The sequence below is a fragment of the Myotis nattereri genome, assembly GCF_964212035.1.
Source record: "Myotis nattereri genome assembly, chromosome: 12".
In the NCBI taxonomy this organism is placed as follows: Eukaryota; Metazoa; Chordata; class Mammalia; order Chiroptera; family Vespertilionidae; genus Myotis; species Myotis nattereri.
In genome coordinates, this window is record NC_138087.1 from 47,260,238 (window position 1) to 47,404,416 (window position 144,179).

The window sequence follows — 144,179 nt, forward strand, 5'->3', positions numbered from 1 at the left end:
GTAAATGAAACCCCAGTGGCACTAGCATCTGTGATTTTTTTTATAAAATGTGTCATCGATGTTATGAAATATGTTTTTTAACATACCACAACTAAGCATTTATTATTCTGTTTAAGAAGGAAAGCGATTGCTGTGGTATTTCAGAAGCTATATCTTTTCAAAGCTAATATTATATATGGTCATAGATGCTAAACAGTATTTTAAAATATATAACCTCACCAAAATAAAATATTCAACTAAAGATAAAGTAGATAAATCTTTATATTAGTAAAATTTTCTAGTTTTTTAAATTAAAGTCATCATTGGATTTTTCACAACACAGTGTATAGAAATTTACAAATTTACTGTACAGAGCAGTATAATCTTTACCTTTGAGCAAGGCATTCAATAATATATTGGTGCTCTTCCCCCTATATATTTAAAGTATTTACTTTTATGCCTATAAAATATTTGTTGACAAACAAAAATGTTCCCACTCAAAGAAATTAGGAAAACAGAGATTTCAAGTTCTTTCTGTTATCAAGAAAAAACTAACTGAACATGAGGTAGAGAGAAGCCTTTAGGCAAAATAAAGAAAAATAATCACACTCAACTACATTTTCACTGAAAGAAAGCCAGATGTCATTTTAAATATCTGAATAATTAGTCCGAAATCAGCTGGCACAGCTCTTACCAATTTAGAATCCAGGACAAATGCAAAAATTATAATTTGGCAATTGCTTGAGCATGTTGAGACAGGGAATTTGTGTTTAGAGAAAAGTTACCCACAGGACTTAGTATTTAGAATTTTAAGCTTTAGAGAGTTCATTAATCTCTCCAGTGCTCCATTTTTTCAATGAAATGGGATATTTGCCAGCTGCCTACCTGAGACTTGTAATAAGAACATAAGTAAATCTTTCAGAAATATAGAGAAAAAACATAATTGCAAAAAAAATGGTCATTTATTTTTAACTTATTGTTGGTGATTTAAAAAATAATAAAAGTGGTTCATACTTATTTAAGACAATGTAGAAAATAAATGTGATAGATAGATACCAGGGTTTATAAGAATATTTCAAGTCTAAATGGGCCTCAGAGTCTTTTACCCTTTTGATGAGAGGAAATCCAGGTTTTTTAGGACTCTTTTCTTAAATTATTCCCTCTAGGGATCTCTGATGTGACAGGGGTGGGAGATGGAAGAGTAGAAAGAATTGTTTTCTATCGCTCCCATTCCCTCTGCTCTGGGGGCTGGTGACCAACCCTTGTGCTCCCTTCCTGTTCATTGGCTGCCTTCACGCAGCTGCTTATAGGCCCTGTGTCCCTTTGTGGTCCTCTTCCTCCTTCATCCATCAGTACCTTCAGGAGGAGTTTTCTCAGGAGCTTTCAAATTAATGTTGCAGATTTTCCTTCCTAGAGGATGTCCGAGAGCAGTAGTTGGCAAACCGCAGCTTGCGAGCCACGTACGGCTCTTTGGCCCCTTAAGTGTGGCTCTTCCACAAAATACCACGTGCGGGCATACACGTACAGTGCGATTGAAACTTCGTGGCCCATGCGCAGAAGTCAGTTTTTGGCCTGGGCAAGTCTATTTTGAAGAAGTGGTGTTAGAAGTGGGGGGTGGACATATAGAGAGGATGAACGAAAGGAGATAGATGAAACAAGTATACAAGACGAGTGTGGATGGGAGAGTTGGAAGGGGTCGACCTCAGCAAACGTACCTCAATCAGATTGAGGACGTTTTTAGCAAAGGCCAGCTTAGGAGTACCCTCATTAAGTTAATAACAATGTACCTACCTATATAGTTTAAGTTTAAAAAATTTGGCTCTCAAAAGAAATTTCAATCGTTGTACTGTTGATATTTGGCTCTGTTGACTACTGTCCTAGAGCGTCCAGGTGTTACAGGATTGAGGCTTGGGGGATGGTAGCTCCAAGTCTAGCCCAGCCTCATCCTGTGACATCACTCATAGTGTTTTTCTCCCAGGAACTCCATTGTATTTCCTTTCAGTGCAGCTTCTTGGGTGGCAGTCTGGCCCAATCAACAGGAACCTGGTCATGTGGTGGCCCAGGGGGCTGCTCCCCTGCCATAGGACTGAAAAGGCTGTGCAGCCCATGGTTTGAAGTTTCTCCACAGCCTTCTGAGCCTGGAGCCAGCTTGGTGAGGGCCTCTTTCTCTTCCTTTTGTTATTCTCACACACACACACACACACACACACACACACACACACACACACCCCAAACCAAACAAAAACCATGAGACATGAGGTGGCCCTAGTGAATCCGGGGTAATAATAGGGCTGAACTGCTTTCTGTGGGTGAGGCTCAAGTCTTCTCTCACAGTGATCCTAGTCTCAACCATCCATTGTATGACAGGAAAGTTTGGAACAGCCTACGGGTTATGCAGATGCTCTCCCCTCTCCCAGGACATACCCAGCTTTGTCTCCAATACTAATCTCAAATGGTCTCACCCCTAACAAAACATGGACCTGGGATGTCCTTCTAACTCTTTTTGGTCTCTGCTTTCTCTTTTTAGTCTTTCTCCCTCTGTATCTGAACTCTACATGTTAAAGTTCCCCTCAGCTTTTTCTTGGTTTTTGTTTTATTCTCTCTCCTCACTCCCTCTGTAGGTGATCTCATCCTTTCCCAAGGCTTTCAGATACATGCACCTGATGGTGGGTGCATAATAGGTAACTCCAGTCAGCCCTTTCTTCTACCCTCACTGGCTTTGAGGAATGGGGTTGATGGAAGTGATCAGGTGTGTCTAGAAGATTCTTGTTCTATGTTGAAGATACAGATAATGGAATGTCTGTTGCTGTGAGAAAAAGGGAAGAATAAACCATAATGCTGAGATTTTTGACTTGGGCAAATGGTTGAATGGGATTCTCATTTGAAATGGGGAAAACTGTAGGAGGGGCAGGTTTAGCAAGGAGCATGAAGAATTTAGTTTTGAAATGTCCGTTAGTCATGTAAGAAATGTAGAGAAGGAAGATTTTTATTGTAATGAGGAGACAGGAGGGTGGTCTGGAAGCTGTCAGCACAGAATTTATGGAATAGGACAAAGTCAGAAAAATATAAAGAATATAAATGCATCAGGCATATTTGAGCATTTTAAATAGTTTGTATTATTTATAATATTTATGTAAATATGTACATAAATATAATGTAAATCCATGAAACATATATGTCTTATGATCACATTGTGCCATTTCCAAAGGTTGATTTGGAAAATAGATTATTCTTACTTTGTTAGCTATTTTCCCTGCCTATGCCTCAGCAACCCCATTCTTCCACTTTCACCAGGCCTGGGGGTAAGGTTTCCTACCAGCTTAGGAAATGAACCAAGGACTGCTAAGTGCTCATTCTCACCAGGAGAGTATTTTCAGGCAGGGGGAAGTGGTTGAAATTTATAGTATGTAATACTGTACCTTTAGAGAACATCTTTCTCTTAGGAGCTAATTGTATTTTAAAGGCATTCTGCTTGATTCTCCCGAGGACTCAGAAGAAAACCAGTAAGAGTAATGACATACATATACAACTACTATAAACCTTCATGATAGATGCCCATATTGTCCAAGGAAGGAAATGTCTTCCTTGAGTGTCACCTTTCTGCTTAATGCAGAATTCTGCTGAGAGACACTCAGTGGCCACTGCCTGACTGCCTCCCCCAACCCTTAAAAGTTGAGCAGTAATGTGGGGCTGAGTGGATTTCCCCTTCTAAAATATAGAGGAAAAATGGTGCTCATCATTATTCTAAAGTGGGGGAATATCACTCTAGAGATTGATGTTCAACAACTCAGTTCAACAATTTGTTGAATGGCTATTCTGTGCCGGGCCTTTTGTGATAGACATGGTCCTTGGCCAAATGTTTAGACTCTAAGACATGGTTCACAGCCACCTGCTAGCAAAGCAGTGCCAGGCAGGCTGCATGAGAATTGACTGGGAGATGTTTTAACAGAGATTATAGAGTCCCGCCTCTAGGCACCCTGACCCCGTAGGTCTCTGGTGGGTTTCAGGGTTCTGCTTTTTCAATAAAATCCAGTTTGACTAAAAAGAGTGATTTTCCTGAGCTATGAAAGCCGTGAGTCATTATTCTCATTGATTAGTTATACTATAATAGCATTATATTTTAAGTAATCTTGGGAAAGTAAGCTGTAGAAGTAGAATATTGTGGAACTGATGAAAGGCAGTATTGTACAGTGGTGAAGGTTGGAGTTTGGAGTCAGATGGTTTGATTCTCTCCTTTTCCTCTTACTGTGTGACATCAACAAGCTGCATGCAGCTTTAGCATGTGTCAAATAGAGATAATGGTTCCTATTTTCCAGGTTATTTTGCTGATTAAATAAGATATTGCATGCAAAATGTGAAAAATATGTAGTGGTAGTTGTCATTGTTGCTATCATCATTGGTAAAACTAAAAATAAAATCAAACAATCTATATTCATCCCCTTCATTAGAATACTGAGCCTCCCTTTCATAAGTTTTGTAGTGACACATATGAAACACACACACACACACACACTCAAACTCATAGTTGTATGCATAGTGACCATAAGTGAAAGGTGCGACCAATGTAATTAATTTCAAATAGCATTTCCCTTTAGCCTTTTTATAAATTGATTTTAGGAAAGGAGGGAGGGAGGGAGAGAGAGAAAGAGAGGGAGAGAGAGAGCGTGAAACATTAACTTGTTGTTCCACTTATTTATGCATTAATTGATTGATTCTTTAATGTGCCTTAACCAGGGATTGAACCTGCAACCTTGGCATTTCCGGAGGTTGCTCTAACCCAGTGGTCGGCAAACTCATTAGTCAACAGAGCCAAATATCGACAGTACAATGATTGAAATTTCTTTTGAGAGCCAAATTTTTTAAACTTAAACTATATAGGTAGGTACATTGTTATTAACTTAATTAGGGTACTCCTAAGGCTTAGGAAGAGCCACACTCAAGGGGCCAAAGAGCCGCATGTGGCTCGCGAGCCACAGTTTGCCGGACCATGGCTCTAACCAACTGAACTACCCAGCCAGGGATAGCATTTCCCTTTAGTATTAACCTAATTTTTTAAAAAGAACAAGTTAAAATAAAACAATGTTTTTCTTAAGTGGGTTCCTAGGTTATTTTCCTCTAAGCATATATTGGCATCATTAGTTTTGAGTTCTTCTGGTGAGAGCATAGGCTTTCTTGTGTCAGACTCCATCCATATGTTCAGTGTTGGCATGAAATGGTTGTTCAGACCATATATTCTGTGCTAGTACTCTGGATTTTTTCTCAAGGGAGACAGAAATAGTGCTGGGGCACTTCCTGAAAAAATCAATGGGCATCATGTAGAAGCTGCAGGAGAAAAATCCCTTAAGGCCTTTATGATATGTGGCTTGCTGCCTAGCAGTTTTAGCCAGCACCAATTAAGGCAAAACATGCCCTTTAGGAAAGAAAATGAATGCAAGTTCCAACACAAGATGCAGAACACAGCCACCACCATTAAGTCAGGAAGGAGAGTGTTAACAGAGCTGAGATTAGTTACCAGTTAACATTTGTGAGGATGCCTTATAGACCCAGAAAATAAAACAGGCCAGATTCCAGATGTCACAGCTGAGGTTACCAGCCTCTGGAGAGACCAAATAATCCCTCTTAATTCTACTTTCTTCAAAAGGCAGAAGGAAGAGAGAAAGAGTGGAGAAAGCAATCAGGGAGGTGGGGTGGGAGGGAAGATGTGCATGTAAATAATAAGAACAATGTACTTTTCATTTATCAACATGTTTGGAAAGCTAGTTCTACAGATGTTTGATTAAAGGTATGCAACAGGTATTTTCTGGTGTTCCTATTACCATGTCATTGAGACATAATGATTTTCTTTATTTTCTAATGTCTCTGGTATTGTACCCCAAATATTCAGTACTTCATTCATTCATTCATTTACCAAAATTCCTTGAGGCACTTTCTATAAGCCAAACAAAGAGTCATTAAGGCATATTGATGCCCCTTAGAGCTTATAGTCTAATTGGGAGGTGAGACATGGCCACATAATTATCCAATGATGAGATAAGGAGGAGAGTGAAGGTGGGTGCATGGTCTTTGGGAGCATGGAGGTGAAGGTGGGGCCAAAGACTCTAATGGAGGTCTGGGAAGAATTTAGAGGACATCCTATATAATAAAAGCCTAATATGCTAAGTGTCCAGCTGTCCAGTCGTCCGTTCAACCAATCAAACCATAATATGCTAATGATATGCTAAGGCAGTTCAACCACTCCCTATGATGTGCACTGACTACCAGGGTGCAGACAGTTGACCAGTCGACCAGTTGCTTTGACGTGCATTGACCACCAGGGGGCAGATGCTCCTCCCAGTAGTCCCTCAAGTAGACCCTCCCCAGCTGTCTAACCTCCTGTGTCCCTCCCTGGTCCTGATCATGCACCAGTGGAGTCCCTTGGCCTGGCCTGCACCCTCTCCCAATCCGGGACCCTTCAGGGGATGTTGGAAAGCCGATTTTGGCTCCATCCTGCAGGACAGGCCGAGGGACCCCACTGCTGCACTAATTTGTGCACTGGGCCTCTAGTGTATTGTATGTTGCTGTATCTTAAAGGAGGACTGTGATTTTTGCTACAGCAAAATGGTTTGGTACCCAAGCAAGGAGCAGGAGCTGCTGGGCCTAGAGACTGAAGTAACATGAAATTATTTGGGGAAAGTGAAGAATATTTCCAGGCAGATAGTCCACTGGGCACATCAGGTGGATGGGGAGGGGGTAGCCATGGGGATCATGCTAGGAAGAGTGGACTTTATCTCATGAAAATAGAGAAGAATTGAATGTTGTTAGGCAGAACCATGGTAAACTCATGCAGTGTTTTGTAGTTTAGCAGAGTAGAGACAGTTAAGAAGACGATAGAGGCGGTGGTTAAACAGAATTAATTAAAAGGAATGAACAATAACCAGAAACCTGTCATCCTCCAGGCATAAGGCTCGCTTGGGCACTTCCATAAAGTAGTTCCTTATAGAATGAACACATCCACACATGCAGATTATCTGGGTAGCAGCAATACTCACTTCTATATTCCAACTAAGCCAATTCAGGTGCATCAGGGTCATGTAACTTGCCGAAACTACCAAGTTCATAAGTGGCTGATGTAGAACTCAAACCCAAGGGTCTCTGGGGTGAAAGAAAGGCATTCTCTCTCCTCTCTACCACTGCCCAGGAGACCATCACTCTGGGTCAGAGTTTCACGGGGCTTGGGGGACTGATGAGATTGTGTCGGTAATTTAAAAGAAGGCTTGAAACAACCAGGTGAAATACAGTCTAACTGCACCAACGGAACACAGCCGTGCATCTTAATCTTCCTGTCACGGGAGACAAAGAAGGATGGCCGGGATTAACACAGTGGGCAAGCTCAGCAGCCCGCCGTCCGCAGTGCACTCCAAGCGCACACTGAACAGCACTTAGCCCTACCCGAGCCATTGTGACTGACAGGAGAAGCGCTCCGTCTCCTGAACATGCACAACACGGGCGTTTTTCCGAATGAATTATACATTCAAAGCTTCCAACGTTTTTTTTGAAAAACGCGTTGCTTTTCATTCGGGGAGGGGGCTGTGAGGAGGGGGATCAGAAGTGCTGAGGTGACAGGAAGGATGCTGACGTTATTTACCAGACTGAGGTGCTATAATAATAAGTTTTAAGGTAACCGTTGCTAAATAAAGACGAGCCTAGTGAAATATGCAAACTTTTTTTTTTAAAAGAATAGCAATTGATTGGTGAAAACAAGTCAGCAAGGACAAGTGCAAGTCGGTTTGGTACCTAAGGTGTGAGAAGAATGTAAAGAAGGGACGACTTTTCTGAAAATATAGTTTCCTAAAAAGTCAAGTAATTTTTAGGGATTCAGTTGGTGAATACTGAAATCACATGCTAATGTTATTAGGAAATTTACTAGCCACAGGAAGTCTCATGTAGATGGTGTTTTAAAATTGATTTTTTTTTCCCCCACAGAGGACAGAGGAAATTTGGGGATTGTCTTTCAAGGTTATCTTTAGGACTCATATATAACATAGAAAGAAAAAGTTGAATCACAAAAATTAAGGACATAAAAGACAAAGGTCTTAGTATTTCAAATTCTTGTAAATCAATGAGAAAACTATAAATGTGTCAATGAAAATGGGGTAAGCAATTGTCATACAGAGGAACTCAAATGGTTAATATAATGTCACATAAAAACATTCTCAAAAGATATTACAAAAATTCAAACAAAAAGAATAATTTCAGATACTTTTTTAAAATTTATTTTTATTTATTGATGTGAGAGAGAGAGAGAAAGAGAGAAGAGAGAGATTTGTTGTTCCACTTATTTGTGCATTCATTGGTTGCTTCTTGTATGTACCCTGACTGTAGATTAAACCTGCAACCTGGGGGTGTCAGGATGATGCTTTAAACAACTGACCTACCCAGTCAGGCCTCAGATACTCTATTTTTGTTTAGGTAACTTAATTGGCAGTATCAAAATGATAAGGAGTCTTGTCAAGTTTGTTAAGAAAATGGGTATCATCATATATTGTAGTTAGGAGTGAAATTGGTAACTATATTTCAGGAGGCTATTTTGGTATAGTTACATATAAAAATTGAGAAATTTGTACACAATTAATTCAACAATTCATGTCTAGGAATTTATTAAAAGAAGTAAGGGAAATAGTATGCAAATATTAGTATGCAAATATTTGTGATTGACAGAAGAGTTACCCAAAGAAGACCTTTACCTGCAAGACCCACTTCAGTACTTACTACTCTATTGTTTGTAGGAGAGGAGAAATTTTCTTTAAAAACTTCCACCCAACTGGTTTCTCAGATTAATGGACAATCTTCATTCCCTCTGCAAAACCCAGGGATGGATGTGCACTGCATGCTGCGTGCCTGCCACCAATAGGCGTCCCTCTGTTGAGTACAATCACTTCTGCTTCTCCAACTGAGTTATATTTACCAACATCAGCTACCTTTCTCCCCATGTATTTATCCCACGTATAATTACCCCTGTCATTATGAAATTTAATTATATATTATAAAAATCCCAGGCCCCTTGTGAATGTGAAGAGACAGGAGTTTTTGTTTCTCTGAAAGCTGAGTTAAAAACTCAGAACAGACTTCATACATTTGAGCTGCTTAAAACAAAACAAAACTGTTGTTATGGCATTAAGAGGGAGCAAAACCATTGTGAAGTATTGGGAAGAGTTTATAAATTCAATATTAATCATTTCATAACTAGTGGCTTTATGTTTAAGTTTCTATTCCATTTAAAATACTAATAAATGACTAATATTTAAGGAGCATTGTGGAAGGCAGAATAATGCCCCCAAGGATGAACATATCCTAATCCCCAGAATCTGTGAATATGTCAGGCAACATGACAAAAAGAAATTAAGGTTGCTAATCTTAAAACTAGAGGCCCAGTGCATGAAATTCATGCACAGGTAGGGTCCCTAGTGCCTGCTGGCTGCCAGCCAGGCCTCCCTTTTCCGGCTGCTGACTGCTGCTGGGGCCTTCCTTCATTCTGCGCCGCCCCCTGGTGGTCGGCACACTTCATAGCGAGTGATCAAACTCCCGGTTGGTCCAACTCCTGAGGGGACATTTTGCATATTAGGCTTTCATATATATAGAATAGGGAGATTACCTTGGATTATCTGGGTAGGTCCAATGTAACCATAAGGATCCTTAAAAGCAGGGGTCCTCAAACTTTTTAAACAGGGGGCCAGTTCACTGTCCCTCGGACCGTTGGAGGGCCGGACTATAGTTTAAAAAAAAACTATGAACAAATTCCTATGCACACTGCACATATCTTATTTTGAAGTAAAACAACAAAACGGGAACAAATACAATATTTGTATTTGCATGTGGCCCGCGGGCTGTAGTTTGAGGACCCCTGCTTAAAAGTATAAGAGGGAGGATGGAAGAGGAGAAAGTCAAAGAAACATTAAGTGCAGCCGTGGGCAAACTGCGGCCCGTGGGCTGGATCCGGCCCATTTGAAGTGAATAAAACTAAAAAAAAAAGACCGTACCCTTTTATGTAATGATGTTTACTTTGAATTTATGTTAGTTCACACAAACACTCCATCCATGCTTTTGTTCTGGCCCTCCGGTCCAGTTTAAGAACCCATTGTGGCCCTCGAGTCAAAAAGTGTGTCCACCCCTGATTAAGTGAAAGGTGCAAGTTCAGCGTGATACCATGTGAGAAGGTCTCAACCTGCTATTGCTCGCTGTAAAAGTGGAGAAAAGAGTCACAAAACAAGGAATGAGGACAATATCAGTGTGGGCAAACTTTTTGACTCGAGGGCCACAATGGGTTCTTAAACTGGACCGGAGGGCCGGAACAAAAGCATGGATGGAGTGTTTGTGTGAACTAATATAAATTCAAAGTAAACATCATTACATAAAAGGGTACGGTCTTTTTTTTTCAATAGTTTTATTCATTTCAAACGGGCCGGATCCGGCCTGCGGGCCATAGTTTGCACACAGATGCACTAGATGGAAAAAGGCAAGGAAATGAATCCTCTCCTGGAGCCTCCAGAAAGGAACACAGTCCTGCTGACACCTCCGTTTTAGCCCAGAGACTGGTGTTCAACTTTAGACCTAGAGTAAAGTAAGATAATAAATTTGAGTTGTTTTCTGCTACCACGTTGTGGTAGTCTGTTACATCAGTAACAATACACTGCTGTACATGTACATTTTAAATTGTATGACCTTTTCAAATTTGCCTCTTTTAATAATTGACTTCGTAATAAGATCTCAGAAGAGAGAAAAAAAGTAGAATTCAGCATACCCATAATAGTTTCTATTATTGCTTTAAAAAGTGAAGGGGTGGTTGTGCAACTCCTATAAGGGAATCAGTGCAGAGTATGGTGGTTATGGGGTAGAGATCTGGAATCAGACTCCCCACCACAGACGGTGCTGTGCAGCCCTATACATGAAAGCACTTAGAAAGTGCCAGGGGTACCTAATAAGTACTCAGTCAATGTTAGCAATTTATTGTGACATGGCAGTACATCAGAAGAGCAAGACACTCTAGAACATCTAAAGGAAAAGTGCTATTGTATAGATTTACATTAATTTTGAAGACCTGTCCATGCCATTCTCCTATTTGCATATGCCACCTGGTCTAGTATGGTAGGTTTTCATATACAACAGCCCCTAAGTCTTTTTGTTCTTCCTGGTATATATTTTTTAATTTCTATGACAGCTTTTTTCTCTTCTTGCCAAGTCATTCATCCCTTAAGTTTCACTTGAATTTCTTTCCTATGAAATTTTCCCAGAGAACTGTAGTCTATAGTAGTAATTTTGGTGCAAACTGAAACTGCTCTAAACTAAAATTTATTAAATATATATGTATATATTTTATTAGATAGATAGATATAACATATGGCTATAAATTTAACATATATTTAACAAGTTATTTACATATATATATAATATCACATATACATAGCAAGTTCTAGACTCTAAATGTCTTACTTATGGGTGATGCCCTGGGGTACTTGGCCTATTAATGCATAAGTAAAGAAGATGACAATTAGTCTTTTTTTTTCTGCCTTTCTGTATCAGTATCCCCATGCACTGGACAAAAGTTTTGGACCTTCAGTATCCAAGATTGGCTTTGTCCATCAGTGACTAAGAATTAACTAAGTAAATGAACTTTGGGTTTCATTTATCCCATTGCTTAAATCATTTTTGTTGTGTCCTTAGAATGCACTTCCAGATCTTTAATAGAACCTGTAAACCCACTATAATCTAGCACCTGTTTGCCTTTGAAGTGTCCCATCTTGCCCTTCTCACTGTCATTCTTTTTGCTCTCACCTTAAAGGAAATCATTCTGTTACTTGAGAATGCCGCTTTTATTTTATTGCTTTCCCCATTGGGGTCTTATTATTTCCTATTCTCTCTTCTAGACTATTCTTTCTCTCACCCATTTATTTCTCCTTGCTTTCTCAACTGTATCTTCCCTATGAATTTCCCAGGCTATAGAAAAGATTAAATCTCCCTCTCACTCTCCCTCTCACTCTCCCTCTCCCTCTCCCCTTCACTTCCATTCTGTCTCAAAATCAATGGAAAAAATATCCTTAGGTTAGGATTAAAAGAAGGTATTTTATATTTGTAGAATTCTAGTTCTGGAACCCAAATTACTTTGTAGGATCAGAAAAAGCATCTCCCAAAAAGTAATTGTACCGCTGGAACAGGAAAGGACCATTAGGATGAAATATGTAAATGAAATAAGAAACCCAAGCTGGGAAGCATGGGATGGGGATTAAAACCATAGGCTCTGGTCAGATGGACTTAGATCTAAATCGTAGTTCCTTATAACTACCAGTATATGACCTTGACAATTAAGCTCTTCAAACGCCACTTTTCTTACTGGAAAATTTGGGATTATGATAGTCTCCTACTGACAGGCTTTCTGTAAAGATGATGAGTGTAAACTTTAAGTCCCGATGCAAAGGAATCTATAATAATGCCGGCATTTTGGGATATGTTGAATTTCAGTGCCACTGGGATAGCCAGTGTGCTAGAAAGCAGTTTGCATATGTGCTTTTGAATTTCAGGAGCAAGATCTGGGCGAATGACTTTTATTTGGGAGTCCTCACCACACACGTAGAACTTGAGGTTCTAGATGGAATGGGATGGCCTAAGGAGAGTGTGAGGAGTAAATTAGTAGACTTGGACCTCAACATTTAAAGGATGGGAACAAACAGAACCCCCGAAAAGGGTCTGAGAAAATGTCAGGGAAGTTATGGTGTATTATACTTGGAAAAGATAGATGGTCATTTTGGTGGCATCAGGGACTTCGTGACTGGCCTCTGCATTCCGGACCCGCCATGCATGGGAATGAAATTGTGCTTTAGGAAAATGACAGCTGATTACATATCACAGACCTCCAAGGGTTTCTGACAGTCAAGTCCCTGAACAGTATATTTGCGAAAGTCAAGAGCCTCTGAACTCTTGGGGCCCCTGATATGATCAGCGTGTCTGTTGAAACACAAAACCGACTCATCTTGGTAGGACAGCCCTGTTCATGATGACATCATTGGCAATACAACTCTTCAGGCTTTAAAACCATGTTTAGAATATAGACTTTTCCTTAACTACTGGTTCCTGCAGCAGTAAAAATACATACATAGAGTTGTGGATGATTTAATTAAAAGCTAGCACTCCATGAATATTATAGAGATAAGAGACCTGCAGCCAAGGGTGAGGTATCTTATGTGAAAATGCAAACATGACAAGGGGTAAGGTTATCTTCTGGGATTGGCTTTGTAAATAGAGGAGCTGGAATGCCCCATAAAGCAACACTCAGTTTGTAAAGTCGGCTTGTGCCTCTCCTCTGATCCCTTTGCCGAATTTCAGGTCTGGCTGAGAAAAGAGGACAAGAGATTTGAAATGAGACCTTTGCATAACAAACACATAGGATTCATACCTGATGTGCGGAAAATGGCCATCTGCTAACAAGCCTCCATGAGTGGCCTGGCCATTTGTTGCAATCTCATGGGTGGACCTAGATTTAATCTTACATAGAAGAGCAAAGTGTTTCTGTTCTCATAAGGGAATCGCCTGTCGCCACGGGCTACTGGGGATGATGCTGGCGATAATGCAGGGACGGATAATTGCCATTTTGCAGAGCTTTGGGTGGGTGGGGTCGCTCACTTAGCATGGCCATGCTGCCTCAATTTCACCGGGCTGGGATCAAAAGGTGCTTGGCTTGAAGTGAAATGAATGAAATGAGAAACAGAAAGCCAGACTCTAGCCCCTCCTGGGCTCCTAACCCTGCTTTCCTAAGCTGGCAGTGTTTTGAAAGCTGCTCTGTCTGGCCTTTGAAATTGCATTCAAATCCTTCTCAGAAAGTCCTCTGACAGTAACCAATCTCATATGGTGAGGGCAGCTTGAGACTGAAACAGGAACATAGAACTGTGATGGGTCTATTGAATATACTAGAAGGCACCTTAAAGTGGAATAATACAATTGGTTTCAAAAGCTACACTCCCCCCCTCCCCCCCGCCCCAAAAGTCACCAGCAAGAGTAAATTGGATGGGAATGCGTAAAAATTGAGTTCCTTGGGCTCCTTTCCCCGTGACGTGGTACTAGTAAATTTTCCTCAATCTCCTTTTATTTTCTGGCTTGCTCTTCTCTCATTCATATACTAGAGTAGAATATAAACAGCTGGTTCATTTGCAATCCATTATGACATTTATAATACTGCCATCCTCATAAAGACAAGGTTTATTGCTAGGGATATGCTATTTCCAGCGTCTAACAACTTGCTATCTGACAGAGTGTATATCCGGAGTTTTCATTTATAATTCATCACAATTTGGTCCACTTGAAACTGACCCCCCCAAAAAAACACAAAACCCGCAAACATGGGGATTTTTTTCTGTGCTTTTAAGAATAACAATTGAAACATGACCAATTACTCAAAAGGAACCGGCTCCCTTTGTCTCTTTGGGGTAAAACTATTTTTAGCCAGTTCCTAGGTTTCCGTGAGCTGTACATTTTGAGGCTGACACGTCCCTCCTGGTATTTACACTTTTATTCATAAACTTGGAAATTGACAGGGTATTGTAAATAGTCTTTCAGGAAGCCCTATTTTAGGAACTGTGCACCAAAGGGGGAAAGATTAGTTGCCTCCACCTTAATAGGTTTAAACCTCAGTCAGGGAGAAAAAAAGAAAAGAAAAAAAAAAGAGGTGCGTATGTCTTTTTAACTAATACCATGTCATCTTCTTAATCATGCTGATTCTGAATAATTCAGCCGCTATGGAGGCTGCAGAGCCAGAATCTATAGCTCTGTCTCTCTGGGGAGTGGTGGGGGGAGGAGTTTATTATGACTGAGCCTGACAGGAGAGAGCTCTGGCAGGTTAATTGCTACAGCAGGACTAGCTGGGAGTTTGCGGGTGATATATAGCGACTAAAGGGAGTGCAGGGGATTGACTATGCCTGTTACAGCACAAATATCTTCATGCGCCTCAGGTTCCTCAGAAAGATATGAGAAATAAATGTTCGCTGTTCATTTTCTGTCTGCACAATACAAATAGCCTCCGGCTGAACATGGCGACTGCAGCACAGAGAATTAAAAAAAAGAAGCAGCAGCAGCAGCAGCAGAGGAAATTTGCAAATTGACATTATTAGAAACATTCCTGCCTGAAAGTGCTGAAAATCAATTTCAATATAGTTTGCATTTTAATGAATTGCCAAAGAGATAAATCAGCTGTGTTTGAGGAACGCTTGCCTGGCAATGATGTTTTCTTATCACATCTTGTCTGAACTGATAGCATGTAAAATGAAGCCAGTGTTAATTGAAGGCGTGGAAAATGTAACTGCTAGTTAATGAAGTAAATGCATGCTAGTTACGCAGAATTAGAAATTTGCTTTAATGTACTAACTCTAACATGGTCTTCCTGCTCTTACAGCTCCGAATTCCAAAGTGATACTGCTCATTATTATAAATGGCTGAAAGACAAAGCAACATTGTGGCCCGAGCCACAGCTAAAGGCCACTGTGTTTCAGTCCCCCAGTGGTAACAGGATGCAAATACTGTTGTTTTTATTTTATACCGTGAACAACACATTTCAATTCCTGAAACTTGGGAGAAGGCAGAATCTCACACTTGCTTCTATTAAGAAAATAAACAACATAACCCTTCAATCTATCAGCTGTTTGCATTGTTTCAAATTACTTAGTTTGAAAGAGGAAATGGGTTTGTTAGTGTTATCGAAGTTGTAGCTTCTCCATGTCATATCTGTCAGTGCTCACTCAGCACACAGTATGTGCTCACTCAAATAGTATTGAATGAAGGGACAGATGGATGATTGCCCTCCTTTGATTTTCTGTCTCTGAATACAAAAGAATCATTATATTTCCCACTATGCGTATATACATGTTTAACAAACATAAAAGGCATTATGTACCACACTCTGGATTAGCATTTGTAGAATGTACCTGGCCCTGGCTGGTTTTGCTCAGTGGTTAGAGTGTCAGCCTGCAGACCAAAGGGTCGCGGGTTTGATTCCCAGTCAAGGGCAAGTACCTGAGTTGCAGTTTTGATCTCTGGGAGGCAACAAATTGCTCTCTCATACTCTCTCTCTCTCTCTCTCTCTCTCTCTCTCTCTCTCTCTCTCTCTCTGTCTTTTTGTCTCTCCCCTTCTCTTCCACTCTCTCTTAAAAAATTAATAGAAAAAATATCTTCAGGTGAAGATTTAAAAAATGAATGTACCAGAATTTTTTCTCATGTCTTCTGCAAGGTTATGCTCCAGCTCCAACTTTGTATTATTCTTACTAATTGCATTTCACTCTCTTGTAGGTCAAGAGTTTTCTTTCTTTCTTTCTTTCTTTCTTTCTTTCTTTCTTTCTTTCTTTCTTTCTTTCTTTCTTTCCTTCCTTCCTTCCTTCCTTCCTTCCTTCCTTCCTTCCTTTTCTTTCCTTCCTTTTCTTTCTTTCTTTCTTTCTTTTTTTAATTGTATAAAACAAAATAAACAAGACAATCTTTTTCTTGGAAAATAATTTCTTGAAAAGTAATAAATGACATCTCATTTGGAAAACTAAAATTAGGCAGCAGCAAAGGAGGCAATTTGTTCTCTGATGTACCTCTGAGTGTTTCTCATCTGGAGGTCGCTTAGGTGTCCTCTACTTCCTGTCAATGAAATGGAAAGCCTTCCCTTATTAGAAACATTTGGCCGATGCAAGACTTGCTCTCCATAATGCAATCCACACGAGGCTTTCATTCTTCTTAAATGTTTAATCTCATCACTAGTGTGTCAAATAACTAAACATTAAAATTTTAATTGTAAGGATTCATAATTAATTAACTTTATGTAACAAGGAGAAATGTCCTAATGGGTAGAAAATAGCCCCATTAGATATTAATCATGGAAAAATTGGAAAGTCTAATACAGCTTGCCATCTGCCGAATTAATAGGGGGTTATAGGTAAGTTATCGGCTCTTAATCTTTATCATTGAGAATTAACTGAGAAACAATTTTGATGCCTAATCGTTACTGTCAATTTATAACTGCTTTTCTTTGTTGGACCCTTTAAAGTCAATTACCCTCCCCCCCCCCTCGCTCCCCCGCCACCCACACACACACACAGAAGCCAATTTCAAGCCAGAAAATACCTTGGTTTTTACAAGTCTCTCTGTTGTCCCCTCCCCTCACTCGTTCACCTCCCAAGCAAAGAGCTCTCCGTGGAGCAGGGAGAGAGGGAAGAGACCTCCCGCTGCATTGCCTCTGGCCCTTGGCTCACTGACAGGGAAAGCAGCTCATTGCTGAAGCCAAAGAACTGGAGCCATTGAGAAGGTGAAGGTCAAAAACAATGAGACTGTGTATTTTGGAGGATATACTTGTGTGTCCTGCTGGATTGTTCTTGCTTTGCCCACGGTTACACCTCTAACGTGGAAAAATGTGGCCACGGTTCTGTCGTGCTGGCCACCTGTGGTCCTGTTCAGTTCGGTAGCATCTTCTAGGACCGTCTCGGGGAACGCGACTTGAGAGCACAGTCTGTGAGAATATGGAAGTGATGTGGCTGCCGAAGCCCTGGGCCTCAGTCACAAGCTTCCACTCAAATCCCACCTCTTCTGTTCACTCTGTATGTTCCTCAGCAAAGTTTCAAACTGTCTAAGAATACTATGTGTATTGCTTTCATCAGACAGTTATGTTCTGAGCCTCAGTTTCCTTTTCCGTAAAATGAGTACAGGGCCACCTGCTTTATAACTCTTTTAGGGTTGCTGGAAAGTTACATGGTATAGAAATTGTACATTATTACTCTGATATAAGATAGACATCAAGAGCAGCACCAATAGAAATATGAATAGTCATGGTTTCACAAAGAGTAAGGCCGTTGATACATTAAACTGGAAAAATCAAGAAAGACTTTTTTTTTGTAAGGTGAGATATTAAGCTGTAATGTCCACTCTCTGGAGACGTATCTCATGTTGATGTAAAAACTCCCTGTAATTACAGATTCTAAAATTAAATGCCTTACTTTCATTAATTTTTTAAAATATTTGGACACAATTATATATAGCATAGAGCTAAGTCTCTCTTAAGCCATTAAGATCAGGGCTCTATTTATTAACTTGTTAACATCTTCTTGCACCTGATTATCTCATGGAACCATGGAGTGAGTCAAAGATAAACCCCTCACACAACCAGATTCTATAAACATCATATATAAAACATGGAGTTATTTAATAAACATGAGGCGTTAAAGTGATGAATTCTTACAGTAAACCCAAGGGTAAAGAGCCTTTAAAAATTAATCTAATTCTCCCTGAGATGCTTTTCTAGAGAAAGCATGACATGGTGTGCAGCCACGCTGGCTTTGAAAAACCATTGCTAGCAGCTATTTTTTCTGATCATTTAAAATGCCAGTTGCAGGTGTCAGAGGGGTAATTGGCCTGGGCTTGAACTGGAAACCTTATTACATAAAAGGCGTGGAACTTTTTTCCTTTTATTGATTTCATTCAATTTAATATAAGCAATATTTTAAAGTAGGTACCAAAAACTACATACTAACCAAACTTCAAATTTATCAGCATCTTACATCTGTCTAATTAAAGCAATACACGTAATATTTTTAGACAGTTTTATTGAGGTGTAATTGATACACAAAAATGGGCATATTTAATGAATACAACTTAGTAAGTTTAGAGATATGCCTCTGTCCATGAATCCATCACCAGCATCAAGGTAAGAAACAAATCCTTCATCTCCAAAAGTCTCCTTCTGCCGTGTTCTTTGTTTATTTGTTTTTTGTGATAAGAACACTGCACATGAGATCTATCCTCTTCATTTGTAAGTGTATAATACTGAACTGTGGGCGCTATGTTGTACAGAAGATCTCTAGAACTTATTCATTTTGCATAACTGAAACCTTGTGCTTGTTAAACATCTCCCCTCCCTCAACCCTGGTAACCACCATTCTACTCTCTAAGGGTTTCACCATTTTAGATACCTCATATATCATACAGTATTTGTCCTTCTGTGACTGGCTAATATCACTTAGCATAATGTTTTCCAGGGACATTCATGTTGTAGATGGCAGGATTTCCCTTTTTAAGGCTGAATAATATTCCATGTTATGTATATATCACATTTTCTTTATCCATTTATCTGTGATGGACATTTAGGTTGTTTCCATCTCTTGGCAATTGTGAATCATGCTGAGATGAACATGGAAATGCAGGTATCTCTTTGAGATCCTGATTCCAATTCTTTTGGTTCTATGTCCAGAGCGAGATGTTTGGATCATAAGGTAGTTCTATTTTAAATTTGTTGGGAACCTCCATACTATTTTCCATAGCTTCTGTGCCATTTTACATTCCCATCTACAGTGTATAAGGGTTCCAATTTTTCCACATTCTCACTACTACTTGTTATCTTTAGGTTTTTTATAATAGCCATCCTAAGTGCTATGAGGTAATATCTCAATGTGGTTTTGATTTGCATTTCCATGACGATTAGTGATATTGAATACCTATAATACCTAACAATGTGGGTGAATTCCTAGGGTTTTTAGGTTCCCCCAAATGTCTTGAGGTTCTTCTTTTACCATCTCCCCTGAAAGCAACCTTCATTCCTTACTTTCATTCCTTGCCATGAGCCACCTAAGCAAGGTACCAGGCTGTTCTTCCAAGGGGCTTAAAAAACAGATTTTAATGAGAGAGAGAGAGAGAGAGAGAGAGAGAGAGAGAGAGAGAGAGAGAAAGAGAAAGAGAGAGATTTGCTGCTCCACCCACCCATGCATTCATTGGTTGACTCCCACATGTGCCCTGACTGGGATAAAGCCTCTAACCTTCATGCATGGAGACCATGCTTGCTCCAACCAACTGAGCTACTTGGCCAGGGCCCCAAGGGGATTCTTTAGACTCTAAAGTCCATGTTAACTCCTTAGAGCAGGGGTGGGCAACCCCTGGCACGTGTGCCAAACATGGCACGCCAGTCACTTTTGCTGGCACGTGAAACCCTCTCTTATAATCTTCCATTTACAATTTTTTTCTTAATATCGACTTTTTTTATTTTTCAGATAAATTCAGTGTAGGTGCATCTTAGATAAATAAATAATTTTACATAACAAGTTATCTTAAAGACCATAGACATGGATTGACGAGAGAGGGGAAGATGCCTCTGCCTTAACTCTCCCTGCCTTCCTAGATATGACCAGTGTTTTGGTTTCATCCACATAAGCTTGTGAATCTTTGTTCTCAGTGATGAATTTTGTTAAGTCTCGTAATAGGAGTAGCCTGACGGATGAAAGTAGTAGCTTGTGCATATCTCTGAAGGTCACGAAATATAAACTTGATGTAAAATTTCTGTCATCAGTGATGCAGCAGCAAAAGCCCCACTGATAATATCAAGCGGAGTCATAAAGTTTTCTGTCGGACTATCAGTGTACATGTATACATTAAAAAATAAATGTATTTTTCATCATCATATACTGTGTTTTTGTCGCTTGAATGAATTTTATTATTTCTTCAAGGTTCTTCACATACATACACCTTAAGAGATATCAAGTAGGCGTAACATGTTCTCAAAAAATTAGGGTTGGCATACAGAAGAATTTTGAGTCAGAGATTTTGCTGGTTTTGGCACACACTCACAAAAAGGTTGCCCACCCCTGACTTAGGCTGTTTCCAAATCTTAGCTATGGTGAATTGTGCTGATATGAACATAGGGGTGCGTATATCCTTTCTGATAGGTGTTTCTGGCTTCTTGGGATATATTCCTAGAAGTTGGATCACAGGGTCAAATGGGAGTTCCATTTTTAGTTTTTTTAGTAAATTTCATACTGTTCTCCACAGTGGCTGCACCAGTCTGCATTCCCACCAGCAGTGCACAAGTGTTCCTTTTTCTCCACATCCTCTCCAGCACTTGTTGTTTGTTGAATTGTTGATGATAGCCATTCTGACAGGTGTGAGATGGTACCGCATTGTCGTTTTGATTTGCATCTCTCAGATAATTAGTGACTTTGACCATGTTTTCATATGTCTCTTGGCCTTCTTTCTGTCTTCTTTTGAAAAGTGTCTATTTAGGTTCATTGCCCATTTTTTAATTGGATTGTTTATCTTCCTTTTGTTAAGTTGTATGAGTTTGCTGTAAATGTTGGAGAGTAAACCCTTATTGGTAATAACATTGGCAAATATGTTCTCCCATGCAGTGGGCTTTCTTGTTGTTTTGTTGATGGTTTCCTTTGCTGTGCAGAAGCTTTTTATTTTGATGTAGTCCCATTTGTTTATTTTCTCTTTAGTTTCCATTGCCCTAGGAGCAGTATAAGTGAAACAATTGCTTTGGCATATGTCTGAGATTTCACTGCTCGTGGATTCCTCTAGTATTTTTATGGTTTTCCCATCTTATATTTAAGTCCTTTATCCATTTTGAGTTTATTTTTGTGTATGGTGTAAGTTGGTGGTCTAGTTTCATTTTTTTGCATGTATCTGTTCAATTTTCTTAACACCATTTATTGAAGAGACTCTCTTGACTCCATTGTATGTTCATGCCTCCTTTGTCAAATATCAATTGGGCATAGTGGTTTGGGTCAATTTCTGGGTTCTCTATTCTATTCCATTGGTCTATATGTCTGTTCTTATGCCAGTACCAGGCTGTTTTAAGAACAGTGGCTTTGTAATACAGTTTGATATCTGGTATTGAGATCCCACATACTTTGTTCTTTTTTCTCAGGATTGTTGCCGCTATCCGGGGTCTTTTTTCATTCCAGATGAATTTTTGGAGAGTTCGTTCTAGGTCTGTGAAATATGTCATTGGCATTTTAATGGGGAGTGCATTGAATCTATAGATTGCTTTTGGTAGTATGGACATCTTGATGATGTTGATTCTACCAATCCATGTCCTCTCTCACCACTCCTGTTCGACATAGTACTGGAAGTACTAGCCATTGCGATCAGACAAGAAGAAATAAAAGGCATCCAAATTGGAAAAGAAGAAGTAAAACTGTCCTTATTCACAGATGACATGATACTGTACATAGAAAATTTTTAAGTCTAAAAATTATTAGACTTAATAAATGAATTCGGCAATGTAGTAGGATACAAAATTAATGCCAAGAAATCTATGTCATTTCTTTACACCAATAGTGAACTTACAGAAAGAGGGACTAAAAAAGCAATCCTATTTACCATTGCACCAAAAAAATTAAGATACCTAGGAATAAACTTAACTAAGGAGGTAAAAGACTTATATGCGAAAAACTACAGGACACTGAAAAAAGAGATAGAGGAAGACATAAAGAGATGGAAGCACATACCGTGTTTATGGATTGGTAGAATCAACATCATCTAAATGTCCATACTACCCAAAGCACTCTATAGATTCATTTTCATTATTGATGTTCCTCTCTCCCTCTCTCTCTCTCTCCCTCTCCCTCTCCCTCTCCTTCTCACTTCCTCTCTGAAATCAATAAAAATATATTTTAAAAAATTTAAACACTGGGAAGTTTGTCAAACACACTTGACCAAAAAGATTATATATCATTATGAAACTATTTAATTATTCATTTACCCATTGTGGGAAACTGTTTATTGCCTTCACTATCTGATAAGCATAGACAGAGCACTTCCCGAAACCCCCTTCCCGAAACCCCCGAAGGCTGGGTGCCTTTGAAGCCCTAGCAAAGCCCGGAGCTAGGCGCCACCTCTGTTTGTCCAGACAGTGGTAGTTGAAACTACTCCCCCATTTATTATTATGTAAATCCTTGCTGATGGACTAGTCTGCCTGTTAATGGGGGGTCGCTTGCCTAAGGGCGACTCCAGATCAATAAAAGATTGGAGCAGCCTGAGCATGGGAGGAAGTCCCTCTCCTTGAGTTGGACTTGCCCGCCTGGACCTCCGATATTGCAAAATTATCTCGTGTCTTTTCTCTCATTTGTTGTGTGGCTCTTCTTTCAGGTACCGAACCCTACTCCACGCGGGTCGTGGAAGGAAACACACTCGACACCCATAGTTACAATAAAAAGGTCTTTTATTTTTAATTTTTGTATCAATTTTATTTGACTTTTTATTTTGTTTGTTTATTCTAGTATCACTCATAATAAATAAACAAATGTTTACGAACCCCCTACCCAACCAGAGAAAGACATTGCTAGCAAGTCTCCTAGCCCTCTGGGCCCCTCCCCACCCTGTGCCCTGCCTCCCTCCACAGGGGAAACCACTACTTAGAGTTTTTTTGTTTTGTTTTATTTTTTGTTTTTCTTTGAGTTTATTAGGGTGATATTGGTTAATAGGATCATATATAGGTTTCAGGTATGGATTTCTATGTTATAAGATTTGTATATTGCACCATGTGCCCACCCAAAGTCATATCATCTTCCTATTAGGCCCTCTTCATCCCCTAACTGCCCTTCCCCTTCTCTCAGGCAATTACCACACTGCTGTTTGTGTCCACCGGTTTCAGTTTATATCCCACATCTGAGTAAAATCATATGGTTCTTAGCTTTTTCGGCCTGACTTATTTCAAAAAAAGACTTTTAACAGCTTGAAAAAGAATCAAACTCTTACAACTTTCTTAGTCCCTCTTAGTTTGCCTCTTCTTACTCATTCAGAAATGACCAACCTTATTTTAAGATAAACCTTGTTCTTTTAATACCTTCAAAAATGTATTCCCATACCTTAGATCTTCTGTTACTAAAAAACATACAGTTCCTTTCTATCTTAATTAGAAATTTTAACTCTTAGGAGCCTCAATTTCTAATGACAACTAAAAAGTAAGCAGTTAGTGTTCTTTGGATTGATATACTTATGAACACATTTAATAGCTTTTAAAAATATATTTCTTCATTGTACATTTTGTTTAATGTGGCATAAGACTTGTTTACTAATGGAACCAATATCTTTAGTTTATTTATAATAAACAGGGCATACATAAACCTATTTTAGTAATTAATGTTTCCAAATAAGATAAAATAATGAAGCTCCAAGAGGACTTTGATTAACCAAGGCTCCCATAGGCATACATACTCCATATTTTCATCTACCTATCTGAGTTCTAATACTGGGTCTGATTTTTCTTTTAGATCCTCCAATCCAGAGTTGTGTTTCAGTTGTTTAAAATATAAAAGTTAGGAGTTCTTTAGTTAAAGAAAAATGAACTGTCCCAAACCAATAAATCTTATTAGGATTTTTTATGTACAGAAACTTTCTTACATAAATTAATATTAAATAAAAAATGCTAATATTCATGATAAAGTGAGAAACTGTAACATTTGGTTTATTTAGCAATTTTTAAAGGCATGCTATTTTTTAAATATATTTTATTGATTTTTTACAGAGAGGAAGGGAGAGGGATAGAGAGAAACATTGATGGGAGAGAAATATCAATCAGCTGCCTCCTGCACACCTCCTATTGAGGATGTGCCCTTAACCAAGGTATATGCCCTTGACCGGAATCGAATCTGGGACCTTCCAGCCTGCAGGCCGATGCTCTATCCACTGAGCCAAACCAGTTAGGGCAAGGCATGCTATTTTTTCTTATATTTTTATTTCTTGGCATTACTCACAGGTCAAAGTACTGAGATATTACAGGCTAATTCTCTTTTGCAGCAATATAGTACAGAGCATTTTACTGAGAGTGGGTAGGTCCGAGACTTGTGATTTGTTATGCATCCAATTACCTGTTCCACTTAGGAAAAAAAATCAAAAAACCTCTTAATAACTACTTCAGCCCCAGATCTCATAAGACTAAAAATTTCTACAGTTTTCTTATTCTAGATCTTTCACTTAGCTGTATCAATTCACAGTAATGTCGGCAAATGAAATTCTGACAATACTGTCATTAATACTGTAAGTGTGGGAGAAACTGAGGAGTTGTCTACAGAGCCTTTTGTGGCTGTTCAAGTATCTCTCCAATAAGATTGATTTAAGAAAGGACATATGTAAAAGATGAAAAGAGAGGCATGTGACCACAGGGAAATTATACTAATAAAGCTAAAACTCAGCATCAGATGGGACTTATGATAAATTTACAATAATATGAGTTATGATGAAAATGAAGAAAAACACACACAAAGATGGCATTTGATGATTGAAATATTTAAGACCCACACAGATGTAGTCCCTACCATGGACCTTGTGCTTTTAGCAGGTCCCACTCTGATCTGCCTCTTGGAGTGAAGAGATTATGGGATTCAGGGGATGTGCCCAAATGGATCAGGTCCCTTGATGCTGGTAGTTTCGCACTCTGAAGCCTCAAGCCTGCTTTCAGTGCCTGCGGAGACCTCTTCCCTTGGCCTGTACTCATGCGCGTAGAGGGCCAGCACATAGCTGTTTGCAGGGGATGGGTGTAGTTTGCATGTCTGGGCTGAAGTATTCATGAAGAAATACAGGATGGAGTCAGGGCAGGGAAGAGAAGTGAGGTGGGCTAAGGACAGGCTTCTTTGTCATGTAATTGTGGAGTCACAGGGACCTGCACTTAGTTGAATGTTCTGCTATTGATGTGTGAATAGCCTTAATAATTACATCTTTGAATTTGTGTTTCAAAAGTGAAATTTAATATGACAGTGGAGCATACATGTAAGCAAAGGACATACATGTAGTATGCAGGCTTATCACTGTGCCTCGCCACCCTGTTTGCACGCCAGCATTCATAGTGCCCATGAGCACAGAATTCAGTGGATCCATGATGCATGGGAATTCAGTGAGACTCAACGCAAATACAGGTATGCATGTTAGGTCTGTGACTAAGTGGGGGTACTGATAGCCCTGAGAGGCCATCCTTTCCATTTGAACCAGAGCTTACTTTAAACACAGAAAGGAAGCATTAATGTTCTAAGAAACATGATTGACCGAGAAACACTATCAGATTCTTTTCTTATTCATGTTACTTCTCTTTATTAGCCAACAATTTAGACTGAAAGTGTTAACATGGGAGGAAAGAGAAAAATTGGTCAATCAATAGCTCCTTTCCCTTTTAGCCCTTTCTTACTCATCAGTAGTCTGAAGGTAGACATTTTTGGTAGATATATGTAATTGACTAAAGATTAGATATAAAATTTCAACAGTTAGTGGGAGGAGCTATTATGCTTTCTTTTCATTTATCCTAAAACTGACTACATATCAGAATCACCAATAAAAGAAAAAAACAAAATCCAGATGCCTGAGTCCCATCTCGGAAGATTCTCAACGGGTTCTGGATTTCCCCTATGTTTAAAAATGTCCACAGGTGCTTCTAATGTGATACCACAGTGTAAAGCCTCTGCTTTAAAGTATATACAAATTGGTCATATTATCATTTTACTGTTATATTACTAGGCTGTACTTTTGATGGATAAGTCTTATGTCAACTATATTCCCCACTCAAAAGGGGGGAAAAAGGAACTAGTACTCTCTACTGTCACTTGGTGGCAGTATACATATATTGCAAGGACAGTTCTTGTATGAAGCCAATTTAAGAAAATATTTTAGAATAGGAAGACCAACCATGTAGAGAGATCTTCTACTCAAGTTTCCAACTTACGTAATTCTGAAAATTAGGCCAATATAGATGAAATGATTGATCTCCAGTCAAAGAGAGTCAGTGAAAGTCTATGAAATTTAAAAAGTGTCTCTACACTTTTCATTTAGTGCTATTTCTATCAACCTCAAGCTCAAACTTTGGTGTGACAGGTTTGACATTGAATTGTTGCTTGAGTTTACTGCTTAGTAAATTACTAAAAACACTTTGAACCTTGCTTTTCACATAGGTAAAATGGTGATGCTCGGTTAACATAGAGTATAAGATAGCCTAGCACTGTTCTTAACACATACAAGTACTAAAATTGCTTCACTCTTATTCTTTTTAAACAACCTTCATCCACTTAATAAAAATGCCTTTCAGTTCATAAACCACCCCAGGACTGACAATGTTTTGGCGAGAGATATGGGACATTTTTTCTTACTTTGATCTGATATTTGAACTGAACTTAAACATCAACATCTCTTGCTTAGATTGTATCAATAAATTCAGTAGAAGAATTTTAAAAAGAAATATGCAGGAATTAAGCTGCCTGACTCTCAAGAAATATAATTTGATAGTGGTGTATGGAATCATAAACAGTATTTTGAGAGGCAATCCACATTAGAAATGAGTAACCTATACTCTCATTCTCTTATTAAGAATAATTGGAATCATTTCAAATGTGCTTTAGACAGGTGTTTTTTTTCTGACTCATTTATGCTACAAAAAAAAAAAAATCTCCTGAATCTTTGTTTAAAAGGCTTTAAAATAAATTTTTGCAACTTTGGCTTATAGGATTCTCACAGATAAAGTTTAGCTAAACTTGAGCACATGATCTAAATTTACACAATAATGAGGAAATCCGCAAAAAACAATCATTATCATGATTAGACTCCCAAGGCCATCAGACCTTGAAAATATCAGTGCAAGATAGAAAGTAAATATATAAATTAGAACTTGCGCAAGGAATCAGAATATTTTAGAAGGCTGGGCAAAATCTTTTTTAAATGTAAGAAATACATTTCATTCATAAAGTTGAACACGGAATGGTTGTGTAAAACAGCAGATTAGACATGAAGGGAAAGAGTGAAGTAATGCTGCTGTTAGCAACATGGCAGATCAGGTTTTCTGCCTAATTATATAAGTAGATTGATTCTGAAAAAAAATTACACATTTTTTTTAATTGAGATACTGGTCCTACAGTAAGTAGAGGATGTTTAAAAGAGCATCTCTCCAAAGAAAAGTGAGAGGTAGAAAAGACAGGGTAGTCTGCTAAAATATTTATTGCTATGGAGTGAATTAAGCCTTGGGCCAGCAACACCGTGGAGGAGCCGACCCTTACATGTTTACATTAACCCTAAATCTTCAAAAGGATTTAAACATTTATAACTAAAAACATTTATTAAAATTAATGACCAACTGTTTGAACTGACATCAGAAAAGCAAAGCAATAAACCCAGAGAGCATAGAAGGAAATAGATAATAAAAATATAAGTAGAAATTAATGAAAAAAGAAAAAGTATAAAACTCAGGTGATCCGTTTGGTCAGAATGGTATTCTTTTAAAAGACTTGAAGACAGGCTGGCTGATGTGGCTCAGTGGTTGAGTATACCTCTTCCTATGAACCAGGAGGTCACTGTTCAATTCCCAGTCAGGGTCTGAGGACAGAAGGGTCCCAGATTCAATTCTGGTCAAGGGCACATGCCCGGGTTGCAGGCTCAATCCCTAGTAGGGAGCATGCAGCTGATCAATGATTTTGTCTCATCATTGACGTTTCTTTCTCTCTCTCTCTCTCTCTCTCTCTCTCTCTCTCTCTCTCTCTCTCTCTCTCTCCCTCTCTCTCCCTCTCCCTCCCTCCCTCCTTCTCCCTTTCTTTCTGAAATCAATAAGAATATATTTTAAAAATACAAATAAGCACTTTGATTAAGAAAAATGAAGATATAAAAAAATAGTACACTGAAAGAATGGGACCAGTGTTATAGCAAAGATTGTAAACATTTGAATTGCCAGTAAATCTGAACATGAATGTAAAATGGACAATTTTCTAGCAACTAAAGTTTCTCAAAAATGACACAAAGAAAATATATATGTAGAAGAGCTCTTTAACCAGTAAATAAATTAAATCAATAGTTTACAATCTTCTACCAAGAAAATAATAGACATATTATTTAGTAGGTTAATTCTACCAAACTTCTATAAATAGATAATGCCAATCTTAATAAAGAAAAATTCTAGAGAGTATGGGAAAAATGCTCTTTTATTCATCTTATAAAGTGTATGTACTCTTGATCCTGAAAATAAATAAGGATCACGAGGAAAAAGTAATTTACTGGTCAAATTTAGTTGTGAACACAAAACTAAAAATTTTAAACTATTATATTAGCTACCTAAGTTCACCAGAATGAGCAAAAGCATGGCCAACCTGGGTCATCCTGTAGATATAAAAGGTGATTTAATGTCAGGAATATGTAAATTTAATTCACCACATTTATTTCTTCCATTCATTTGTTTTTTAATTTACTTAACACTCTATTGAGCTCTCTTTTCCTAGGCACTGTCCTAAGTGGTTTATATATTTACTCTTTTAATTTTTTAAAATATATTTTATTGATTTTTTAAAGAGAGGAATGGAGAGGGATAGAGAATTAGGAACATCGATGAGAGAGAAACATCCATCAGCTGCCTCCTGTACACCCCCTACTGGGGATGCGGCCGCAACCAAGGTACATGCCCTTGACCAGAATCAAACCAGGGAGCCTTCAGTCCGCAGGCCCACGCTCTATCCACTGAGCCAAACTGGTTAGGGCATATTTACTCTTTTAAACCTCCTACTGTTCCTGGGAGAAGGTCCTACTTTTGCTTTCATTTTTCAATTGAGACTCCAACCTCTAGAATGGTGAAGTAATATTCACAAGATTGTGTGTATGGTCAGTGGTGAAATGAGGAGAAGAACTCTGGAGTCTGTGCTCAGAACCAGTGCCCCAAATTGACACTTAACATTCTAGATGAAAGAAAAAGAACCTACACTTACAATATAGATTGACACTCATATTATAGATTAAAGGAAACGGCCCATGTGCTTCTCTCAAAAGATGTAGAGAGAGAAAGCACATATATTTCTAAAATCATTTCCCAACTTATTTTGCCTCTTTTTCTGACCTTTTTAGTGTGTTTTGCCATGGAGAACATTTTAATTCTTATATAATTAAATGTATCATTTTTTCCTTTGGAACTTAACTATTTCTCATGAATAATTTTTTCAAGTCTCCCTGGTTTCCACTGATACTTTTATATTTTTATTTTTTTATTTTCAAATTGTTTACATATGTAGAATGTATTAATGATTAGCCATGTATTCCCACTTTTGTTGACTAATTTTTGCTACTGTTCCAAAATGTCAATTTTATTATAATTTAAAATCCCTATGCTCTTGAGTCTAATTTTAATTTAAGATGTTTCCTGTTCCACTGATTGGCTTGTCTACTTCTGAACCAAAATGCCACTCTAATTATAAGTATAATATAGTTAACATGGTATAATATATAATAAATAACAATGTAATGTAACAAAATATAATTTACCATATAACAAAGTCAAAAGAGAGAAAAGCTATACAATCATTTGAAACATCCTCAAAACAAATACAATTCACTATTCATTTCTAATAAAAATAGTAAAATAATAATAGATAAATGCTTTTGCAACAAGAAACTGAGGAGGAATGACCAGTGCTTTCAGAGGTGTATGAGGAGGGAGATTGTAAGCATGGCCTTTTACAATGAGGAAGAACTACCCACTGTAAATGTAGCTTGCACTATGTTTTTTAATTTGACCAGTCAAATTATTAACTTTAACTTTAGACAATAAAATATTTGTTGTGAAGAAAGAGACAAAAAATAATTTTTCTTTCTTTGATGGGGGATGGGGGTAGTAGAGAAAATGAAAGTTCAAACACCTATTGAGGAGCCCATAATTTCCTACACATTGTGTACTTTCATTTTAATAACATTTAAAATTCCTAAAAGAATGCTGTGATACGTTATTATGCCCATTTTATATACTGAAATAAGTAAATTTCAGGGAGGTATGGACTTGCCCAAGGTTATCAAGCTAATAAGTGTTAGAAGTGAGAATTAAATCCAGATATATCTATTTGCAAAGCTTCTCTTCTTCTCCATCCATCTTTCATTTTGTTCTTGTTGTTAATCCTCAACAGAGAATATTTTTCCATTGATTTTTAGTGAGAGTGGAAGGGAGAGGTCGAGACAGATAGAAACATCCATGTGATTGGTTGCTTCCCACATGAGTTCGGAGGAGGGTCTAGAGGGAGATCCTGCAACTGAAGTACATGCCCTTGACCAGAATCTAATCTGGAACCCTTTTGTCCACAGGCTGATGCTCTATCCACTGAGCCAACTCAGCTAGGGCTATCTTTCACTTTTAATGGTCAAAGCTTTTCTGCTTATAAATATGACTGAGATTTCCAAACAGCCAGTGTTGCTAAGTGTATAATTAGGAAAACGAAGCTGGCATAAGGAGATGAGAGACTGGAAGTTGCTATTTTCTCACCAATTATCTTTTCCTTTGGGCATGACCTTTTCTTTGAGTCCCCTCCTTTGCATTAGAACCTCCAAGTTAACTTTGACTTCTCCCTCTCCTTTTATCCATTCCCTCTATGCAAGCAGACATTAATTAGATCTTAGACTTGCACTGACAAAATATGGCTTAAATATTGTGACTATTTCCCTTCACTCTCACTGCCACTGTTACTGTCACTGTCACTGCCATAACTAGGGCTTTATCCTTAAGTATCCTGGATGGTCTTCAGTCCTTTCCTTTCTTCTATATAATACCCAAGGCTGCCACCAGAATTGTCTTACAGTGTATGTATGTATGTGTGCATATGTATATACATATTCTATTGTCTCTGATAGCCTTTCTCCCCACAAAAAAAATCCAAACTCATTAACAAAACACATAAATCTTTTAGCTGTTCTCCACAACTGATTAACTTGTCCTTATCCTTTGATGTTCATCAAATATGTTGCCTTTCTTTCTCCTGCTGGGCGCATTAGTATGTTTTCCTTCTGTGCTCTCATTGCACATTCTCGGCAACATTACACTATAATCATTTATTTGTTGTGCCTGCCTCCTCCATTAGACTTGGAGCAATTTTAAGAGCAAGGAGCAGGTGTGGTTTACCTTTATCGTCCATCTGGCAACCGGTCCATTGTCTAGAAAAGAACATATGCTAAATATTTTCAGGTATTTTGAGATTATGATTTCTAAGAACTAAAATGGTTTTTGACTAAAGTCAGTAGTTTACTATTAGCTCATTCATTGAGGGTCAAGTCCACTAATATATGGTATATTTTATTTGATCAATATGCTAGGATGGCAATTGTTATCTTCCTGTCCAGGACAATTTTCAACCTACATTTTATTGATCACACAAAATAGGGAAAAGGAAGTTGATATCTTTTCTTTTTTCCATAATGGAGAAATAACCAGTAACTTCCTTACACAGAATCAATCAGAGATAGATCTCAGGATGCCTGATAGTCATAGATGGCCATGTTTCTGCCTCTCAGGGGCACTTGATGTAAAGATAAACTTTGCTCCCTTTTTAGACGTGGGAGATGTCCATGTTGCAATAAACGGTGAAGTTAGTTTGAGAAACACCACAGTAGTTCCTTCTGCCTAAAATACTCCCCCAAAATATTTGTGGGTAGACTCATTCAGGTCTCAGAGCAAATGCACATTCACATGGAGCCCTTTCTTGATTCCCCCAACAAACTATTTTCTGCCTCTAGTGCCTAAAATAATGCCTGGAACATAGTTTGATTTCAACAAATATTTATCAAATATGTGGATCTGATAGTGTTCCCAGGAATAAATCTTTATGTAAACTACTAAGTGCATGCTGCTGTCCATTTTCTTACAAAGTCATTATATGCCCAGTAATTTAATTAAATTAGTTACTTTGCAGAGTGCTGGGGGAAACCCGGGATATAAGAGGCAGTATGTAAAATCAAATACTTCTGTATTCTATGTATTCCAAAGCACTTTACAGATTAATGACTTAAATACTGTTGGTCAGTGACCACATTGGCAGAGAGCATAGCTACAGTCTGATCTGCTTTGGCTCACTCAAAGAAATGAGAAGGTTTTATAAAGAAGGGAAACACTGCACAGAGCCCTGAGGTCTCCCTGCTCCCTATTCAAATGCCACAAAAACCCAATGTTTACCAGTCTATGACCAATGTCTTGGCTTAGGATATTGATGAGATAATTGCTTCCCAGCTAGGAAGCCTCTCCAATACTAATTATCAGTAATACATTTTGGCTGTCCAAAGCTGGGTATCTACACTAATAAAAGAGAAAGATGCAAATTGACCATACCTTTGTGATGTCCACCAGCCAATCAGGTGTGAGTATGCAAATAAACCTGACAAAGATGGTGGGTTAATTTGCATATGCAGGCACTTAGCAGCCGGGGTAGGGTGAGACGCTTGTGTTGTCACCATGGAAACTACACAGGTGTTCCGTATTGCCCCAGCTGCTCCAGGCCTCTGGGCAGCATGGGAAGGCAGAAAGGCGGCTCCAGGCCAGAGCAAAGGCAGAAAGGCGGCTCTGGCTGGAGTGAAGGCTGTGCCAGCAGCCAAGGGAAGGAAGACCCATTCTTGCATGAATCTTCGTGCATCCAGCCTCTAGTGGAAAAAGAATCGGAATCTCGGTGAGAAGTATGAAATAAAAATTACTGGTGCACTTAAAATGTCACAATCAGTGAAAATATTGATCTTTGTAAATCAGTACTGATGAATTTGCAGGTTGTAGCCATAGTCAGTAGTTAGGCAGTTTTGTGATTTTAGGTGTGTCTTATTAGATTATGAATTTTCAAAGTAAATAACCATGTTTTTTTCATTCTTTCCCCCTAGACCAGGGGTGGGCAAACTTTTTGACTCGAGGGCCACAGTGGGTTCTTAAACTGGACTGGAGGGCCGGAACAAAAGCATGGATGGAGTGTTTGTGTGAACTAATATAAATTCAAAGTAAACATCATTACATAAAAGGGTACGGTCTTTTATTTTTTTAGTTTTATTCATTTCAAACAGGCCGGATCCGGCCCGCGGGCCATAGTTTGCCCACGGCTTCCATAGACTAACCAATGTCTGGCATAGAGTATATACTTAGAAATGGCAGCTGCTGCTACTTTTTACACTGTCTTTGTTCCAGTTCTCTGAGCCTGAGGCAAAGTTTACATGGAGATACAAGCCCAGGGTGACAAGAAAGTGAAGTGAGGCAGGAATGAAGGGAAAGCAACAACAGTTGATACATTGCAAGTTTCATAAGGAAACACAACCAGTACTCTGTCACAAGGAATATCTTCAAGGGAGAACCTTATGGAACCAAAACATGTCGGAACAGTCCCCTGGGAGAAGGAGGGGCCATAAGTTTATCTGAAGGAGTCTTCCTGCTTCCTATCCCTTATTGGTCAGCATAAGATTTATGTTGGCCAGTAGTCTATTTACATTTGAAAAGAATGTGTACTTTGTATTTATTGGATATAGTGCTCTATAAATATCAGAGAAGTTACTGGGTTAATAGTAACAGTCAGTGCTTTTGTTTACTTACAGATGCTTCAGGTTCTCTTTACTACAGATCTTCAGAGATCATTGTTACTACAGCTCCCTCCTTTCCTGTAGCTAACCCCACAATTTCTGTCTACTCTGGCTTTCCTGATTTAAGATCTCTCTGTATTCAGCAATTCCTTCAGAATTTGTTTAGGTCTCCTCTCTCTGTAGAACAATCTGGAAACTAAACCCAGGCAGTAAGGCATGCAATCAAAAGATTCTTTTGGTTCGTTTCCCTTCTCTCTGAGAGGACGGTTTTATGCTATCTATTGTTTCGGTGACTGACAACTGTTTCATAGATTTCCATAGATTTAAAATCAGACAGGTTCTCTAATGATCCTTTCTTCTGGTTTGATTTCTGTTCTTTTTCTATCTTCTTTAGCTGGAGAACTTAGATTCCTGATTTTTAGTCCATCATGTTTTCCAAGTGCATTTGTCTCTAAGTTCAAACTGAAATCAATATAAATTTTGATAACTTCTATCTTTTTCATTTGATTCACAATCTTCCTGTTATTTTTGTTATCTTTACTTTGACTCATTGATTTCTATCTTAAGTTTATACTGTGATGGATTTCAACCATTTAATATTTCTTGAGAATTCATTCCTGAAACTATGTGGTATAAATTTGTTAATGGTCTATATGCACTTGTAAAGAATGTGTATTGTATAGATGTTGTCTACACTGTTTTACATTAACACTAGAGGCCCAATGCACGAAGATTCATGCAAGAATGGGCCTTCCTTCCCTGGCTGCTGGTACTGCCTTCGCTCCGGCCCGGAGCCACCTTTCTGCCTTCCCACGCTGCCCAGAGGCTCAGAGCGGCTGGGGTGGTGCAGAGCGGCTGGGGCAGTGTGGAACGCCCGCGTCGTAGCCATGGTGACGACACAAGCATCCCGTTCCGCCCCCAGCCGCTCGGCGCCTGTGTATGCAAATTAACCTGCCAGCTGTGTTGGGCTAATTTACATACTCACTCCTGATTGGCTGGTGGGTGTTGTGAAGGTACGGTCAATTTGCATCTTTCTCTTTTATTAATGTAGATAATTAGGTTAATTTTCTAAAGTTTTTTTATTCAGGTCTTTGATATACTAACTTATCTTTTGCCTGTTTATCAGCTATTGAGAGAACTGTATTAAATTCTATTAAGATTATTGATACACCTATTTTTGTTTTAGTTTTGTAAATACTTGCTTTACATATGTTGATACTAACTTACTGAGTGCCTATATTCAGTAAACATTTTAATATCTTCCTGGTGTACTTTCAACTTTATTATTATATAGTCAATGTGTAAAATATTATGCTTGTGAATTTTAATGCAGTAATATCAGGAAATTTAAAATTGGTCTTCCCAAAACACAATTAACCAATATTATGTATAATGCTAACATCTTAGTGATTCTTTTTTTAAAAATATATTTTTACTGATTTCAGAGAGGAAGAGGGAGGTAGAGAGAGATAGAAACAGCAATGATGAAAGAGAATCATTGATCAGCTGCCTCCTGCACGCCCCCTACTGTTGATCAAGCCTGCAACCCGTGCATGTGCCCTTGATGGGAATTGAATCCAGGACCCTTCAGTCCATAGGCTGACGCTCTATCCATTGAGCAAAACCAGATAGGGCAGAGATCCTTTTTAATATTTCAAAATCTCTGAAAACATTAGCTAATTTCTCATTACATTTCTTATTTCAAAACTAGGTATTATTAAAAGTCCTCAGTATATATTTGTCAATGAATAACTGTTTATTAATTCTCACTGCTACAAAAAAATCACACTATTGATAACAGAAGTCTCATTTTGGATTCAGTGAAATAAGACTGGGAGTAAAATATTTTTATATGCACGGTGATGATTAAATATGAAAAATAAATAGAATTTTCATATATGTGGTCATTCTAAAATGTAAGTAATATCCTCAGTTTCTCTGGCTATTAGCTTCTCATGTTTCTACTCTAACATGGTGGTTATAAGCACAATGAACCCCAACAGACCCAGGTTCAAGCTACCACTTAACAACTATGTGATGTTGGATAAGTTACTTAACCTATGTAGGCCTTCATTTCCTCCTTTATCAAATAATATGCATAATAATCACCAGCTTCACATACATAATAAGGGTTAAATGAAAGCATAATTTAAATCACTTAGTATAGGACCAGTCATTTAGTAAGTAATCAAAAGGCGTTACCTGACACAATTATATCTTTCCCGGTAGACTTTCCTTTGCAATTTTAAAATATCCTTTAATATCTTTCTTCTTCAGTGTCATATAAGTCCCTCCATGCAGCTATAGTTTCTTTTAGTTTTCTGTTAAAAAGCTATCTTCTAATGACTCATCATGCCTTTGACAACCTTTTCTTCCTTACCTCCTCTCAACCACCACACATACAAGGCCAAGGTAGATTTACTTAGAAGCTAATGCATCTTAAGGTTCAGGGCTCCATACCTTTATGGATACCTTTTTTAAGTCCTAGGAGGAGCCCTAGAGATTACTTCATGGAATCATATATTTTTGCAAAATTTTCAAAAGTGAGATATGTAACTTCAGTCCCCCCCCCCCCAATTTTCCCTGCATTGTATTCCCCTTGTGTTGTTCCCATTTTATTACATTATGTTAAAATGGCCACAGGCTTTGTAGGATCTGGCTAAGGGGAAATTTGAGCTGAGCCTGCTATATAATTTTCAGACACTACTATGTATTATTGACCGTATACTGTCCCATCATGGGGCTGACTTCCAGAAATCACCCCACTGACTACTAACTTAACTAGCAGTGTGACGCAGAGGCACAAGGACAAAGGCAATTTTACAACATGGCCGTGCCCTATAATTCACAGCTCTGAAAGCATATTAGTTAGAAAAGGAAGAAGAAATTGAAAAGTATGAAACCAGAAGATGTTCTGTGCAAAATTATTTTAATCCTTAGATATGTAAAATGTAGGTAAAAGTTTCAGTTCTTATCAATGCTCAGTCAAAAAACCGCATTTTTCTCCTGTTGAAAATATATTCGTTATCTATCTATTTACCTATCTAACTTAGGAGAAAAGTGGTGAAAGAGGGAAGTATTAAGAATTAAGCAGTTAGACAGTTATTCCCCACATCAGACAAATTATCCTTACACTTCTTGTCAATGTTGTTAACAGGGACTGCTATTTTACTAATCCTATGATCCAATGATTTCTTTTTTTTCATGTTTCAGGGCACAGCATGTGTGAGAGTGGATTTGTTAAGCTGAGTGGGTTTATCCTTCTTTTATGTGTTCATTCAATTTTATGTTCATTTACTTATTGTACACATATGGCAATAAAAGCTGCTAAAGCAATCGCTATCCTGCAAAACAACAAGGCGCAGAAGCAGATGTCTTACTTCCGAGATTTTTTTCTCCCCAGTATTATTATGATTAAAGATCTTTTCCCCCCGCCCCATGATCAGGACCAGGGGCTGCTTGCTGGAGGCTTTTTTTAATGACTTGGGAAGAAGCTCAAATATCCGCCCCCCCCCCCCCATTATGACTATCCATCCCACCGGCAAAACACACATGAATGTTATGGATGTGTTTTTTTTCTATCTTTGCAAAGGTATTATTCATCCCATTAAAATTTTTAAAAAAATATATTGTCAAAATCAAAATTACATGGGTAAATAAAATCACCTTAGTGGCCTCACAACATGTTTGCTATAGTTGTATTAACTATATGGAAATGGCAAAACACTGCGACTTATTTCAAACAGAAAATAATGACGTTGGCAAGCCCAACATTGTACATTGAAGGTGGGCCTTGGGAAATGAGTTAGTTCCATTGGGCAGAGATTAGCTTCTATTTCCAGTCTTGTGCTATTTCAAGAATTAAATATTAAGAATAATGTAGGAAATAAGAGGAATAGCTTAAAGAAGGGAAGATAATTTAATGTTTACAGTTGTTTTTTTTTCTTTTTCTTTTTTAAAGAAAATTGCCTTATTTAAATAAGAGAAAAGTTTCCCTCCCTCCCTCCCTCCCTCCCTCCCTCCCTTCCTTCCTTCCTTCCTTCCTTCCTTCCTTCCTTCCTTCCTTCTTTCCTTCCTTCCTTCCTTCCTTCCCCTTCTTCCTCCCTTTCTTCCTTCCTTTTTCTTTAACTTTTTTATTTGGGATATTTGACCTCTAAGCTGAGGTGACTGCAAATACCTTCTCTGAGCATCAACCTTTTGAAAGACATCCCTCCCACCCCTGTACTCAAAAGGCTGTTTGTCTCTTGAAGGCTTTGTCTACATTATTAACCTAGGCAAGCATTTGTCCTTGCACTAAATGCTGACATCTCCTGATAAGAGGGAAGCTGAAAAAGAGAAAAATTGAAGGTCAATATGTTTATTTTGCTCTCAAGTGCATCGATGTACATATGTGTGTTGGAGCAGGGGAGTGGGGCTTTCGGGAGGGCCAGATGGGGAGGGGGTAAATACTTTGTGATGTTGTCTGCTTATGGGCTTATAAAGTTTAGAGTTGCCATTAGGATAAGCATTACCATTAGGGTGAAGAGGAGAGCAGACCTCGATTGCAAAAGCTTCTAGCTAAATGCATAGGGCAATAAGTAAATGATACACATTATTGCATTCACCCCTTCTCCCTCCCTTGTTCAAGCTAATTGGATATTTCAATCCATTTCAGAGAATTAACACAACTGTCAGTCATTTTCCATAGTACAAATCTGCCAGGAGGAAGAAAATGGAATATACTTAGCAACGGAGCTCAAACAATAGCCCATGTGTCTTAGATTTATGTCCAATCACTAGCTGGATTGAAGCCAAGAGGCAGTTCGCAAATTTGCTGCACATTAGCATTACCTGGGGAATTCTGAAAAACCCCAGAAAAAAATCCCTACGCCCAGGCTCCTCCCTAGACCAATTAAATCAAAATCTCTGGAGTAGGACCTACACACCAGTGTTTTTTAAAAGGTCTTTAGGAAATTCAAATTAGCAGCAAAGTTTGAGAACCAGTCCAATTGGGGAACAAATTAGTTTACACACATGAAGTGGGAGAAATTCATATGGCAAGATTATATGTACATAATCTTCTATTCATTCTGTTGTGTTTCAAATAGACTGAGATATAAATGAACAAGAATTACGACCAAGGACAAAACTTACCTCTCCCTTCCTCTCACCTCCTCCCTCCCCCCCCCCCCCAAAAAAAAAGTTGGTGATACTAGAATCTGGATCTGGGAAGGGATTCCTCTGTTACTGCCTTAACATTTCAAGCCCCTAGAACAGTAGTTCTCAAAATATGATCACCTAACAGGCTTTATCAGCATCACCTAATAATGTGTTAGATGCTCAAGTTATTGAGCTGCGCCCCAGACCTAGGGAATCAGCAACTCTGGTGAGACCCAGCAATCTCTGTGTTAATAGTTCCTCCACCTGAGTGTCATGCATTTAAAGTTTGAGAACATCTGCCCTGCTAGATAGCCATGTTGTCCTTAGGATAATGCCCTCCTGGGGGAAGAGGAGTGTCACTCAGAAAAGATTCGGACTAACCAAGACAAGTACACAGCATTTCCCCTGGTAAGTAATGGAGAATGCCCTGTCTCCATTGGTAGGCAGAGGCTGGTATCTGAAGGCAGCGGCAGGAGTATTTAGGATGTCTTACATTTCAACAGAGTGGCCAGCTGTCCTGGTTTGCCAGGGACTCCCCCTGTGTGAGCACTTACAAATCTCACATTCTGGGGAATCCCTAAACCCTGGTTTTGAAAAGCTTAGACAATAACATGAAATTTAGGGGGGAAATGATTCAGGTTTGGGGTAAATCACAAGTTCTGATTAAAATTAAGCCAGTGTGGACAAAATCTAGCCTTCTTTATCCATTTTGGGAAAGGTAAGTCTGTTTAGGTGAAAGGCCTTATTATTAAGAGATCTTTGTCTTAGTAGTATCCCCTTGCACTTAGTCCATTGGCTCTCAGTTTTGGCTGGGTATCATCTGAGGAGCTTTAAAATGACAGATATTTGAACTTGTTCTCAGAGATTCTGATTTTTTTGTCTGGGTTGCATCCTGGGCATGATTCAGGAAACACTGCTTAAGCGTTTAAACTGCTGACATTTCTTTTAACCTGGTCTTCCTAGGAGGAGATTTAGCTATAGCTGAGGTTTATGGTGTGTGTGTGTGTGTGTGTGTGTGTGTGTGTGTGTGTGTGTGTGTTGTCTTAGTATGCCAGTGAATGCACAGCAAAATCTGGATATCTATGACTGGATATCCAAATAATTTGGTTAAGATATGTACCATTTAAGTATTGTGATAATTCTTTCAATGTATACATTGAATTAGTATGGTTTCTTTTGTCATTTTGGAAAGCCATACTTCTAAGCTGCTGCCATTGCTAAGTATCTGGGCATTTCTTTATAGGAATTGTTTTAAAAAATCTTTAGGACTTGAAATCAAAATTACTGCATTATTTATGCCAGGACCATTAAAACCTCCTGCTGTCAAACCTTCACTTAAAAAAAAAAAACTTTATTGTTGAAAGTTTTACATATGTCCCCCTTCATTCCTCATTGACCCCTTCTAGCCCAACCCTGTCCCTTGCCCCAGATTATTCAGCAGTTTAATTAGTCTCTCTGACATGAATTTAACCTATCTATACTCATTTCTACTATCTTAAGCTGGACGCACTTCTTTAAAAAGTTATTTTGAAATATTATGGATTTATAAGAGGTGACAGAAAAATGCACTTTTTATCCAGCTTCCCCCAAAGTTGATATCGTACATAAATATAATATGGTAGTAATGCGGGGAAGTTAACATTAGTACCATCCATAGAGCTTTCACACATTTCATTAGTTACATGTGCATTCATATTCTGTGGGCATATATATAGTTTTACCCAATTTTATTGTATGTGTAAATTCATGGAACCATAACACAATCAAGATGCAGAATTGTATCATCACCATAGAGTTCCTCCCTGCTAACCATTGTAAAGCCATACCACCTTCTCCCTCATCTCTGACCTGTTACAACTTCTCATCTGTTCTCCAACTCCCCAATTTTGTTACTTTAAGAATGATACATAAGCATAATCATGAATTACTTAATCTTTTGAGATTGGCTTTTTGTTTTGTTTTAACTCAACATCATTCCCTTGAAGTTCATCTCCATTTTGAAAAGTTCATCTCAATTTTGCATGCATCAACGATTCATCTCTTGTTATTGCTAAGTAGAAATCTATGGTAAAAGTGTATCACAATTTGTTTAACATTCACCCTTTAAAGGACATTTAGGTAGTTTCCAGGATTAGGCTATTATAAATAAAACTACTATAAGAGCTTATTTATAAGTTTCTGCTTGAACTTAAATTTGTATTTCTTTGGATACTCAAGAGTGCAATTGCTGGGTTGTAAAATGAATCAATTTTAGTTTTAAAAGAGACTGTCAAACTATTTCCAGAGTGGCCAACGTATTTTATATTTCACTAGAAATATGATTCAAAATTTCCACATATCACTGTCTCCTGGTCCTGGCAATCATCATTTTTTACCTTTACCTCTCTAGGCTGTTGTGAAGTGGTTTGGGGCTTTGTGAGCTTTCTTGCGAGTTTCTACTAAATTATGTCCATAAAGTAGGCTGAATTCCCCAGAGAAGGGTGATAGTTCTATTACTGAATTATTACTTAAAAATGTTCTGTTGGTTACTTTTGTTATCTTTTCTTTTTGTATAGCTGTATCCTGAACATAAAGAATCTATTATCCCACATGAAAGATGTGCACCTGGTGGCTAACACTAATTTAAGGGATAAAAATTCCTGACGATTGCTTCTGTCATCCCTTAATACACACTGAGTTTCATTAGTAATACATGACTCTCAGATCTTTTCCTTGGAACAGATCGCATAATCGGACTTTGTGTTGATTTCTCATTTCATTCTTTAGAGACAGGACCAATTAGAATAATTGGCCAGTACAGTAAAAGCACAAAGAACTTTCTTATATTTTTGTGATCCACCCTTTAATAGGGGTTAGAAATGAGATTACAGATATGAACATGAAACTCAGAAGGGCAACGGGGAAAGAATATTGTTTCTTTAAAAATATCCTTTCAGTGTTGGCCCAGAAAAAAGGAAAGAGAAGAAATATGAAGCTGAGGAAAATATAAAAGTAATAATATGATTTTTGTGTTAAGGACATGAGTGTGGAATTAATAAGAATCAGGGACAATCCTTTCCCACCAAGGACTCAGGAGGAAATGAAACCATAAATACTCCCAGCTCCTGGAAAACCTTTTGGAACTGTAACCATAGAAGGGTAATGGCAATGAGTCAAGGCAGAGGTGTTCAGAGCAAGGGAGGGAAGGAGAACAAAAGGAGCGTGGATATTTTTAGAGCTGTCATTTTGAAATTGACCTGCTTCTGCTTCAGTGCTGCTTTGCCACCCTATGGCCCAGTAGAAATCCTCAAAGCAGGAGCAACTGTTTTTTTTAAAATCACAGGAGTAGAACAAGTGACTTTTATCAAGGTCTCCTTAGTTTGCAAGCATGGAGGGGAGTGTGGCACAAGATTGAGGACACAATAAATTGTTCACTAGGTCAATTGTCCTCAAACCTCAACTCAGTGAGAGAAACTGACCATTGGATTATTCCCCTCGATGGAAAGCAAAAATAATGAAAGTGACCAAGTGCGTGAGGCTGGTTTAGAAAGCAGTCTGCATCATTGGTCACTTGCTGATTATGTCTGTTTCAGTTGTGTGGTCTTAGGGCGCAGCATATTATTGGCATAGAGTAGACTTAAGAAAAACATTTGTTGATTGTCCAAATGAGTGGATGTCTGTGATATCCTATCCTCTAGTCTATACCCCACAGTGGAATTTCGGCATTGGATTGTGATTGTGAAAGTAGTTATGAAGTTGGTTGGTATTGTTCCCATCTTATAGGTGAAGATTCTAATCATAGGACTTTATATTGACATCACAAAGGCCTCAGAGGCATTACTTAGCAAAAAAATAAAAAAGTAGATTCTGTATAATTTATAATTTATAAAGTGGCCAGGCCACTGGTAGTTTGGCCCATCTTCTGGTGGCTCCAACGGTGTCCCCATGATCATCCAGGCATAATCAGAAGGCTGTAGGATCTTGGGACTAAAATATTCCTCAGTATTTATTGCTTTGATTTAAAATGGATTATTACAAAAATAGCTTCAGACACAACATGACATTTCATGATTTAGCATAAAATTTGAGAAATACAGAGGTTATTTAAAGCCTGCAATGGTAACATTCCCTCTGCTATTGTCTTTAGGCAGATATTCTACATCAGTAATCCTATTTTTTTTTTTTTTGCATGAAATTCAGGTTAATTTCCTGTTCTGTCTAAAGAAGCAAAGGGGTGATTGGTATGAGAGATGGTATGGTTCCCAAAGGTGAAAAGTATTATTTTGTAATAATTTCCGGCTACCTGAAGGATAGGAGAGACTCAAGACATTATAATCAGTGCATTATGTGTAGCAGGTTATGTTGTGGCTTATTTATTAACTTTTATAGGTTTATTGTTATGTGGTATCCTTTTTTGAGTTTTGATATGTGTTTGTGACTTTGGATTACTTAGGAGTTATATACTGTGGTTTTATAGTCCATTGTCTTAGACTAGAGATAGTTCAGCATAGCTCTTGTCACTATTAAGTACTGTTTCATTGGAAGTCTTTACTTGTGTACTAATATATGATGCAACATCTGCCCAAGACAAAGCGAGCATTAGTTTAGAAACTGCAATGGATAATAGAAGATGATATGATTTACTCTTAATCTATCTATTATCTAATTATAAAACCAACAAATGATCATTGTATAAAATTTGAAAATTTCCCAAGTAAAATAGAGATCGACCAAATTTGGGGCAAATTTTAGAATGTGAAGTTGTCAATGAATATTAATGCTTTCACATTTTCTAGGACTTAAAATAGACTCTGCTTCCTAAAAATCTATTTATAATATTTTATCTTAATGATGTTTTCATCATGTGGAAACGCACACAATTCTGTAAAAAAATAGAAAGACCTACATATTTTTAATTGTTTCAGATAGCCAAATGGGATCAAAAAAGAAGGAAAGTCAACAAGCAGAAAGAACATTGAGTAGCATCTTCTTAATTGTTTACATCAATTCTGATGATAACTACCTCTTTGTGGGTAGAGTTATTAATGGGGACTCTAATTCAAGAAAAACGCATGAGCTTCAAACCTTCTTGAAACCAAGTATTTCTTTCCACAAAAGGCAACCTTGTCCATTGCCACACTTCCTTATTACACGGGGAAAGAATATCATGGAGCTAACACTGAATCTGCCAGAAGGAGGGTGCTTCCCACTGATTCTCACAAATTACTTTACAGTCTTCGCTGCTGTATTACCATAATCTTAAATCAGTATATTTTTAACAGATGCTGCATCTTAGCTAACTTTTAGAGCAGTAAAAATTAGCTCTCAAATGTCTCTGATATAACAGTTGTTTGGCCATGCTTCAGGACAATCACAGTATAATAATGACCCAGAGGTATCATTAAAGAGGAGGAAGGTGTTGATTGTGCTGTTCATTCCAGGGTGAAGTGGGAGTTGGCCCACAGCAGAGTGAGTAAGCAGGGAATCTGAGATCCTTAGTGAAAAACAAGGTTTAAGTGAAGGTGAAGAGGCCTGAGGAAAGATCAACTGTTATAATAATATTTAAAAAGACCTTTAAGAAGTATATCCACAATATGGTTTCTTTTGTAACCTGATGAAAGGAATGGCTTTCCTATTGGAAATATCCACAAAGTTAGGGGAAACAATCTATTTGGAGTTGTAGGAACATTTCAGCGAAATGATCAATTGATTATGGTAATCCTTGACTACAAACACCTTAAAGATTCTCTTCCAAGCTCTGTTGTAGAAAGCACAGCTCAATGATAATTTGACATGCATTCTGACCACCAGAATTTATTATTAATTTAGTTATTCAACAAACATTCATTGATCACTTTCTCCTACCAGGTACTGTTCCAGGCACTGAGGATTCATCCATGAAAAATAACATTAACAAAACAAAAGAGACAAATATCCTGGCTTTCATGGAGAGTATATTCTATTGATTCTGACAATAGATTATTGTTGAAAGGGGCCTCATATAAATTATTTGCTTGCCAATGCAACAAGATGGTGTTTTTACTTTATATGTTTCTCATTCCTGCTCACTTTCACACCTATCACTTCTCCCATAGGGAGGAGAGAACCACAGAAAACAAAAATGTCAAATCTCAACACTTCATTTTCAAAATGTTTCTTTTCCAAATTTCAATGGAGACAATAGTTTAATTAATAGTTGTTGTTGTTGTTTTTAATCAACCTCATTGCATTATCATTTACATATAATAAAATACATATATTTTTAGTAAGCAGTCAGTGAGTTTTAACCAATATATACAGTACATTTATATGGCCATTACCCCCATAAAAATAGAGATCAATTCTAAAGCCCTAGAAAGTCCCCTCCTAGCCTTTTCCAAAAATTGCCCCATCTCCCTTCCCAAGCAACGACTGATCTATTTTCTATAATTATAGATTAATTTTGCCTAGTCTACAATTTTATGTAAATTGAATACAATAGATGGCTTTTTGTATCTGGCTTCATTTGCTCAGTGTATTGTCTTTAAAATTCATTTATATAGGGATGTTTTTAACCAGGACTTCAGCCTGGGGGGCTGACTTTGTCTGAAGGCTTCTATAGGAACATCTGAGCCTTTTGGCTTAATATTTTACAGTAAAACTTACTAAGAAGCACAAGGCCGAAGCAAGGAAAACTGTTGTCCGTATAATGGTGGTACTGTGGTTTTTGTTGTATAATTTCCCCAGCATAAACTGACCTGCTTGTTATGGTGTTGATAATCCAGGAGGATATTCTTCCCACAAAACCCTTGGTGATACTAAATTTCTACAGGCAGCTGTCCTACTACTCTTGTAGTTTTCATTTTGGGGGAGCATTTCTGGAAAATTCAAAGGGTCACAACCTGTAAGAATCAGTTATTCACCTGAGACCTAATTCTTCCGCTAAAGTTGAGTCATCCAACCTTTACATGCCCATAGAGAGAACCCAGAGATTTGCAAAACAATGATCCTCTATTAGTTAAAAATATATAGATTATTTAAGATGAATGTGTATAATCAGTAAAGTTAAAAAAACAAAGAATCCTTTTGAGTTCAGCTTACTGTTTTCATTTATGCTTCTGTGGCGTATGCTAATAATTTAGGGTAACCTCTGGTTGGTTTTAGGTCCACTCTTTATATAAATGTTGAAGTATTTGATATACATCTGTTTTCTTCCTTCTTTGCTCCCTCTTTTCCTTCCTCTCCCTTCTTCCTCCCTTCTTTCCTGACTTATTTTAATCCACCATACTTCATTCTACATTTGTTGAGGTGGCATTTAGTAACGGGAAGATAGAAAGCAGTGTGAAAAGTTAACTGGAAATTTAACTGTTCAGCAGGCATGTTAACCAACTTCCATATTGAAGAAAGATCTGAATTTACCCACAGTTACCCTTTCTCAGTTTCCTTGAATAAAGGCCATACGAAGTTGTCTATACTATCTTGACAGGCATGTAGAATTCATAGCAATTGCCCCAAAGAACTTACCTGCCGAAGATGCATATGAAAGTTTTTCATTGTTCCTATTTTGGCAGCTATACCAACACACACAGTCTATTTTGTTTTACATCATGACCATCGCCTGCTGTTTACCACTGTATGTATACCTTGCTAATGGTGTGGTTTCCATGGCTTGTTAATTTCATGGCAAATAATATTGTAATTTATCACACACTTTATTGTGGGAGAACTGAGACTCTATAAATTCTTGTGTTCCCCCACCCCCTTTAGAATGTATGAAACTGAGACCAGGCAAAAGTAATAAATTTATTTCAAATGTGCTTGATATCCAACATCAATTAGGACTGACAGGGAATATTTCTTCTTCCAGTAACAGTAACTGTTTTTAAAGACTAAACCACTGAATGTATTGTTACTGAGCAGGGGACTCAGTTCACTGGGATCACTTTTTAGAAAAATAAAGGAAAATTTGGAAAGGAAATGCGAGGCTTATCAAATATTGACTAATCAGTTACACCTTGCCTAATTTAATTTTTCAGAATAATTTAGAATTTGTTAACTCTCTTCTCCTTCCTCTCATTACTCTCACGAGAATGTATTATTAGTATCTTAAAACATAATAAATCATCTTTCATTTCTGTAAATCTAACTATAAAAGCAAACTTTACTTATCTAATAGAACTTAATATCTTTTAGAGTAACTGTGCCATAAATTCTCTCAAAATCTAAAACAAGCAAAAACAACATTTTCAGGGAGCCATTGCATTTCACAATTTTAGGAAAAAGACTTTAGAATATATATAATTTTATAGCTAAAGCAGGTGAAGCCTAAAGCAGGAAGGTGACCATCCCGGTCAGGGAAAGGGGTTGAAGATAAGGTTTCAAACTGAGAGACAGTCTGTGGGAACTCAGTCTGAGAAAATCAGACGCTGAAACACAGGCTGGGAAGGCTGGCATCTGGCCCTCAGTGTGGGATTCAGACAGACAGCGGGCCCAGTGGAGCCCAGCAAAGGCCGCCCCATCTTCGGAAAGTGCCAAAGGCCCCTTGGGGGCATAGGCAATAAATGCCAGTCAGCCTGAGCGTGGGCCAGGTTGACTAATTCTGAATTTAGGTTTATCTCAGATACTTTTGGAGAAAGAGTTTGGACAAAGGTGTGTCCAGTGCAGATTCTTTTAATCCTGCCTTGTATTTAGTGGTGGTACTGTGTAAATCCTCTAAGGGACTCCAATATTTTTATTTTACTCCATAATTCCAAGTGTGATGATTAATTATTTAATAAATGAATAAGATCACAGAGAGTATGAATGTATGTTAGAGGATGAAGATGGGAGGAGTGGAACATTCTAGAGTAGAGAAGATAAGAAAACCTACTAGAAATGGAGAGGAATTCAGTAGAAAATTAGTACCTGACACCATGCCGTACTCTATGCATGTTAGAAGTTGGGTTGCAGTCTCAATCCCTAGTGGGGGGAGTGCAGGAGGCAGCCAATCAATGATTCTCTCTCATCACTGATGTTTTTATCTACTCCCTTCCTCTCTGAAATCAATAAAAATATATCTTTAAAAAATAGATGTGCACATTTTAAAGTTTATCTTTTTTCACCTACATGTAGAAAATAATATAGTGTAAAAGAAGTATGGGTTTTACTTTAGGCAATTTAGCATTCTGACATTCTGAGCATTCTCATAATGAAATTAAATCCAGAAAGAGGTTTCACTTCATGATCTTTTGAAATGATCCTGTTCATCCACAGTATTTCTCAGAATCACAAAGGTGGTGCCATGGGCAGGAAACTCCAATATTATTAACGTTTCATAAAGCAAAGAAAATTTTAAGAGTATAATATTCCCAAACTGATAAAGGTCTTGAGAAATAATTTCCAGCAAAGCCTAAATTATTTTCTGCTTGCCAAAGGGCAAAAATATTTAGGTTGAGTCATATATTTGAGAGTATCCTAAAAATTCACCAGATTTGTACTGTCAAATGAGATGGACACTAGCTACATGGGGGCTCTTTATATTTAAATAAATTTTTAAAATTAAAAATTTAGTTTCTGATTTTTTAAAAATATATTTTATTGATTTTTTTACAGAGAGGAAGGGAGAGGGATAGTTAGAAACATCGATGAGAGAGAAACATTGATCAGCTGCCTCCTGTACAACCCCCACTGGGGATGTGCCCGCAACCAAGGCACATGCCCTTGACTGGAATTGAACCCGGGAACCTTCAGTCCACAGGCCGACGCTCTATCCACTGAGCCAAACCAGTCAGGGCTAGTTTCTGACTTTTATTAGCCATATTTCAAAAGTGTTTATTAGCTATTTGTGGGTAATGGTTACTTCATTGGACAGTACAGATATAGAACATATACATTATCACAGAAAGTTATGTTGGGCTAAAGATATAACTAGATAGTGGAAGAAAAGGCAACCTAGGCCCAAGGACATAATTTAACTCCCCCAAGATCATGCAACTATATGTAAAGAAATACAGAAAGACACAAAGGAAATAACAGAAACATTAAAGGAACCCAGTAGCTTCTGGAACTGCCTAAGTAGCATTTAATAATAAACACTTAGCCTGTTAACAAGGTTGAAGCTCCTGATGGTTGGCAACACCTACCTGCCTACATTTGGACATTTAGAATTTTATGCAATGAATTTAGTAGCTGAAAACATTTCAACAAGCGGCTGCCAGCTCCATATTTTTAGCCACTGCTGTGCTTCCAATTATGTTTATCACTTTTGTATACAGGGCACCACTCAGAAAAGTGATGGAAATCAAGGAATCTTGTGGGGGTGATGCCATATTTGAAAAGGTTGATTTTTAAATGCATCATGCAGACTGTGTCCAGTTTTCAAAGGAATTTCTGCCATTATGCAATCAATATGTGAAATCTTTTCTCACCTTGCAAAAGTCAAAGACAGTCTCTGCATTTTCATTATTTCGTTGAAATCCAAATATTATTTTTCCATTCTCTAACTTGTTTTCATCACAGTGTGCTCAACTATTGCAAAGGAAGAAAAGGTTAGATTTATCAATCAAAGTTTGCTATAGGCCCTCAAAATAATTGAACCCTCAGGAGAAACAATCCTCATGTATTCTTTTTCTGTTGTTTCAATATCTTCATAAAAAGTCATTTTAATATGTTTGGTCCTGTAGCAGAGGTACTGTGAAGGGCTTATCTTCCGCATAGGCCCAGAAAACCTGTGAGTCATGTGGATAAAGATGGATAAAGAGAAAGGGTGAAGGAGAATGGAGAGAGACTTGATGCTGAGGTAGGAACAGTGTTTCTAAAACCTCCTTGAGCTGGGGGTGGGGTGCACAAATACCATGATTAAACTAGGGAAAGTTTCGAACAATCAGCCCAGCTGGCAAGGCTCAGTGGTTGAATGTCCAGGAGGTCACGGTTCAATTCCCAGTCAGGGCACATGCCTGGGTTGTGGGCTCAATCCCCAGTGTGGGGTATGTAGGAGGCAGCCAATCAATGATTCTCTCTCATCATTGATGTTTCTATCTCTCCTTCTCCTTTCCTCTACGAAATAAATAAAATTTTTTTAAAAAAGATTGAACAATCAAAAGAGATGAATACCAGAAGTCATATGATCAACTTTCTTTCTAGAAATAAAAATTGCCCTAATAATTCTCTTTCTCCTGCCCCAGAGAATGATTAAGTAGGTGTGTGTGTTTGGGGGTTGTGGGCAGGGATTATTGGTAGAAATGGGAAATGCAGCTTGAGAGCTTGAGATAACTAATCTGGAGCAGAAAGACCAAGATCCTGAAGCCAGTAGATGGAAGGCAGACTATTCATCCCAGTCCCCAAGTATAAGCCAAGTCTCTGGGAATCCCAAGAACAAGTCAAAGAGGGCTCATTTAACCCCTTCAGGTCCCAATGGGAGTGGGGAAAGGCTGGGCAGAGAGGGAAATGGGTTTGAAGATAAATATTCATGATGGGATTTAACTCCTGAAAGGCCACCCAGTAGCTTCTATCTGCTGAAGAATCCTTCCTGCCCAGCTGGTTCCCAGCAGGCGGCTCACAGCTTCAAGGCCTCCTCAACCAGATGGGGAACTTCTGGCAAACACTCTTCCTCTATTCTGTGCTGCAGTAACTCAGGCAGGAAATTTGACCCATTTTCAGGTTCTAAAGAGAAATTCCAAGCACTGAAAGGACTTAGGAACATGGTGGCTTTTACTTAAAATTTAGAAATGAGGGCAGACCTGGACTTTGGTCTGTAGCAGCACCACCTTGAATAAACATTCCTTTTTTTTCTCTTCCTCCCTCCCTTCCCATCTCTATTTCTCATCCTATCTTTGCTGGATTACCCACAGGACTTCAGCTTCTTCTTTATTGCATGTTCCTCGTACTGAGACCTTCCTGGGAATTATGAAGAGGTTCACCTTCTATATTAAGCATTTCTTATTTTTTCCCCAGGAATGTAAGTCATTCTTAAGACTTACGCTCTTAAATATATTTTGGGTTTTCTGCATTACCCATAAACAGATGATAGAGTGGTAAAGGCCTGGGGCAGGGAGGGACCCAGGTGAGGAGGAAAGGGGGAAGAAGAGGGGGTGTATATATAATACTCTCAATAATAAAGATTAAAGAAATAATAATAAAATAATAGCCTGGCTGGTGTGGCTCAATGGTTGAGTGCCAACCTTTGAACCCGGAGGTTATAATTCGATTCCCAGGTTTCAGGCTTTATCTCCAGTAGGGGGCATGCAGGAGGCAGCCAATCAATGATTCTCTCTCATCATTGATGTTTCTATCTCCCTCTCCCTTCCTCTCTGAAATCAATATAATAAAATAAAAATGTGAAAAAAATATATGTCTATATTTGGTTTCTCAATTTCTTTACACATTATAAGCTCTTCCTTGGAGACTGCTGCTGGCCTTGATGTCCACAGTGCTCTCAGCTGGCCTCGTTTGGAAGCTACTCTTCTGTACTTGCTTGCTGCTGGCCTCCTGCCGTTCCCAGATCTGCCTTGTACCACTGGGTACAGTACAGTAGTTACCTACCTCCAGGTCATAGGTCATCTTCTAGAAGGTTTATTACTCTACCTTTTACATTTAGATCTATAATTTATCTAGACTGATTTTTATGTATTGAAGTAGATTAATTGTTTACCCATGTGGACATACAATTGGCCCCAGCATGCTTCATAGCAAAGATGACCTTTTCCCCATTGTGCTGAATGCCACCTGTCATAAATCAAATAACTACAAGTATTTAGTGTGTTGATAAACTCTCTCTGTTTTATTTCCCTGATCTGTCTATTATTGAACCCAAACCTCACTGTCTTAAACACAGTAGCCTCATAGTAAGTTTTGTTACCTAGTAATGCAAGTCTTATAATTTTAAAAATGTTCTTTAAGATTGCCCAGTCTACCCTTCCATACGCATTGTGGATTTCTGTCACCAGCAATCAATTACAAATATCCACAATAAAGCCTGGTTAGAATTCTGATTTAGAGTTTACTGATTCTATGAACAATTTGTAGTGGATTTATATATTCAAATTACTTAGCATTTCAATACATAAATAAAATGTCTCATAAGAACAGAATCATGGGAAGGGGCATGGAGAAATGTCCTGTCATAGTAACTATAAATATTGGAAGAATAAAACAGTAAATAAAGAGAGTTTTCTATGAATATATTTGAAATATTTGTCCCTAAATAATTTCTAGAATAATACTCAAAATTTTAATATACTAACAACTCTTGAAAAATAAGAAACTCATAAAATTTATCTCATAATATTTTTTCTGATTTTGTCATATGATTCTCAGATTCACACACAAACAATTATTTTTATCTGGACTTGGCAGATCTTATTTTTCCTATAGGATTAGTGATCCTACATTTTTTCAACTAAATCCAAGGCATGTGGGATGAAACTGGTACAATCTTCAAAACTCAGGGCATATGACATATATCTATAGAAGATAATATTAAATTTCTCTTTAGTTGTAGGGTAAAATTTTTCATACCTGCCAATCTAATTTGACTAATGTATTGTTTTTACAGTGCATTAGTGAAAATTAAATGGTAAATTCAGTCAAACAGTCATTCCATACATCAAAAAGAAAAATCAGTCAACACACTGTCTGCTTGAAATGAATGAAGAAAACAATTCAAGGCAAACAATTGTCCCAGTAGACTCGTATAAATGCACTAGTGGTGTCATGTGCAGAATTAATCTTTCCCTGCCCTTAACTAGAGAACACTCTGCCAGCCAATTCAGTCATTCAAATAATCCTGAATTTTAATATTCCTGTTTCATTTACTCTCAGTTAATGGTGACTGCCCTTCCTTCTCCTTCATCTGTCAATCAATGGAGAATGTCAGAGCGGGAGAACAGTAATATTGGCATATTGTAATGTACTGCCTGAATTCTACAGCTTCAAAATTCTTAGACTAACTCAATGATGATCTTAGAGAGTCTGGTGCAGAAAGAATATGTGAATTGAATTACAGACCATTGGCAGTTCTTTCCAGCACAAAGTCCCTTATTTTTGGCTCTAATATATCATAAAATACTCAAAGAGGAAAACGTTCAGTGGTCAGCAGAAATAAAGGTCCAAAGCAGGCACCCTGAGAAGAAACGTTGTCATCTGCCATTGACTTTAACGTTGACTTGTCTTTTACTTGTAAACCAGGATTTAGTTTGAAAATTCTGTTCTGATAAACACTGGAGAATCTGTTGGGAGAGTTTGCCTGATTATTTTGATTTTTTTAAACTTTAACTTTTAAAGCAAGATTATTTTTGAAATTAGTTAAAGGGTTATTTGAATACTATAAGGCTTGTTGGTATTTTTGAGTTTCCAATTACCTAGAACACATTTGCTTAAAGCAGTGGTTCTCAATCTTCCTAATGCCGCGACCCTTTAATACAGTTCCTCGTGTTGTGGTGACCCCCAACCATAAAATTATTTTCATTGCTATTTCATAACTGTAATTTTGCTACTGTTATGAATCATAATGTAAATATCTGATATGCAGGATGTATTTTCATTGTGATTAATCACAAAAACAATATGTAACTATATATGTGTTTTCATATGGTCTTAGGTGACCCCTGTGAAAGGGGTTGCGACCCACAGGTTGAGAACCGCTGGCTTAAAGTGATTAAATATAGTGTATAGACAGCACATGGAAAGCAAAAAAAATAGTTGGATTTTCTGCTTTGAAAGAACTCTGTTTGTCTGTGTAAGCAGCAGGACACGCTCCTGAAGAAATAATGTGTCAGGAAGGAAAGAAGGTTGATTTCCTTAGTTCAAGTTTCTGAACCCAGAGGACTCTAAGAATCGCTTCATGACGAAGATCTGCATAAAACAGAAGTAACTTTAAGAAGGATAAAATTAAGTCATGGCTAATATGCATTTTCTGATAGGCTCTTATTTTGTGGTGGTAGAAAGAGGATATGGCAGAGAAGTAGCAATAATGTTGTTGACATGTTACAAGCTATTTTGTGGAATGCAGGGATAACATGTGGGATGATAAAAGCACTTTACAAAGAGAGCCAGCTCTCAATCATTCAGCACAGTTCAACCAGTTCGTGGAGTATTCTTGTTCTTTAGCTTTCTTCTTCTTCTTGCCTTTTTGGCCATTTCATGTTTTGCAGCATATCTGAAGGATGGCAAGGTGAAAAGAGTGGGTTAACAGGTAAATCAATCCAACTATCCATTTTGTAGCACCTCTCACAGTATGAGGGCAGATAGCTTTAGAATGATGGAAAGTAAGAGTCTCTTGGATCAGTAATAGGCTCTCAATATTTGGGCAATCTTGTACTCATTTAGGAAGCTAAATAACATTTGAACAGTTATCAAGAATTAGAAGTATATAAATGTCTAATTCAGTGATTATAATTAAGTATTCATTCAGATAATATATTTGGGAAAGAAAAAAAGGTATTCTTCTTGACATAACATTCATGGGCATTGGGGAAAATCTAACAATTTATCTATATAGAGAGAAACAGGTACAGTATAGAGATAGAGACAGAGATGGAGATAGAGGTATAAATATGGATGTAGTTGCAGGAATTCTGGATTTTAGGGATTTGTCAGTCCTGAGCTGGCCTGGAATTAAGGTGCCCAAAGCTACCTGTCCATTGGCCCACACTCTGGTCTGCTGTCCTGGACCATAGGCATTGTGCCTTATGGTCAGAAGAGTAAGCTTTGTGCTCTTGAGAAACATCACCTGACAGAGCTGAGACTCAAGGTCTTAAGAGTGCTCAGGCCACCACAGCAAAGGAAGAAGAGGCCACTATCTCCTCCTCTTGTGCTTTGGGGGATGCTCCCTGGGTACTCACCAGGTGCTTCTGTGTGTCCCAGCCGCCACCAGTGCTGCAGGTGTTTCATGCAAAAGATCCGAAGCCACTTTCAGAAAAGTAAGACTTCCTCCCAGGGCTCAGCTTCCATTGAGAGCTCTGGCCAAGATCTCCGCACTTGGAAGGTGATTTGGTGGAGTTCCTGCTGTATAAGTATAAAATGAAGGAGCTCATTAAAAAGGCAGACATGCTGGAGATAGTTCACAAAAGGTACAGGGAGCACTTCCCTGAGATCTGCAGGAGAGTTTCTGACCTCATGGATCTGGACTTTGGCCTGGAATTATAGGAAGTCAAGGCCATTGCCACACCTTTGTCTGCAGCATTGATGACAGCAGCTATGGGAGTGATCAGTGGCTGGCAATTTCCAGAAAAAAAAAAAGGGGATTCTGGTGCCCCTCCTGGTTCTGTATGATCTTCTTGAATGGCAACCAGCCTCTTCAGGAGAAGATCTGTGAGATTGAGATATATATATATATATATATATATATATATATATATATATATATATATATATGGATTTGTTATGATATATATATATATATGGATTTGTTATGTTTTTCAAGAATTTTTGAGAATATAAATCATAGTGAACAAGAGAAAAAATGCAAAAGTAGGACTGTTTACTGTGTCCCTTGTTAAATGGAGCGCTAAAAACGAGGGGAAAATGAGTCTGGCTATATCCCTGTACAGAAGGGAGCTGGGAATGGAAGATTATAGGGAAGCTTGTTTTATATGTTTTTATGGGTCTAGAGCAGTAAAACACAAACAGAAAATTTATTAATATACTATTTTGCTATATAAAAGTATTCACTAAGTCATTGAACCATGAGGAAATACTCCCACTCCCTCCAACTATTTCAGGATGTCCCAAGGGGCTCACTTATTTTATTCCCTAGTTAATGTAGATGGCAGCTCCCGATGGCATAGCTGCTTTTAGATTCGTTCCAATGCACAGAATTTCTGTTCCCACTATCCTCTGGTACCCTCTGATTCTGCTGGCTGTCCTATGTTTTCTCAATTTTATGGGCCTTGGGAATCATCTTCAAAGTTAGTTCTTTCCTCTTTATTGTGTTCTGTTAAAGATGTCCTAGAGCCAAGTTGCTTGGTTTTGGAATTGAACAGATTTAATGGGATGACTGCTTTGGTTTCATATATAGTCCTTCTATTCTCTGGAACATACTAGACCAAGGATGGTTGGGTAAAGGCCATTTTGTGATATGGTCATTAAGCTTTGTGTCTGGTAAGACACTTCTCTCCAATGATATAGGTTTTGTTGCTTGGCTTAGTCTGCATCTAGGGTATGTCTTTCTTAGAAGCACTATCTATCACCTTGAAAGTCTGCTTCTATCATCTCTTCATAATGTTCAGTTGCCACATATGTTTATATATGTCTTAATCACAATTGTGGAATTGTTTTAATTTATTTTTCTAAGAAATTCACCTGCCTCTATTTTAAAAACATGTGACACTATAAGATATTCAGGAAGAGCAGGGCACTGTACATAGTAAATCTTGCTGCCTATGATGGATAATTTTATGTGTCAACTTCACTGGGCAATGTTGCACCCTGATCTTGGACTTTCCATCTCCAGAACTGTGAGAAAGAAATTTCTATTGTTTGTAGGAAAACCAGTCTGTGGTATTTTGTTATAGCAGCCTGAATGGTTTAAGAGACCAGATATTGCTCTAAGGGTACTTTTGGATGAGATTAACATTAAACATCTTTTGATTAAATTTATTGGGGTAACATTGGTTAATAACATTATATAAATTTCAGGTTTTCAACTTAATAATATTACATTCATATACTCCCCTGTGTGCTCACCAACGGAAGTCTAGTCTCCTCCCAAAACTATGCAATCTGACCCCCTTTATCATCATCTTACTCCCCCACTTCCTTGTAGCAACCACCATTCTGTGTCTGTATTTATGAGCTTGCTTGTTTGTTTGTTTTGTTTGTTCATTTGTTGCTTTTTATTTTATATCCCAGATGTGCGTGAAATCTTATGGTACATATCCCTTTCCGTCTGACTTATTTCACTTAGCATGATACTCTAAAGATCCATTTATAATGTTGCAAGTGGCAATAGTTCATCACTTTACATGGTGGAGTAGTATTCCATTGTATATACTTACCCCAATTTCTTTTTAGAATCATTCATCAAGGGACATGCAGATTGTTTCCATGTTTAGGCTATTGTGATCAATGCTGCAGTGAAAATAAGGATATGTATATCTTTATGAATATGTTTTTCCAAATTTTGGGGGTAGATACCCAAAAGAGGAATTGCTGGGTCAGATGATAGCTCCAGTCTTAATTTTTTGAGAAACCTTTATACTGTTTTCCATAGTGGCTTAAAATTTAAATCTGTAGACTAAGTAAATTAGATTGCCCTGTATAATGTGGGTAGGCCCATCTAATCAGTTGAAGACCTGACTAGAACAGAAAATCTGAGTAAAAGAGATTGCCCCTGCCTGATAGCCTTCAAACGGAGACATTGACTTTTTCCTTGCCTTTGGACTTGAATGAAACACTCGCTTTTTCTGGATCTTAAGCCCGCTGACCTTTAGACTGGAACATCATTGGCTCTCCTGGTGTCGGGCCTTTGGAACCAGACTAGAACTAAACTATCGGCTCTCCTGGGTCTCCAGCTTGCTGATCACCCTGCAGATCTTGGGACTTGCTCACCTCTATAGTTGTGTGACCCAATTCTTTATTCTCTCTCTCCCTCCTCTCTCTCTTCCTTTCTGTGTATAAGTATATATATATTGAGTGGCCAGATATTATGACCACCTGACGTTTGTAGGCAAATTAGCTATAATTTCCCACTGAAGTTGCTAGAGGGCCAGACCATTATAAATAGGGAAGCAGGTTGTTTACCATGACAGTGGGATATGGAAGCCAAAGGCCTGTTCAAACACCTTTGCTGCCTGCAGTTCCCAAGATAAAACATCTTCAATTCGCATAGGAACACAAGGATTGGACAGTTGAGCATTGGAAAAAAGTCATGTGGTCCGATGAATCACATTTCCAGTTGCAGCATGCAGATGGCAGAGTGAAAATTTGGTGGAAACAGCATGAAAGCATGCACCCCACATGCATGAGTACAACCCTTCAAGCTGGTGGGGCAATGTTATGGTTTGGGGCATGTTTTCCTGGCATGATTTGGGCCCTTTAATTCATGTGGAACAACATATGAATAGCACAACATACCTAAGTATCGACGCTGATCAAGTTCATCCTATCATGTTGTTGGCATATCCCAATGGAGATGGCTTCTTCCAGCAGGGCAATGCGCCATGCCATGGTGCTCGTATTGTGCAGGAGTGGTTTCAAGAACATGAGGGAGACTTAACCTTGCTTAGATGGCCCCCACAATTACCAGATCTCAATCCAATTGAGCATTTGTGGGACAAAGTTAAAAGAGCCATCAGGCAGCTGGTTCCACAACCATCAAATCTCACAGAACTGGACAGTGCTATTCATCAGGCATGGTATCAGATTCCTCGCATCACCTTTCAACATCTCGTGGAGTCAATGCCAAGAAGGATCGCTGCAGTATTGAAGGCAAAAGGTGGCCCAAAGAAGTACTGATGAGGTGGTCATAATAATCTGGCCACTCAGTGTATATATAATAAAAGGGAAACATGCAAATTGACTTCCCTTTGTTACACTCACCAGCCAATCAGGAGTGAGTATGCAAATTAACCCAACAAAGATGGCAGGTTAATTTGCATACATAGGCACGGGAGGGGGGTGGTAGAGCAGAGCAGGAGAGCTGGTGGAGAGTGGAGCGGCTTGGGGAAATTGGCTCCCCAAGCCACCAGACGGGGAGCAGATAGGGAGAGCTGGCAGCTTGGAGGACTTGGCAGAGTGGGAGACCATAGGACAGAGACAGAGCAGGAAGGGAAAACCAAGATCACAGGGAGCACCAGGAATTCTGGGAATAGTAGTTTTGGTGGTAGCCCCAGGACCGGAATGGAAGCCCAAAGTGCGGCGAGCACCAGGAATGCTGGAAATCGTAGTTCTGGTGACAGACGGATCTCCTAGACACTAGAGCAAAGTGAGCCTGGAAAAGTTACTGTTGTGGTGAGGGATGGAGGGAAAGCAAAGGTGAAAGACATAAGTAAAATCAGAGTGTCTAGGAAAAATTAAAGGGAAGATATCCTAAAACTTCCAGGAAATCTCCACCAATGAAGCAAAGAAAAAAAAATGCTTCTATTATTCTGTGAGCAACAAACCAAACTGAGTTGGGGTCTCAGACAATTCGCTCATATGATTGCAAAGACAGACAGAAACTCTGGATTGGAGAGGACTCTCCTGAGGGCTCTCAGATTGGAGAGGGTGCAGGTCGAGCTGAGGGACCCCCACAACCCCCAGTGCACAAATGTAGTGCACCAGGCCTCTAAAATATATATATATATCCCATGTTCAAAGGCTATTAAATCTCATTGTTTACCCATATCTTCAAAAAAAAAAATCACTTCTACTGTCGTGGTAAACACCTGCTTCCCTATTTATAATGGTCTGGCCCTCTAGCAACTTCAGCATGAAATTATAGCTAATTTGCCTACGAACATCAGGTGGTCATAATAATCTGGCCACTCAGTGTACATGTACGTGAGGCCCAATGCAAGAAATTCATGCAAGAGTAGGCCTTCCTTCCCCCGGCTGCTGGCACTGGCTTCCCTCTGGCAGCCGGTACTCGGGCTTCCCTCACAGCCCCGGCTTCATCTGGAAGGATGTCCGGTCTAATTAGCATATTATGCTTTTATTATTGTAGATATATACATATATATGAATGATTTACATATGTATATGACTTATATAGGATTTGTATATATATGATTTGTAAATTATATATGCACATATATGTCTTATTGGTTCTGTTTCTCTAACACACTGCCTGATACACTTAATCTTATCCCAATCAAGCTTAGTACACATCACTACAGCACATGGCATGCATAGTTTTTTATATAAGCCTAAATTCTTTATATTTATAGCAGTACACATTTTTCACCATAATTGGAGATCTCAATGATTATTTGAATGAGCTGATTAGTAAAATACCATATCCTGGAAATGATGGCGAATATTTTAAACCAACTCCTAACTGTATAATTATTAACCTTCCCATTTAATCAGTCATAGTTTACATGTTTGACAAATTAAATTACCCTAAGGAAGCCTCCATCGTTGTTTATATCAACTGTACAAAATTACAGAGACAAAAAGATACTTTTGAATTTCCAAAATATTTTATAAGATCTAATTTACTTTGAAGTAGGATTAGCCTTTGTAAATAAAAAAAAAATTAAAAATCAAAGTTCTGAAGGGAAAGGCACCACATCAGAAATCTCCCAAAAACTAACCTTGGCTCTACCGGTGATTAGCTGTTTCACTAGTTCACATCCATGGATTCCATTTCCTTATGCACAAGTGCTGGCAATAACAGATCATCTCTATGCTTATAGTATTATGTCTCCCATAGGCAGCAGTATGAGATAGGCAGAGGTTGTCTTCATGTTTCTCACTCATCTGAACTCGGTTTTACTGACTTACATTTTTATCAACCTATTTCAGATATCCAGAGATCACAGAATAACTTTCTCCTCCCAACCAACTCCACTGGGGGGAAAAATCTGATACTCACTTGTCATAAGTGTAAATAATTTAAAATGGCTTTAAATGTTATTGACCCTCTGAGCTTATATTTGTTTTGCACTTTAAAAAGAATAACATTTTTGGCTAAATAAATGAAATTTAAAAGTGAAATTTCAGATGAAAAAGTATAGTTTGGGTCATTAGTAGTTTTCTTGGCCATTTAAATAACTTTCAGGGTGATTGCCTACTAGGCTTTACTATAATATTGAGAGAGTGTGTACAATGTTATAGGTCAGGACTAGCCAAAAAATAGAGGAGTTGCAATCACTCATACTTCATTAATTTTTAATTACCTATTATGTGCTAGGCAGGCATAGTGCTAGTTGATAGGTGTGCAGTGGTTAATAAAGATGATGCATGGAGTTTTATACTTAAATGTCACCAGGAAGTCTACAGACTTATCAGAGAAATACTGAAGACCCCGGGCCCTAAGTTGCATAATAGTCAGCTATTCTCACTTGATGAGTAGACTTAGAAACACTATTTAAAACTGGATGAAACAGGCACAATTCTTCTCATCTTATTTCTACCCTAAAATATCTCCTCTTATTATCATGTGTCCATCCTGCTTTTTACATTAAGATAGAAAGGAGACTAAAACAATTTCATTGAGATAGAGAAAAATGAAAAATAATATCAATACGTTTTAATAGCCAATACCTGAAATTGTACAAATAGCTATGATATCAAATTTAATCGAAAATAGTATAACAAAAAGTGCTCACTTAACTATCAGCTACCAATATTTATTTGACTCAAATACCCAGAGTCAAGTATTGGATCTTAAAAATGTTCAAATTTATAATCAAATGTAAACACAGACTAGAAAAAATTCTTATAGGGGGCTTCTTTAGCTTCCTAAATTAATTCACCAAAACTGAAAATCTGTCCTTTACAACATTGGAAATGAAAGCTTTACTTTTTAATAGGAAATATGCATCTCTTTGTAATAATAGAACACTTCATTCCTGGCCTATACACACTTTCAGAGGCAGTAGTTTTTGGAGTGCTGAATACTTAGCATAAAGGCATTGAGTCTTGAAAATGCATTTCAGGTATGTGACTATTAAAATTAAATAATGACTTCCTGGAGCGAAAAGGCTGTATGATGAAAATTCTCCAAAGTGATAACTTTTGCCTTATGTTCTGCAATCTTAAGTCTGCAAGTACAAAAAAGATTGAAGAATGAGGAATAAATACAATTTAAGGTGATTATTGATATAGTTCCTGCTACAAGTTGGGTCAACTAACAGGGAACAGTGTCATTTAACCAGTAAACAAGTTCACCAGACCTGTTACATCTTTTCTTAAATTTGATCATTAGGGTACCTTACCCAATTTTGTGATTTGGGATGGGTCACATATTGATGTAAGCTTTCTATGATAAAAGTAAAGCTTTCATTTCCAAAGTTCTTTAAAACAAATTTAACAATGAGTTTTTGGTAAATTAAATTTATGAAGGTTAAAACAGTCCTACATAAGAACTTTCTCTAGTTTAAAGTATTTACCTTTGATTATAAATTCAGAAGGTAGATCATAACCCCATTTATTAGTATGTACTGGGTACTTTCTACTATACCAAGATGTCTCTCACCTAGAAGATCAAAAAAGTAGAGCATGTTCAGTTCAGATTGATATGAACTGACACCTAGGTATTGAGACTTACGTATAACTAGTGTTTGTTCATGAATGTAAGTGATCTCTCAGAAGTGGTGAGCAAATCCCTGGTATTCAGATTGAGTTTAAAGTCAGCTGCTCAGAAGATATGTTCCAGAGGGTTACATGTGTTTGTAGATCAAATGATCTCTGTGTTTCTATGAATTTCTGTGTGAAATGCTCGACTGAAAGAGCCTCAGAAATTGATTTGTGGCTTGTGGAAAAGAAATAAAGGGCAATGTGGCAGACACAGGTAATGGACCAGTAACGATTTCTACTTTCTTAGGTTGTTTGTGAATAGATGGGGCCATGTGGCTACTGCCCCCGAGTGAATGTAAATGGGGATGTTGCAAACCTCTTCAGAAGCAAAGCAGTTAAGAAACATATGTAGTTTCCCTATATGTTGTTTTTACCCCAAATACAAATTAAATGGTCAGGAACCCGAAGACCTAGAAAAGGACAGCAACCTTAAAGGCCTTAAACCAGGAATACCAACTGGACTTCACATGAGTCAGAAATAGCATCTATTGTGTGAAGCTGCTGAATGATGAGGCTTGGTGGCCATACTGAAATATTACTTAACCTTCCTAATACAGAATTTGACTTTTTTTTGTTGATATAGCACTGGCTCAGAGATCTAAGGGCTGCTAAAGAGTAATGCTGAAAATTTGTTTATGGTCTCTCAATTTCCAGTGTTTGCAATTGTGCTTTGCAGAAGCCTATGAGGCAGTTGAGGGGGAAAATTCATACGAATTTTACTAGAGAAACGGAGGCTGAGGAAACATCCCTTAGGTCACACTGATAGTAAGCATCACAGTGAAGACTTCCAGTTCAGGCACCTCAATATAATGTGCAGGCTTTACCAAGGCTATTGTGAGTGATAAAGCCTACAGTTAGTCGCTCCAATATATCCATGATGGCTACAAATAAAATCTTAAGGTCCAGCCGCATTTTTCCTTTAAAGTTTTATTTAGGTGTATGTACAGAAAAGTACATATATCATAAGTGTTTGGCTTGTAAGGTTTTCACAAATTATGCACAAATATGTAACCAGTGCCCAGATAAAGACATTCTCCTTCACATTCCCATTTACTAATGCAACTCCAGAATGTCCAGTTCTATCCTCTTTTAACCTGTAGATAAGTTTAACTGCACTGTATAATATATAAATTTAATAAGTTTGTAAGCTATGTCTTGCTTTTTTGTTTGTTTGTTAATTCTTACCCGAAAATATTTTTTCCACTAATATTTGGAGAGAGTGGAAGGGTAAGAGGGATGAAGGGAAGAAGGGAGGGAGGGAGAGAGGGAGAGAGAGAAAGATTAATGTGAGAGAGACATTAAATGGTTGCCTCCCACATGCATCCCGACCAGTACCAGGGACCTTCTGAACATGCAACCAGATACATGGCCTTGACTGGGAATCAAACTCATTACCCATTGGCGCTCAGGCCAACACCCTGATCATTGAGCCACACCAGCCAGGGCTGTCTTGCTTTTTTAACTAAATATTTTATTTAAGAAATTCATATTGTTATAGAGTTGAACATTGTTCTTTTATGTGTGTATGTTGTTATTGTTTGTATAAATCACAATATATTATTCCCTTATATTGCTCATAGGCATTTGGTATTTTCCGCTTTGGGTCTGTTAGGAATCAGCAGCAACAGTTTGAGTCCCATATTTTGCCAAAAGAGCACACAAATGACAAAACTAAAGGGCACAGAAATAAGACCTAAGAGAAAGTGTCTCATGCTTGTCATCTTCATCTATATCCCAATTCTTCACATTTCTGTAGACCTATTCTTATGGGAAAGGAGGCTATCAAAAGGCATTTGACATCAGTGTGCTGACTGCTTTGTTCACATGTACAGGGAACTACTTCAGTAACTTTATTACTTAGATACTCTATATAAATCTACCTTTTCAATTTCCTAAAACAGAAAGCCTTATTTTAAATTTCTTTACATTTCAAAGATGAAAATATCAATTTAGTATAGATAAAAAATCATTGGATTTTGAGTTCTGGAAAAGTGGATATTAATTTCCACCAAAGGATTTTGTTTAGATAATTTCTTTAAGGCTCAGCTTTGCAATCTATATTACAGAAGTGATATTCCTGCCTCAAAAAATGTTTTACATGCAAATATTATATACATGAAAGCCCTTGGGAATTCTAAAAGCATTATACAAATATTGGTCCTTAGTAGGGATTAACTTGCAAAGTAAATGAATATTAAGGCCAAATATTCTGTCAAATTTTTCCTCATTTACTTTCTCTCTCTCTCTCTCTCTCTCTCTCTCTCTCTCTCTCTCTCTCTCTCTCTCTCTCTCTTTCTCTCTCTCTCTTCCCCCCACCCCTTCTCTCTCCTTTTATGTCTATGTTTATTTACTTAGACAAGAGAGTGAAAGAGACACAGAAGAGAAATCTATCCAGGAAACATTAAGCTTGAAATTCTTGCCAAGAACTACACAGGCTCCCCACAGAGTGAGGTGTTATGGCTATCGACATCGATTTCTCCCCTCTCTCGGGACTCATAAATGGCTATCTGTCCTCCAGTTTCCACCCTGGACATTAAAATACCCGGGTGCATTTTCAGCATGTGATTACACCCTCCCCAAGGAATCTGCAATGTCAAGCACCCACTCCTATTGTCCCTGCTCCAGCAGAAGTGCACTACAATCAAAGGCAAACTTATAGGCCAATGAGTTGAAAATTGGTTGTCTTTAAGTTTCTGATTTTTTAAATACATTTGGTACAAATTGCTTCAAAAATGAGAGCTGCCATCTTGCATTAATATTCACAACGTTGCCTACTTACTTCGAGTTTTTGGATTAATGTAGTGCTGACTTGGCTGGCTCCTGTCTCTGTCAATAAGGAAAGGGTAACAAACTGGATAGATGCAAACCAAAGAATCTGTGGGCTGCATGATAAGTGTGATTTTTCAAGTTAAAAAAAAAATGATGTTCATCTGGGAACAAACTAACTTAAAGATTTTAAAAGCCAATTTCAGCTCAGCTGCTGGGGTTTGTTTGAAATCTGCCACCGACTGAGGTGTGAAACTTACATTTGATACAGTAAATCTTGTTGACTGTTATTTTAAAGGACTGAAATATGCTTTTATAGCAAAATTGTCTCAAATAAAAAATTCATTTTTACAATCTCACTCTGCCATAAACTTTCATGTCAGGTTTTTGCTCCACAATATATGCAAAGGATATGTTACACAGCAATAGGAAGGAGGCATGCATAATAACTTGTTTTACTTTCCATTGTAAGAGAAATAGCAATGGTCTGATACCATTCATATGATCAAAATATTAAATATTACATGGTTGATCAGAAATGACCAATCAGCATATCTTGAGTTATAAGGTTATTACTTATTGCTACAAAATAGTTTTTTTATTTGATATGCTAGAATACCATATATACAAACATTTCTATGAAATATGGTTATGATTTCTTCACTTTAGCATATTTTCTGCAAGAATTAGTAAAACCTCCAGGCCAAAATTTTACAAGAGAAGGGGTCCCTAAAAGATTTCATTCTTACATGAACATTTCAAAATTTGGGCTTTTCAGGAAATGTTTTAAATAAATTGTTTTGCAATTAATTAAATTGTAGTGTTATTATTACAGGTGCTATTATTTCACATCTGAAAGCAGTTAGGCAGATTTCATTTGTGTGAATATAATGTCTACTTATGTGGGTGTGAGACTGTAAGGCTGCAGGTTTGAAATGACATCAAACCACCAACATTAACCATTGACACATTGCGTGTCAATAAATCACTGACATAATGCCTGTCAGTAGATAGCAATGACAGAAAACACATTGACAAGCAATTTTTGTCTTAATGAGAATTTCTTTTTAGAACATAGTGGTTTCTTTATTTACCGACCTTAGACATTAGGCACACTAGAAAGGCATTTAAAAAAATAAAATAATTAGGCTGTGAAAAAAACGACAACAAGGCATTACCTTTTTGAAAAGACACCAATATGATATGTTAATCATTCCCAAAGAAGATTCCTCTGCCCTTAGATTTAAGCTTTTAGAGTTTCAGTATATATATATATATATATTCTTATATAACATAATGCCCCCTCCCCTTACATTGCCACTACAAAATGCTCTTAGGGAAATTCAAATAGAATAAGGAATGTGAAAGTGCTCTAGAAGTTAAAAGTAAAAACAAACCTTGACTCTTGTACCAAGAGTTTGGTATACTTTTTACATTTATGAATCTGTTGACCCTTCGGACAACAGATTCATAAGATTATTTATTTTTTGACCTAAGATTCTAAAAGTAGGTTGTGATGATTTTCACTTGATATGTGGGTGTTGAGGGGAAAATTCACTGTGTTTTGCCTTTACTCACACTCACATGTTTCTGACGCTAGATGTGTGGGATTTTCCCCACACTGACCGATTCTTCAATACCAGCTGCTGTCCTGCAATTGAATTTGGACACTAACCAGAGTTAGTGCAAACCCTGCAGGTTACAGGTGACATCCCACTAGACTGCCTCCCTACTTCAGACATCAATCACAAGTAGGAGTCTTAGGTGACCCACACCTTCTGTCCAACTTGGCAAAATATTGGAGGTTCCCCACAATCCCCTCTTCAGATTTGATAAGAAAACGAGTTTCATTTCAATGCTGCTGACTTCAGCTTGACAGAAATATTCAGACACTTCTTATCTGTATGAACAGAAAGAATCTGAAAACATGATTCCAGCAATTACACTCTTAAAGAAGCAGCCCATATATCACTTTTAACCGATATAACAACTAGAAATACAAGGCCAGAAATCCAATTCAACAAACATTTATTAAACTCTTACTTAGAGTAAGATTTTGTTTCAGAGAGTGTAGATTTATAGATGAATTTTTAAAAAAATGGTTCTGGTTCTTGACCTTACAGCAAGAGCATTAAAGTGGTATAGGATATACTCTATAAGGCCCGTTTCTCTGTTCCATCTTACTTAAACCAGACAGAGACTCTGGTATCTACATCTTCCAGCCAGAGATCAAGCCCATTGTAGGAAAGACCTGAAATAACCTGCAGACATTTTCAGTCAATTCCCAACTACTTCTGTCTAAAATCCTAGAAATCTATCACCGGGTTATATGTACCTATTGCTGTGGTTCCTACAGTTACTCAGAGTGTGGCTGTTGGACTAACACTATGGGCTTTACCTGGGAATTTATTAAAAATATGGTCTCAGTCTCATCTGAGACTTATTGGCTCAGCATCTGCATTTTTAACAAGATATCTAGATTTGATAAGTACTGCTCTATACTGCTTCGAGCAAGAGTAATATAAAATTTGCTGTAGGAAGACTGATAGATGTAAAGAATGATAGCAGGTAGGGATATCTCCTACAATTAAGCTGGAATTGACAATCCAATGAAATACCGTCAGTGGGGAGGGGAATTTGAACATTCATATAAACATATAATTCAACAACACAAACTTTGTTCAAACCTGCTCCGTCCTAACGCTTTGCATTTCTTTTTATTTCTTCTCCTTCTATCAGTCATGACATTGATGTCATTCAAACATGAAGGTGAGATCATTTTTATGCTATCATATTAATGATTTTGAGACAAAATATCCTGCATTTGCCTAAGAAAATGATCCTGGTCGTATCTTTATTTCATTTTTAAAAAAGGAAGGATTTTTTTCTATCACAAGAAATTGGGTGAAGAATTTATAGGATTTGAATGTATGGCATCTGCCCAGAAGGTTGTATATTGTTCAGATTTCAAACGATTTGCCAAAGAGTTAATTGAGTGAATAATAATGACTAAGATGATTAAAATCCAAATATTGATGTATTTTAATTCATAATATCAAACTAGCCTTGAGTGAAACTGTGTGTGTGTGTGTGTGTGTGTGTGATTTTGTGTGTATATTGTATGCAGTGGAGGACGGGAAAGGGGGCAAAGTGACAAGAATCACACAACTTTCCTATACTCCAAGGATTACTGTTGATGCTTCTGATCCCTAGGACTTAGGGATGAATTATGTTCCACTCCATAGCGTTGTTTATTTTTGGGCAATGGCTAGCAGAGGAAACTCTCTCTTTCTGTGTCATTAAACCGGTCCAGTGGCTCCTGTCTTTTGAGGTTTTACTAGTTTACACTGACAGCACATCTGCAGCATTTCTACTTTCTTCCTCTTTGTTCTCATTCTAAGTGGCACATGGTTTGCACAGGTCCCTCCAGCCCACTTCTGGCATATTGCTCAGAGCAACAGCCACAGGGGTGAAGCCCCCCACATCAGTAGACAAAGGGCCTAATTTCAATCCTGTCTCCTGATTCAAGGTCCAGCTTTGAGCCCACCTCTTAATCACGACACAGACCACTTCATCTGCCTCACAAGATTTCTTCCTAATTCTTTTGTTAAGTGCCTTTATTTCATTACCTTGATTGCGCTAGCATTCTTGTTTGTTTGATTATGCTTTAACCTTGCAATTATGATTTTTTTTTAGTGCACCACATGCTTTGGCACTAAGGAAGGGACTGCTGAGTGTCAAGTGCTCTGGAAATATTTAGAGGTCAAGGGCTCTCTAAAATACAGCACCTGTAACATTGATTTGCAAGATAGATGTGATTTTAAAACAAAGTATATTCATAATTTTTCTCTGTAGGAATAAATTCTTTTATGCTATGGTATTGGAATGTTGAAAATGACGGCATAATAGGTACCCAGTTCCCTTTGAGGTTAAGGGGAAATGTGGAATCAGTTAACTACTCATTTACTATGCTTAGAAAAATCCAACAGCAGCTTTAATCAAGACCACATAACCAACTTATTTTTAGAGAATACCAAGCCAAAGGGCCAGCCGGTGTGTTAGCTTTGCCTAGTACAAGCCTCCAGTCCTTGCTGACTGATTGGTTAGTGACATTTACTAGTATTAATTAAATCCAATCCAATTCAATAAATAACTTTGTACCAATTACATTGTGCCAAGTACACCACTTGCAATACAACTTGACTATAATGCAGATTCCATTCTGAAGGATTCATAGTGTAGTAGAAGGAATAAACATATGATTACTAAAGCATAACAGGTTGTGACAGATATAGGAAAGGAAACACTATGACAACCATGGGGAAACTTTCTATACCTGAATTTATGTGCTTACAAATGTATATGCAAAAGTTTAAGGTTCTTATTTTGAGACCTTATAAGATGTTTTTCCTACTTAGGCATCTTTTAATGGGATAAGGTACTAGGTCTGCAATCAGGAGTTCCTATAACCACAATACACTGAGCTTCAATTTCTAATTATGGATGTTCTCTCTTCTTCCTGAGTTGTCATTGTCCAGTAAAACATCATCATTTTTGCATTTTATTCTTAAACATTAAGAAGAAAACTCGTAAACTCTTAGCATTGGCAGGAGTATCCTATAGTGCAATTACTAGTATATTCGTCCCTGGGTGATAGAGGGTAAACCTCTCTAAAGCCCTTTCAATTAATCGAGAAGGCAAAATGTTAATAAGTTGGGAATAAGCAAGGGGAAATTTTTAATCTGAGCATCATCCTGTCTGCTAAACTGGTTCTAATAAGGAATAGCAATATGAAATGTGACTTAATGTGAAAGTAATGTTGGGCGACATGCTTGGCCTGATCAAGTCAGCAATTAAATGTAATCAGAAAAAAAAGAGTTGTTTAAAAATGTTTCCTCTACTTCACTTTGGTTGAATATCATTCTACAGAACACATTCAAAATTAAGAGGCTTGTGTGTATTTAGCTTAATTAAATATTTAATCATATGTCATCCACCTATTATTTCCACTCTACAATTTTCCTTAACACCCAAAAGAGTTAGCTAGATTTTTAACATTTCTGTTGACTTTCTAAAAATTGAATGCCATTGTTCCATGCTTCTATCCATCTTTTGGTTGTCATAAAATGTCTCCCTCCCTCCTCACCTTCAGCTTCATTGGGAAAACCAAGGAGAATTAGAAATCACTCACAGCATTTAGAAGCTCAGCTGACCTGAATGAAAAGCTCAGGACATATCCAAGTTGAAATATGAAATTGCTGTGCCTTGTTGTGATTTTCACATATTTCCACTTCACTCCCTGTAATCATTTCTTATTCTTAATCACAAGGAAAATGCGAACAGATACATTATGTAAGACAGTAGAACAGGCACCAGGCGCCGGGTAGAGGCCATTTAATTAAAAGGTGTAAGATAAATAGACTGTAAAATTCAGCTAGTCCTATATAAAAATAGTCTGCTTAGCAGAATTGAATGATGAGCGCAGCTAACACATGCGAATTGCCAAAAGAGAGAAAAACAGCTTTGAAATCATATTAGCTTTGTTTTTACTTTAATTGTGCTTTAGGTTCAAGATTACAGGCTGGGTAATTTTTAGTTTTTAGATAAAGAAAGAAAAAAAGGGAAGGAGAGATGGAAGTAAGGGGGGGAAATCATGAGTGTATTGTTGCAGATTGCAGTCAAATAATATTAACCTGATTTGCTGTTCTAATTGTAAATGGACAAGAGCATATTTTTCAATAATTTGCCAGATTGTTTCAATAGTGATTAGGAACCAGAAATGTCTGGACTATGGCTTCAAAATAGTTTCAACCAGATTTCTAACAGAGAAGACATGTTGTAGAGAGGAATCTGTGATGCTTGCTAGGGGGCAGTGCAATGCCATCTTTGTCTCCTTGGTTGGTCCTTTTCAATTATTTGTGTTTCTGCAAGAGATGAAGCATTCCATTGTTAATTACAGAATTTTCAGCTTCATAATGGTTTTTATCTAACTACTTTTGACTTTGCCTATTTCCTGTGCCCTTCAAATTCTGTTTTCTGGTGGGATTTGTGTAAATTGAAAACACTAGATTATAAGGGGGGTTTAATTTAGGGAATAACTGAATCCCACCTCCACTATGAAAAGTGAAATTTATTTTCCCCTAAAATAGCCAGGCCTGAGCACACCACAGAGTTTGTTGCTGAGCGTGGAATCTTGGGATTTGTATACTGAGAAGCAGTCCTCAGCTGAAGTAAGCATGATAGAATTCTGAAAACAAGGTACTAACTAACCTCCCTATCATCAGCAGGGCCTGGTTCACCCATGACCACAGTATGACTTTCTGCTAATCTCCTAAATCTCTTCTTATCCACCCTGTGACTCTCAAACTATTCTCTATTTAGTAATGAGAACACTAATTCCAGAAAATTAACCAGTCTGTCACTTACTCTGTAGTTTGTGTAAAATCAGAATTTTCTACGAAGGTCTATGACGTCATTAAGCAGAATCACCCAGTACAATATGCCTAATTTTACTACAGTCCTGTTACATTGTTGACCTTTTAGTTCATGAAAATATCTTTTTTTTTTTCTAACTCAGGGCCAATGCTTAATTTCTTCCACCTTCCTGAATCTTCTTTGCTGTGTTTCCTCCACTAAAACATAAACCCATGGCAAGGACTGTGCTTCTTTTGTTCAACATTATGATCCATTTGACTGCAACAGTTTGTCACGTTGTAGGCATTAATGCATTTCTATTGAATGAAAGATTGAAGAATAAAATAAAATAAAGAAATTCTACAAATCATTCTGAAGACTTGAAAAGTAATTTTTACACTAATGAGAAAATTTAAAGTAGAAACAGCACATATCAAATCTAAGTGCCTCAAAGTAGGTACATACAGGTTGTGACAAAAGTAGGTTTATAGTTGCGAGTACACGCAGCACAGAGTTCTTGTATTATTATTTATTAATTATTGTATTATTTTCCATAGAAACACCTGTAAACCTACTTTGCCACACCCTGAATATTAGATGGAGGACACCATACCTGTTGAATTGTATTTAGTAGAGTCAGGAACAATCTAAATTCAAAAGACTAAGATGAGAGCAAAGGCCTATTCAGAGATATTCTCTCAACTCATGAAAATTAAAATTGATCATATAAATCTATAATCAGCAATCCAGATTAAATATCTATTTTGACAAACAAAGCTTGAAATCCTTCACTATCAAACAGATGGCAAGTTCCATTTGTAGGGCTTCATAGGTCACCTGGCTGCCAAAATGCAGAGGCTGGCTGTACTTCAGATCTAGGGAAAACAGCATGTAACTAAAATACAAAGATAAATAATCTAGGATGTTCCATACTTGAAGAAAGTCATCCTATAACTTTGATCTAGATTTGATATGGTATAAAAAGAAAAACAAACAAATAGAAAGGGCCAATGTAACCAAATATAAAAGAATATTTAAAAGATGATAAAAAATCATTTGACAATGAATTTATATAATATCTGAGGAGACATAAAATGGTCCGATGGGAAAAACATTAATTCTTCTATGTTCACTGAAGCCGCTGAAATGGAAATATATTTTTGATTGAGTATCCTTTTCTGATTAAAAGAGAGTTGGTTTAGAGGCCATGATGTTTAATTAAAAGTGGCACTGGATGGAAGAAAGGCAAAAGAGCCTGCTGAAATCACAGCTCAGTGTTAAACACATGACCTTAAGAAAGGTGCTTTCTCCAGAAAATGAATACCACAACATCTACATTATATGTCTGTAATGAAGATACCATCAGATAACATGTAGAAGTTGCTAAGAGAGGACTTAGCTTATAGAAAATACTTCAAAAATATTTATTTCCTTTACTTAGATAGTTCAGTGCTATAAATGATGTGTTGCAATAGAATTAAACTTTTCAGGTATCAGATATTGGCAAGCTGAATTGGAGAGTATGCTATATGACCTCCCAATAGCAATAGCACTGGACAAAGGAAACAGAATTGGAGGGAGAGTTATAAATCTGGCTACAGAGGAGCAGTAACCAACTGCTACTGCTCATTGTTAAAAGGTCATGATAAATTCAATTTCATTCAGGCAAGTGTTTACATATAAGGGGATCTCATCAAGTAAATTGGGCAGGGTGACCAGGAATTCCAGGCAGTGATCAAGGTCAAGACTCTCAGGAGTATGGCTCCAGGTTACCAGTGCATTCAAGAGAAAACTGGGCCAGTGAAACTGGTGAAAATATTTCCTCATTCTTTTTTCATTTTGTTCTCAGATTATATGATCTCTGTCAATCTATCTTCATGTTTGCTGATTTGTTCTTCTCCCGAATTCTATCTATTATTGAGCCCCTCTAGTAAATTTTTTAATTTGGTAATTGTACTTTTTAACTCCAGAATTTTCTTTGGGTTCATTTTTTAATTTCTATTTTTTATTGCTATTCTCTAATAGATGAGACATTATCATTATACCTTCCTCTAATGCTTTAAGCTTCACTCCATTTAGTTATTCAAACATATTTAGCCACTTTGTCTGCTAAATACAATATTTGCTCTCTGAAAGGCACCTTTTGTTGCCTGTTTTTTGTTTTTTGTTTTTTCCTCCTGAATATGGGTTGCACCTTCTTATTTGCTTGTCTCATAATTTGTCATCTTCTTATTTAAAAATAAATATTTGATAATATATTGTAGCAACTCTGATACTATCACCTGCCTTCAGGGTCTGTTGTTGTTTGCTAGTCTACTTTTTAATTTTTTTTTTTTAGTTACTTGCCTGAACTAGTTCAATGAAGACTATTTTTCCCAGAATGTGCAACCTCTGATACTGCTTCTCAGACAGCTCAGCCTTGATGATGTACACAGTTACCCTGACTTCTCCTACCCCAGTGGTCGGCAAACTCATTAGTCAACAGAGCCAAATATCAACAGTACAACGATTAAAATTTCTTTTGAGAGCCAAATTTTTTAAACTTAAACTATATAGGTAGGTACATTGTTATTAACTTAATTAGGGTACTCCTAAGCTGGTCTTTGCTAAAGACCTCAGTCTGATTGAGGTATGTTCGCTGAGGTCGACCCCTTCCAACTCTCCCATCCACACTCGTCTTGTATACTTGTTTCATCTATCTCCTTTCGTTCATCCTCTTTATATACCCAAACCATCTCAATCATACCTTTCTCAGTCCTTGACACTACATCTTCTTTCACTCCACAACGTTCCTAAAATTAACTTAATAAACTTTACTTTTGTCACCTGCGCGCGATTTGCAGACGCGACTAGCACTAACCACTGCACATGAGACTGCTGACTGACTGGCTCACTCAACTGGTGCCTCCCCCACGCTGCGTATCCCTTGGCCCGCCAGCGCCGTGTCTCCATCGCCCAACCGACCGACACCCCCCACTTCTTCTAACGCCACTTCTTCAAAATACTCGCCCAGGCTGAAAACCGACTTCTGCGCATGGGCCACGAAGTTTCAATCACACTGTACGTGCACACCTGCACGTGGTATTTTGTGGAAGAGCCACACTCAACGGGCCAAAGAGCCGCATGTGGCTCTCGAGCTGCGGTTTGCCGACCACTGTCCTACCCCATTGGATAGGTACTCAGGTTATATTTATTGTCTCTTTTCATGAACTCCCTGTTAAACTGCTGGTTTGGTCTGCCTGTGTTGTATCAGACCCAAAAGTTAGCTTCTGTTCATTTCTAGCTCTTTGCTGAATTGTTTTTGACAACACCTCATAAATAAATTACGCTGAAATCTGACCTAATGCTACTGAACAGATGCATTCTGACTCCTGTTTGCTAAATCCTGTATTTCAGGCTAAATCTTAAGGCTTCTTCCAGTTCCAAGAAGGTTCCTTTTAGCTGCTTCTTTCCTCTGCTATTTCTGTTAACCTTCAAGATGGTTTGCCTTTTCTCTTATTGCCATTACAGAGCTACCAACTCCCTCCTAATTGCTCACCACCAAAATCTTCTTTGTGTTTTCCAGTGCCCTTAACCTAAACTTCTCCGTATTATATTCCATACAAAGAGACCCCTGTTAGGGAGAACTGTGGGACCTGTGTTCTTCTAGCCTTCCTTTCCCCTTGGGCAGAACATAATGCTACTATTCCAGAGTTGGGTGTAAGGACAGCACTCTGCTTCTCTTACAGAGACACTCATGTTCTAAGAGCAGAGTTCTAGAAAAAGGTAGCCTCTGGTCTTCTCAGCTTTCTTCCCCTGTCATGAAATCTTTGCTCAACACGTGAACTCGGACAGGAATGATTAGAGCACAGCATTTCCAGTCTAACATGCCAGGTATAGAACTTCTTCCCTATGACAGGATGGTGGGTGGGGGAAAAGAGTCTGCAACTTCTCTGCTGATTTTGAATAGAATAGAGCTTCTGCCACATGGAGCTGGGGGAGGCAGGGCTGGGAAATACTGGTGGCCTGCCCCTCCTGGGGAGACTTCATAACCCTGGCCTTGAAGTTATGGTGGAAGAGAACTGCATCTTCTTAGCTCAGCATGCCTATGTAGAGCTTCCATCACTGTGACCTGGAAAGGGGAGAAAGTAAGTCATGGCTCAAGTGTTGCTGATTCTTTCTGTTCTTACCAAGGTTTAGTAGGTTGTCTTGAAAATGTGTTTCTCCATTTGCTGTATGACTTCAGGACATCTTCCAGAGATTTAAATTTTTTTTTCCATATACTTTTCACCAGTTATTATTTACTAGGGAGAGAATCCACAGAGCTTCTCACATTTCTAATCTAAAAATTCTTTTGACCTGGTGTTAAGTACTTTTAAAAAAAAATCTCTGATTATTTTACCAAGAAAAATTATCACAGAGCATATGTCATAATTTGTAACCACTTCATATTGAGAGGCCATCTCTTCCAAGAGTGCCAGTTGGGAATTGAGACATAAGCCTTTCCTGCTTTCTTATTTCCATCCTTAATTGAGGTTTCAACCACAGTGTTGACAGGTAGTAAATGTGGGCATAGACAGAGACTAGAGACCCAAAACTGACTTTTAATTTCTAGCCCTATTTTTAATTTTCTTCAAGCTCATTGCTACCGTCCAAGAAGTGTTTTAGTGTCTCTCCTGACTCTATGGTTGGAAAACAACTCTTATCTCATCCACCTGCACCCTCCATACTAAACATTTTTATTTTGTTTTATTCCATTTTTAAATGAAAACTACGTAAGTCCAGAAGCTCTGAATCCTAAACTCACAGTTACTTTCTCTTTCAAAAATCACAACTGTTAGAAAGTCACAGGTATTTGTACTTTCAATAAATTGTCTTTTCAGCAAGTTTTCAATAATGCAACAATAATAATGTGGCTGTTTAGTCCTGCCTACCCTTTAGGGGTAGGCATATGGAAAGCTATCACTACTACCCAAACATTGGAGGCAGGGAAGGCAATGGGCCACAGGCAACTTGGACAAAGAAATGTCAATTAACATTTCAAAATATTCTCCTACTCAGACTTTAGAATTCAGCAAATTGCATGGTCTTTTTGTTTGGGGGCGCGAGGACTGTGGAATGGTAGGGTGAAGAAAGGTAGCAGCTAGTAAAATCTCAGTTGGTTCCTTTTTTCTATAAAAACAGAATATAATTTGGAAGAGAAAGAATAAAGGAATGCCCCACTTTATTTACATGTGTTTTCTTTTACAATAGTGATTTGTAAAAACTGCTTTTTCTTAGCTCTTTTCAGAGTTTCCATTCCTACAAAGCTCCCTCAATGCTTTTGGCATGCTATGCTCCTCTTTCGTGCATTCACAGAACATTGTGGTCTTACCCTGGTTGGATAGGCTTCAGCTGAGCACTGCCCTTCTCTGCTTTTTCGCATGACCTCTACTTGATTGCTTCGTGCCACATTTTCCAGTTTGTCTGAAAGTCAGCACCACCAGGGCAAAAAGGCAGCTCTTCACTGTAAAGGAAGCTATGAACTAATTTTAAGTTATTTTGGTTTATTAGGAAACAAAAGGGATTTTTTTTTCTTTTTTAAAAAATATGAAATAAAACGAGAAAGTTACCAAAATTGTTAATCATCTCTTCTCAACATCAGCTCAAAATTGAAGAGGAAAGCTTGAGGATTATTAAATCTGTTATAGTAAGGTACTATTTTTATATCTTTACTTTTTAGTTTCTCCTGAAATTTCTAATTTTATTTTATTTTTTTTAAGCTTAGTCAGTCAGCCCTTTCTCTGGTCAGTGAATCAAGGAAGGGATTTAACAATAGCAACTGGGGTTGTGGTGTTGTCTCTTTTTGACTTCTGATTTTCAAAAATCTGGATCCTTAAAACAGAAAGGGCTCAGGCATAGATAAAATGTTTTGGAACATACTTTATTAAGAACAAAACTATCTTGCTTCCCACTCTGAGAAAAAGGAAAGTGAGAGAGAATAATTCAACATTATTGGGGTCCATAGAGCAGATCCCTGTGCCATAGTCAATGGCTGATTACTGGAGAGGTGGGGTGGAAGGGCAGAAAATCCCCATAGAGGATGCCCAGGTAGGTTCTAAAGAGATTACCGTTTCCAAGAATAAAAATGCTTTGTTTTATCTACCACGTCTACCTCTTCATCGAATTTTCCATACCCTAATATTATGTTGCAGGAGCAACAGAATTATCACACTTACTTTCTAGCCAGTAGGAAAAAATTTTTACCTTTTTCTGTTAAGTTTCTCATACAGCGTTTTCTTATATCTTATATCTTACTTGCCAAAACAGCCACATAACCATACTTAGCTAAGACAGAGGCTAGCAAACACAGTTTCTAGCCAGGTGACAATATGTCTGATCATTAAAAATTAGGGTTCTTCCCCTAGCTGCTTTGGCTCAGTGGATAGAGAGTTGGCCTGCAGACTGAAGGGTCCTGGGTTTGATTCAGGTTAAGGGCAAATGCCTGAGTTGTGGGTTCCCCAGGAGGGGGTGTGCAGGAGACAGTGGAGCAATGATTCTTTCTCATCAGTGGTGTCTCCATCTGTCTCTCCCGCTCCCTTCCTCTCTGAAATCAATAAAAGAAAAATTAGCCTTCGTATTAAGGGTTCATATTAAGGAGATCTTTTTTTGTGGGACTCTCTTCTCTCTAGGACTCATTTACGGGATCTCTAGCCATCTTCTCTCCAGACACTCAACATCATCTTGTCAACTTGAGGACTATCCTGGGCTCTGCCTGGCTTTCCCCTCTTTACATTGCAAGTCAGTGAAGCAGGAATTTGGGGGGGGGGGGGCGGGGGGCGGATATAGGCAGGCTTAGGGATTTTTTAGAATTGGGATCCATGGAAAAAACACAGCCTTGCAGACTGGGAGAAGGTATATTTCCATAATACAAGGAAGCCAAATGCAGTTACATCTCCATAAGACAAGGAAGCAGCAACAGTTGCCTTTACATAAGACAAGGGAACTGGAAGTAGCCAGGAAATGTCTATATTTACAAAATAAAGAGAAGGAAGCCCTTCTTTCAGATGGAAAAGAAGAAAGCCCAAAGAGAATAGGGGGACAATGGGGAAGGAGAGGGGGAGAACCTCATAAGTCCCATGTAAGGTTCAACCTTTGAGCCCAGGAGTTACTATAGTAACCAACTTGAAGGGAATATTGACCAATCAGAGGGGATATCAGGCACCAGGATCTGCAGCCTTTATAAGCCTTAGGGAAAGGAACCCAGTGGGGCCCTTTCCCCCCCACCCCATGTGGGAGTTCATTCTGTGGGACACTTCCCTCTCCCCACATGGGAATCTGTATCTATTCTTCAATAAATTTCCACCTTTGCTATACCATATACCACTTTCTGTCCATGGATTCATTCTTTGATTCCGGCTGACAAAGAATCCGGGTTCTAGTCCAAAAATTCGGTATCATCAGGAAGCTGGGGCAATTGTAAAGGTTCGCCTTGTTTGTTTACCATCTTGAAGGATCATTTTCCTTCATTGACTGATATCTAGTGTATCAAAAACTTTTGTTTCCTACATTTACTGTGTTTGTGTGTGTGTGTGTGTGTTCCAGGTAGGAAGGGTTCATTAGGTCCCTGTATTTTGTCTTTGCTGGCACTGGAAGTTTCATACCCTGTTCACTTTTCCCCCTATTCATCATTAAACTCATATCTCTCATCTACCTGGTGGGTACTTTTCTAATTTACTGAAAAATTAGATCTTTACAATTTACTAGGATGTGACTGAAGTTGACATATACACATCCTGCCAGAGATAAAAGTTCTTTCCATAGTCCTGTGTCTAATTATGCCTCCCTGCCCTCAGAATTTGATCCTGGAGAAGATGGGAAGTGGTTTAAGAAGACAATGCATCTGGAGTGAAGGTGGAGACTCGGGAAAACACTAAGCAATGTTCGCACCAAGACTGTATTGTAAAATGACTCAAGGAAAAGGTGCCTGATGAGCAGGTTAGATTGGAGTACTCCTATGGACTTTTGCCTGATCCAAATTAGCAAAATTTTGTGTAATATTTAGCAATTAATGCATTATGATAGATAAGGAACTAAATTTAAGGGCGTGATGGTCACATAATTCAATCTGGCCTTAGTTATAAATGGCTTTATTTTCTGGCAGAAAATACTTTTAAGGTAATTAATCTCCTATCTCTAAACATCAGTTTTCTTTTCCTATATGCAGGAGGAAATAAACTACTTGATTTTTACACACTAAATTTCTGTGTGAAGATGCTAATGATAAGACAAAATAGTGAGAAGTTTTCTGGTTTAGGTGACTCAAATTAAAGTTTCTACTAACATAAGAGAGCCACGTTTTACATGATCTTTCTTGTCTCCCAATCCTTTCAACCCCTGCTTACAATGGATTTTCCATATAAAACTTCCCACTATAACCTCCAGGGTTTGTACGCTGTAGAGAATGAAAAGAATTACATTTTGGTGAGTATTTGGTGTGTTGTACTTTCTTCCCTCCTACAACTCAAATTTTTTGCTAATACGAAAAAAAAAAGGGGGCGAGGGTGTCACTGTTATGCCCAGATTTCAGGATCCCCAAAAGACCACCAGGGAGCCAGCTGAGTCCGATGCAAAAGCAAAAAGGGTCTTTATTTGAGCTAGCTCAAGCTCTCCGTCCACCACACTCGCCGACGCAGCAGCAGAGGGCAGAGAGAGAGAGCCCTGGGGGAAGAGGGGTTTTATAGGGGGGTTGGAGTAAAGGGAGGAGAGAGGACTGTGGGCCCTGCCGATTGGCCAGGTGCAAGTCGGGGTCTTGTTACACAGGATGCGGTTGTGTCTATGGCGCGCACTTCCCTTGATTATCATTGGTTAGTTTAAAGAAATCCTAGGTGTGGCTAGCAGAGGCTTGGGCTTCCGGGAAGAAGCTCCTTGCTGAGCACATGGCTAATGGCTGCTGCCCAAAAATGAAGGACCCGGGGCAAGATGGAGCGCATATCCCTTGCCCTTTCAGTCACATAATAGAATAGTGCCCACAATTGATATGCAAGAGATCTCAGGATATAAGTTGAGTTGAATATAATAGCTGGTATTTTTGTTGAAAAATTATTCTTTGTAAATTTTTTGTGGGTAGATATGTTTGAGTTTTCAGTCTTTAGGGTGTACAACAGTTTTGTAGATATGACTTCTCTTTCTGCCATATTGTTTCTAATGCGTTTTACCGAAGCACAATGTCTCCATACTACTAAACAACATCTACTTGCAAGTGAAGAGGGAACAAAAGCTCATAAAACTGCAATAAAATATTTATTTGTCTTCAGCAATAGGATTAATTTTATCACTGTAGATTTATGACCCCAGAAACTCATTGCTGGATATTTAATATATCAAAATAGCAGAACAAGGAGCTTGTATTAAGAAATATGTTGTGAAACTTGTGATTTACCAGAGAAAACAGATTTCTTTTTTTTTTTTCCATAGGACTTAATAAAACAGCAGCAAAATTGAATTAACTTGGCATAAAGTTTAATTGCCTGACAAAAAAAAATTGATACTGCTCTTGCATTACTGTTTATGTACAATACATATTGGACTTGTGGATCACCCCCCACCCCCAGACCCCCAGACTGACTGGGGAGGTTAATGATGACAATAGGATTGTAATGTCAGTGTCTGGGAGTCTTCCTGTTGATTGCCTCTTTCTTTCATAAACAAGGAAACATTCACTGCAATGCCCTTTCCAAAATGGAAAACAGGAGGTTGCAATTTACTGCCTCCCCCAGTGCAATTCCTTTGTTGAAGGCCTATCTCTTTAGGAATTCCATGGCTCTTCAGTGCTATAGTACCTTGAGATAGTATGCCTTAGTGACATTCATTGTAGGCATCTGGGACCCTTTTTTATGATGGAAATAGCCTGATAGCAGAAAGTCATAAAAGAACATAGTAAATCTACAACCTTCAAATTCTCTCTGTTTTGAATTGTGGCTATAGCTATAAATTGTTCCATTTCTGCTCACATTTTTTGGTATCTTTTAAGCTCCTATAAGAATTAGGTACACACTAAGGAAAAAGTACAGTCTCTTGAGATTGTAATCTAGAAGCTAGACATCTTCATGTTCAGAAAGGTTAGAGTAATATGGTCTGGCAGAGGCAGAACAACTTCAGTGCCCATAATTCAGCTAGCACAGAATTTGAGAATAGAGCCACTAAATCGATGATGTGGCTATAGAGTTTACAACCACAGCCCATCTCAGTTCTCATCCATAAAGCTTATAACAGCGAACCTTTTGGGGGATTGCTTTGTGAATTTCCAATCAGAAGGACAGTAGTCAGTCCCCAGAGGATGGCTGAGTCTGAATCATTGTTATAGAATGTAATTGAGTAAGTGAAAATACATTTCGTGGAGAGGAAAATGCCAACAATTTCTTTTTAGTTTGATTTGAATGATAAAGAAATACATTTGTTTTCTTTCTTTTATCCTACTATCTCCTGGGGTCTTGATAATTTTTGTTTTTAGAGTATGTCATCAAGAAAATCTTTTGCTTTTCTTTACACATCTGATTTTTTTCTTGTCCCATTGCATGGTCTATGTAGTAGGAACATATGTAAATCAAGGGAGCCTATAGGAGGCCAGCATTTTCAAGCCTTTGGGCAGAGTCATATCCAGTGCTCTTATTTTCACCCCTATCCCTACTTATTGATGATCTAGCCAAAGAAGATGCTAACAATTAGACAAAATAGAAACCTGGCTCGTTGGCGACTAGCCATTAGGCTTCTATCTGTAAATCTTTCTGGGAATGATTCATCAAACAGCAGTGATTAAAATTTTGTCTGGGAAATGTCACTCATAAGTTAAAAAAAAATGATTAAGTCCATAAAACCTGCACAAATTTATGGCAGAAAAATGGGTTATCAATTAACTTCAAGGTAACCTGGTTGCATGAGTGCTAGTGTCTACCACTCATCATCTCAGACAGAAATTTTATACTGTATTATTGACGAAGGGTACAATATTTAAAGAAATATGAAATCCTGTATTCCTCACATAAGAATAACCAACATGAAAATATGCAGTTGATAAAAATCCAAGAGAAGTTGAAAAGAATACAGCACTAATGAAATAAAAATATGTATTTTTACAGCCCTGGTGCTATCAAGAACACAGGAATAAATTAATTAATAATCCTACAGAGATTTCACATTTTTCTCAACACTTATAAAACACTTGTCAAAATTGATTATACACTGAGCTACAATGAAAGCTCCAAAACCTTGAAAAATACAGCCATTGTAGAGGATACATTCTCTGATCATAATATAAAACAAGAAAGAAATAATAATAAAATAAAGTGAACAATACTCAATAACTTGATCCTCCGCTGACTTTTGTAGGATTGTGTTATAACTATCCCTTTTTTTTCTTTATATGTATTTTTTTATATTCTTTCTGAGAATTTCTTAATCTAAAACTGTTTTCTGTGGCCATCCCACTGACATAATTCAGTAATTTTTTATGTGGCTAATAATCTCTATACTGTGATTCTTTCTGTCTACTAGGTATCCAAATAGGTCTAGTTCTGGCAGCACAAGACAAGTTGTTGGATTTCTGAGCTTGTCACACTTTCATTGAATGGCATCTGCCATTGCTAGTACTAAAATGTCCCTTAATTATATATATATTTATTTGTTTTTATCCATAGCCCTACTTCAAAGCCATTTTTTATTTTTTAACACTTAAAAATTAAACTGACAACTTTCCTAAATAATGCTTAGAGCAAGACGAAATATGTAGAAAAATGTCTGGTAAGAAGATTACATGTCAAAATTTATGAGATATTTCTAACATTGCATTCAGAGGAAAATAAATGCCTCCATATACTTTAAAGATTAAAGAAAAAGAGCAAAACTTTTACATTTAAAGTTTTCTTTAAACAATTACATAAAGAATATCTGAAATAAAGCCAGGATTGACAAACTGTAGTCCTGGGGCCAATTTCAGCACACCACCTGTATTGATAATGAAGGTGACCTCCTCCACTTTTCTTAATTTACTGATGTGATTAACTTCTTATATATGTTAAAAATCTCCCATTCTTGCTGCCATCCCCTCCGCAGATCCTCTCCACCCAGTAGAGTTCTAACTCTCTGCACCTGGCTACCCACCCTTCTCACTATCTGAAACTTCACACAGGGTTCCACACTCCATAGTGAGTAACTCATCTTCACAGTGACCCTCTTCATCTTACTGGTGCTCTGCACTAGGATAGAGATTGCCTCCTTACCCTGCTCAGGTTCTGTCACCCTGTTCTTGGAAGCTCTCTTACCATTCTCATTTTTCTTGGGCTCAGACGCCCTGCTTAGGCCACTGGGACTTCCACCCCACACCCTCACTCTACAGAAGATACCATTCTTGATCCCATCAATATCTTTAAACCTAAATTGTTCAGAAAGGGAAGATGAAGAGAAAAATGACACCATATTTATTTTTTTAAATATGTTTTTATTGATTTTTTTTGGGGGAGGGAGATAAACATCAATGTGAGAGAGAAACATTAAACATTAATTGGTTGCCTCCTTTATGCAGTGTGAACAGGGATATAATCCACAACCTGGGCATGTGCCCTGGTTGGGAGTCAAACAGGCAACCTTTTGGTGCATGGGACAACGCTCAACCAATCGAGCCACTCTGGCCAGGGCTGACACCATATTTCTTGAGAAGGCAGTCAAATAAATGAAAATGGAACACATAAAAAACACATTTCAATGGTTTTAAGAATTTAATATGAACAATGTTATAATATATAAAAAAGTGGACATTTTCCTTTGGGTATTAAAGGTGTGAAATCAGCATACATTCAAAATTATGACAAGTACAAATCAAGAGTTTATTGTACATAATATGTTCCAATAATATTGCATAAAATTGTCATTATTATAATTACATGAAGCACTCTTACAAATCAATAAAAAATACAAAAATAAGCATAGGTTATGAATAGATTTCACACACATTAAAAAATACAAACTACCAATATGATGAAAGAAATGTTCAACCTTTCTAGCAATAAAATTAAAATAACAGTAGTAATTGTAAATCCTTTTTCTTTTCAAAATGACATATTGAAATGAGAAACAATTAGAATGGGTGAAAATAAAGATAGTCTAATGCACTGCTTGACAGTGTGTAAATTGGAAAACATTTTTGAAGGAAAATTAGTATCAAATACATTAAAAATACACAGTCTTTAAACTAGTATCTCCGCTGCTAGGAATCAACCTTAGCAAATAATCAGATGTGGACAAAGATTTATGATGGCATTTATTTCAATCTTATTTAATATAGGGATAAAAATAATATATTACATGATATACTAGTATAAACATACATATTTACAGGGTAAGGCAAAGCAAGTTTGCAGTTGTTTGTATGGAAAATAATACAAGAATAAATGTTTCTCATACTCACAACTGTAAACCTATTTTTGCCCACCCTGTATTTAATATAGAAATTCTTTTTTAAAACAAGCCTTGATCTACAAGGAGGAGTTGGTTAATTGAATTATCCTATATAATAAAGAGGTAATGTGCAAATTAAGCCTCATACCCTCACAAGATGGCTGCCTATGACCAAGCCAGCAGGAGAGTTAGTGAGGGACAACCAAATGACTGAACAAGCAGGCTGCGTGGGGAGACCAGGCTGGCAGGGGCAGGGGGAGGGTTGGTAGTTGGGGGCGATTAGGCTGGCAGGGGGGGCAGTTAGGGGAAACTAGACTAGTGGGGGGGGACAGTTGGGGGTGACCAGGCCAGCAGGAGGGGACAGTTAGGGGTGACCAGGTTGACCGGGGGGGACAGTTAGGAGCAACCAGGTTGCCAGAAAGGAGGCAGTTGGGGGTGACCTGGCTGGCAGCAGGGGGCAGTTAGGGGCAACCAGGCTGGCAGGGGGGACTGTTAGGGGCAATCAAGCTGGCACGCAGAGGCAGTAAGGGATGATCAGGCTGGCAGGGAGGACAGTTAGGGGCGACCAGGCAGACAGGCAGGTGAGCAATTAGGAGCCAGTGCTCAAGGATTGTGAGAGGGATGTCTAACTGCTGTTTTAGGCACGAACCCTGGGACATCCCTTGAGGGGTCCTGGATTGGAGAGGGTGCAGGCTGGGCTGAATGGACCACCCCCCAACCCCAGGCGCAAATTTCATGCACTGGGCCTCTAGTGCTCTATAACTAGGCAGAATATCTGTAGTACAATTAATTTTTTGAAACAATAAAATTATTTTATTACATAAAGAGAGAATAATACAAGATAATAAAGTATGATTGAGTGTGTCTATGTGTATATGTGCATTTTGTGCTTGTGTGTGTGTGCAGATAAACCTACATGTTGATAAGGATATATATTTAGGAGAAAATGCACCAACATGTTAACGATGATTTGCTTGTGGTTTATTTCTATTTTCTTCTTTACCGCATTTTCTGTCATGAACATAAATGGGCTTTGTATTAGTTTCTATTGCTGCTGTAACAAATTTCCACAAACTTAAAAAATCACAAATGTATTCTTTTATAGTCCTGGAGGTCACAAGTTCAGGATCAGTTTCATTGGCTAAAACCAAGATGCCATCCTCAGGACTTTGGAGGTTCTGAAGAAAAATCTGTTTTCTTGAATTTTTTAACTTCAAGTGGCCACCTGTATGTCTCTGTTTTTGAAGAGCACTACTCAGTCTCTGCTTCTATCATCTATCACCTTCTTCTCTGACTCTGATTCTCTTGCAAGCCTTTATAGGGACTCTGGTGGTTACTGTTGTGATTGACCTGGATTATCTGGCCCATAGATAACCCATGATAAACTCTCTATCTCAAAGACCCACATCTGCAAAGTCCCTTTTCATAGGTTTCTGGGATTAGGACAGGATGTGGATATTATTCAGGAGCCATTGTTCAGTCTATGTCAATAGTACTTAGTATTATTAAACTATTTGTTATTATAGAGATTAACTTCACTCTGGCAATCCTTGAGGAGAATTTGATTTTCTTAAAAGGTTATGGAAAATACTACATATTACTAGATGATACAGGTGAGGAAGAGGGGGAAATATATTCTGAGGAGATAAACATGTAATCAGGAGTTCAGTACAGAAACAAGAATAATAGGAATTCATGGTGAGGGAGAGAGATTTAGGAATTTTTGCCAGTAGCCTCTGAAATAAGAGGTACCTCCAAGAAGAAAACCATGGGGATTGTGGCTAGCATTTCATTTAGGCATTAAAGCCTACTACACTGATACCTACTAAACATTGAATAACATTTTTATTCAGTAATATCTATCTGTTTCCAGAAATATGACCCCTGAGACAGTTACTGAAAACTTACCAAATGGATAGTATTTGCACATATAAAGATATTCCCTATTCAAAAATATCAGACTGCATTGTTTTCTACTAAAGATTTATATACTGGTATTCAGAGTAATGACATATACAACCACAGAAAACAGGAAACAATCTCACTGTGCATTAGAGAAATTAACAAGCCCTAACTGGTTTGCCTCAGTGTAATTAACAACAATTTATACATCATCATATACAGTAGACTCTTGTAGAGCTCTAAAATCATAAATGCTATTATATAATGCATATGTTATTTGTTACATTAGAAAATGCTTGTTATAATGTTAAAGGAAACAAATTAATTAGTTACCAAATTGTATTCATTATAATCTCAAACATGTTACAAAAATCAAAAGAAGCTAGGGGGAGTAGAAATGACATTAAAATATGTATAGTGGATCCTTTGGGCGTTGGAGTTATAAGTGACTATTGCTTTTTGGAGTTCATAAATTTTCCATTGGACATGCTATGGGTTTTTAAAAAATTATGTATTTATTGATTTTAGAGAGAGAGGAAGGGAGAGGAACAGAGAGATAGAAACATTGATGAGAGAGAACCACTGATAGGCTGCTGCCTGCATGCCCCCTACTGAGGATCAAGCCTGCAACCTGGGCATGTGACCTGACTGGGAACTGAATCAGTGACCTCTTGGTTCATTGCTGGATGCTCAACCACTGAGTAAGTGGACATGCTATGTTTTTAGGGAAAAAAACATTAAATAAGTTTCCCATAAATATTGATTCAGTAATTGGGCAAAGAAAGTTTTACTCTCTGGAAAGGTTTAATTTTCCCATAGGTAAAAAAAAAAAAATCATGTCAGCCTTTTGTTAATGGGCACTGGGCAAGGGGGTGCACCATTAAATTAATTAAGTGGGCACAATGATCATTGTCTGCTAAGTGACCTGTAAAGGCTAGAAATCCAGCAACTCTGGGCTTATCCGTTCTACTATGCAAACTTTCAAACACATTCATCTTCATATCATCAGTGGGTGCTGGGGTCCAACCCCAGCAGGTCCAGGGGTTCCCAAAGGTGTGGATGGAGTCGGCGAAGAAGCAATGACACAGAGACAGCGTTCAGTTGATCAGCAGCCTAGCCAGGATCTCTAGCCAGGATCTCCAGCCAAGTTCTGGTCTGGATCTCCAGCGAAGTTCTGTGTCCATGTTCTCCAGCCAGGTTCTCCAGCCAAGTTCTGGTCTGGATCTCCAGAGAGGTTCTGTCTGGATCTCCAGCGAAGTTCTGGTTAGGATCTCCAGCCAGGTTCTGTGTCCATGTTCTTTTGCTAGGTTCTCCAGGTTCTCCAGCCAGGTTCTGTAGCCATGTTCCCTCGCTAGGTTCTCCAGCCAGGTTCAGTCACCAGGTTCTAGTCAGGTTCTCTTGCCAATTTCTGTAGTCAGGTTCAGTCCAGGATCTTTTGCCATGTTCTCTCCAGCGAAGTTCTTCTGTCTCTAGGTTCTGTGTAGGTTCTGTCTTTTAAGTTCTGTCTTCTAAGTTCTGTGTCTTGCTGTCTTGTTACATCTGTATTTATACCAGTTGATTCAATCCTATCAATCTCTATTACAAAGGTTAGGGCGTTTCTTATCTCCATTCCAGGGAGTAAAGATTATGTAGCTTAAGCATGATTGTTTGTAGTTAAAGTGATTAATTACCCACCTGGCACTTAGTTAAGAGGTTTTATTCCCTCCCTAACTTCAGGGGAAAATCCCTACCTGGGGAAACAACCTTTCTCAGAGAGGAGACCTTGGTTAAAACACATAGTGCCAAGAAGGTGAGCAAACATTTTAAGAACAGTATGCCATATATGCCAGGTCCCTTGAAACAGCAAGCATGGACCGGCTCCCGGCAAGTGGGGAATACAGCCTTGAAAAAAGGGTTAGGTCTAAACAGAGAGAAATATGCAACATATGAAAATAAACAACAACAAAAGTAAAAGGACTATGTGTTAAAAGTTTATTAGTATAAAAAGATATAGTAAAATATATTTCTTTCATCTGTACTATGATAATCCTTGCCATAAACAAAGAGTGCATGCAAAAGAGTCCTACTCTTTTTCTTCTAAGGTTAACATATAATTCTGTATTGCGCTTTCATGAGAATTGGAATAGTAATTCATTATGCATTTACCTGACTTTAATCCTCTTGGGATTTGATCAGGATGACAATACTTAGTGCTTGAGGATTCACAATGAAAATTATGAAACCTCAAGATATATCTGCTTATTCACAATTAAATAAATCAGTCTTTCATCCTTTAATCTACTCTAAAAATGAAATAATTGAGCTAGAACAGGAATTGTTCCATCTGATTCAAAACATTTGGAGGTCAGAGTCTCAGAAGAGAGATTTTTCACATGTTTATTTGCTCTAAATCGTATAATTGGTACATTAAAATGAACAAATTAGAAACAAGCAACCAGAGGGTGCTGGATTAACAAGAGTCTTAAAAGCTTTGCAGCTTCTTCATATAATTATTGAGGAGGCATGTTTAATTAGCATAACACACATTAGCAACAATTAAACATAATCAAGGTCAGGAAATTAACCCTTTTACAATTTAAAATGGGCATTTTCGTTTTATAGTTCTCTCAGGCCAGCAGAAATGTTCATTCATTTCACTGTAGTATTCTGACACTCTTAAAACATTAAAAACCACCCTTTTGCTATCACTATAATGCCCTAATTTACAGGTAGGAAATAGAAACTTTAGTTTCTGGAGATATCTATATAAGATTCTCATAAATGTGAAAGTTCAGTACTCAAAGGAATGAAGATGCACATACAATTTCGAGTGACGATGCTTTGCTAGCCAGACTCTTTCTGAGTCAAGTTAAAAATGGAATGAAGAGACTTAAATAGTTGCTCCATTTCCTAATCCCACATCTTGTACCTCAATTGAAAGGGGTTAAGAGCCCATTAAATTCTCTTCTTGGTCCATAAGCTTCTTTTCAGTACCTTTCCCAGGTTGCGAAGAAAATTTCCTGAAGGTTAGCCATTAAAGATTACTGCACTCCTGAAAATCCTTGACTTATGTCTTGAAACATAGGGTCATTTTAATTATCTATGGATGAAAGACTGGTTTGACTTCAACTGACTTTAGGTGTCTCTTATGATGTATAACATCTTAAGGTTCTGAAATACCAGTTCTCATTACAACATGAGAACCTGCTGTATTTTCTCAGCTTTTCATTTCTATTTCTATTCTATGTAGTTGATTACTACTACTACATGAACTCTAATTTCTTTAGATAAGGGCATGAGGATAAAAAACAACTATAAATCTGAAAAATAGGGGAGTATATATAGTTTCCATAATAAAGGTACCTTCTCTTTAGTTAAAGCTGTCAGAATTACTATCAGTAATTGTTTTACGAACCAGAGGATGAAGAAGGTACTAGAGATATGAAAGAACTATATCATCATCTATGTTTATGAAGTTTTTCATATTGAATGGTGAGACCTGATTTATGCCCTCAAACTCTTTAAATATAGTTTTCAGACAGAAGAGAAATTGCAGCCCTATTGATTATACTTTTCTATTTGTAATATATGTAATAAATTTAATAGGCATGAAACACATATATTTATTACAGAGCTGTCCTATGTTAATTCTGATTAATACCTTATCTTCTCTATAGGAGTTCAAAATAAGAAATCAATGCCAGATGAGTTGTGTAAGGGCGTATGGACAAAAGAAGTCTGATATCTGTTGCCTGGATTTACCAAAGTCCGGGGTCTTTCATTCAGTTTGGGACTTGGAAGCATGAAATTTTTAGGATGCTATATACAACTTCTTTTCTCAGAAGACCCAATTAAACCAGCAAACACAAATAATGTATGAAAACAGAATGTTAGAATATCATTACATTATGGGTGTGAAGATAAATAAAAGATAAAGAAATCACAATACTCTCTTTAAACTGTACATTTTCTCCCTTTAAACTGGGCTAATCTTGATGTCAAAAGTAATCAGGGTTTGTGATTTTTCTGCATTCATATTATGCCTCAATTAAATTTCCCCAAACCAAGGGAGAAGGTAAACATGAAATCAGGAAAGAAGAAATCTGATGTCTAATGAAAGCAGACTAATATAGGCTGTCCCAAAATTCACGCAAGATTTGCAATTCAATTCCTTTGCAAATCTTGCGTGAATTTTGGGACACCCTATATAAACTGTAGCCTATTTATTGTTTTAACAAATATTTTCTTGTGTGTGGACACGAGGTGCCAGGCTCTATGATAGTCCCCAGAGTAACGTAAAGTGAGAGAATTAGATATGTTTCATGAAGACAAAATAAAAGCAAATGTGACCATATGCAAAAGAAATTAAGATAAAGCAAACTAATCTCAATTTGGGCACCTGCTTATGAGTTCAAGGAAATTTTCAATAAGGAGATCAGACCCAGTTGAGATAAGAAAGATGCAAAGTAGCCAGTCATGTGACGGGACTATGCCAGGAAACAGACCTGGAAGATGTTCTATGTGGCTGCAGTATGTATGTGATCAGGAGAGTGGTCTATGATTCAAAGCAAATTTTACTTCCTTTTTATAAATCTATGACCCATCCCACCCCCTATGGACAATCATAGAAATGAGCCTGTCACATAGGTCCCATTTATTTCAAAAACAGTCTCAAGGTACCTCCTTATTGTGCCCAGGAACAATTCTTCTTCCTTTCACCCAGCCAGTTGGCACTGCCACCACACCACAGCCATTGGTTCTTTCTCGGCTTGTGAAATCACTCCACTGGTGTCACCCATCTCTTGCCAGTGACAGCCTTAGTAACAGATCCTGGCCACAGGGAGAGGATGCTCTCTGCCCCACTTGGTTCCACATGGGGATAGAGGCATAATAGTTTCTCTCAGTACAGCTGAGATTGGGAAATTTGAACGTGGCTTTACTGAAGCTTAAGAGTAATGGAAGATATTTCAAACTATCACATGCTCTCCAATTACCCTAGGACTTCTTGCCGGGACAGTTACTGGCCTGGCTCCCAGCTTGTCACCATTTGTCCAGGGACAGACAATTGAACCCTTAATACCAGATCTGCTGTAGGACCTTCAAGCCAAATTCCCTCCTAGTTCCAGACACAAGTAGTGACCCCTAAGGCCTAATTTCCCCAAGTCTTAGTTTTGTATTCTAGAATTAATCTCTTGTTAGGATGATTAATAGTTAGAAACATCCATTCCACAGAGACGTGGACTAGCTCAATAGTGTTACTAAACTCAGAAATCACAGAATGATCTTTTACTTTTAATACAGTCCCCAAAGTTTTTATTTTTCAGTATCATCAATACTTACCTTTTACGCCATGATAGCCCAAAAGGTGTGGCCAAAGAAATGAGAAAACTTGACTCGACTGGATAATTTAACTCTTCCCAGCCAGTGCTTAGATGTGCACTGCCAACTTTTGCCTCTGGTTCTTTACCTTGTCTACATTTTTATAGGTGACTAACTCCCTATGTTTGAGTGATGTCTTCTTTTTTTATATATAGTAATAAAATAACTTCATTGATTAATCATATTACTAGTACATTCAAAATGTATAGAGAGGTGACTTGTTTTTCTCTACTTAGTTAAAAAATGTGTTGGTTTCACAAGTTCTATTAATTATCTCTCCATTTCAAGTCCTTGGGAGATATCTCCTTGTCACCACCATGTACTAACACCATTTTTTCCTTCACAGACCAAAATTAATATCCTACAGAAAATTCCTTGATTAATAATATAAAATCTCTAACCTATAAGTGAAAGAGGTCCAAAATTCTAAATAATTAGGCAACTTACCAGCACTATCACTTTCACACTCTTTTTTAAAAAAATTCTAAAATAAAACATTGAACCACATTGTTTTAATTAACCATACTGATCTGCCATACATACTGATCTACCAATCTAAAAAATCTGTAGGATAATATTTTAGTCTTCAAGTATTCATTTATAATTATCTGGGAAACGTTTGAATGATTGAACAATTACGATGTTCATCAAGTTTTGATAGTAGTTACCTCAGTTTTTATGGTTCAGTGTCATAAGAAGAATCAAAGTATGTTTATTTTTCTCATTACATCCTATGCTGTATTTAGAGAAAAACCATGAAATCTCTGAAACCCAGGGGCAAGGAATCTACATAGTAAACAGTAAGAACAATGCATTTCTTCTATAACTTTTGGTGGTGGTTCCTAAGGGCAAAGGGCAATGGCCACAGCAGTTGTCAGTCATGATTTGGAACATCAATTTCAGAATTATGGATGAACACTTTTGAAAGGGACCTTAGAAATTTGGATGGATGGTTGGCCTAAGAAGACCTTTTATTTCTGAGTAGTGAGGTTGACTCTCCAATGATTTATGCCTTTTTTCTGACAGTTGCCTGAGATAACGCCTTACTTCACTTGGCAAAACATTTGCTGGTCTTTCCTCTAAACAGAGGTCAAGTTCTAACTCCTACAAACATTTCCAATTATTTCAATTTATTCCAAAACTCCTTGACCCTACCAATCTCTCTTATTTGGGACATCGCAGAATAATTGCAATTTAAACTTTGAATTGTAACTCTCTGAAAACTTGACTCATGTATTATCTTGCTGGACTTTCAGATCCTGGAGAGTCCAAAGTATTGAGCAACTAACTGAATGCCATGGGGTTCTGGATATTTAGAGCGACACTATCTCTTATCAGTTGTGTGATGTAAGCAAGTTGTGAAATTTCTCTAAGTTTAGCTTCCCTATCTGTAAAATCAGGACTTTAGCACTAACATGCATAATATTATTATAAGAATTAGGGAGGTGTGTGTGCATTTAAAAACTGTGGTAAGCATTTAAAAACAGAAACACCAACTTGACCTTCGTAGTATACTAGAATAATCTAATTAACACCTCTTTGGAATGGTGAGCTTCACAGATAACAAAGAATCAATTCTCAACTGGTCAATTCTTATTTCCTCCATAATTTTGCTTTGAAATTGATATCAGACTAAAGGGATCTGTTTGCACACATCAGAGCCCAAGAAGACACAAACAAGAGTTTGCAGCAAAAAAGGTAAGGGTTAATTTTTAGAAAAGTGGCCCATACCTGGAGTCACAGGTAAGTTAAGGCTCAGAGACCTGGCTTCCCAATAGCTCCCAGGGGATGGGTTATTCAGGGGGAAAATAATCAATCATAGTGACTAAGGGAGTTAGGGTCATGGTCAGGGTCATGGTCTCTACTGATTGGTTGGCACTAGGGGGTAGTTGATCAGTGCATCTGGTCCTGACGTCAGACATGGCATCACTTTGTCTGTTTTTGGGATGATTTGGTCTGTTGGTGGGGTTGTTCTTGAGCTGAAACACAACTGAGATCTAGATGTTATCTCTAGTTTGATTGAAACTCTGGCTTTATGGTCCATAGGCCTGAGGTTTTGTTCCTAAGATTATTTGATGCTGACCAGAATCTCATTGTCCTGAAGGTTAAAGAAATGATGTTTCTGTGCCATTACTAATTAAGAAGAAGCAGAGTTCAGAAAAAATCAGGGATAAATCACAAGAAAACTGGCTCTCAGAACCTGTCCACATTTGATCAGGTTCGTTGTGTATCCCAGAGAATATGGATTAAAAGTCCTGCAACTCTTATCTACTTGTGATGTTGGTACATTATTTCCAGCTAGCATTAACCAGAGGTCCTATTTTAAATGTTTTCCTTTCTTTTTATTTTTCTTCTCTTTATGCTCTCTTTTTAATGAATTGTCAGCCTTGTTTGTTTTCTGTGGGTTTTTTCTCTCCTCTAGAATGTAGTAAATAAAGTATAGATTAAATATCAGAATTAATTCCTTTAAATCCCTGCCCTGTCTCTGGCCAGCAGTTATTCAATCTTTCTGTAGATAAATGTACTCATTTGAAAAAAGAGAATATTCATATCTACCTCATTGAGCTGTTTGGCGGATTTAAAATGGGATAATATATGTGAAGTACTGGCATATTATAATGAAAAATAATTACTGTCTTCATCTATAGGTTTAGCAATGCTCAAAATATGAATGTTCTATACTCAGTTAGTGATAACAGGCCAATCTTGTGATATTTTCTTTGTGCTCCCCACTCTTCTTTAAACTTTTCTTCCTTTACTGCTTTCTCTACCTAACTTTTATTGTTTTGTGTTTCTTCTTTCCCCAAGAGTTATCTGCTTTGAAGATCTCACCTATGAAGGTTTTCCTGACCCTCATAGGCAAGATTTCATCTAAATGCCCCCTTTTTATTCTCCCACATGATTTTCTGAATACTTTTGTCTGATACACGTCTCATTTTAATGAAAATTTCTATTTATACTTGTCTTTGAAACACATATTGCAAACTACCTGAAGGTAATGACATGGCCATTGTTGGCACATCTCAAAAGTACGTCATGTTAATTTTTGAGTGTCATCTGGCCTGCCCTCCCCCCTTCTCTGTTGCTTCCTTTAATCCAGTTTTCTCCCTTCTTTTCTTCTCCAACTTGTCTCATTTTTTCACTTTTCCTTTTGCTTCTCTGTACTTGCTTTTTTCCCCCCGTTGGATCTGCCATTCATCATCTTAGTTCTCTTTCTATTTCCATTTTTATGGCCAAGCAAAACCTCTTTTGGCACTTTGTGGTTTTCACTGTTCTTGATCTCCTTAGTCTTACAAAATATTTTTAGTTGACTCCCTCACCAACTAGCATACCCATTACTTCATGGTTATTTCATAGCATATAAAAGGTAGTTGGGAATTTTAAAAATAGGTAATTTCAGTTAGCTTTCTTTCACCTCAAACATAAGACTTTCTTCCTCAATCTGACTATGCTTATATCCAGAAGTAGTTGAACTCATTGATCTTCCTCACTTCCACATCCAAGCAAATGAACTTGTGAAATCTTTGCCCTAGTTAAATATATGAATTTTTTTTTAAATGTAAAAGATATAATTCTGCCCAAGGTCACCAAAGAAGAATAAAGATGCCATAGATAGATATTTAGTCCAATTTTATAATAACCATGAGCTGACTTGAACCTGACATTTTTGGGAGCCCATGGAACAAACTGACATGTTGATCCTGTGTAAACTTAACTTCATCATTCTCCAATGTAGCTGCTAAACTGCACCTAATTAACTTAAATATACTGAATTTCTCTTTATATATGAATTTGGGGTTTCTAAGTTTTCTTTTCCCTTTGAAAAACTCCCGACTACCACCTCTCTTAGTCACTGTAATAGGAACGGATGAATAAGAAACACATTATCTCAATGTACTTCATCAGAGATAATGTCCTGATATTCTAGAAACTCTCAGCTTAATCTAAAAGATAACTGCCATTATCTGCTGGTGGTTTTGATCCAGCATCTAGAAGGGTTCAGGAATCTGGAGAAGCACTGTGTGTAAATTAATCAAGAGTCCAGAGAGGAAACATAATTTTGGAAGGCATTTGGGAAGCCAGAGGAGCTTGGCTAAAGAAACCAAGTTCTCTTTGTCTCATGATCCTCTTGCTTTTATTAACCCAATTTGTCCTAAGGCAAGGTAGATATACATATCAAAAGCTAGGGTTTAGTCTACAGAGTCCATTGTCAGATTGGTGGAAAAAACTGCCTATGGCTGTTCAGGTGTTTGGCCAGTAGGAGGCAATAACATGTAGATTAAGATGCCCTCACCTGTCTAGCAGCAAGCAATCATTTTATGCATCCTTTTCAGGTTTTGGGAAATGCCCTCAGCCATTTCCAGATGATTCAGCCCTGCTGACATGCTGGACTTGGCTTCCGGCATCTATCTTATTTTCTAGTCTTTTATAAAATCTATTTAATCTATAAAGGTTTCAGTTTCCTCATCTGGGATCTGATGTGATAGATCTGCTAATATCTAGGGGCCACTCCAATTTTTTTTAAAAAATATTTTTATTGATTTCAGAGAGGAAGAGAGAGGGGGAGAGAGATAGAAACATTAATGATGAGAGAGAATCACTGGTCGGCTGCCTCCTGCACGCCCCCCACTGAGGATCAAGCCTACAACCAGGGCATGTGCCCTTGACTGGAATCGAACCCAAGACCCTTCAGTCCACAGGCCAATGCTCTATCCACTGAGGCAAACCAGCTAGGTCAGGGGCCCCTCCAACTTTAATATTCCTTGGGTGTGAGTGCTGAGCCAAACACAATGTTTTCTTTCATAATTAATCTGATTCATGAAAGTTACCAGCAAAATTTATTGAAGATCAAAGATGCATATTCATATATATCACAGCACTTTGACTGTTGTGGTACTCAAAGTAACACAATGTAGTCACACTCAAAGAATTAAGGGCACTGTGGGGCATGGTTTTAGGATGTTCTTTGTTTCCTGAAATCAATGGATTTCTTTCCCTTCCTTTTTAGTCGGATAAGCCTTTCTTTATCTCTTGTATCTTAAAAGATGTAGGGTTTTGACAGGTGGAGGTTAGGAGAGGTGTTCCAGGTAGCCGGAACAACCTGAGCAGAAACAGAAGGAGAAAGAATGGATTTTGAAAATGGCATGTGATTTTACGTAGTGAGAGCAGCATTTCACAATCTCGGCCCTGCAGAACATTGGTTGTTGCACTGTACACTGGGAAGTTTTGGAGAAACGAACTGATTTAATTGTGTTTAATTCAGTCTTATTCAACTTTACTTGACAGCTGAACCCTTTCATCAGAGCAAACTTTAAATAGGCTGATGGAACAGTATTTTTGTGGAATGTCAATTTGAGAATATCAATGCTGAGAGGGGGCTTGAGATATTTTTTATGTTGGGACAGGCATCTGATTATTTTTTCCTATCACTCTTCACTATTTTATGGGCTAACATTTGTCACTTTGCAGGACTCAGTTTTTCACCTTCTACTTTTACTTGATTCATTGTGCCCCTTAAGAAGCTCAACAATTCTGGTGGCTTCATCGCTCATGTGGTTGCTGAGAACACCCAAGTATGTTTCATGGCTCCTGGGACTTACCACTTATTTCCTTTGGATTCCTTTTCTGTAACTTCAAACTTCTTATGAATATGAGCTAATTGTGTTCTCAACCTCTACTGTCAAAACCAGCTACCTCTCTTATCTTCAATTTCAAGATACAATATTGAATAAGTTTAAATGTATAAAAACATAGCTCAGGGATTGACACATAACATATGCTCAATAAAATTGTATATTATTTCTTTCTTTGTTCAAATTTATTATTTCATTTTTTTGTTCAAAAACACAGCCAAAGTTTTTAAGTTGAAAATTGAGTCATCTAATTTATCCAGTTCATCTAACCATCAAAATTCCTCTTTCATGTACCCATATTGCCCCTTATTTTCAAAAGTCACATTCGAGTACACAGTAAGCACATTATAAATTATTACTGCATTAATACCTTGGCTATTTCTTGACTAAAATTTTCTTTATACAACTGACAGCTTAATTATCTTAATAGATTTTTTAAAAGATATACATATAGTCAATAAACACCAGGTGCACTGATCAGACATGATTTTTTATCTCTTTATACATTTATGTATTCATTACCAGATCAAGATATAAAACATTCTAGCACCCTAAAATATTTCTGTTACCTTCTCTCACTCTGTACTCCTTAGCGGCAATCCCTATACTGACCTCTATCACCATATATCATATACATGGAAGCACAGATTGTATATTCTTTTGTGTCTGGCCATATGGCACACATCAAGTATATCAGTAGTTTGTTCTTTTATCATGACCCCTGATATTTTAAAACTAGACATTCATATAGTGCCAGAGTAGCAGTGATTTCTTCATAGTATAACATTGATCTACAAATTCAGGGGCTTTCCACAGTTTCTCAGCTGTCTTTCTACCCATTTTTCTTCAATCTAATTATATTTTATTTAATTAACTGCTGCCAGCCAGACTCCCTCTATTTCCTGATGTGTACCACTCACTCTGTTCTGCTCCCTATTCCATATGCCCTCTGAGTTCTTTCCTGACACTGCCTATTCCCTGCCTTGAAGGCGCCCTGTTCTCCTTCCTACATCTCTGTTCAAGACTCTACTCAAATCCTACTTCTTCTAAGATGTCTTCTCTGAAGAAGCCAGTGCTTGTTGGAATACTTCTTTAATAAAATTCTATACTAAATCTAATCTGTGCTCCTTGACCTGGTAATTAATTATCCATGTTTCCATCACTGAGTGTTCATTTTCCTTATGTTATTATTGTTTACACAAGCAGATTATAATGATATGAACCAGAAATGATGGCATTTTTTTTTTCATTTCAATGCAAAGATCTACCATACTAAATTAAATTACACTGCTTTTCCCTTACCTCCTCATCACTTATTTAACATAAAGCACAAAGGAAACTTATTGATTAACAGGTTTTCTGTCCTTGATTCTCTTCCCTGGGTCTAAGCTGCACTTCTCTGGTGCTAATTGACTGCTTTTACTTACTTACTTACTTACTTACTTACTTACTTATTTATTTATTTATTTTTTATTTATTTTTTACAGAGAGGAAGTGAGAGGGATAGAGAGTTAGAAACATCAATTCAGCTGCCTCCTGCACACTCCCTACTGGGGATGTGCCTGCAACCAAGGTACATGCCCTTGACCGGAATCAAACTTGGGACCCTTTAGTCCGCAGGCCTACGCTCTATCCACTGAGCCAAACTGGTCAGGGCTTGACTGCTTTCTTATTATCACACTAGAGGCCCAGCACACATGAAATTGTGTGTGAGTAGCTCGCTTCCTCTTGCCTCAGTTGGCCGCCCCACACATCACCACCTGTAGCTCTCCGCCACTAGTAGCATGCCCCACTGCGAGAGCTGCTGCTTGTTTGGTTGTGACACTGTAACAGCGTCATGACCACAGGCCTTTGATGACATAGATAACTCAGGAATTAGCTAAATCTTTATACATTTAGAAACATAGACAATATCATAAGAAAGCCAAATGGATATCCCAGGGAAGAGGTGTTGTGTGAGTCATGGGTCAATGGGGCTTATACTTAATGATTTGGCCTTTCATATTACATTGTAATTAAGAAGGAAATATGCAAAACAATTACTAATATTTAACAGTGTTGATAAAAAGAGAAAGGGAGAAGGTATTTTAAGGCTTTTGGAACTTATGAACAAATATGATTAGATAGGGGAAGAGAAAAACCAAGGGCCACTATCCCACTAATGAGCTCAAGAAAGAGAAAAGAGCTGGTCTGTTATGCAAAGTCTTACATACAGAATTGTAGAAAACCTTCACAGTCTGAGCAGTGCTGGCAAGAGGTAAATTAAAGGACCTGGGAAATGCTGCAACTCTCACAATGGAAAACTGGGGATGGAGAATGTCATCTAGCTGTTTCTTACATACAGATGTTCATTAGAGTTAAGTCAGGGTTTTGCCATAGTGTGTTTCTTGTTTGGGAAATTGGCTCAAATAACTTAAAAAAAAAAAGCTAACTTAGGCTGCCAGAGCAAACAAAGAGAGAAAAAAATCAAAAGAACAAGATATATCATTCATTGGTGATTTCTCCCAGATATACTTAGCCACACTGATAGGAGGTTACCTACCTCCTATTGGTGGTGCAGGAACTAAATTGAACAATCAAGTTAAAAGGTCCCTATAGAAAGTAAGCTAATACAGAAAATAAAAAATAACTTTGGAAATAAAAGACACATTCTGTTCCCAGGGAAAATTGAGATAATAATTCAATAATAAAATAGGATCAGGTGAAGGCTGAGCAATATTAGAAAATCTGGATAAAGTAAGAAAACATCTGTTTGAAGGCACCAGAATGTTAGAAAGAAGCAAAGGCATGTGGGCCAAGTTTCAAGAGAAAGGAAACGCAGACTCAGGCTGGCTATTTGGCACACTTCTTCTCTTTGGGGCATTTGCTGTTTCAAAACTTGCAGCCGAGGGGCTTAGAAGCCAAGGAGTTGAAAAGACTGTAAGCACAGAAGCCAAGTGGCAAGAGCTCAAGCAAAAAGCAACAACTAGGAAGCTGAGAAGCTAAGCAGATCCCTAGAGAGTCTCACATGCTGGGGGAACCATTAAGTTTATAGCCTAACAAGGAAAAGGGTACTTGGAAACAGGGTGAATCCAGACTTTCAAATGGTAATCCCAAAGAGCCACACCCCTAGAAGAAAGATAGGCCAGAAACAGATCAACCTTCACAAAGTCTGAAGGCCAGCTTTGAATTCGCTCAAACTGAGAATGGAATTGGCTATCTGTCCCTATAAAAACTGCCTGCCATACACAAAAGTAAGTCTTCTCAAGAGAAAGATAACAACATCCACAATGTAAACGTAGCTCGATGGTTTCCTAAGGAACATTAAGTCTCACTGCTCATTTTAATTTGATTCAAAATATGTTTATATTTCTCTTGAGACTTTTTTCTTTGACCCATACATTATTTACAGTGTGTAGCTTAACCTCCAAGTGTTCGGGGGATTTTCTGGCTTTATGTCATTGATTTCGGTTTAGTTCCATTGTGCTCTGAGAATAGACATTCTATGAATTCTGTTTTTTTCCCTCTGTTTAGGTGTGTTTTCCAGTCCCAAGTGTGGTCTAGTTTTGTGTATATTCCATGTGAGCTCGAGACAAAGTCTACTTTTTTGCTGTTGGATGAAGTAGCCTTCGGATGTTTATTACATCTATTTAATTGATGGTTTCATTGAATTCAGTCCTGACTGATTTTCTGCCTGTTGGATCTACCCGCTTATGATAGAGGGGTATAGAAATCTCAACTATGATAGTAGATTCCTCTCTTTCTCCTTGAAGTTCTATCAGTTACTGTCTCATATTTTCATGCTTTGCTAATAAAGCATGCACATTAAGAATTGTGATGCCTTCCTGGAGAATTGACTCCTTTATTATTATGTAATGCTCCTCTTCGTACCTGATCATTTTTCTTGCTCTGAAGTCTGCACAGTCTGAAATTAAGATAGCTACTTGGTCTTTTTGTTTAAATTAGTGTTAGCACTGTATATCTTTCACCATTTCTTTACTTTAATCTATATGTGTTTTTATAGTTAAAGTAAATTTCCTATAGTTGGGTTTTGTTTTTGATCCTCTTTGATAATCTCTGCCTTTTAATTTCTATATTTTGACCCTTGACATTTAAAGTGTACTAATAAAGTTGGATTAATAACTACCATATTTCTTAGTGTCTTATGTTTGTTGCCATTGTTCTTTGTTACTATTTTCACATTCTACTCTTTTTCTTCCATTTGTGGTTTTACTCAAGCATTTTATAGGAGTCCATCTCTTCTCCCTTGAAAATCTAGACATGATATACTAGGTGAAAGTAACTGCAGTAACTAGGCCTTTGGTGTGTACTGTTATGGTGCAGGAGAAGTGGAAGCATTCTATAGTCCTATGTATGATTAGGTCTCAGTGAGCTTCACAATTGCCTCTCAGTCCCCCTCTCCCCACCTTAGGTGGGACATAATGGCTGGAAGATACTGAAGTTGGGTATTTGCCATCTCCTAACTAAATCAGTTAGCTCTGACAAAACCCCAATAGGTTAGCCCTAAACAGTTTGTCTTGAGGGCAGGCCTTGTCAGGAATAAGAGAATGTTCTTTCAGAGGATAGACACAGAGGGTATATGCCCTACCTCATTCATATATATGGCTATCATTACCCTAATATTATACTTAATGGTGAGAAACTAGAATATTTCTTGCTAAGATAAAAAACAAGGCAAGAATAACCTCTCCTAACACTTCCTTTCACTACTGTACTGGAAATTCTAGCTAATGGAATGAGAAACAAAAAGGAAATAAAAGTGTACAGATTAGAAAGAAAGAATAAAACTGTCTTTATTTGCAGATAACATGATTGTCTATATAGAAAACTTGAAAGAATCAATGACAATGAAAAATCCTCCTGGAACCAATAAACAGTTATAGGAAGATTGCTACGCACCTATTAGAATGGCCAGAATTCAGAACACTGACAGCCCCGATGTTGATGAGAATGTGGAGCAACACAAACTCTCAGTCATTTCTGATATGAATGCAAAATGGTACAATCACTTCGGAATATAGTTGGTGGCTTTTTATAACACTCACATACTCCTTCCCATACAGTCTAGCAATGTGCTTCTTGGTATTTACTCAAAAGAGTTGAAAATTTTTATCCACATGAAAATCTGCACAAGAATTTTTATGGCAGCTTTAATTGCTAACACTTTTTAGTAACTAATATATCTTTCAGTAGGTGAATAGACAAATAACTGATATATCTGACACTGGAATGTTTTTCAGTGTTAAAATCAAATGAGCTGTCAAGCCTTAAAAAAAAATGGAATAAACTTAAATGTATATTGCAAAGTGAAAGTAGCCAATATGAAAAGACTACCTACTACATAGTTTCAACTATATGACATTCTGGAATAGGCAAAAGTATGGAGACTATAAAATGGTAGCCAAAGATTAGGAGCAAGGGAGGGATGAATAGGCAGAGCACAGGAGAATTTTAGGGCAGTTAAACTACTCTATATGATACTATACCAGCAGATGCATGTAATTATATAATTTGTCAAAATCCATTCAATGTACTACTCCAAGAGTGTACTCTAAGAAGAACTATTGGCTATGAGTGATAATAACTTGTCAATGTAGGTTCATAAATTGTAATAGATATACAACTCTAGTGTGAGAAGTTGACAGTAGGGAGGCTGTACGTGTGTGGGAGCAGGATATGTGGGAAATCTCTGTACTTTCTGCTAAATTTTGCTGTGAACCTAAAATTGCTCTAAAACAGTGGTCGGCAAACAAATGTGCTATTTTGTGGAAGAGCCACACTCAAGGAGCCAAAGAGCCACATGTGGCTTGCGAGCCGCAGTTTGCCGACCACAGCTCTAAAATGAAGTATTTTTAAAGGGGAAAAGAAAAATACTTATCAAGAGTACTTTGCATTAGTGCTTGCCCTCCTCTTGTCATTTAGTTTACAAGAAGGACCAAGAAACTTTTTATACATTGGCAAAATCTCATACTTCTTACTTAGTTTGTGTCAGCTGCCAAGATTTTATCCTGTGTGTGTTTGAAGTCACAAAATATATCTGAGAGTTTCTTTCATGTGAAGCCATTTATTGATGTCACTGACTCTGGAATATCTTCATTCTTTTGTTCCAATCACTTTCCTCAGCTATGTTGATATTGACTCTACTAAGTTCCCTTGACTGTATATTTAGTGTCTGTTGTCTGCAAATTTAATATTCTCACAGTGAGCTGTTTTTCCTATAACTTCATTTGCACTCTGTTAGTTTCACTTCGAGCCTAATCACACTTTTCTATTTGCTGTACTTTCATCTTTGTTGCCTCTTGTTCTCTCTTGCGATTACCCAGTTTTGTGACATGTCATGAATATTTGTTGCCAGAGGAAATAGGACCTTGTGGAGTCATGAGAAAAAAAATTCCAGGGGCATATATGTGGGAAAAGTTTAAATGTAGTGGCAAGATTTATTGGGGTGAAAAGAAATAATATGGCCTCAGGGATGTAGAGGGCGCCAGCCTCTTGTAGCAGGTGTCCTGCGGTCCTTGCTTACCTCCATATATTTTCTTGGTTTGGGGAACCATGTAAGCTGTCTTTCAAATTCTCCAACCACTTTCCTGAATCTTTCCGGGGCTGTGCTGGGCACTCCTGGATCTTTCCTGGATCTTCTGGGTTTTTGTGCCCTTAGCCTATCCCATCCATTTTCAAAATTTTCCCAGGCTAGACTCCTACCTCTAATAGTCACCATTTTTGTTTCTAACTGCACATGCCCCAAAGTTCTGCTCCTTCATCTAGCTTCTACTGCATATGTGCTTAGTAGAAAGACTCCCCCTACACACCATCATCTTGGCCTATACTGCACATGCAACCAGCAAAGAAATCTCCCTCTCACAGTTCATCTCTCCCCCTGGTAATCCAGGTGAATGGGCCCGTTGTTCCCCAAGGAGATTTTGGAAAGCTGGTTTTTCCTGCCATTTGCCTGAGGATGCAGTTGTTTCCTAGGGTGCCTGTGAAGCTGTAGTTCCCAGACTTGAAAAGGCTTGGCTAGTTTAGTTTCTTTCTCTTTTGTTAATGCCTAGCTAGCTACCTACATACACTAACATGGTCACCAGGCAACAAAGAGGCAGACAATGACATGTTTTGCTCTCTGTGCATGAACTGAATAATATGCACAGTGACCAAGGACCAACAGACTTTGAAAGTGGTCTGATTGTCCACTGACTATCATGCAAGTCTGTTATTTGTGTGGTAATTTGTAGACTGAACTAATTGTGAAGTTTGGACAATTTCTCACAGTTAATACAGAATGGTGTTAACGTAAAAAAAACCATTGAAACCTGTAAAGAATTTTTGTGAGTTTATTTGAGCCAAACTGTCGACATATGCTGGGAAGCAGAACCTCAACGAATTGAGATAGTGCTCTGAAGAATGGCGGGGTTACAATTGTATTTATACATTGCAATCAAAGGAGGGACATAGGTGAGTTACATGAAATTCATTGGTGATAGACTAAGGAGGAGGGACAAAGCAAAGCAGGGGGAAACCTCCGGGATTGGACAAAAAGTAAAATGATGGACAGGAACAGTTAACATGATAAATGAAGGAATCTGTGGTATCTGTCCTGGGCCCAGCACACCTGGCTGTGCCCCAGGGGCTCCATAAAAAGGGAAGTCACAAGTTACCCAGACATCCCAAGGACATGTTATCATAGATGCAAAAAGACAGATAGGCTCAGTTACGGTAAAGGTTGACCTTGTCAGTGAAGATACTGGCCTAGGACAAAACTGCCCACCATCACTGCTTTTAGTTAAAGTTTAATTTCAGACCATCCTTGTGGTTACTTTAGGTCTCTGAGTTTGCAAGACTGCCATGCAGGCCTCTCCTGAGCTTGTCAGGTCAGCATGTGGCCCCTTTCGTCCACCATGGTAACTGAAATTTGACTTGTGTTGTCAGGGAGGGGAGACTGCAATTATTTACTAAATCATAGGAACTGAAATTCATGCACAGGAGAACTGTACAGAGTGGGGATGGCCTACATTTGGTAATTTTCCAATGTAAGTAAAAAATACCTAGAAGAATGTAAAATGCAATGATAAATCATATTCTTGTTATGAAGAAGTCTTTCCCTAAGCAGAATATGAAACCGAGATATCATACAGAACAAGACAGTGGATTTGACAAGTCTTTTGCCATTCCTTACATGGCAAAAGGAAATCTAAACAGAATTAAAAGATAAACAACAAACTAAGAAATACAGTATAAACATCTGACCATTCAGCCAACAATTTCTTCCCCACAACAGTATGAGGAAGGAAATAGTGAGACAAATGTCATGAATCGATAAATGAGAGGCTAAGCTAAATTTCTCCTATAGTGCGGACTTCTTTTTATGAAATGCAAAGCACCTTCCAACAGAAAAGGTGGAGAATTACCAGTCTCATCCAGATCCTTTGCAGCGCACTTAGAGAAACCTTTGGTAACAGTGAGAAAGATGGGTATCATCTGGCCTGTAAGAAAAGGAGAACAATTAACAGAAGGTCTGTTTCTCCAGGGCAGAATTCCAATATTGACTCTGCACCACTGAGCTTTGCGAAACATTGAAACACACAGTCACTAGCAAATCACTCTTAAACAATCTAGAGGGAAAGAAATAGAAAGGGTAATGAACTTGCCAATTACCTTTGTAGTCCCAGCTACTGAAAATAACCATAATGGGAAATATCTGATGTCACGTATGTGAACCTTAAAGGACTTAGAGAGTCAAATGAAGCAGAAGAGGGAGGATGCCTCTGATAACCCACTAAGTTGACTTATTTAGAGTCTTCACTGGGAAATGTTGATCAGGAAATGAGAGGATACAGGCAGGAGCAGCTCCTGAAATTGTGCCTAAATACCTCACATATTCCTTAAGACAACTGTTTCAGAGACATGCTGACAAATGGAGTATACTAAGCACAGAGATCATGCCCTTGTCAGCCAGCATACGGAGAGCATTACTGATCCTCAGCAAATCATTACTGATCCTCAGCAAAATGTACTGTGACTGGGTCTAAAACCTGACTGGAATGTTCCATCGACGTGTGATATTGGAGATGGGTTTGCAGCTGCACTTGCCAAATCACCTTTGCAAAGCACAGTAGGTCACAGCCTGAGGAGCAGAGGATGCTCTGCTCTTGCTCAAGCAGAAAGGATTGTAAAAGAGCCAAGTTCTCTCACACAAAGGGAGGGAGTAGTAGCTTATAGATTAGTGATGAGTACAAGTATCTTTGATCCCTCAGTTAATTTTCATCTTGAAACCTGGGTAGAAAGTCTCAGGTGCTGGGCAATGAGTTGTAATCTCTCTGAACAGGTGCTTAATCAGGAGCAGATAGGATGGATTCAGGCCCGAGCACCTGGCATCTGCCACCAGCTCTTTTTCTGCCCTCTGGGATGGCTTCAGATAAGTCCCCAACATCTTTGAGTTGATAACTTCTTTTTGTTGTTGTTTGGCAATATATACTAGAGGCCAGTGCACAAAATCCGTGCACGGGTAGGGTCCCTAGCAGCTGCCAGCTGCCGGTCAGGGCCTCCCTTCATTCCGTGCCACCCCCTGGTGGTCAGCACACATCATAGCGAATGATCAAACTCCTGGTCAGTTGAACTCCCGAGGGGACACTTTGCAGATTAGGCTTTTATATATGTAAATATATATAAAGTGGTGATAACGCTGCTTGGTGGCATAGTTGATTAAAAATCCTCTGTTACCAATCACAAAACAAACAGTAAATGTTTTCTCTCAGTAAGTCTGCATAACAGTGTTCTGGACTTTTCAAATCTGAGCAAGGTTCATAAATGCACTAGGTGAAGAAACTGAACGAGGAGACAGTACATAGCCTTTATCCAATAAGGTCATGATCCTTAAGTGTGACACTTAACCAAGGATGTGCAGCGGTTAAGAACACAGGTTCAGAGTGTGTCCTAAAAGTCAGACTGCCAGAATTTAAACCTCTACTCTGAAACATTGTAAGACCTGGGACAAATTTCTTTTCTAAACTTCACTTCCTGCATCTGAGAAAGATACAGAATCTATCTTGTGGAAGGCTGAATAATACCTTAGCCCCAAAATGTCCAAGTCCTCATCTCCAGAACCTGGGAATGTCACTTTAAATGGCAAAAGGGATTTTGCAGATGGGATTAAGTTAAGCAAGAAAAAAATGCAGCCACGAGTCTGAAATTCTCACATTTTCCACAAGCCACCTTCTAATTTGGAGAAATATAGGTAGAGAAAATCCCCTCCTTATTTCTAACTGAGATGTAGCCCAATATAGGATTTTTAGTCTTGTGAGTTGTATGGGGTTTCTGGTGTGCTCTCCCTTAAGATCTAGACCAGTACTTGGCACAGCATGGAACGTGGATGATCTGTATCATAATTATCTAGGGTTCTGGTTCCAGATTCCCAGATTCCAGATTCCCAGGTCTACCATAAAGCTAGGAAGTTAGGATGATGGGGCCAGACTTAGGCATTTTTTATACCTGGCACTTAGTAAGCATTTCTGGCCTAGTCTAAAAGCAGCTTGGGTAGCCTCTTTGGCCCACTTTCTTCTAAGACCATATTCTTAATTTGGTCTTACAGCTTCCAAACTGAATAGAGAAGGGCAAGCATCCCACAAGAGGAAGGATCACAGCCAAGTAAACAATGTTACATTTGGAGAAAACACACACACACACACACACACACACACACACACACACCCCAAAAACTTTATTCTAGGCAAATAGTGCAAGGAAAAAAAGGAAGAAAGCAATTCAAATTTTAGGAAAAGCAATTAAATCTATGTGACAAAATAATAGCTGAAGTAAAAAGCAAAAAAAATATAGCATGATTCTAACCAATTGATGTGAAAGACAGAAAGAAGTAGAGGCACTAAACCTACAAAGCAGAAAATGCAATCCTCACACTATTTCCCCCCGGCCGAGCAATACTTAAAAGGTCAATGCAATTTATTGGTTTTCAACCCTAGTGCCAACCTGTATCTAAAACATGGGAGGCTTTGATTTCAAACTTAGTACAGGTTTAAAATGAAGGTACTTCCCTGTAATGGCATGACAAAATATAAATGTTAACAGCGCAAACAAAAGCAAGCACATATTGACAGAAGTTGAATTGTACAAGGGGAACGGAAAGGCAGAGGAACTCTGGGGACACAAACAGTCTTGGGCATAGACTGAATCATGAGACTGGGGTTCAACTTGATAAAACAAGAAAGAAATAATAACAGCTAATACTTCTTGAGAGCTGTTGTGTGTTGGCCACTAACAGCTGCAAATGCATTATTATTATTATTTGCATTATCATGAGCAACCCCATAAGGCAGGCATTATCCTTTTCCCTGGTTTATAGATGAGGAAACAGAGGCACAGAAAGGTCACGGAGCTCATAAACTAAAGAACACGGATCCAGCCAGCTGGTCCATCTGCAAACCGGCACTTTTAGTCACTAAGCTCCCACTTCCCTTTCAATGAAGCCAGCAGAAATAATCAAGTGAATGTGACATATTGGAAAGGAAGAGGGAGGAAAAGAAATGGGAGTGAGTTTATCTTCCTCCCCATGGTACATGTTGTCTAAAGTGGATGTGTCATGACACAGCAGGGTAAGCATAACGTTTTGAATTATGGACATAACACAGTAGTAGTGAACATGTTCTCTTGAGAAGGGATTGGGGTGAGAAGAGTTGAATTTCAGTATTATTTGAGTTGCTATCATGTGCATGTATTATTTTCATAAAATTAAAAGACTTTCTATTTATTCAGAGATATCTTCAAGTGGGTAAGTGCATCAGAACATGAAATACAAAAATCATCTTTATGTATCTGATGCATGTGTTAAATATTTGCCTTATCAAGATCATTATTTTAGCTTGAAGGCCTTTTTTTTTTTAAAAAAAAGAAAGTCAAGTATGAGTTTTAAGGATGTGTCCCTGACAGATGGGTATAAAACCCCTTGAACCCCAGGTGGCGTGCTCAGACCATCTGAGTTGCCCACTGTGTATTTTTTTTTAATGTGCTTGTTGTGCTTCCTTAATAAATTCTCTTTCTTTCCTAAAAAAAAGAAAATAAAAGAAAGAATGTGTCCCTGGTCATATTGTCAGGCATGGCAGAGGCAGAGTACAGGACTATGAGAAGCAAACCCTGCTTCTGAGGAGCAGTTCTGACTACAAAGGGCAGGCGATTCTGGATTCTCAGGAGGCCGGGGCTTTGATCCTCTGACACTGTCATAAACAACTTCGAGTAAAGGAGTCAGCAGCAGGGTGCCTGGAGCAGCCCACAGCCTCTCTAGGATGGTGTGCTTTGTTTTTACAGGGCTAATCTCATAAATGTTGCTCTAGGCTCAGTGCTGTGCACTCTTAGGCTCAGTTATCATAGTTTTCCATGTATTTACTTCATAGAAGCAAGCACTTTTATGCTCCCATTAAAATGGGGATCACCTATGTGAATTGCCTAGTGAAAGTAACCAAAGAACTGTGCTTAGAGAACTCAGTAATCATACATACATGTATATGCTCTATCTCCATCCATCATTGAGGTATCAATGTACTAATATCTATCTATCTATCTACCTACCTACCTACCTACCTACCTACCTGTTTTAGTATGCTCAGACTACTGTAAGACCATAGACTGGGGGGCTTAAACAATAGACATTTATTTCTCACAATTCCAGAGGCTTAGGAAGATTCATCTCCTAGTGAGGTTCCTCCGCTGACTTATAGATAGCTACCTTCTTGCTATGACCTCACATGACAGAGGGAGAAAGTTCTTGTGTCTCTTCTTCTTTTAACAGCACTAACTCCATCTTGGCAGCTACACCCTCAAGATCTCTTCTTAAAATAATTACTTCCCAAAGGCTCAATCTCCAAATACCATAATTTTGGGGGTTTAGGGTTTCAACATCTGAATCTTTTATGGGGGGGGGAGGGGAGAGTGACACAAAAATTCAAACTATAATTCTATCTATCTACTTATATACTTATGTACCTACCTCCTATTTATTATCTGTCTATCTATCCATCTATTCTTATGTATAGAACAATACCAAAATGGCTTAAAAATAACTTTCCTACACTTTTTTATTTTAACCTTTAAAAATCTTGCCATGTAAATAGGCCACAGAAAAAACACTAAGATACATGGAGGTTGAGTCATCTGTGATTACGCAGCCAATAAATGATGGTGCAGAGAATTCCACCCACATTTTCTCTGTCCTCTTCTCCCTCCTACTTGACTCTATTCCAGCCACATTTGTTTATTAACTGCTCCTCGAGGACACCAGGCACCCTTCCTCTGAGTCTTTGGCGTGATTATTCCCATTATATATTCCTAAGATATATAACTCAATCACCTCCCTCCCAGCGGTTCTCAACCTGTGGGTCGCGACCCTTGAAAATACATCCTGCATATCAGATATTTACATTATGATTCATAACAGTAGCAAAATTACAGTTATGAAATAGCAACAAAAATAGTTTTATGGTTGGGGGTCACCACAACATGTGGAACTGTATTAAAGGGTCGCGGCATTAGGAAGGTTGAGAACCACTGCGAGTGTTCTGATCCCTCCTTCACAGTGAGGCTTATCCTGTCCACTGTTTAAACTGAAACCCTGCTCTCTCCACAATCTCATCCTCCATATACTCTAGGGTCAGCCAGAACTGGGTGCAATTTTAACTTGTATGAATTAATATTTTAGAAGTTTAGGTAGGAGCCAGGCAAGATATTAAAGAGGATTTTTTCTGATATATTTAAGCAGCGTGATAAATTCTAAGTCAACTTAAATGTTGAATAATCACAGAGCAGTCATGAGCTCTTTCTTACTGTTTTCCTCCAGACTCAAAGACCTAGGTGCCAAATTCATCCTTACTGGGTGAAGGGAAAGTGTGTGAGAATGATTGGTCTAAGTCTAAGTTAAATAAAAAGACACACAAAAATTTTAAAAACTAAAACTATGTGTGGTTTCCTATCACACACCAGAGATTATCTAGCCTCCACTGATGTCAGAGTGGTGGGAGAGAAGAGAGAAGTATAGAGCGAAGAGGCAAGAGTGAGCCACCCCATCTCTCCCTCCTCTGGACCTTAACTTCCTCCTGGATTACCATCTCTTACACTCAAAACAAGATTTCAGGAGTCAGCAGGTGCTTGGATACACACCCTTAAATCCGATCACCTGTCCATATCACAGATGTTGTAGTGATGGGAAGGGATAATACCATTCCCATGATTGGACGTGCTAGTGTTCACACTGCCTGATTAAATGAGTGGGGGCTGGGGTGAACAGGCTGACCTTGTAGCATTCACCATCCATGGGAGCTGTAGATCCCATAAGCACAAATGGAGATACAGTGTTAGACATCCAGGTGGCACCTCCAACACCAGCAATAGTGGGCGTGTCAATGGGGAGAATACCTGGGTTGCCACCGAAGTCCAGCTGGATGTTGACAGTGGTGTCAAATGCGGAACCTGGCAATCGCAAACCTGCACTACCTGAGTGCATCATGCTGCCTCTGGCTGACTGGGCTGCAGGAGAAGTTAAACCTACAGCTTGTGCTGGGGCTACTATCACTTTTTCCAACAGTAAAGAGTGTTTAGGCTGCTGTCCGATCACTGGCCCCAGATGTAGGCTGAGAGGTAGTTTCTATCTATGTCCAAGGGAGGGTTGGAAATTTGGGTCCCTTTGCTGACTAATTTTTTAGGTAAATGGGTGGATTCATCCACTGAGAGAATGCTCGCACTGGGTAGTGTGTTCTCAGAATTAGGAAGTGGCATGGACAATGGAGAGTAGTTCTCCCTGGTCACAGGGGGTGGCGGGGGATGGAAAATGGCAGCCTGAGAAGTAGGAGGAGTGGCCATAGCCTCAGTGTCAATGGAAGGGTTGAAGTTGCAGTGATGCTGTCTACTGGAGCATAGGTGACTGCAGAGCCCATAAGGCAGCGGTTCTCAACCTGTGGGTCGCGACCCCTTTGGGGGTCGAATGACCTTTTCACAGGGGTCGCCTAAGACCATTAGAAAACACATATATAATTACATATTGTTTTGTGATTAATCACTATGCTTTAATTATGTTCAATTTGTAACAATGAAATTGGGGGTCAGCACAAATGAGGGACTGTATTAAAGGGTCACGGCATTAGGAAGGTTGAGAGCCACTGTCATAAGGGGTAGCAAGAGGAGCACTGAGAGAGGGGTTCTCTTCTGCTGACCATCGGTGGGCTGAGGTCTGGTTTGGGGGCCAATGGGATGGTTGTATTTTAGAAAAATTGTAATTTTTCATGAAATAAATTCACCAGTGTGTTATTCCATATCGATTAGAAGCCAGTTTCTCTGGCCTTCCTTGATTATGTCTAGTAAAGCATCTCATTCATGTCTAGAAAGCAAATACTTCATTCATTGCAAGTTAACAGTGGAGCAATGTATTGGATTAAAGTAAGATCAACACAATTTGAGGATTGTGAGCATGCCAGCTAGATCCACTCTTCAGCACACATTATTGGCACCTAAATGTAATTCTAGATATTCTTATGCCCAAGAGAGGAGACATACCCTTTGGGGTCCAGGATAAGGGAAACATGTATTATTATCCAGAAGCTGGAAGCACCAGCATGACAAAAAAAATCTGAAAAATTCTGACCTGCACATACCTTTATCTAATTTGAATCTTGTTGAGTTTTTGGGGTTTTTTTTTGCTCACTTCTTTGGAGTGTCTTCTCTTTTATGGTACTGCTATTGTATATCATCAATGTGACATGCAGGAGTTTCAGGACTAAAAATCATGTAGATCAGTAAAAATATTTGAATTTTTTTGGTTAAAAATATATTTAGAATAGCACTGGAGATAATTCATCTATTACAAAATTAGTTTTAGTCCTTTGCTCATGAGATTCCTTTGATAGTATATCAGAGAAAATTTGGACTTTCATCCCCTAAAAACTGTGAGGTTGGTAAGACACAAAAGGTTTTGCTGAAATACAAATTCTGTTTGAGAAAAGGAGAAATGGTATAAGCCCTTTCTAACCTCTCCAGAGCAGAAATGATTTACAGTTATGACATTTAACCATAATTCTTTGATGTCATTAGAGGGAAGTTCAGTAAAGAACAATCTCTTGATTTTCTTTGTTTGAACAAAAATAGCAAGTTGGCACAAATTTGGAACAAAGATTTCTTATAGGAACTCTGAAAAAGATGATCAAATGTAAGACTTATTTGAAAACAATAAATTACAGTCATGTTATTCCCCTCTTTTTTTCCCAAAGAGAAAAAAATTCATTAAACATATGATTCATCTTAGGGCCTCAGAACAATTAAGGAAATCTGAACAAGGGTGTTCCAGAAAAGTCCACTTCTTGATTTTCCTGTCAAATGGGAATAGATGAACAATATATTTATTTTTTTACCTTATTTGTTCTTATAACGCAAAATAATATTAGTAGCCAGTGGCTATTCTGAGATAATTTGGCTTGGCAGAAGCAAGCATGTTGAGACAGAATTTGTCAAGGCAGAAGTATTTTAAAACAATTAATTTAATAGTTAATAAAAATTCTATATAATAAAAGCCTAATATGCTAAGTGTCCGGTCATCCATTCAACCAATCAAAGCATAATATGCTAATGATATGCTAAGGATGCTCATCTGCTTGTTATGATGTGCACTGACCACCAGGGGGCAGACGCTCCAACCAGTAGATTAGCTTGCTGCTGGGGTCTGGCTGATAGGGACTGAGTGAGCTGGGCTGGACACACCCTGAGCCCTCCAGTGGTCCCTCCCCAGCTGGCCAACCTCCTGCATCCCTCCCCGTCTGATCATGCACTGGTGGGGTCCCTCAGCCTGGCCTGCACCCTCTCACAATCCGGGACCCATCAGGGGATATTGGAGAATTGGCTTCAGCCTGATCCCACAGGCCAGGCCAAGGGAATCCACTGGTGCACAAATTCCTATTTTAATAATAACAGCAGTTTGTAGTTACCTGATTAGATTGCTTCTAATTTAACAATTTGAAAAGCACCAATCTCCAGTCATATTAAATGAGCCTCGCAGTGGACATCATTGTATGGTATTTCTAGTAGTGACAATAAACCATGGCTGACAACCTGTGGTAGAACACTCACTCCAATTGTCTTGTCTTGCTCACCAACATCAATCCATTGTATTTTATACAGAGTTAATGAGGGCTGTTAATGAGTGACCCCTGGAGCTCATAAAATAATATTTTTTCCTAATAAAATTTTGTCTCCTTGTTTGAAACCCCCTTTTCCTCTCTCTCTCTCTCAATATATATCTATATATCTGTATATCTATATCTTTCTAGCAATGTATCAAAACCTCTATGTGATTGATCTCTTCCACAATTTCTTGGCTTTTGTTGGTTTATTAATTTTATATTTCTATACTTTTATTTAAATATTGTTTTAGAAGAAACGTAAAGTAAATATTTCCCTAGTCTATCATCTTGAACTGAAAATACCTGTTGCTTTTAGCATCCGACATTACCATAAAAAAAAACCCAACCTTGGCATTAACAGATATAACACTCAAGATTTCAACTCTTGAGCAGTCACCAAGGATTTAGGGTACGACAATTTCTAATAAGAAAATAATACCTATCTCATACAGTTGACTTGAGGATTAAATTACATAATGAATATGAAAATGCTTTGTAAAATTTAAAATTTATAAAATATTATTTTATTTATTGTTTCAATTTTATCTGACAGTTATTTATGACATTGCTTATATGAAAAAAAAAATGCTTTCTGGCTTACTGTTCTGAAAACCAGACTATGTTTTTAAATAGCTCAATGGAAATGGCATTGCTTGTGAAGGTTAGGCTCCAAATTAGATGTTTCTAAACACCTTCCCCTCTCCATTCCTTTGCTTCTGAATCACTTAGCCAAAACATAGGCTGCTGACTATGAAGCTTTAAAGCATATTATCAATGTTTTAAAGGGAGCTATTCTCATAAGATTTCCAACTAATAGCAGGAGATTTTAAAATTCTTAAAAGATCATCTAATCTTTGAGATTTACAGCTCTACTTTCATGTCAAGCAACTGGTATTAATGCCAGATAATCATCTGAACTTCTGGGTGCTTCTCTGAACTAAAGTTCTGAACCTCTTGAGGTTTTCTCCTTATTATCTGAAATTTTTGCCAGATAAGCCTTTTCCTAAGGAGTACAGTCAGGCTTTTATATTCTCACATAAGAAAGAAGCTCAGTGAGTCCGGGTGGGGCTATTGAGCTCCTGGTGAAATATGATCATTATGAGACAAATTTCCTCAAAACAGAAAAGCAGTTATTTCAGGTTTTCAATACCAAATTTATCTATACTTTGTACTTTCGCAAGCTGGATTGTTGCACTTGCTACACTTTAGAGTTATTGTATTTTTTTTTTCATGTGTCTGTTTTCTCCCAGATAATATTCCTTGAGGCCTGGGATATCTTTTTTCATCTCTTGATGATTCCATGGCATTTTATTTGTCATGCAGTGGTTAGCTATGCAAATGAGATTTGAAGAAATTTATAATAGTTATGTACATATTTCCATTATCACTTTAAAGATATAACAGAAAAAGAACACTGTTGGTGCTGAAAGTTCGCCTCTAATAAATGTTGATTCCACTTTTAGTGATGATATTTTTTTTACTATTTTATACATTCCTACTTTATATTTCATCTTTATTTTTGTCTGTCTTTATGACTAGTTCAAGAAAAGTAGGTAGGTATGAGGGTAGAGCTGGACCACAGGCCAGACTTGGCTGGAACAGTAAAGAAATTATGTGGATTTTTGGTGAGAGCATCCTGAAGCATACAGATCTACATCTTCCCTTTGAAGCATGTGTAGGGATCTGTTTCCAAAGAGTTTTATTAGCAGCTAATCAAGATGTTTTAGCACAGGGCTCCTGATTAGCTATTAGTGGGCTAAGAGTAAATCAGTGTTAAAGTAGTTTCTGATTTGTTTTACATTGTAAATGTGTAGTTTGTTGTTGTTGTTTTTCAAAGTTTCCTGGACATAACCTTTTGAGGGCCACCATTCAACCCACTGCATCAGCCTATGATACTTTGTGTTTGGCTGATAGCTGCAGTTATAGCACAGGAGAATAGCTGTTTCTGTAGATGCACTTAAGGTCTGGCTTAAAGAAAAGGGGCTCTGGGGGTTGCACGTGGCTGAGCAAATGACTGGAGCTGAATGAAGAAGTCACCAGAAAGACCTTTAGTTTACAGAGATCTTTACCTGGCACTTGACTGTAGAGTATGTAGGAATAGGGCAGGAAAGTGTCAGGCAGTGCCCACCCTAACTTACTTTTCAGTTACACTTTTAAACTATTGGCTCTTTCAGAGTGTTCTGTTTTATTTCCACACACTAGGAATTTTCCAGTTTTCCTTCTGCTATTGATTTCTACTTTCATTCCATTGTGGTCAGCAAAAGAAACGTGGTACAATTTCAATCTTCTTCAATTTGTTAGAACTTGTTCTGTCACCTAACATGTGATCTGTTCTGGAGAATGTGTTCCATGTGCACTTGAGAAGAATGTGTGTTCTGCTGCTTTGGGTGGAATGTTCTTTTAGGTCTATTTAGTCTATGTGTTGTTTAAGTGGTCTGTTTCATTATTGATCTTCTGTTCATATGAATATATTATTGGAAGTGGGGTATTAAAAACTCCTATAATTGTGTTGCTGTCTATTTCTCTCTCAATTCTGTCAATGCATACCTCATATATATGGGTACTCTGATATTGAGTGCATGTATATTTATTATTGCTAGATCTTCTTGATGAATTGATTCTTTAACCATTATTTTTTTGTGACAGTTTTTTACCCAAGTATATTTTGTGTGGTATAAGTATACCACCACCACCCCTCCTGCCTATTCTTTCTTTGGAATATGATTTTTCAATGATTTTACTTTCAGCCTAGTGTCTTTAGATCTAGGTGACATTTTGACCTTCATCTTTAGGCTTTCCTCTTAAGTCTCAACTCATTTGAAGTCTGAGTAGTGTGCTTTTTACTGTTTACCACTTTGGAGAATTCAACAAACTGTTCTACTTAAGCTGAGCCTCTTTTCTCTCCCACATCTGAAATTGAATAGTTATTTATTACCTACACCTCATTCTTTTGGCACTTGGCATGCAAGGTTTAAAGGGTGAACTTTCTTAAAGGAGACCAACATGCTTGTCAAATTCAAGAACTCTGGTTTACTGTGTAGAAATCATATCAGTTTGTTTGTTGTTAGCACTCCAGGGAAATTTTCTAAAGTAGACTTTGAGCCTGATATTTAAATTTATTAGACCCTGAATTAAGGATTTTAATAGAAGAAAATAGGCTGGTCTGTCTTAGAGCAAATTTTATCAAAGTGTGACCATCAGACTCATTCTCATTGAGTCACTGATAGTGCCCTCTCCCCAACTAAATTGTGCACCTCTGAGAGCCAAGAACTGGCTTACAGTTCTTGCCACCCACGAATCTAACCATGTCTAGTATAGAATGCCTTCTATGCACCTGTGTCAATTTATTTTAAACAACAGCAGTACATTTATGTTTCCATTTCTCTCTAGGAAATGAAGCTACATGCCACAATATTGAAACATCAAGCCTTTAAATGTTTGTGAACCTATAGATCTAAGAATAGTTTGCATAACTGTCTTTTCTTCTGCACTATTCTAAGATGAGCCTATCAAAATATGGCCATTAAAAATTTTAAGTGCAAAGAAATAATAAGCAAAGAAAAAGAAATTGCTTCTCAAAAGATCTTCTTCTACCAGAGTAAAGACTAAAGGTCAAAAAGTCAAATTAACATGGGATTTTTTACTATTATAAGTAATAAGAACACTGACAAGAACAATCACAGTGCTGATTGCTATCATCATCTTTTCACTTTCCATTACAGTTGTTTATATTATTTTCACGGGATTTTAGTGAAGTTATCAAGGGTTTTATAATAGCCAAATTAAAAAACACACGAAGTTTCTTGAAATGTCAATATAAAGAAAAATGAGTCAGAACATGAAAAATGTTTTAGACAAGTTGACAACATATATTCTTTGTTCATTTCTCTTTTTGAGAGAAGTTTCATCTTATTCACACCCACATGTTCAATACACTGAATAAAATACAACCAGTCAACCAGTGGGGATAAAAAAGAAAAGACAAGATGGTTCCAGAAAACTCTTCTATATTATTCTTATGATATCTCAGATCATTTAATGTAGAAGAGTTTTGAAATAAAAGCATTTTTAAATATTCTCTAAATGTTGTTTTATAATAATTTGCTTATTTATCTCACTGTGAACTTTTAAAAACATTTGTAGAAATATGTTTTTTATTTTAACACTAGAGGACCGGTGCACAAATTCAAGCACCACTGGGGTCCCTCAGCCTGGCCTGCGGGATTGGGCCAAACGTGGCACTCTGACATCTCCTGAGGGATCCTGGATTGCGAGAGGGTGCAGGCCAGGCCGAGGGACCCCCTGCCCCAGTGGATGATCAGGGCTGCGGAGGGACGTAGGAGATTGGTCAGCGGGGCAGGACCGCGGGAGGGCTCCAGGGCATGTCCAGCCCATGTTGCTCAGTCCCGATCAGCCGGACCCCAGCAGCAAGCTAACCTACCAGTTGGAGCATCTGCCCCTTGGTGGTCAGTGCACATCATAGTGAGTAGTTGAGCAGCCTTAGCATATCATTAGCATATTTCGCCTTGATTGGTTGAATCGCCGACCGGTTGACCAGACACATAACATATTAGGCTTTTATTATATAGGATTTGGCATTTAAGTATTTGCATTTTTCCTTTACCTCCTATAATAACCCTTTAGGAAAGACTATACATATCCCTTACATACTGCCCACACTCTATAACCCATGCACATACAAAACAAACTTTGGGGACAGATTAACATGAATTTGATTGCGTTTAGAAGGATGTGGAACTCATAATGTTTTACATCTCAACATTTTAAAAGTGCCTTTTGGAAGTAACCTTAGTTTGAGTCTAAGTTCCATTGATTTATAAAATACATTTCAGATATTCCTAGGTATGTGTAGTAAAATGGTGAAGCTATGTTACCGGAAGTCTATTTACATTAACAACTGAAAAAAAATCAGGGAAAAATATATTAGAATCAAGAGTCAGATATAGTAGATTAATCAAACAGAAGGTAGATCCCAGAATTAGATCTACACATACAGAGACAAGTGATTTTCAACAAAGGTGCTAAACCAATTCAGTGGAGAAAGGCTAGGTTTCTTTTTGACAAATTGTGCTGGAAACTTGTAGTGCATGGGTATCATGCATAGATAGCCATATATAAAAGACTGAACTTTAACCCTTACATCATGTAAAGAATGAACTGAAAAATACATCATAAATCTATAAAAATTCTGTATGAAAACATGGGAAAATTATATAATGTTGTTAACCAATGTCATTCTAATAAATTTAATAATTGAAAAAAAAGAATACATGGGACAAAACCTTTGTGATCTTGTGTTAGGCAAAAATTTCCTAGAAATGACACCATAAACAAGATTCATAAAAGAAAAAATGATAAACTAGGCTGGTTTCATCAAATCTTCTGCTCTTTGAAAGTCATTATTAAGATAATAAAAGGAAAGCCACAGTTCAGAAGAAAATATCTGCAAATTGTATATCTGAAAAAGATTTGTGCCTAAAACACATGAAGAATCTCAAAACTTAGTGACTAGAAAATTTCTTAAAAATTAAAAACGAGAAAATAGCTACAAAGAGATTTTACCAAGGAGGCAGATAGATGGCAAATGAACACATGAAGTTGCTCAAAATAATCAGTTATTAGCTAAATGAAAATTAAAACCTCAGGAGATACCACCATACACCTACTGAATGGCTAAAATTATAAAGTCTGACCACACCAAGTGTTGGAGACTGTGGAGAATGGGCAACCATAGCAGGAGCAGGAGAAGAAAATTGGAAGATGTCTATGGAATTTGAGAGATTTCATTGCTATCATTTTGGTAAATATGACTTATACACAGAAATCATCATTATTCAGATAAGTGCAGCTCTAATGATTGTAGGATACAGATGCTTAAATGAACCCTCAATTATCCACATCAAATTTCTTGGATTTAAGAAACTTCTCTGGATTGATTAAAGACAAATTGTAAACCACTAGCAGAAGGCCATCGGATATAAGCTCTCACATCTTCAGGGAGAGTCTCTTAATTCTGTATGTTTAATTGATATTTCTAGTGATTCCAAACAGAGAGATATACCTAATAGTGCTCTCATTCTCAAATAATTAGATTAGGAAACCATACTGGTAATCCTAAACCTCGAATTTGAAATGCTTCCAGATTTAAGCCTTTTGAAGTGCTATGTTTTCTCAACTGCTTAAGAAATATTATCGATGTTCTATGAATCACAACTCTCCTACAGGGGATGAATATGCCAAAACAGATAAGAATATCTATTTTCAAAGGGCTTTCTACTTCAAGTTTAATAGTCTCCCAAAGTTTATATAACAAAGTCCCAAGCTGTTGCGAAGGTTTGACAAGCATGTTTCTCAGCAGTTCTGGGATTTATGTTAGGTGGCTTTTAGTGCAGATAAAACAAAGAAAATTTACTGAATGCTTAAATAACTATTGGTGCAGGTTCTTATTCATATTCTTAGTGGTGGTAAATACTCTTTCTTGCTGTTCTGCCTTAGCATTCTTCATTTTTCTTCTTCTTCCTGACTTCTTGGCTATTTTAAAAACATATCAAGTTTGTTTTTAATCATTTGAATTTAGACTATCACTTTCTCCTTTATTGATGCCTCTAAACCACTTGGTTTACTTTGGGATATTTAAGGTCGGTTCATTTGGTAATATCAGACTGCATCTAAGGAAGGGCATGTCATTCAACAAAAGATAACTGTGTGTGCAGTAGTTTAGGCTGCTTAGACACTTGCATCCAACCCTTTTATATAGTTTTTTTAGTGACTCTTCTAGGATTTGCTAACATGATTGAACTTTACTGAGTAGGATCCTGGCTGCCTAAATCATTCATCTGATAATCCCAATGTTCAAGGCAGAGAGAAGGTTCTCACAAGTTTAGCACCACGTTGCCCTCTAAGGACTCCAAGCAGGTCAGGGCCCCCGACTTCTACTGCATGAAGCCAGTGTTGAGCAGGCCCCTGGAGAGTCACATAGATTCCCAGTGAGAGTGATCCGGTGACAGGCAGAGTTACTGCTGGAAAGCACCCATTTCCAGGGTAAAGCCCACCTTAATATTCAGTTAACAGACATCAATTATCCCAGCCCTCCATACTACATTGTCACTCCTCATGCGCTTATTGCTAAGTGGTTTGTCTGTGGATGGGCCCCAAATTCTCCAGAGCACTGCTTCCATAAAATAGTCATATGCTGCAACATTCCTATCTCATAGGAAGTAGTAATTTAGTTGGGAACAGCGAAAGAAATAGTTCACATATACTCTGCCGTTATGGAACTGCAGAACGCTTCTTTAGGAAATATATGTTTGTAAACAGTTGCAAGACATATCAGCCATTTACTTCCCCCAGTTTTACTGATTTTCAGGCAAATGTCAAGTTGTATTATATCTTACAGATTCCATTTTTAAAATTACCTATACTTATCCTCTCTCCCATCCAGACTGACACATTTACTGAGCCCCAAAATTCTAGTTTGGTCTCTAATAATCTTCATGCAACAATAGCTACTTCCAAATTTCTTTTACCAGGAGAGTTCTGGGAAGATGTTCTTGATTTCTTTCTTGGTTATTAGTATTGCTACTTTAAAATATGCTTCATCAATTCGTAGGGAGGAAGCTGAGAGTACCTGATTTTCTGGCTTCTTAGCTGGGTGAATCACTATCTCTGGAATTCAGTTTGCTCATCTATAAAATGGGAATAAGAATACCTCGCCTGCCTACCATATAGGGTTGTTTTGAAGGTCAAGTGAAACAATACACTTCCAAATATTTTGAAGACGGTTGGTTATGTGCTCTAGAAACACACAGTATGGCTACTAGTAGTTTGTTACTGATACTTTTACTCTTATTTCTGCCACACTGCTAATAATATCGCTGGGCAAAGTGCTGTCCGGAAAACACGTTCATCATTTTCACTGACTCTGATCTGCTTAGCACAAGATATTACATTTTATATGTCTTTCTTTTTGTCTAGGAGCATTTCCACTTGATTTTTTTTTCTTTTTTAGTACCTATAAATAACTATGTAATAAAGCCTGATTAGAGAACAAAGGGGGGAAAGAGTGTTTAAATTGAAGGAGCAGAGAAAAACAAAATTTAAAAAATGTGTGAATTGCACAATCCTGTTGGAGGCATTAAACATTTTTATTGTCTGTGTATTTATATCAGACAGTGGTCCTGTATGATATTAAGTCATTTGATATATGTATTGTGATTTCAACACTCGGAAGGATTGACTCAGCCTCTGCTCCTCAGAGGAAGACAGAGTGCACACTGGGCAGAACCCTTTGTGAGCTCTGTCTGTGAAAATCATAACATTGCTCAGACCCCATGTACACTCCAAATCTCCGTAGCGTGTTTTGTTAGAAGCAAATAGTTTCCTGGCAATTCTGTGCCTGAAATTTCTGAGCAGCTTGACACCCCAGTTTATCCCTGGAGGGTGTTATTAGTCACTCCATTATAAAAAAAAAATGCAGAGATAATAAGTGTGTCTGTAGAGTATGCATGCTGGGTAATAACCAAGGGGACAAAATATTTTTACAGGCTGGTCATGGGGAAGCCTTGCTTCACGCAGTTCCACATCGGCTGCACCTGTGGGCTCTCTTGCTGTCCTGCCACCACAGCATCATGCATGTGGCCTAACGGGAAATTCTGCTTCCACATTTAGCATTTGTTTTCTTAGCTACAGATGATAAGAGAACTAAACCTCAGCGGGTGGGATTTAAAGACACAAAGCTTACCATCCAATAAATCTGCAGCACCTGAGCTTAAGCAGGAACGGTTAGCAGAGAAGCAGGCACCTGGGAAATGCAAGGAGCTCAGGGTTAAACTAGTGTCAGGGGGGCTTGAGTTAACTCAGACTCCAGCTAGGCCTGTTGGAGGCCATTGCTCGGCCATGACAAAGAGTGAAGACCTTTAAGAATCAATTAGTGGTTTGTCCTCGCCTGGTATCTGTGACTAACACAGTGTATGTAGCTCCAGGACCATTCCTTTTACACTGTTGGGCAATGACAGGATCTGAGGATCTGTTGTTTTGCTTGCAGAATTAAAAAAAATTTCAGCCTCGCCGGTATGGCTCAGTGGTTGAACATCGACCTATGAACCAGAAGGTCACAGTTAGATTCCCAGTGGAGGCACATGCCCAGGTTGTGGGCTTGATCCCCAGGGGGATGGGGCCGTGCAGGAGGCAGCCAATCAATGATTCTCTCTCATCATTGATGTTTCTATCCCTCTCTCCCTTCCTCTCTGAAATCAATAAAAATATATTTGAAATTTTTTTCATAAAAAATAATAGGCTTTACAGAAAATGAAGGAATTATAGTTTACTCTGTATTATGACTTCCCTGAGAATCAAGAAATAAGAATGTCTGTAAACAGCTTCTCCCACCTCCATCCTCATCCCAAAACCTCCCCATCCGTCCAGAGCTGCGTTGGCACTCTCACAGGGTAGCTTTTTCATGACCGAATCCCAGACACCCATTCTATTATTAAAGAACGCCCTGTTATATTTATTACCGAGGTGGTTGATATTGCTGCCAATTGTCGAATTTCGGTTTCCTGTGGTTGATTTTCATGCATGAGGAGCACACAGCTGCTGGGCGGGTGCCAGCATTCCATCAATCTCTCCAGGCCGCCTCGACCTCAGGATATGTAAGAGTAGCGGGTAAATTGGAAGATCAATGACTTGTCCCTCCTGCCGCACCAGCTGCTATTGAGAAATTAATATGAGGATCACTATAAATAAAAGATAAAAGATGATATGGCTTACAGTGTAAAATATTAAGGCTGGACACAATGTGCCTGAGGAATCTAAACCCAAAGCTAAGCAATTTAACCCTGTAAGGGCCTTCCGCCGCCCTTGTGGAAATCCAGTTTGGGGGAGAGGTCATGCTGTAATGTGATAGGGCTCTCTTGTGAGATAGAGAGTCAGGAGCACTAACAAAATAGTGCTCCTTCTCTCGTCCGTGTGATAGAGTTTTAGGAGTGGATGAGATTGCAGATATTGCTTATCCAGGACAACTCATTTTGCATGAGGAAACTGAGGATCAGAGAGCTAAGTGCTTTGCTCAGATATTCGCAGTAGCTGGCGACAGAGCTGCTCAGGGACCCCAGTTCCAATGTTCAATCCTTTTCTATCAAGCCACTTCCTGTCACAAAGATGCTTAACAAAACTCTCATTTTTGTGCTCTCTGGGGCTTTCCTTAGAAGAGTGCTAATTGAGAATCATGCCAAAGTGGTAAAAGATGATGGTATTGCTTCATATGCACTCAAGGCCAAAGATCTCCGTGCAGCATGGTAATAACATTTGACAGGTATCATTTACAGAGCACGTCTGGTTCTGAGGCATCACAGGGCATTATCCATGTTCTCCTGGGGATGAGGAAATGGAATAGGTGATCGGACTAAAAAAATATGCGGATCCCAAGAAGGAGTTTGGAAAAGAAAAGGCAAAAAATGCTGGTTGTATTAGGGGAAGCACCATTTGTAGAGAAAATAGGCCTTAGGAGAGCAACTTGACCTTGAAATGGGAGCAGAAGTTGAAGAGCCATGAGTTAATTTTGTTTGAATCTAAAAGCCTAAATTCAGCTGCTTGCTCTGGTGCATGTTGGGTGTGTGTTAATCTGAATGGCTCAGACCCAAAGTGGCTCTGGCTCCCTCAAGTTCCGCTGTGCCCACTGGTAGCTCCTGACATGAGAAAAGGGGCTGCTGTGTTTTCCAGACAGCTGAGCTCTGTGTACACCTTGATTTGCAATTCCTTTTGGCTGCTTCTCAGGACAGCTAAATGGGATTTAGATTCCTTAAAATGCAATTATGAATCTATTGGCCTTGACTCTAGGTTCTACTCATGAATTCATTTGTACTTGGCAAAGAGGATTTAATTTCTCATCTCCTAAGACATATAAGCATCTCTTAGGCCTCTCCTCACTCTCACCTGTTAATCATCAGAAGTCAGCTTCATGAAACGTTCAATTCGGTCTCCATCTCTTCTGAAGACAGATGCACTTAAAAAAAAAATTGGGATGCTGATTTTATTTAAAGTTAGTCACCTACTGGGTTACAAAAGGTGATTTTCTTTTCAGCAGGTTAAAAAGAAAGAAAAGAAAAAAAAAATCTCAAATTCTTGTTTTTCCTTTTTTTTAAAAAAGCTTCCCATCAGTGCTGTTTCTTCAGGGTCAAAAAGTATGCATTACAAAAAGAGAAAGAGAAAAGATTAGAGATCAATGCCAGCTCTCCCTGAAATACCTGCCTCAGTTGAGAAATGAATATGAAGATCACTATAAATAAAAGATAAAAGATGATATGGCTTTTGGAGTAAAAAATGAGGCCAGTCACAATGTGATATATCAAGTTTAACCAAATTAAGTCCCTGGGATAAACAGGGCTTGGTTTCTGTTGCATTTGAAAAATAAACTAGTATTAAAAAAAATAAGCTTGTATATGAAAAGAGTCATCCAGGGGCTGGAAAAGGAGAATTCCATTTCTTTCCTTTTAGCTAGTCTCTCTTCAACACCTGCACGAGATTTGGGAAATGCTTCCCCCTGGGCAACAGAACGCAGAGCAATCACTCAGCATTCAGTGAGGGTGCACCAACTCATCTTATTGGTTGAGGTGGTAGCTGGAAGCTATGGTTAGGGGATGGGGTTATTTTTTTGCATTTTAATCCACAAGCTTGCTCAGGAAATATGCTTTCCATTAGGATGTACACACATCATTTTTCTATATCATTCATTAGATTAATGTTAGTATTAGACCTCCACAGAGCACTTGGGCATCTTTCCAGAAATACATTATGCAACACATGGGTTTCCTATTCATAAGTGCAAGTTTCCAAACCTGAGCTTCAGAGACTTTAGAAGCAGGCTGGCTGCAATGAATTTTTCACTCCCTCCCCTAATTCTTCTCTCTATCTTGTGTCTCTTTTTCAGGAAATTCAATATAATCTTGGTCCAGTTGAAGTAATTATTTTGATATGTTGTGATAGATGTGGCCAGAGTTTTTTTTTCTCTAAGTCTGTTGGGTGTAGACTCCTTTTCCTGTATGTTTTGACCTTCTCTCTAACCCTGAAAGAATGTAGATGGGTTGGGTGACTCACATTCACTTTTGGAGCAGTGAACTGAATTATTTAGCATAAGCAATGGGGAAAAGTGTAGGAGTACACTGGAGAAATAATTTAAAATTATATCTTTAGCTGGAGGAAAATTGGCCTACCTACACAAGAGTAAATATGGCATATGCAGTGATTCAAATACTCTAAGATGTCTGTTTTAGCAATAAAGACCAGATCTGGACACAGTCCCTGGCATAGTCAGACATACACCTGCACGCTCGCTATATCAAAAGAACCACAGAAGTGTGTTGAAAACTGCTTAAGTGAGAGACATAAACACAACTACAGATGAATGGACAGAAATCCAAGGCTTTAAATGCTGGACTGCTGGCAAAGCAGTCGGCAGGGTAAGCTCCAGCCAATTTTCAATTGTGAAACACTAGGTTCACATTGCAGACATGCTAGAATGTTCTCTTCCCTGCCCAATATTTTAGGGAGGATATTAAACACCCCTGTTAAATGTCTGAAAATGATTGCCAGAGTGGAGCTTTTGAAAACGTTGGCTGAGATCTCTAATAGGCTCGTGGCTTTGTCAAGTGTCTCAGAAAGAATTTACAACATAATGTCAAGTCAACTGCAGTTTTTGGATGATACACATGTCTATCTCATTGCAAGAAAATATCCATGTATAGTTGAGGTTCAGGACCAGCTGGTGTAAATTTGGATGGTTACCTCCTTACCTAACCTTTTAGCTTATTTTTGTTCCTTGATTGTAGTTAAGGTTAATCTTGCCTCCAGGACTTTGCATTTGCTATTCCCATTTTTTCTGGAATATTATTTACAGAAAAATTTTCCATAATGGCTCCTTTGTATTCTTTGACACTTACCTCTTATTGATATTTTTTTCTCTCAATTATTCTACTAGCCTAACTTAATGACAATTTATCATATTATCTTATTTCCTTTACAGTTACTTACCAGTGTTCCAAGAACAGTAACAGAATAACAATAAAAATAACAATTATCTTTTGTGTCTATTTGTATTTAAATGGACTTCTTCCCCCAAGAACTCAAGCTCCACAATGGCAGGGATCCTGTTACCTTTCTCATTTCCTGTTCTGTTCCAGCTGTGGAACAGTGTTCGGCACACAGTAATCACCAGAGGTGGGTTGCTAGAGTGTGTAGAGAATACATGAATGAATGTGTAGATTTGGGATTATTAGAATGGCTGGAGGTAGTAATTAAATTAAAATGGTAGGTTTTAGAGCTGAAAGCGGCCTTGTTCAAGACTTTCCTTTCTGTAGCATCCCTGACAGATGACCAACGAGTCTGTGCTTGAATAATTATATATATAGACACTAACCATGTCACTCTTCTAGCTGTGTTCACATAGATCACAGCCTTCCGTGGGAGTTAGTTAGTCCCTGTTCTACAGTTGTAATTAGGAGAAAACCTTGATTTATCCAGAACTTCTTGTCTCAGTCCTCTCACCTTTTGTTTCTTGTTCAAATTCCTAAAAAATAGGACAGAGTTTCCTCTAATTACATCCTTTAGGTTTGTGTGCCTGCTTGTAACAAAATTGGCACAATGCTCCCGTAAAATTCACCTGGATTGTCTGCCGTTTACCACTACATTTTCTGTTACTATTTAGAAATAATTTTTCATAATGTTCCATTTTTGAGGGAGTATAGAAAGAAAAGAGATCTAGGGGTTATGCCAAAAGCAATCAGACAGATATTTTAACTTATCCTCTTTAATGGAGTTGATGCTATAGAGAACTGAGCAGTATTGTCAGCATTATTGCTATTGTTCAGAAATGTATTTATGGTGACTAGAGAATGTAAGGTTCACGGCGCAGGAGACAAAGTCAGAGAGTTAAAAAGCCAGCCAAATCAAAGGAGGTACTTTTAATCTGCACTCCCGGGCGAGTTCCATGGGTCCCAAACGGCGGTGCCAGTGAAGTCACGCCAACAGGGAGCGGAGGAACTTTTTTATACAGCTGTTCAGTGAGGGTGGGGAAGGATGAGCTGTGGGAGTTCCTGCCACAGGCAGGTCCGTCACAGGTTCCAGGAAAGAATCAGTATCTGTGTCGCCATCTGTCTGATGCACTGGTCTGTTGCGGGTTCCAGGAAGGGACCAGTATATGTGTCACCATCTACCTGGTGCATGCATCGGCTCCTGGACTTCCCTCGGACCTAACAGAGAAGTTCCCAGATGGGGAAAGTATGTGTCAACCACTTCGTAGAGCCGTGACTATTTCTCAAAAAAGTTGTGGTACTAGTGAACAAGAAGCATACTCCATATTCCTAAGATAATGATAGCTTCATTGATATGGTTTAGGTCTTAAAGGACCAGCCCCTGTGAGTGATATTGCAGAATTACACAGAGCCTAGATTCTAGGGCCCCACAGAAGGCCCCATGCAGTCATTGTCAGAAATTAGTTTACCAATAGTATGAATGGGGGGAAATCAAAGCCCTGGTTGGTGAATCAAGGTAAGCCCAAACTCCTTTCACTTATGACAAACAGACACAGAGGTATACAATATTCAAAAACAGCCTCACAGGATTAGGTAGAAATCATAAGTAGATATACTAGAGGAGGTACAACAGAAAGAAAAGCAAGTCAGTGCTGTGGGGAAACTTTTTTCAAGGACAGCTAAGAGAATAATAATAGTAACAACAACAATAATCATAAAATTAATTTTAAAAGGCTTAGAATGGCACATAGTTCTAATCACTCTACATGCATTAACTCTTTCCACACCACAGCCCTATAAGATGGGTGCAGTTATTACCCTTACTGTATAAATGAGGAAATGAGACACAAGAGGTTAGTTACAGTCCTGAGGTCTCGTAGTGGTGGAGGTGGGGAAAAGACCCAGGCGAAGTAATTTCAGACTCAGTGCTCTGAAACAATAGGTTATATTTTGTAGGTAATATCTGTGCATTTTAAAATCACTTTACAAATATTATTTTTACTCCTGAAGTATATAGGAAATATCCAGGAAAATAGGCATCATGATTATTTTAATTTTATTTTTATCAAAAATGTGTTAACTTCCTATAGTTCAGTATTCTTCCCTGACTTCTTAAAAATTCAACTTGCAGTCCAAAAATAAAAAATTAAAAAAAAGGCTAAAGAAAGTGAATTTCGGGAAATCCAGTTCTGGGGAGCAACTAAAAGAATGTGGCCCATGAGGATGTAAAAAAAAAAAAAAAACAAAGGAAGAGTCAAGAACCCCAAATAATTAAGCTTCACACTGTTAGGTAAAGGGACACTTCATTAATATCTTGTTCAGAGAGCCCTCACCCTACAGAAGCCAAGAGGTCTCACTATAACCACTGACTTACCCCCTGATCCTGAGAGATTCACGTGCCTCTTTGAGAGCCCCTAGGTTTCCCTAAAATGGGGATGTTGGAACAGGTTAGCCCTCACAACCCAGCTCTTACGTTTTATACACCTTCGAGTCTATGTATGTGCACAATGGCTTTCGCAACACAAGTTATTTTTTTCTTAACTACTCCTCTTCTGAGTTTTACTGCAATTTTAATACATAACAGAAAAGAAAGCAATATCAAGCTGCAATTAACTGACACACTAGCTTCCCATTCTCAACTCACTGCCAATTCTGCAAAAAGCCTTGGGTGGAATTCTGATGCAGACCATGAAAACACACTGTAAGAGTCCCAGAGTCTTTCTCAGATTTGGTTGTCCTGCATGTTCTCTGGCACCACAGTCTTGGACTGTCATTTGCAAATCCATCAAAAAAGAAATTAAGTAGTAGGAATGGGTATCCATTCTATTTGGAGAGAGAAATTCTTGAACTTTCTTACCTTACAGTATGAAAGTTCAGCCTTATTTAAAATTGACATTAAAGGTTAAACTTTTAAGGCAACATAGTCCTGTAAATAGAAGAGAAAACATAGCACAAATAATACAGTTCTAACATTATGTAAACACATATTCACACATGGTGTTTAAATGGATTAAATTTGAGAGCAGTAAGAACATTATTATTTTTCTCATAGAGAATATTAAGAAACACACTCATACACACATATCTGTCCTACTGGCCTCTCACATATTCAGTTTTTTAAATGGGTATACAGTTTTCTTAGTGTCTATTTTAAAGATTATTTTTAAATCTTTAGATTATAATTTTACTTAATCATGTTCAGATGTCCCAGACAAAACAACCTGCTTCCCTATTTATAATGGTCTGGCCCTCTAGCAACTTCAGTGTGAAATTATAGCTAATTTGTCTACAAACGTCAGGTGGTCATAATAATCTGGCCACTCAGTGTATGTCATTCATGGAGCAATGCTATATTGTTTGAATTGCAGTAGCTTTATAGTAAATTATATAGCTGCCTCTGAGTATGCAGATACTCATCTTCTAATAAGATTTATTACTTGTACCTGAATGTCTTCAAATTATATTCTTTATTTAGATTCTTTACTGTTCACTCAATATAAATTCAGAGCTGATATGTATAAAAAAATGAACTAAAATGGCTAACATCTTTTAGTTTTCATTTATATTCCTAGATTTAAAATATGGAAGAGTAATAGAATGAAACATTTTTTAAAACCTCTAATAACTTATATTTTCCATCTCTAATTAAAACAAAATACTCTGTGGAATACTTTTGCATCATTTACCCAGTTTCATTAATGCTAGTTACTAAAGTTAATTTAAATTCACTCTTGTAAAATGAGAACCCAGTGTCAGCTTTTTTTCTGTGTTAGCATACTTAGGGAGACTTACAAATAGTCATCTGCTAGGTGGTAAACAGTAAACAGATTTGTCTATCGCAAATAATCTTAGCCAATAAATGTCATTTATGCTCCATTTAGGAATAAAGATGCTAATCTGAGATCACAAAAGGGTCTTTTTGTAGAAGTCAAAAGCAATTCTGCTTTGATTAGTTGCATATGCAAATATTACCTAATTTCTTTCATCTTCTTTTGACAGTTGTACAGAAAGAAAATTAAACATAAGAATTAAAGTCAAATCTACTGCAAATGCATATATCTTTGGTGATTTGCACTATATCTTTGGTGATTTCTAGGGGATATCTATGCTCAAACTTTTATGCTATCCTTTCTTCCAAAACAGAATTTTAAGAAGTCATAATGAGGCTGAAACCGGTTTGGCTCAGTGGATAGAGCGTCGGCCTGCGGACTGAAAGATCCCAGGTTTGATTCCGGTCAAGGGCATGTACCTGGGTTGTGGGCATATCCCCAGTAGGAGATGTGCAGGAGGCAGCTGATCGATGTTTCTCTCTCATCGATGTTTCTAACTCTCTATCTCTCTCCCTTCCTCTCTGTAAAAAATCAATAAAATATTTTTTTTTTAAAAAAAAAGAAGTCATAATGAGAACTGATATAGACTTAGATTTGACTTCAAGTCCCCAATTTGCAGCTTTGATAATTTAGAAAAATACCTTGACTGTTATACTTAGCCCAAGTTGCTATATTTGTAAAAGGGTAAAAATAGCTATGAACATGGTTCTTCTGAGGATTAACATAACTGATATAGATATATGGCAATGCCTATCATTCTGATTGGATATTGTTTAAATGTGGACTAAAATCTTAAAAGATAAATACAAAAAGAAGCTGACTAAAATGGCCCATCAACATTTCATTACTCAGATAGTCCTTGGTGGTCCACTCATATGAGAAGGGGCATCTCCCTTTAGGCCTTTTTCTTCGTTCTAGTTTACAAACACTACCTCAATCTGCTTTTGGTGGCAGAGGGAGTTTTACTCAATTTCTTTATGCCTGGATTTCAGGAAAGAAGAATAGGAGCTGTGCTGAGCTCTGCTAAATCAGATAGAATTTCAGAGTATTCTCTTTTTTTCTTTTCTTTACCAAGCCACTCTCACTTGATAGGAAATAAGCATTCTTTGGGTTGACTGTGGTTACTGTGTTGGCTGTATTTCTAAAACATAGTTTTAGTGTTCATTTGTTTAGATTGAGAGGATTTCAACAATATATGTATTGTTGAAAATATTAAAGATGTTCCCTATTTCCCCATTGATGCCCTTCACTCACTCCACTCCGGCCCCCTCCTCAGGCCCTCACTGCACTATTGTCTGTCCATGGGTTATGCATATGGGGTCTATATTTTTAAAAGGTTAGACCTTTATTTTGGAAGGGATACAGAAATAGACTCCATGTTTTCTTTTTTAGCTACCCCCTATCAATAGCTAAGAATAAAAGGAATTCAGACCCAAATGTCTTTCCCTTGTAAAGTACCAGAAATATGGGAAAAATGAAATTTGGGTATTTTTTTGCTCCTCCTCTTCCTTTTTTTGTCACTTACCTCAGTACTTCACCTCACTTTGTGCTACTAACGTGGCCCCAGAAAAGACCCCGATTTGCTTGATTACACAATGTTGGGTATTAGATTGCTAGGAGGGACCAACATCTAGACAAACTTAGATAGAGGATACCTGGAATTATGTGAAAGAGGGGTGGACTAGCCAGTCAATCTTCTCACTGACATTGTGAAATGAGTTTTCTGCCTCAAAGAAAATGGAACTATATTCAATTACAATAAAAGATGGAGATTTATCCCAGAGCATCTATCTCTCTTTATGTATATTTTAATGCCTTATAGGAGTACCTTGAATGACCTCCTACTTCCATATTTTTTCTTTAATTTTACTTATAAAATTGTGACCATTTTTAATGCAGAAGAGGAGAACCCTAAAATTAATTAAAAAGTAATTCTCAGTAGTCTAAGGTTATTGGTGACTTGGCAGAGAAAAATACTGAATGGGAAAATAATAATGCTGGTATGTTTAGCTATTATAAAACTTTTTATTTGAGTTTCTCTTACTTGAAATTCAAAGATACTGTTTGACTCAGGAGAAGGACTAACAATAACTAATACTTTGCTTGCTATTTATATAGCCTATTGTAGCCCATTCTTATTAATTATTTGAAAGTCATAGCTTAGGACCTCCGTGATCTCTTTTGAACACATAGAGTTGCAACATAAATCTATAACTAAAAATTAAAAAGAAAGTTTGAAATGACTTGTTTCTTCTGGCATCCCAATCCAGGTGTCTGCAGGTAAATTGAGTTGCTTTTAAGTCATGTGGGTGGTCAGAAATATAATTTTTTAAAGAAGAGAAACTGAAAGACACTATTGCCAAACAAAGTATCTGAAGTGTTCACATCTATATTTGAGCATCTTTGATTTTCCCAAGGGGTGCGAGTGATAAGAAGTAAGGCAGAAAAATCCACTCGAATAAAGCTTTTCAAAATGGATGGAACGGAAAAAATTCCCAGAGGCAGGTCAAGTTCAACCCAAGAACAGCTCTCTCAGTGCTTTCACAACTAGTTAAAATACAAGACCAATAACACCTCAGCTCTCAAATCAGTGCTGAAATCCAGCAGAAGGTTGTTAATATTGATATGGTTAATACACATCAAACAGGATTCCTTTAATTTTCTGAGTCAAAAAATTCTCCACAGTGTTGACATTTCCTTACTGAACTCCCAGGATTGTTTGGTTTCAAAGGCTGTTGGGCTCAAGACGCATTTTGTTTTAAATAATCCTTCATAAAAAATTCAGTTTTCAGTCTAATATGATTGAAACTCAGCTTGAGTGTGTTTTATAATGCATTGAACTGGAAAGAATATGGGCATTGAATTATTCAAAACATGGTAGGCAAAGGAATTCTATGTGTTCGCATGTGGGGAGGGGCTGATCAAAGAAACCAGTGAGACTTGATATGTCTTGTTACCTCATTTTATTTACCTTTTAGAACTCCTCTAAATTTTAGAGAAAATAAATCAATATCAATTTTCATCTCTGTCACGTTCCACACTTCAATTATTGATGAATGTCAAATTTGACCACAGTTCTCTCTACCACCTGCTCTGCAATAATATTTCTGTGCCTTTATTATTAAAAATGTAAAATTGTCATTGAATTTCCAAATCTGATTCTCCACTGGCTAATTCGGCTTGTTTTATTAATAAGCGGGATCTGATGAGTAATACTAATTTAACATTCCTGCATGTAAGATTAAACTATAAATTATTCCTGCTAAAGGTGATGAGATATGACTGCTATGTGGTTGTTGGGCAATAACCTTCCTGAATTAAGCCTGCAAGCATACAATTCATGGAAGAAACCATCACTTCATATTGTAACAAACCTAATAGTATTTTGTATGTCTCCTTTAGCAGAATATACACAAGCAAAAACACATAGTGACAGATGAGAAAACACACATGCACACTGTACATGCTTACATGAATTTTCAAGTACAATTCTTCAGAAAGAAAAGACTTTGCTAATGATTTGTATTTTTATAGTTCATTAATTTATCCACATTGAAACTCTTCATGAAATCACCTACCATTTTGTTGTTCCTGCAATACTTTCAATTTTGATATGCTAAATATAAATGGAAACAATTATTGTTAGAGTTCCCTGCCATGGAAGACTCTAAATAACAAAGAACTTGGTGATTGGAAGACAAATTTGCCACAGAAATCTTCTCTACTCCAGAGACCCTTAGAATATCAGTGCGTACCCACTTAAAGAGAGAATGTTTCCATCAAGAAACTAGCTATCTTTTATTTATACTCAAAGGAGAGAACAGTGGGGGGCTGTGGCTTGGTGAATATATGAGACTCGTTCTGCTTTGTGCAATAAGCCACAAACAATACATGAAATAGCCTAGGGCCCTTTATTTGTCTTTTGTAGCAAGCTCTTTCTTATATTGCTCCTGATCAATTACACTTAAATCAACAAGCCTTGGTAGCATGAACATTTGACAGTTGTGCTCCCTATACCCTAAAGCATCTTTTCAGTTACTCAGATAAAATTGATTCGAAAGGATATTCCCTCCAACTTTTCTCAGGGTGGCCTCAATGAAGGTTGCTTGGAGGAAGAGAAACTCCACCTTGATTTCCTGGCCTGCCAATCTAAGGTCAGGCAAGCATAAAGCCTCATAGCAAAACCCAAGTTTGTTTCCCTAGTTGAGCATTTGGTTTCCATGGTCTTATATAAAAAGTAAATGAAGCCCTCGCCGGTTTGGATCAGTGGATAGAGCATCGGCCTGTGGACAGAAGGGTCCCGGGTTCAATTCTGGTCAAGGGGACATGCCTGGGTTGTGGGCTCAATCCCTAGTGGGGGGGTATGCAGGAGGCAGCTGATCAATGATTCTCTCTCATCATTGATGTTTCTATATCTCCCTCTCCCTTCCTCTCCAAAATCAATAAAAATATATTTAAAAAAGAAAAAAAGTAAATGAAGAATTTACTTCCCTATAATCCTTTTCCAAAGAATAAATGTAGTTCATCATCCATAAGATATATGAAAATTAGAATCTTCAAATCTCTACTTCATGGATTATTTAGCAAATTTTTGTTGAATATTTATATATTATATGTAATACATTATAATAAATTATAATACATATAATATGTAAATAAAGCTAACTTTCATAGTCCTAAAACGTCTGCATTTTCTTTACCCAAAATGAGCAGTGGTTTGATCTTTAAACAAAATAAAGCATCAGGTCACAACAGCATTGTAACAAATATTTTATTTGATATCAGGATGAATTCATTGTTCCGGTGTCAAGAGGGAATACCTTCATTTCTCTTGTTCTTTCTTGCACCCGATTATTGCACCTGGACAAAGAGGTTTTCTTTTATTTCAATCTAAAGGGGAATGATTGCCTTTGTTAATGTGGAAATTGACCTCAGTAGGTGGAGGCAAGCACTGTTTTGCCATAGGCTAATTGATATAAACAAGAGTTAAGTTTTTATGGCATCTCATCGATGTTATAATGAAACAACATTGAACAAAATGATGTTATTTGAGGATCTGCTGTAATTGGAATGCCAGAAGAAAGGAGCAGAAGAAACATTTGAAGTAATAATGGCTGAAAATTCCCAAAATTAATGAAAGATTCGGTAATCTCAGACATTACCAAGCAGGATAAATACAAAAAATAAGAAAAGAAGCCTCCATACCTTGTCATATATTCAATCTGCTGAAATTGAAGACAAACACTGTAGAAAGAAGATAAAGGGAAAAAATAACCCACTTTGTCTATATAGGGCAGCAGAGGAAAAACTGTTTTCTCTCTACTCATCTTAGGTTCATTGGGGCCCTGTGAATGAAACTGACAGAAGATTAACAGGAGGAAAACAAGTATAATAACATGTACATCACACATACATGGAGTACTCAGTGATTAGTAACACAAAGTGGTGGTTACAACTTGGGCTTATATAACATCTTAACAAAACAACAATACATTTTTAGAGATGTGACAAAACCAAGGAAAAGGACTTTGACTTTCTGGAGCAGCATGTCATAGGAAGAAAACTTATGGGAAAACTAATAGCTGATAAGGGTTAGTCAAGTTTGTCCTGTGCAATCCTCAGGTACATACTCTGGGTCTAGAGTTGGCTTTGGTGATTAACTTCTATATTTCCTACTTTTAGGCAAAATGGGAGGGAAGAGAGTTTTTCTTGTATCTGTTTCTTCTCAATTACCTTCTGCTCATAAATTCTAATGCTAAAGTAGCATATTTTGGGGTGGCATATTCAGTTACTCTTCATTACCACAAACGGGAGAAAAATACAGGGGACTTCTCATCAGAAGCAAGAAGAAGAATGGAATGAAATATTTAAAGAATTGAAAGAAAAGGAACCCTATCAACCTTGAATTCTGTACCCAAAGTAAATTTACTTCAAAAATAAAAGAGAACTAAGGAAATTGTCAAACAAAAATCTTTAGGGAATCTATCACCAGCAGACTTAACCTGTAAGAAATGTTAAAAGAAGTTCTTCAGAGAGAAGGAAAATGATATAGATCAGAAACTCAGATCTACATGAAGAAAGAAGAGCCTTGGGGAAGAAATAAAATGAAGATACAATATTTTTCTTATTTTTAATTGATCTAAAATATAATATTGTTCTAAATAATGAATTAGTAGCAACGATATATTAGACTAGAGGTCTGGTGCATGAAATTCATGCACTGGAGGGAGGGCGTCCCTCAGCCTGGCCTGCACCCTCTTACAGTCCAGGACTGGCAGTCAGACATCCCTCTTACAGTCCGGGGCTTTCACAGTCTGAGACCCCTTGCTCCTTACCACCAACCTGCAGCAGAGGCGCCAACCTGCGGCAGAGGAAGGAGACTCCCGCCACCACCACTGCTGTGCTTGCCATCCATGAGCCCAGCTTCTGGCTGAGTTGTGCTCCCCCTGTGGGAGTGCACTGACCACCAGGGGACAGCTCCTGCATTGAGCTTCTCGCCCTTAGTGGTCAATGCACGTCATAGCCATCAGACACCCCGTTCGGTAGATTTGCATATTAGAGTTTTATTATATAGGATAATAAAAAGAATCAAGAATACTGTGTCACAAAGCACCTACATACACTGCATTGGAGGCATTATAGTGTTATTTGAAAGTGGGTTTAAGTTAGTTAACAATATGTACCTTAATCTCTAGGGTAACTAAGGTTTTTTAAAATAAATATAATTGAGATACTAAGGAGATAAAATGAAAATATTTTTAAATGCTCAGGAAAGGCAGAAAAAAAAGAGAAAAATTTAATTGTGCAAAGGAGATTGGAAAAACTAAATTGCTTTCATAAAATGTAGAACTAGAGCAGGGGTCCTCAAACTACGGCCCGTGGACCACATGCAAATACAAATACTGTATTTGTTCCCGTTTTGTTTTTTTACTTCAAAATAAGATATGTGCAGTGTGCATAGGAATTTGTTCATAGTTTTTTTTTTAAACTATAGTCCGGCCCTCCAACGGTCTGAGGGACAGTGAACTGGCCCCCTGTTTAAAAAGTTTGAGGACCCCTGAATTAGAGTTAAAAGAATGCATTTAAAAATTTTTTGAGATTCATTCAGGCCATATGATACCCCTCTTTTGTTCTTCCCTTGCCTCCAAGGATGGGGTATAAGACTCAATCATTCACAAAATAATTTGTGATTTTTTAAAATTCAAAAACCTTATGAAAACAAAGTAGCATTATTTTGGTACTATTACTGGCGTGTGTGTGTGTGTGTGTGTGTGTGTGTGTGTGTGTGTATTTTGGGCATGAAACACAGGTAGAAAAAATGGAAAAGGTTGGAAAAAGAAGACAGAAGCTATAAAACTTTAATGCTAGAAAGAACAAAAGTGAGGTCCACTTAAAATGCATGTATAGTTATTTAGAAAGGGAAAATCCACTCAGTCAAGCTAGTTTTTTAATCTTTGCGATGGCCAACTTCAAACATGACTTTTTCATTCATTTGCCTGCCTGGTGGACTGAATAGAATCCCAGACTATCTCATTCAATTGAAACAGCTGAACTGGTGGTTCATGTGGACATAAGCATGGTTTAAGTTCCTTGAGTGCTTATGCAAGTCCCAGAGGGTGGGGGTTGAAGGAAGAGGAAATCGGAGGGCAGTGCTGAGGAAAGGGGATCCCACAGCCTTGCTGGAGCTGAGGGCCAGAATAAACAGTGTACTGTGACCTATTTAGCAAATGAAAACGCAAACCAGAGAAAGCTGCCAAGGTCAGGGACACACATGTCCTCCTGCTGAGATGATTTGGGTTGTTCAGAACAAGAAAATGAATAGCTCACATGAGGGAGTTTCCTTGAACTCCCCTGGGCAATAAATCACTGACTACAGTGAAGTTTCTGCTATTCTGAAACTTCGTTAAATAAATGGCAGTGGCAAGCTAGGGTTTGGTTTATATGTGGTTTCCTTTTTAGACTAAAGGCAAATCTGATGAAGAATTCTTCCCAGGTGGGCCTGTTTATGTTCAAGCCTAGATTGCTTTCCTCTCCACCTGTCTCTGAAGGTCACCAGAAAGCTCTGAAACCAGACTCACTTCAGACACGTCCTAGTGAAATCCTTGGACTTGATGCTTATTTCACAGTGCACATTCTAGGTGACTTTGGGCCCTAAAGTCACTTAATTTTATTCAAAACTTTATGCTCACCAGGAAGAAGAGGAAAGAAGTCTAACTATACAGCTCAACACCATGGACAGCCTTCATAATAGAGATGGTTTTCCTTCCTTCCTACATTCCTTCATCTATTTATTCATCCTCCCGTAAATGTATCTATCTATCATCTATCTATCTATCATCTATCTATCTATCTATCTATCTATCTATCTATCTATCTATCTTTATTTATTATGATCCTAATCCTAGTAAGATATGCATATAAAAATCATGAGAAAATGCATGGAAAGGTTCAAAGTGAGTATTCAAGCGATGGGATTATGTCATAATTTTCTTCTTTATATTTTATTGGGATTTTCTAACTTTCTAACATTTTTAAAGCAGTGATGTCCAATATAAATAAAAATATAATGAGCTACAAATATGAACCACATATGTTATTTTAAATTTTCTGATAAAAAAAAATAGATAGTCCTAGCTGGTTTGGCTCAGTGGATAGAGAGTCGATCTGTGGACTGAAGGGTCCTGGGTTTGATTCTGGTCAAGGGCACATGCCCGGGTTGAGGGCTCAATCCCCATTGGAGGGTGTGCAGGAGGCAGCCTATCAATGATTGGTGCTCTTCTCTTGCTCTCCCTTCCTCTCTGAAATCAATAAAAATATTTTTTTAAAAAAACAAGTTAATTTTAATAATTTATGTAACTCAGTAAATCCAAAATAGTATTTCAACAAGTGATCTAGACAAAATTATTGAGATATTTATAATTATTTTTCTATTAAGTCTTAAAAATCTGGTATGTTTTTACACTTAAAGCACATCTTAATTCAGAACTGCCACATTTCCAGCAACTATTGGCTACTGTGTTGGACATTGTAGTTAAACAGGAAAAATTACAACTTTGTATATATATGAATCACATAAATATGTTTATGTCATACACACATTCATACAAAGAGAGGAGAAGGGGTAATAAGTAAGGATGATAGAAATAATGTAGATAAGTATTTCTTAAACTGTTCTATAGGACCCTAGTAATTTGGTATCTTATGAGGTGTTACTATATATATATATATATATATATATATATGTATCAAAGTGAAAGAAATTTAGAAACTCTGGGATAATCAAAATTAAATATTTTTTTCCTACTAAAAGACTTCTCACACCTTTAATATGTTAGTGTGCTTTATAAAAGAACAGGGAATACTACTTTTCATGAACTTTTAGACAAGAGCCCTTTTCTTTTTCATAGAATATCTTGCAGGACATATGGAACAGTTTAAGAAACTCTGATGTAGAAAAACTAATTAATAGAACTATAAAAATATACATAGTAAGTTAAGTCTTTATTGAAATGTTACAATTCATTAGAAATTGTGTGAGTGTGATTGTGTGTGTGTTTGTGTACCTGTGTGTCCCAGGATACATATAATACATTCATTCAATAATTCCTATTCGCCTATATTTTCATGTATGCTAGTTTAGCTTCACAATAGTAATAGGATGCAATGCAAAATAAAATAAGGATTATTGTTTCTATTTTACATGGGATATAAAAGGGTTCTCTACATACTAAGTGCCTAATGGCATATTGTTAGTTATTTGAAGATTAACGCACTTTAAAAAACTTTATTAAATTGATTGGGGTGACATTGGTCAACATGAACATATAGGCTTCAGGTGTGCGTTTCTATGTTACAAGATCTGTATATTGCACCGTGTGCCCGCCCAAAGTGAAATCTTCTCCTGTCACCGTGTATTAGCACTACCTTCTCCCCCCATCCACTCCCCCCTACCCTCTAGCAACCACCACACTGCTGCTTGTGTTCGTGAGCTTCAGTTTTATATCCCACATATGAGTGAAATCATATGGTTCTTCAATTTTTTAAAAAATATATTTTATTGATTTTTTACAGAGAGGAAGGGAGAGAGAGAGTTAGAAACATCGATAGAGAGAAATACCGATCAGCTGCCTCCTGCACACTTCCCACCGGGGATGTGCCCGCAACCAAGGTACATGCCCTTGACCAGAATCGAACCTGGGACCTTTCAGTCCACAGGCCGACGCTCTATCCACTGAGCCAAACCGGCCATGGCAGTTCTTCAATTTTTTTTGTTTGTTTCTGCCAAAAGCTTTATTGTTTCATTTGGTCCAATGAATGGGAGAAGGCTTCAGGGTGATTGAAAGAATAGCTAGTCGTTTCCGGGAGAGGCTCAGGTAAAAGCCAGAGTCCAAGGGGAGACAGAGAAACCCTTCGAAGGCCTCTGGGCTTCAAAGGCTCCTAATTGTGCTTGAAGGTGAGCCTTTCAAAGAGATACCCAGCCTGGGGGCCGCCAGCCTGCCGAGGTGAGTCAGGTGTCGCCCATCCTCTTGATGAGTTTCACCTCCTCACCCGGAAGTGGTTCTCCAGGAAGCCACAGAGCTGAGGGTCTGCGCTCAGACCCAGGGTAGAACCAGGGCCTGCGGCTCCAAAAGGGCCTGGCTCAGTTCCTCTCCAAGGCCAGGGCGACTTCCATGGCGTCCTGGGTTCTGCCCATTCACCTTAGGGAGGCTTCAGCAGGTCCTGGAAGAGAATGCGGCTACGGAGCTGGTTTTGCAACTTCAAGAGAAGCTCAGTGCCTTCTTGCTTCTCCAACAACTTGCGGAAGAAGTGGCCCATGCCCCGAGGGCCACATCCTCAGGGTTGAAATAGAAGCCCAGAGAGAGGTAGGTGTGCGCGGCCCAAAGATGCAGGGTGGCCAGGCGGTTGATTGCAGCCTCCACCTGGGTGGAATAATTCTGACGAATCTGGGAGCTCATGGTTGTTCGGCAATAAGGAGTTAAGGTAGAAAACAAACCAGGGTGTTGGCTGGTCTCAGAGGTAGTTCTGAAGGTGGTGACTGGATGAGATGCAGGAGAGTGGTCGGAGGCTGGAAGAAGGGTCTCTCTCATCCAAACACTGTTGAAGCAAGAGACAGATCTGGGACAGCCAAGGGCATTGCCTCTTTGCCTTTTCTGACTGACTTATTTCACTTAGTATAATGTTCTCAAGGTTCATCCATGTCGTTGTATATGGCGCTATCTTATCTTATGGCTGAGTAGTATTCTATTGTGTATAAGTAAGGGAACTTTTGAATTTAGAATTTAAGCATCCCATCTTTAAAAGTTTTCTCTTAAACTATGTTATGTTCCTCCATATTCTTATTGTAATGTTTATATTAATGTAAATTTAATAATTAACAGTAAAACAGGGAACTGCTGATATTTTCTTACCCAGATGATGCCTTAGTTAGACAATGAAATGCCATTAGCTTCTGAGAAAACCACAAGCTGCTTGTCATTAATTTTATCTAGAATTTCTTGTATCATTAATAATACTCCCTCTCCTCTTTTTTTTCTACAAATACTCTTGATCTCTGAACCCTTTGTTCTTCTCAAAGAGGGTAACCAGATAATAAAATGCAGAACCTTAAAGAAGCTCCATGAAGCTTGAGCTGAACATATATACTGGCACTAAGAAAGCTAGCATAAATGAAAAATATATATAAACATATTTTCAAGCAAAATTATTTTATAAAATGATGTGTTGGAGAGTTTGATTCTTGTAAACCCAATAAAGTTAACCAAGATAATATTAGTAGGATATTGTTTGCCCAAAGGAATACTTTGAGCTAAGTCCGGAAGCTGTCCTACCACAGATATGTAGAAATGAAACCTGAAATTATCATTTAAAATGTAAGCATGCATTAATTTGCATTTAGCAACAGCTGCCCCGGAACCATACCAGGGATGAGGGAATCAGAGCTGGAAAGAACATTAAGGATCAACTGGACAATTTCTTTGGAGGGGGAAAATGTTAATTACATTTCCTGAGCCCCTTCCTTTTTTTAATTTCACATTTATCTAAGCTCAAATGACACTAGAATTATTTATTTGGTTTTAAGACTCAGATGACAATTTTATTTTTGAGACATATGTGTTCTTGATTCTACTCCCTTCCCACTTACTGGCTCTTTCACCAGACATTGTATCTAGTTTGATTAATAGTAGAAACCCTTGCCGGACACTCTCTGGAATGTTCCAACTCTGGTTTTCAAGACAATGTATTTAGAAGTAAGTATTTTAATCTGTTCTTCCCTGTGGTACAGTGAAAAGATTTAAATCAGGTATCATAAATATCTTTCTTGGT